The sequence below is a fragment of the Hordeum vulgare genome, chromosome 1H (genome assembly GCF_904849725.1).
Source record: "Hordeum vulgare subsp. vulgare chromosome 1H, MorexV3_pseudomolecules_assembly, whole genome shotgun sequence".
NCBI classification, from domain to species: Eukaryota; Viridiplantae; Streptophyta; class Magnoliopsida; order Poales; family Poaceae; genus Hordeum; species Hordeum vulgare.
This window is the reverse complement of record NC_058518.1, coordinates 126,917,285-127,061,463: the sequence shown is the minus strand read 5'-3', so window position 1 is coordinate 127,061,463 and position 144,179 is coordinate 126,917,285.

The following is a 144,179-nucleotide window of genomic DNA, read 5'->3' as shown; positions in this document are numbered from 1 at the left end:
CTTGAGAATAGCACATGTGAAAACAAACAAACTATAGATATTTTCAACAAGTATCAGAAAGAAAAAGGCTTAAAACCTTCAGAACTATGCCACAACGAAAAATAGCAATAGTAATTTTGTCGGCTCATAAGGTCGAGATAGGGGGAGGTGAGTCAAAAAGCTCGTGCACCTACCCTAAATGCAGGTTTCGTCGGCTCATAAGGTCAAGACAGGGGGAGGCGAGTCAGAAAGCTCGTGCACCCACCCTAAATGCAGGTTTCGTCGGCTCATAAGGTCGCGACAGGGGGATGCGAGTCAGAAAGCTCGTGCACCCACCCTAAATGCAGGTTTCGTCGGCTCATAAGGTCGCGACAGGGGGAGGCGAGTCAGAAAGCTCGTGCACCCACCCTAAATGCAGGTTTCGTCGGCTCATAAGGTCGCGACAGGGGGAGGCGAGTCAAAAAGCTCGTGCATCCACCCTAAATGCAGGTTTCGTCGGCTCATAAGGTCGCGACAGGGGGAGGCGAGTCAGAAAGCTCGTGCACCCACCCTAAATGCAGGTTTCGTCGGCTCATAAGGTCGCGACAGGGGGAGGCGAGTCAGAAAGCTCGTGCACCCACCCTAAATGCAGGTTTCGTCGGCTCATAAGGTCGCGACAGGGGGAGGCGAGTCAGAAAGCTCGTGCACCCACCCTAAATGCAGGTTTCGTCGGCTCATAAGGTCGCGACAGGGGGAGGCGAGTCAGAAAACTCGTGCACCCACCCTAAATGCAGGTTTCGTCGGCTCATAAGGTCGCGACAGGGGGAGGCGAGTCAGAAAGCTCGTGCACCCACCCTAAATGCAGATTCTGTCGGCTCATATGGTCGCAACAGGATGACACAATTTGCTTTTTAACAGAGAAGCCCCCAAGTCGAGGAAAATTTTATTACTTCATAATGAAACTGAAAAACTTACAAGGTGTAAAGCTTAAGAGCTTAAGTGTAGTAAGGCCGCAAGTGGGCAATATTCCAAGGGCGAATTGACTCAGCCTCTGTGGTTGGTCGATTAGGCCGAAGATCCACCAAATAGTAAGATCCATTGTGGAGGTTCTTGCTGACGACGAATGGCCCTTCCCAAGGGGGTGACAATTTGTGCATGCCTGCTCGATCTTGGATTAGACGAAGCACTAAGTCGCCTTCCAGAAAGGTCCGACTCTTAACCCGGCGACTATGATAACGCCGCAGATCTTGCTGGTAGATGGCCGAACGGGCCGCAGCCAGGTCACGCGCCTCCTCCAAGGCATCCAAAGAATCTTGACGCGCCAGCTCATTATCTTGCTCCACATATGCGGCGACTCTAAGGGAGTCATGCCTTATGTCCGTAGGAAGAACAACCTCTGCTCCATAGACCAAAAAGAAAGGGGTGAATCCCGTGGACCGGTTCGGGGTAGTCCAAATACCCCACAGTACCGAAGGCAACTTTTCAACCCAACACCCTGGAGTCCTTTCCAGGGGAACCATGAGTCGGGGATTGATCCCTCGCAAGACCTCCTGATTCGCCCGTTCTGCTTGCCCGTTAGATTGCGGGTGAGCAACCGCAGAAATATCAAGTCGGATATGTTCTCGACGACAAAAATCCTGCATCGCCCCATGGGACAAGTTTGTACCATTATCAGTAATGATGCTGTGCGGATATCCAAACCGGAAAATCAGCTTCTTCAAAAATTTGACCGCTGTCTCCGCATCACAAGCTCCAACAGGTTCCGCCTCAACCCACTTGGTGAATTTATCAACTGCCACCAATAGGTGGGTCTTTTTGTTGGAGGACATTTTAAAGGGACCAACCATGTCCAGCCCCCAGACTGCGAAAGGCCAAGTAATGGGAATCATTCTCAATTCTTGAGTCGGCACGTGAGCCGGCCTCCCATAACGTTGGCACCCTTCGCACCGACGAACTATGTCTTCTGCATCTGCGTGAGCCGTCAGCCAAAAGAAACCATGACGAAAAGCCTTTGATACCAAAGAACGTGACCCGGCGTGATGTCCACAGTCTCCGGAATGAATGTCATTTAGGATCACGCATCCTTCGTCGGGGGAGACACATCGCTGAAAAACCCCAGAAGCGCTCCGTTCATACAACTCGCCATTGATGATGACCATGGATTTGCTGCGCCGAACGATCTGGCGGGCCAAAACTTCGTCGGCGGGTAACTCGCCGCGAGTGAGATAAGCCAGGTAAGGGAGAACCCAATCCGGAATAACATGGAGAGCTGCCACGAGCCGAGACTCGGGATCTGGTATCGCCAATTCCTCCTCTCAAGGTAAGACCATGGAAGGCTTATGCAAGATATCCAGAAAAACATTAGGGGGAACCGATTTTCTCTGGGAGTCGAGTCGCGAGAGGGCGTCAGCTGCCTCGTTGAGTCGCCGATCAATATGGTCCACCTGATAGCCATGAAAATAACCCGCTACGTCAGACACAACTCGTCTGTAAGCCGCCATCATGGGATCCCGAGAGTCCCAGGTACCCGAAACTTGTTGCGCCACCAAATCGGAATCGCCAAAACACCTGACTCGTGTTAGGTTCATCTCTTTCGCGAGTCGTAAGCCATGAAGCAAAGCTTCATATTCCGCCGCATTATTAGTGCAGGGAAACATGAGAACATAACAGAACTTATCTCCTTGAGGGGATACTAACACCACACCAGCCCCCGAGCCTTCCAGCTGCCTAGATCCATCAAAGTAAATAGTCCAGTAGGTAAGGTCAGGCCGGTCTTCCGGAACCTGTAGCAATGTCCAGTCGTTAACGAAATCAACCAGTGCCTGGGATTTGATACCTGTGCGGGGAGTATACTGTATGTGATGAGAGCCAAGCTCTATCGCCCATTTGGCGATTCGTCCTGTTGCCTCCCGATTCTGGATAATGTCACCAAGGGGAGCATAACTTACCACTGTGATCGGGTGCTCCTGGAAGTAATGCTTAAGTTTTCGACTCGCCATAAACACCCCATAGACCAGTTTTTGCCAATGCGGGTATCGCTGTTTGGAAAGAGTTAACACCTCGCTGATAAAATATACTGGGCGTTGCACTGGGTATTCCTTCCCTTCTTCCTTTCTTTCAACGACCACGACCACACTTACTGCCTTGGAATTCGCCGCGATATACAGAAGCATAGGCTCCTTTTCAGTCGGGGCTGCCAGGATCGGCGGGTTAACCAATTGGCGTTTCAGGGCCTCAAGCGCCTGGTCTGCCTCATTTTTCCACACAAATCGATCAGACTTCCTTAATAATTGATAAAGAGGAATCGCCTTTTCCCCTAGGCGACTCACAAAACGACTTAAAGCCGTAATGTGACCTGCCAGCCATTGAACTTGATTAACATTCGCCGGCTTTCCGAGAGAGGTAACCGCTTCGATCTTGTCCGGGTTAGCCTCGATGCCGCGCTCCGATACCAAGAAACCCAGCAATTTTCCTGCAGGTACACCAATAACGCACTTGGTAGGATTTAACTTCATCTGATATACTCGTAAATTATCAAAGGTCTCCTTAAGGTCTTCCAATAGTGTATCCCCCTGGCGGGTCTTGATCACAATATCGCCGACATAGGCATGGACGTTGCGACCAATTTGGTTACGAAGACATTTCTGGATTCAACGTTGATAAGTCGCCCCCGCGCTTTTGAGTCCGAAAGGCATGGACACATAGCAAAAGGCCCCGAAGGGGGTTATGAAGGCCGTCTTCTCCTGATCTTCCACGGCCATCTTGATCTGGTGATATCCTAAATAGGCGTCCAGAAAACACAATCGTTCGCATCCCGTCACCGAATCAATGATTTGAGCAATACGGGGAAGAGCGAAAGGATCTTTGGGACAAGCCCTGTTGAGGTCTGTATAGTCAATGCACATACGGAAAGTGCCATTCTTCTTGAGTACTAACACCGGGTTAGCCAGCCATTTGGGGTGAAAAACTTCCACGATGAACCCGGCGGCTAAAAGGCGGGCGACTTCTTCTCCAATCGCTTTGCGTCGTTCCTCGTTGAATCTGTGAAGGTACTGCTGGATAGGTTTGCATTTTGGGTCAACGTTAAGATGGTGCTCAGCGAATTCTCTCGGTACACCAGGCATGTGAGAAGGTTTCCATGCGAAGATGTCCCGATTCTCACGGACGAATTCGATGAGCGCACTTTCCTATTTGGGGTCCAGACCCGTCCCAATGGTGAACTGCTTGGATGAATCGCCAGGCACGAAATCGATCGTCTTAGTGTCATCCGTCGGTTTGAATTTGAGGGGCCACTCAGAATCTGTAGTCAGCTTCTTGAGTGGTGACATGTCGTCCGGGTCAACATTGGCTCGATGGTGCTTGAGCTCTTCCGCCGCACAGGCGACTTCCTCATAAGCCCCGTCCCCTTCTTCACATTCCTTTGCGATCCTTCTATCTCCATCAACCGTGATGGGTCCTTTAGGACCAGGCATCTTGAGCGTGAGGTAGACGTAGCACGGGCGGGCCATGAAGCGGGCGTAAGCCGGTCGCCCGAACAGCGCATGGTATGGGCTTTTCAGCTTGACCACCTCGAAGATTAGAGACTCCGACCTGTAATTCTGCGCAGTTCCAAACGCTACTGAGAGCCTGACCCGGCCTATGGGATAAGCCGACTTGCCAGGGACAATTCCGTGGAAAATCATGGTCGAAGGCATCAAGTCTTTCTCCAATAGATTCATCCTCTGGAAGGTGTCGAAGTATAGGATATTGATGCTGCTGCCACCATCCATTAATACCTTTGACAGGGTGTAACCCCCTACATGGGGAGCCACGACTAATGCCAGGTCGCCCGGGTTATCTATTCTTGGCGGGTGATCCTCCCTGCTCCAGGTTATGGTCTCCTCGGACCAGTGGAGATATCTGGGAATCGCTGGCTCAGTTACACTGTACGCCCGGTGACTTACCTTTTTATCACGCCTGCAAGCATTAGTGGTGAAAACGTGGTACTGCCCATTACTTAGCTGTTTGGGATTGCTGCGGAAGCCCCCATTGTCATCCTGGTCCTGTGGAGCCCCCTGTGGGGGCGGCTGCTGGAAAACTCCCGGCGGGTTGTACCGCCGCTGGTGGTGTACCGGGTACTGGCCGCCGCCTGGTTGCGGGCATCCCTGAGCCCCCTGTTCGGGAAAGCCGCCGAAGGGGTTCTGCCTTTGGTTGGGCGCGGCGAGTTGGTCCTGGCGCCGGTTTGGATCTTTGTTTTGGCTCTTCTTGATTGCCTCCGCCCGAAATTCTCGCTTCACGAAACAGTTTTCCCAAGAATGACTCGCCGGGCCGTCAGCCGTGGCGTGGTGCGGGCAAGGGCCCTTGAGTAACTCTTCATAGTTACGCGGCCTTTTCCCACTGAAGCCTCGGTTCTTCTTTTTGCCATCATTAGCATTGGTGTTGGTGAGCAAGTCCGAGGGCTCCTCCTGCGGTCTACGCTTGCCATTGGTCCCCTGATTGTGACGGTTGCGCCCCTGGAAACGGGTATGGTTTTTGGACGACTCGCCCTTTTTGGGTGAGTTAGCCTTTCCATCCTCGCCGGGATCCTTAGTATCATCGGCCTCGGCATACCTAGTGAGGGTGTCCATTAGTTCGCCCATGTCTTGGACCTTCCGTTTGAGTCGCCCCAACTTCTGTACTAAGGGCTCATAATGACAATTGTGCTCGAGGATGAGCACAGCTTGAGCCGCCGTAATGCCATCTGACGAATGAATAACTTCTGCCACCCACCGCGACCAATGGTGGGCCGATTCGTCCGGGCGCTGGACACAATGTTGTAGATCGACAATCGTCATTGGACGTTTGCAGGTTCCCCAGAAGTTTTTGATGAAACACTCTTCTAACTCGGCCCAAGACTGGATGGAATTGGGAGGAAAAATTTTCAACCAGGTGCGTGCCGACCCCTCGAGCATCATAGTGAAGTATCGGGCGCAAACCGCCTCGTTTACGTCGAGCATGTCTATGGCAATCTCGTAACCCTCGATCCATGACGTTGGTTCGAGGTCTGGTGTATAATTAGGCACTTCCCTTGGTCCCTTAAAGTCTTTGGGCATCCTTTCGTTCCGAAGGGCCGGGGATAAGCATGGTACCCCAACTCGCCCTCCGCCACCTGCGAGGGGGGCTGGGGCGTCTTGGATATTCGGGAGATCTCGGCCCGCGGGGTTCCGCTCGGGCGGGTTGTCCTGCGTGAAGTGTCGCGGCCCACTGTTTACGGCAGGCTGGTCCTCCGGCCTACTCCTAGTATAGCTTGCCTGAGGGGTGGAGTGCAACCTCTCGAGGCTATGTGAGAACTGGGCGTTTTGGACCACCCCTGTTTTCAACATCTCGATGGCGTTCCTCGCTTCAATCTCAGCTGGGGTGTTGCCGTGAATCGGAAGGGACTCCAGGTGGCGAGTTGCGGCAAGCACGTTATCCACTGGGTTGGAGAAGTGGCCTTGAGGGGTCCGGAAACGAGGAATCTGACCCTCAGTCGGCTGAACCGGCGGGTTAGGTGGGCGGCCCGGTCCTCCTCCCGGGGCGGCTCCCATCCCGGGGGTTCGTGGGGTGTCGAACAGACGGGTCGGGTTGAGGTCATGGGGCAGGCGACCCTGGTGTCTCCGCTGATGGACGGCGTCGGACGCGCGCTGCTGTCTTTCGAGCCGCCAGTTGTCAGTGTTCAATCGCATCCTTTCGGCCGTGATTTGGGCTTGTCGAGTCTCGATCCTGGCGGACTTCATCTCAGCATCCTGGTGGGCCTTTGCCACCGCCTCTCTGAGCTTTGCTAACTCTGCGTTTATCTCCTCTTGGTTCTCCGGCGTGAGGGGACTCGCCATTAGTCTCGTGATTTCCGCCGCTAAATCCTCCAGGACTGCGGATGCACTTCTGGATGTCCTGCCGATCCCATCGCCTCCGGTAGGGTTTTGTGCGGGTTGGGTTGCCCCAGCCATGTAGATGGCGATCTGGCGGCGGGTTCGATCAAAGATTTCCGGATCCATGGCCAGTGACAAACCTCCGAGACCTTCCCCATGGAGAGGCAGGATGGAATCTGAATCGCCCATGGATTATTCGTCGCCAGAGTTGACCGGGGTAACTTCCTGAGTCGCCAAGTGTTCTGGTTCCTCCAATCCCTGTGTGAACCCCACAAAGACCGGCGAGTTATATTCTGTGTTACGACTGGGCGGACGTACCTGGCCAGCTCGACGATGTCGGTGGAGACGTCCGGCTCAGGAACGGATGATCCGATCATGCCGATGAAGATGTTGATCTTGCCGAAGGGGACCCTGTAGCCAGATTCGATCGAATTCGCTTCAGGTCCCCATCGCTGGTTGTCGATGTAGGTTATCCCACGGCGGCTCCGAGTCATGAGCGCCGTCACGTAACTCCCAAACCCTGGTAGGGTTCCCTTTGAGAACTCAACTCCACCGTGCGTAGGCCCCAAGGTGGGCGCCAACTGTCGTGGTTTTGTCACGGCAGATGTCGTCGTGAAAGGACTTAGTACGGGAGCCATCGCACCTTGGTGGCGACTCAAAGGGGTTAAGCGGGAGGAACACGGCGATTTACCCAGGTTCGGCCCCTCGAGAGGAGGTAATAGCCTACGTCCTGCTTTGTGTGTATTGATGTGGATTCGATTACAAGGGAGGCGTAACTCGCCTAACCTAGCACTCGATGATTTCTAACCTGACCTTCTCCTCCTTAGGACTCGCCTTTATATATAGGTCGAGGCCTTAGGGTTTACAAGAGTCCCTTCCTTCTTACAACTCGTGACCATTGTGGTCTCTAAGTCGCCGTCCTTCAAAACCCGGAGACCTTCCAGAAATCATAACCGTCCCGCAGCCTTGAACCGGCCAGGCCGAAGCCCGAATAACCTAGAGGATGAATCGCCTTACTGGTAACCCGGCCCATCTTGGGCGGGTCATTTAATAGGTAATATCCCCAACAATAATGGTGAGTGCTTTTTTCACACTAATTTTTTTCTCTTGCAAAGTACAAAATCAAGGATTTTCTTCTTACCAAAGATGGCATGTGTCATGTTGGAGATATGTTTCTTTAAGCCGGCCAGCTCTTTTTGCGCGGTTTCTAACTTTGTTTCAGCCATTTCCGCCCGCTTTAGCATGGCGGCCTGGTCAGCTTGGGATTTCTTGTTGGCGGCTTTCAGCTTTTCAATATCAGCTAGGATCAGCTGGTATTTTTCCTCTGCTTTAGCCCGCGCATCTTGCTGGTCGGCCAAAATTTTCTTTAAGTCGCCCAATGTCGACTCAGCTTGGGCCAGAGATTCCTATCAACATATTATCAAGGGACAAGTCTCAGAATTATTGCAAGCAACACCCCTGACACTTGGGGGCTAATCACTACTGGAATTGAGAAATTTGCCATCTGCCATGCCTTTGCCGTCTGCTGACGCATGGCAAAGATCCTCTTTGCCGTCAGCTGGCACAAAGCATACGACAAAGAGGTTGCTGATGGCAAAGGTTTTATTTGTTGTCGGCCACCTCTTTGCCGTCTGCTGACGCATGGCAAAGGCCCGAGAGGCGGACGGCAAAGAGCACCCAAACGGCAAAGGGGCGCCACCCTAACGGCCGAAGCCCGCCCCACCCCACCCACCCCTTTGCCGTCTGCCTCCCAGCTTCTGCAGACGGCAAAGGGGGCTCCCCCTAACGGCACCCAGCCCCCACCCCCGCTCCCCTAACGGCACGCTCCACCCCCGCTCCCCTTGATCTCCTGCCTCTCTTGCTCGTGCCCCTGCCCACTATACCGCCGCCGCCACCACCCCCTTCACTGCTCCGGCCCACCGCCGCCGCCCACGACCGGAGCTCCCCGCTCCCCTCCTCCCCGCGTCCCTCCTCCCTGCGGCCCTCCTCCCCGCGGCCCTCCTCCCCGCTGCCCACGACCGGAGCTCCCCGCTCCCCTCCTCCCCGCAAAGGGGCACCACCCCCATGGCCGGAGCTCGCCCTCCCCTCCTCCCCGCGCACGTCCTCCCCATGCTCCTCCTCCCCGCCACCAAGGGCCGGAGCTCGCCCTCCCCTCCTCCCACTGCCCTCCTCCCACTGCAGGTAAGTTTTTTTCTTTTTTCTTTATTTCCTGTTTTTTCTTTTGAACTAGTAGCCTTGCACGTCTCTATAAGACACATCTTATGATTCACTTAAATGACACTTTTGATTTTACATACACAATAGATAGTATATAGTATAGACATATAGTGTGTCATTTATTTAGGCTTCACATGTCATGTTTAGGCTTCACATGATTCTTTTTCTTTTCAAAAATATGCCTGAATGACTATGAACAGACAATGATCGAGCCGCCGTACTCGTAAACCAGCGCTAATCATCATGGAGAGAAAAGTACAGACAATAATATTACTAAAAAATCAAAACCAAGTTGACCAAAACATTTGGCAATGTGGTGTTCGAATTGTCAGGAGAGAATCTCTGGTGTACTTTTATGTTCAAAAGAATCATTTTCATCATCTACCATCTTAACCTTGTAGACCAAGCACCCGGATTAGCTCATCTCGCGTCAAACAGAATAAACCATTATCATCGTCTAGCATCATAGATGGTAGTTCCAATATATATTTTCCAATGAACTCTAGCCTGGGAACGATCAACTACATCAGAATATCCTACTCTTACTAACCAAGATCAGAATATTGTCCAAACCAACATCTTAACTTCTGAATGGTGAAAATAAAAGAGAAATATGGACAAATTCAAGCATGAAGAAACTGGACTACATAATAAAGACCTCCAAGTTAGTAGTACCTATGTAGAGATGGCTGAAAATATTAAGAGGTTGTCACAATGAAAAATATGAAAGATAATAAATAAAAAAGAAAGGTTGCAGCAACAGCATTAGTATATAATTACAGTGGTCAATTGTCCATCAGTAGATATGTTGGTACCGTATATATAAAAAAGAAAGCTTGCAACAGCAGCATTAGTTTCTGAATCTCATCTTAGCCCGTTCTCATCTCGTTTTCACGCCAGTATCTTCAGCTCCTCACGCTTGTTTTGAAATCATGGAGCAAAAAAATTGACCACAAATAGAGTGATATGCATGATAGATCGCACCTCCACACCACTACAATCGTCCGCCTTGCTGATGCCACTGGCTTGGACAGGAGGTTTATCCTCCTCGGCCGACGCCGGCCTGACCAAGTAGGACGTCTTCAACAATGTAATGGCTCCTGGCTGAAGATGGCTCACAATATAACTCTTTTGCTACCCACCATGGTATTCGAAGTATTGTTAGTTTATTTTCTATTTTTTCTGTTAAATTGGATAGTTAGTTTTTTTTTCTGTTTTTTATGTGAAATTAGATAGTTAGTTTATTAGGTAGAAAAAGTAGATAGAGAAGAAAACAATAGATAGACAAAAAACTTAGAAGAAAATAAGAGAATAATAAACTAGAAGAAAAAGGAAGAAGAAGAAGAAGAAGAAGAAAGAGGAAAGGAGGAGAAAGATAAAAGAAAGAAGAAGAAGAGGAGGAGGAGGAGGAGGAGAAAGAAGAAGAAGAATAATAATATGATGATCAAGAAGAAGAAGAAGAAGAAGAAGAGGGGAGAGGAGAAGAAGAAAGAAAAGGACCCCGACCCCCGGCCCACGACCCCCGACGCCCGACGCCACTGAGACCCGACTCCCGACCCCCGACGCCCGACACCACTGACCCCCGACCCCCGACTCCCGACCCCCGACTCCACTAACCCCCGACCTCCGATGCCCGACGCCATTGACCCTCGACTACAGAAGCCACTGACCCTCGACCCTCGACCCCCGACGCCACTGACCCTCGACTCCCGACGCCACTGACCCTCGAACCCCGACCCCCGACGCCCCTGACCCTCGACCCCCGGCCCCCTACCCCCGACCCCCGACACCATTGACCCCCAACCCCCGACCCCCGACACCTCTTCGGCCTCTTGTTGACCAAAGAGACCCCAACCCTGACGCCAGTGATCCTCGACCCCCGACAACACTAACCCCCGACCACCGACACAACTAATCCCCGACCGCCGACGCCACCGACACCCGACACCACCGACCATCGACGCCACTAAGCCGACGGGGTCATAATTTTGTAAATTATGAGTTAGGTCACATATTTTCCGATTATGTTAATTATAAAAACATCATATTTGTGTTGATCGGGTGAGTTTCAATGTGCAGTTATTCGACGACCTCCACGTGCGTTGGACGAGCTCCGCCCTTGCGTTTGTTGATGAGCACAAATGACTTCTCCTCCTACCTCCTTAATTTGCTCTGTCCCGGTCTTCGTGCCGATGAAACTTGCTAGCTATAGGTTTCTTCAATCATGAGTATGCGTGACCAGTATGCGTCTCCCGTTCGAAAGGGCGACATCTATAAATATGCATTTCTTTGCATATTTATAACCTCCATCCTTTCGAATTGTCCAACATTATCCATGGACAGCCCGAGTATGTGTAGATTGGGTTTGTTTTCCCGTATGTTGTGCTCCGGATCCGATGCGGAATTTCATCAGTGCCTCCCCTGTTGTTCTCCGGGTACACATCCTCTCTGCTTATTGCCGAGACGTGTATCAGGAGAACAGCGGGGAGGTGCTGCCAAAATTCTGCGTCGCATCTGGAGCAGAGCATGGGTAAACGAACCCAGTCTACACATACTCGGGTGGGATTAGGACCTATCTTTACCTATTAGCGTGTAGGTTGCATGGACGTAATAAAACTGACAAACTTGATTAGCGTATGAATATAGATGATGAATTATATAGTTATTTCTAGTGCCCCCATAGGTAGCTAGGCAACATGAGTGATCGTGCTTGCATGTACACTGGTCACCCTAGTCAGAAAGACATGACCCACGAATGGTTAACAAAAACCAGGGGGTTTGTGAGAGCCACATTTGCAAATGGCCAGCATAAAACATGGTGCCCCTGTCGCAACTGCGACAACTGGAAAAAGCACACAGAGTTTGAAATGGGTAAACACCTGTAGAAGTTGGGTTTTACGCCTAATTATACGGTGTGGACTTTTCATGGTGAGTCTGACCAACATACCAGAGCTGAGGTGATTCGTCGTCGCACCGACGAGCATGGTACCGGGATTGTAGACATGGTGCAAGACTTTGATGATGCTCGTGATTCGGACGATGAGATGGAGGAATCTGCAAAGGCCTTCTATGAAATGCTGGAGTCTTCAAAACGTCCTCTCCACGAGCAGACTGAGCTTTGTCAGCTGGATGCCATCGCGCAAGTAATGGCTCTGAAGGCTCAATTCAACCTAGGCAGAGAATGCTACGACGCGATGATGACGATATTTGGACGCTTTCTACCCAAAGGCCATGTACTGCCTGCAAACCTGTACCAGTCAGAGAAAATCCTCCGTGTACTTAATATGCCCTATGAGAAGATACATGCCTGTGAGAATGGATGTGCCTTATTTAGGCTTGAGTATGCGGCCTTGAACTATTACCCCATTTGCAATTCTTCCAGGTATATTGTGGTAGACAGCGGCATGGGTGAGAAGAATTAGACCAAAATCCCCATTAGTGTTCTTCGATATCTGCCAATCATACCAAGACTTCAACGCCTTTTCATGGTCGAAGAGACGGCCAGACAGATGACATGGCACAAATTGGGCAAAAGAACTGAACTAGATGCGGATGGGAACAAGATGCTGGTACACACTTCAGATGGTTTTGCGTGGAGGCACTTCGATGCATTACATAAGGATAAATCGAAAGATCCAAGGCAACCTAGAGTTGCCATCAGCACGGATGGGTTCAATGTGTATGGTATGACGGGAGCACAATACAGTTGTTGGCCTGTATTTTTCATTCCACTAAATTTGCCACCCGGAGAAATTATGAAAAGAAAGAACATTTTCCTGACGTTGATAATTCCAGGGCGCAACTATTCGGGGAAGAATATGAATGTGTACATGCAGCCGCTTAAGGATGAGTTGCAAGAAGCCTGGGATAATGGGATCAAGACCTACGACACGGCTACCAAAACAAATTTCAAAATGCATGTGTGGTACATGTACTCAACGCATGATTATCCGGCGTTTGCGCTATTCGCTGGCTGGTGTGTGCATGGAAGGTTCCCATGCACCACATGCAAGGCAGCTCTTCAGTTCTGTTGGCTGCAGGCTGGTCGCAAGTATTCTTGCTTCGACATGCATAGACAATTCCTGGATCCTCACCGTAAGTTCAGAAAAGACAAGAAGAATTTCATCGAAGGTAGAGTTGTCAAAAACACTGCACCAGCTGCGTTGACAGGCCAACAGACCCTTGATCAGTTAAACGCTCTCGAGCCTGATCCTTTGCATCCAGGATACTTCAAAGAGTATAATACGGAACACGCCTGGACTCACAAGTCATGCTTATGGGATCTACCTTACTTCAAAGACCTCCTTTGCCCACACAACATTGACGTGATGCACACTGAAAAGAATATTGCGGAGGCCATTTTTGGTACATTGTTCGGCATAGAGGGGAAGTCAAAAGATAATCCTAAGGCTAGAATCGACCTGGAGGCTCTATGTGATAGACCGTTGCAAAACATGCGACAACGGAAAGGAAAGCAAAGCATAGCGAAGCCAAAGGCATGGTTCAATCTTGAAAGACCAGCTATGAGGGAAATGCTATAGTCGGTGAAAATGCGGTTGATGTTCCCCGATGGGTATGCTGCGAATCTAAAGAGGGGAGCGAGTCTTGAGAATTTGAAAATATTTGGGCTCAAGATTCATGATTGGCACATATGGATTGAGCGGGTAATGCCGATGATGTTGCGTGGCTTTATCCCTGAGGATGAATGGCTAGTACTAGCAGAGCTGAGCTATTTCTTCCGTTCTCTTTGTGCGAAAGAACTATCGCCTCGCGTGCTAGATGAAATGGAAGAGTTGGCGCCGGAGTTGATCTGCAAATTAGAAAAGATCTTTCCACCGGGCTTCTTTAATCCAATGCAACATTTGATTTTGCATCTCCCGACCGAGGCAAGAATGGGGGGCCGTTCAAAATCGATGGTGCTACTCAACTGAGAGGATGCAGAATACGCTTCGAGCTAAGTGTAAAAATAAATGTAGAATTGAAGCATCGATGGCCGAGGCATTCATTACTGAGGAGGCGGCAAACTTCGTGACAGCACACTACAAAGCCAAAAATCATCATTTGCATAACCCGAAGCCTCGATACAATGATGGCGATCGAGAAAAAGTTCGATCCAACCTCAGCCTATTCAAAGGTAAGCTCGCACCATCCGGTGCTTCGAAAGGGAAATCGTTGGATGTCGAAGAATGGCGGACCATTTCATTGTATATCTTCACCAACCTAACAGAAGTGCGGCCGTACATCGAGTAAGTTCTCGGTAATTTATTATTCCGCAACTTCTAATTGCTTTGAACTACTCTTATTCCCGGATATTTGATATAGTCGATAGGTCGCTGAATTCTCGGATGGAGCGGTCATCGAAAAGGATTCCGTCGAAGAGTATGAGCTTCTCGCAAAGCATGGAGGCGACTATCCCAGTTTCATCTCTTGGTTCAAATAAAGGGTAATTAATTACCATTAAGGGCCCATTTTATTTATTGGTCTAATTTGCGGCTAATGCATCCATTCTTTCGTATTAAACTTATAGGCTAATGCAGAGTCTATGGACGCCGAGTTGAGACAAGTCGCTAATGGTTTTGACTATAAGGTCCGTTCATTTGACAAATACAACATCAACAGGTATCCCTTTCGTACCTTTGGCAAAGAGCTATCTATGCCCGACCTAAAGACTACAAATTGTTCTGTCTCTGCTATCGGCGAAGGAGACACCGAGTATTATGGAAGAGTTGAAGCAATTTATGAACTTCTATTCTATGGTGAAAACCCACCGACCGTCGTAGTCTTCAAATGTTATTGGTTTGAGCCGAGGGAGACTAGAAGGACTCATGAACATATAGGACTAGTAGAAATCAACCAAAACACCCACTTAGATGTTCCCGATGTCTATATTACGGCTCAACAGGCGACACAAGTTTTCTATCTACCGTGGGCGTGCCAAACTGATCCAAATCTCAAAGGTTGGGATGTCGTTTATGAAGTCCCACCACATTTTAGACCACCTACCCTCAATGAAGAGGATTACGAACCGCACATTAACCCAGACACATATGAAGGAGAATTCTTCCAAGAAACATGTATGTCCAAGAAACGTTTCAAGAACCGCTCTACTTCACCCCAGAACATTGAAGTAGACAGCGACAGTGAATCCGTCTTAACCCCTGAGCCCGAACAGGAAGAGCTGGAAGAAGAAGAGGTTACTGCTGCGGATGACCTGTCACTTCTTGACCGATTACATAATGGTGGCCTTCCACATGTTCTTCGTGATAGTGATGATCATGATGCATTTATTGATGATAGTGATGATCATGATGCATTTATTGACCCCGAAGCATATATAGACGAGGACGATAGTTATTAGTTCATGTCAGGTATTCAACTATTATACTATATATAAATTTTGAGTTCATGTTAGGTATTCAATTTTTATTAGTCATGTTGGTATTTATGACGATGATACACTTAAATTATATACATTTTATTACTCCTGTTGGTATTTATGTTGTACTAATTTCATTTACTCTTTGTCATGACAAGTGTTGAAAGATGGTGGGAAAGGGTCGAAAGCACTCCACGACTGCTTCTTCGTCGGCGGGTGATGGGATGGGTACTTCCATTCCTGCCTCGCTTCTTCGGAGAGTGTTGCTCTCTACTTTGCAAGGAGCGCCCCCCATGAGAGGAGGTCGACACCCCGCGAAGCCGAGAGGCACTAATGGTACACGTTGTATTCATGTTGGTATTTATGTTGTACTCATGTTGTATGCATATTGGTATTTATATACATTTTATTACTCATGTTGGTATTTATGTTATACTAAAGGTACACGTGGCCGCGGGAGAGGTAGGGCTACACGGTCTCCGCCACCACCCCAAGCTGATTCACCCGAGCACAGGACTTCTAGGGTGGATTCATCTGAGGTGGAGGCTACACGGTCTCCGGTTCACGAGCCTCGGGTCGACGAGCCTTCGACCCACGACACTCGTGTCCCAGAGGCTTCCTTCCAGGCAACTCCGGAGCAAAGCAGGGATGAGGGTACGTCCCAAGAGACCCAGTGGGATACCTGGCCTGAGCCAAGTGGCCATGCTGGTAGCGACGAGGAGCTGGGTGAGGGGGCTACCGTCTACCAGCGTGGTAGTTCGGGGCTCCCGCTCGTGCCAGCGACCCCCGAGCAGAGGTGGTCGATTAGGCCAAATGGGGACAAGTAAGTTAATTGACTCTTATTTAACCTTTTGCCTTCGTGTTTTCTCAAATATCTAATGTTTTGGCTTTAATTTGTCATACTGTAGGGGTTGGATTGTTGCCAAGGGTGTCCGCAAGCCCAACAACATCCTTGGTGTTCTTTGCCGTCAAAACTTCCCAGGGTTTGTTACGTTGCCCGGTCGGGAGCGAGAGGTAGGAATGACCTGGGAGCACTACTTGGGTGCCCCGGCACCGGCGGAGGTGGAGATCGACGGTGTTTTGTGTGACACGAGGGCGGACATGGTGATCCGAAACTTCTGGGTAATTTCTCTTTCACACAATTATAAATCAACCATAGCTATTTATTGTACTAATCGGTGTTGTCTCGTTTGCAGACCTACTACAGGTGTGAGGAGGGATATGAGGAGGAGGCGGCAAAGGTTATCGAAACCGAATGTCGCCGCCTACTTCAAAACTTTCGGCACGAGGCTCGGGTGCAGGCTGTTCGAGACTACTATGCCACGCGGCGTATTAGGCTTGACAAGGCGAAGTGCCGTGATGCTAAGATGGAAAAGGAGCATTACATGAAGGTAATTACATATTATTAAGGCTTTGTAGTTAGTTTCCTTGATTTGGTTCTTACGCGCTCAAATTTCTCTTTATTAACTTATGTGCCCCCGAGATGGTGTGTGGATAAGATGGATTGTTGGGAGGCCTTGGTGGATCAGTGGTGCTCCGAAACGTGGGAGGCCAGCCACAACAACGCCAAGGAGAGGCGTGGCAAAATGGTTGGCGTGCCACACCATCAAGGGAGCGTCAACTTAATCCAATTTGGCGAGAACTGGGTATGTGGTTTTCTTCATGCCTCATGCAATTCATTCTTAATGCTATCTTGAGCCCTTTACCAATACAATTTTCCTCTCTCTCTCTTTTAGGCGCATCACAATAAGACGGAGGCGCCACAGATGTACGACCTGTATGCGATGGACGATACTGCCTCATACAAGAAGGTCAACGCATTCTCTGAGTCTGACCTCGAGCATCCAGAAAACTTCACCAACATCTCCTCCAACGACAAGCTCGTGAAGTACAGAGATCACGGGAAGGCGAGGAAAGGGGAGGACTTTAACCCGAGCGACGGTCCTATTGATCCAGAGTTGGTGATGATAGCTGGCAACAGGAGGCCCCATGGCTCGATCGCCATTGGAGACGGCCTTATACGTTGTCCTAGCCCTCTCCGGCAGATAAAGGCATGCCAAACGAGCTCTTGTCCGGAGATAACACGTCGTCCACGGCCAGTTGAGCTCGCCATCGAGGTTAGGTTAATGGACTCAACTATCTTTCCGCATTATGTTGTGCGTTGGAACCAATATGATTACATTGCTAACAATGAGTTGTGTTGTAGGCTGCTATTCAGAAAGAGAGAAAGGCAATGCAGGCGGCTATGGTGGAGAAGGATAAGGAAATTAGGGAGCAGGAGGAGAGGACGACTACATTGGTGGAGGCGGAGAGGGCACGGAATGATGCGTCTACCACGGCCATATACGAGCTCTTCGTGGTAAGTGTCTTCTTCATGTTATTTCAAATCTTGCATTTGAATGTCCGTTTCATTAATAAATAAAAAGTTTGACTTGTCGAAACCAAATGTACAGTCTATGTGTGAGAAGAACGACCAAGTCCCTCTGCCGATGCGAGTCATTAACGTGGCGCGGACGGTGAGTTTCATTTCGGTGGAGTGATCTTAAGAGTGTCCTCATGCTAACTACACATTGCAAACGATGTTTGGTGCAGAATATATCCCGAAACGCATCGCACGAACCTTCCACAGTCGAGCCTTCTCCAGGTGAAACAAGCCAGAGCCACCGTGTTTGACCCTAACTTAGGTATGTTATTTCTAGTGTTTTAATAAAAGATAGCTAGATGACATAATTAGCTTAGTTAGCTCCAAAATGACCTATTTAATAAAAAATGATCTATACTTAGCTAATTATCCTCGAAATGACATAATAAGCTCCAAAAAGGCATTCTTAGCCAATTTAGCCCGAAGAAGGGGACAAGAGGAGAAGAAAGAGGAAAAATGAAAGGAAGGAAGACGAAGAAGAGGAGAAGAAGAAGAAGGAGAGGGAGGAGGATAAGAAGAAGGAGAAGGAGGAGAAGAAGGAGAAGGAGCTCCTCCTTCTCCTTCTTCTTCCTCCTTCTTCCTCCTTCTCCTTCTCCTTCTTATTTTCTTCTTCTTCTCCTCTCCGTCTCCTCCTCCTCCTACTCCTGCTTCTTTTACTTCTTCTTCTCTTTCTCTTCTTCTACGTAGCTTAGACTCATCCAAGAAAGCCTAAATTGGCTAATTATCCATCTAAATGACATAATTAGCTTAGTTAGCTCCAAAATGACCTATTTAATAAAAAATGACCTATACTTAGCTAATTACCCTCGAAATGACATAATTGCTCCAAAAAGGCATTGTTAGCCAATTTAGCCGGAAGACGGGGACAAGAGGAGAAGAAAGAGGAAAAATGAAAGGAAGGAAGAAGAAGAAGAGGAGAAGAAGAAGAAGGAGAGGGAGGAGGATAAGAAGAAGGAGAAGAAGGAGGAGAAGAAGGAGAAGGAGCTCCTCCTTCTCCTTCTTCTTCCTCCTTCTTCCTCCTTCTCCTTCTTCTTTTCTTCTTCTTCTCCTCTTCCTTCTCCTTCTCCTCCTCCTCCTCCTCCTCCTCCTCCTTCTTTTACTTCTTCTTCTCTTTCTCTTCTTCTTGGTAGCTTAGACTCATCCAAGAAAGCCTAAATTGGCTCATTATCCATCTAAATGACATAATTAGCTTAGTTAGCTCCAAAATGACCTATTTAATAAAAAATGACCTATACTTAGCTAATTATCCTCGAAATGACATAATTAGCTCCAAAAAGGCATTCTTGGCCAATTTAGCCCGAAGAAGGGGACAAGAGGAGAAGAAAGAGGAAAAATGAAAGGAAGGAAGAAGAAGAAGAGGAGAAGAATAAGAAGGAGAGGGAGGAGGATAAGAAGAAGGAGAAGAAGGAGGAGAAGAAGGAGAAGGAGCTCCTCCTCCTTCTTCTTCTTCCTCCTTCTTCCTTCTTCGCCTTCTCCTTCTTCTTTTCTTCTTCTTCTCCTCTTCCTTCTCCTTCTCCTCGTCCTCCTCCTCCTTCTTTTACTTCTTCTTCTCTTTCTCTTCTTCTACGTAGCTTAGACTCATCCAAGAAAGCCTAAATTGGCTCATTATCCATCTAAATGACATAATTAGCTTAGTTAGCTCCAAAATGACCTATTTAATAAAAATGACCTATACTTAGCTAATTATCCTCGAAATGACATAATTAGCTCCAAAAAGGCATTCTTGGCCAATTTAGCCCGCAGAAGGGGACAAGAGGAGAAGAAATAGGAAAAATGAAAGGAAGGAAGAAGAAGAAGAGGAGAAGAAGAAGAAGGAGAGGGAGGAGGATAAGAAGAAGGAGAAGAAGAAGGAGAAGAAGGAGAAGGAGCTCCTCCTCCTCCTTCTTCTTCCTCCTTCTTCCTCCTTCTCCTTCTCCTTCTTCTTTTCTTCTTCTTCTCCTCTTCCTTCTCCTTCTCCTCCTCCTCCTCCTCCTCCTCCTTCTTTTACTTCTTCTTGTCTTTCTCTTCTTCTACGTAGATTAGACTCATCCAAGACACGCTAAATTGGCTAATTATCCATCTAAATGAGATAATTAGCTTAGTTAGCTCCAAAATGACCTATTTAATAAAAAATGACCTATACTTAGCTAATTACCCTCGAAATGACATAATTGCTCCAAAAAGGCATTGTTAGCCAATTTAGCCGGAAGACGGGGACAAGAGGAGAAGAAAGAGGAAAAATGAAAGGAAGGAAGAAGAAGAAGAGGAGAAGAAGAAGAAGGAGAGGGAGGAGGATAAGAAGAAGGAGAAGAAGGAGGAGAAGAAGGAGAAGGAGCTCCTCCTTCTCCTTCTTCTTCCTCCTTCTTCCTCCTTCTCCTTCTTCTTTTCTTCTTCTTCTCCTCTTCCTTCTCCTTCTCCTCCTCCTCCTCCTCCTCCTCCTCCTTCTTTTACTTCTTCTTCTCTTTCTCTTCTTCTTGGTAGCTTAGACTCATCCAAGAAAGCCTAAATTGGCTCATTATCCATCTAAATGACATAATTAGCTTAGTTAGCTCCAAAATGACCTATTTAATAAAAAATGACCTATACTTAGCTAATTATCCTCGAAATGACATAATTAGCTCCAAAAAGGCATTCTTGGCCAATTTAGCCCGAAGAAGGGGACAAGAGGAGAAGAAAGAGGAAAAATGAAAGGAAGGAAGAAGAAGAAGAGGAGAAGAATAAGAAGGAGAGGGAGGAGGATAAGAAGAAGGAGAAGAAGGAGGAGAAGAAGGAGAAGGAGCTCCTCCTCCTTCTTCTTCTTCCTCCTTCTTCCTTCTTCTCCTTCTCCTTCTTCTTTTCTTCTTCTTCTCCTCTTCCTTCTCCTTCTCCTCCTCCTCCTCCTCCTTCTTTTACTTCTTCTTCTCTTTCTCTTCTTCTACGTAGCTTAGACTCATCCAAGAAAGCCTAAATTGGCTCATTATCCATCTAAATGACATAATTAGCTTAGTTAGCTCCAAAATGACCTATTTAATAAAAATGACCTATACTTAGCTAATTATCCTCGAAATGACATAATTAGCTCCAAAAAGGCATTCTTGGCCAATTTAGCCCGCAGAAGGGGACAAGAGGAGAAGAAATAGGAAAAATGAAAGGAAGGAAGAAGAAGAAGAGGAGAAGAAGAAGAAGGAGAGGGAGGAGGATAAGAAGAAGGAGAAGAAGAAGGAGAAGAAGGAGAAGGAGCTCCTCCTCCTCCTTCTTCTTCCTCCTTCTTCCTCCTTCTCCTTCTCCTTCTTCTTTTCTTCTTCTTCTCCTCTTCCTTCTCCTTCTCCTCCTCCTCCTCCTCCTCCTCCTTCTTTTACTTCTTCTTGTCTTTCTCTTCTTCTACGTAGATTAGACTCATCCAAGACACGCTAAATTGGCTAATTATCCATCTAAATGAGATAATTAGCTTAGTTAGCTCCAAAATGACCTATTTAATAAAAAATGACCTATACTTAGCTAATTATCCTCGAAATGACATAATTAGCTCCAAAAAGGCATTATTAGCGAATTTAGCCCGAAGAAGGGGACAAGAGGAGAATAAAGAGGAAAAATGAAAGGAAGGAAGAAGAAGAAGAGGAGAAGAAGAAGAAGGAGAGGGAGGAGGATAAGAAGAAGGAGAAGGAGGAGAAGAAGGAGAAGGAGCTCCTCCTTCTGCTTCTTCTTCCTCCTTCTTCCTCCTTCTCCTTCTCCTTCTTGTTTTCTTATTCTTCTCCCTCCTTCTCGTTCTCCTCCTCCTCCTTCTTTTACTTCTTCTTCTCTTTCTCTTCTTCTACGTAGCTTAGACTCATCCAAGACAGGCTAAATTGACTAATTATCCATCTAAATGAGATAATTAGCTTAGTTAGCTCCAAAATGACCTATTTAATAAAAAATGACCTATACTTAGCTAATTATCCTTGAAATGACATAATTAGCTCCAAAAAGGCATTCTTAGCTAATTTAGGCCGAAGAAGGGGACAAGAGGAGAAGAAAGAGGAAAAATGAAAGGAAGGAAGAAGAAGAAGAGGAGAAGAAGAAGAAGGAGAGGGAGGAGGATAAGAAGAAGGAGAAGAAGGAGGAGAAGAAGGAGGAGAAGAAGGAGAAGGAGCTCCTCCTTCTCCTTCTTCTTCCTCCTTCTTCCTCCTTCTCCTTCTCCTTCTTCTTTTCTTCTTCTTCTCCTCTTCCTTCTCCTTCTCCTTCTCCTCCTCCTCCTCCTTCTTTTACTTCTTCTTCTCTTTCTCTTCTTCTACGTAGCTTAGACTCATCCAAGAAAGCCTAAATTGGCTAATGATCCATCTAAATGACATAATTAGCTTAGTTAGCTCCAAAATGACCTATTTAATAGAAAATGACCTATACTTGGCTAATTATTCTACGAAATGACATAATTAGCTTAGTTAGCTCCTAAATGGTCTATTTAATAAAACATGACCTATAGTTAGCTAAGTTCTGTCCTAAATGACATAATAAGGCTTACGTAGCTGCAACATGACCTATTCCCCCTAACTTAGGTTTTAAATGGCCTATAATTAGCCTAGCTAGATCAAAAATGGCTTAATAAGCATAGTTTGCTCCGGAATGACCTATTTTACCCAAGTTAGCTCCGAAAAGGCCTATAGTTAGCTAGGGTTCCACCTAAATGACATAATTAGCTTAGTTAGCTCCTAAATGGTCTATACTTTGCTAATATATGCCGTTAACACTTAACGGGGACGTTGCAATATATGCCGTCCCAGTTAATTTGCCGTCTGCCCCCTCATGGCAAAGAATCTTTGCCGTCCGCTTTGGGAAAGCACACGGCAAAGAACCTCTTCACCGTATTTTTTTGCCATCTACTTTGCCGTCAGCTGACCGACGGCAAAGCCTTTGCCGTCCGTGGTTGCGCCCTTTGCCGTCCGCTTTGGCAGACGGCAACTTTATGAACTTCAGTAGTGAATGTATAATTTTTTTAGACAAAATTATACCACATCAAGACACGGCTCATCTTTCAAAACATGACCCGACCCTTCGGGGTTACATGTCGAAAGTTTTTTCTACAATCAAGACCCGGCTCATCATTCAAAACATGACCCGGCCCTTGGGTGTTACAGGTCGAAAGTTTTTTCTACAATCAAGACTCGGCTCATCTTTCAAAATATGACGTGGCCCTTGGGGGTTACAGGTCGAAAGTTTTTTCTACAAATCAAGACCCGGCTCATCTTTCAAAAGATAACCCGACCCTTGGGGGTTACAGGTCGAAAGTTTTTTCTACAAATCAAGACCTGGCTCATCTTTCAAAAGATGACCCGACCCTTGGGGGCTAATAAGGAGGGTATGCATTAAGGCGTACCTCATGTTTATTCTTCATCATATGGAGCAGACTCTTCTCTAGTTCATAACTTGTTTCCAAGCGACTTGCAAAGCCGGAGCAGAGCTCTTTAAACTCAAGATTTTCATATTGAGAGAGTTTTGCCTTGGAAATTTCATGTCGAGTAGAAGGATCGGACGATGTTGATACATGCTTCGATAATACTGCCGAAGCCGGCTTAGAAAAGCTAGTACCAGTAATGATTACAGCGTCAGGATCTTCAGTCGCCTTCAACGGATTTGGCGGGTTGGGCGCTTCCATGCCTTCCTTGGAAGAACTTGGAAGGTCAACACGATTCATCAGGTATATCTTTCGCCGGGTCAGCACGAGCCGGTGCTGGCATTTCTTTAAGTTCTGGAGCCGTGGTGGAAGTTGAGCCGCTAGTTTTTCTCTTCTTCGCTGTTGCTCTAAAGGAAAAGAGGGTCATGCTTAAAAGCAAGCATCATCATTATCAAGAAGAACATAAGTACTATAAGAACTTACCCTGGTACGTGAACCATTGGCGGAAGGGCTAACATCACCGAGTCGCCTGATGAAGGGGGAGAAGTCTGCAAAAAGTAATACCTCAAAATATGAGCGGGTTACAAGTATGATTCAAAAGAAAATGAAGGTGGACATCGATAAAGGATACCTCATGTTGCCGTTTCTTAGTGGGAGTCTTCACTGGTAACCCGGACACCAAGTCTCCTGAGTGGCTCCGAGTCTTCCGATAGGAAGCGTGTTGCGATTTCTTCAAGAGAAAATTAGGATCCAGACAAGCATTCGGGTGAGACATGGGAACTTTCCCACAAACCCACATGGCCGGCTTAGGCGGAGGAGAAGGTGAGTCAGAAGAAATAGAAATTACCTCTACGTCGTCATCTTCGCTTTCGTTATCATCATTCCATACATAAGAAATGTAGAGATATAAGCACAAATTATAGCAACGGATTTCAAGACAAAGAAGATTGAATTTTACCTCTGAAGACACGTTGCCGATTTGGGATTCATCCACATCGGACGATTAGGCGATGGTGGCTTTTCTTTTACCCTTGGTTTTCCTTTTTGGAGGCGGCCTGGCTTGCTTCAGGGCCATCTTCTTCGGCCTCTTGGACCAGAATGGGTCGCCTTTCTGAAGTGGAATTTTTATTATGCGAATCAGAATCCAAGTAAGTCGGAAAGAATGAACCAAAGGCGGGTTAAATTATTTACCTTAGGAGCCGGGTTAATCTTGCAGAATGGCTTGAGCCCTATTTGGCTACACTTGGCCATGGGCTCATCGGTTAACTTCTTGATAATGGTCAAAATATCATCCTCTGTGAGTGTTGTGCGGAAGTAGCATTGGGGGTGGTCCAAAGTGCCATCAAACTCACACATCAAGCCGTCTTGGCGACTCAAGGGAAGGATGCGCCATTCCACCCAGCAGCGGATCAGATCAACTCCAGTAAGACCGTTGTTCGTCAAAGATCGTAACTCGGATAGTACCGGAATAAAATCCGACTCCTCTTCTTCGGTGAGCTTGTCTGGAAGTTTAAAGTTTGTAGGTAGGCGTTCCTTCCTATAGCCGAGGAGTTTGTTTTCACCCGGAGGGGAAGTTTCCTGGCAATAAAACCAAGACTCGCCCCAGCCTTTGGGATGACTAGGCATGGCGAGTGATGGGAATGAGCTATCCTTGCGACGTTGAACGTTGACCCCTCCAAGTTCTAAGCTAGGGACATTGGCAAACTCGGTCGGGCGATTCAAATGGAAGAAGTACCGGAACAAAGGGACTGAAGGTTCCATCCGCAAGTAGGCTTCACAGAATACTTGGAACTGACATATATTGCTAATCGAGTTGGGGCTCAGGTCTTGGAGACGGACGTTCATGAAGGCCATAGCATGTCTGAGGAATTTGGATCCTGGTGGCTTAAACCCCCGTTCGAGGTGCTCAGCAAAAACAACTATCTCCCCTTCCTTCGGGTTGGGGATTTCTTCGCCTAATCCGGATCGCCATCCGATAACTTCTTTCGGGTCAAGGTTCCCCGTCTTCACACAGTCATTGAGAAAGGCATCGTCAACTTTGGTCGGGAGCCAATCGGCCTTGAAAACGGTGCCCATAGTTACAGAGGAAAAGGTCACGGATAAATTAACTTGTCGAACGCTTGCTGAGTGGCTAAAAGGATATGTTAACTCGCTGAACATTCGTCAAGTGACTAAGGGAATCTGTTGACTCACCAATAAGGGATCAGATGGCCGAGTTGGTCTAAGTCACCAGATTAAGGATCTGGTCCGAAAGGGCGACTTAAGGATTTCCTATTGTTTAGGGGAGACATCCCACAGCCTCAGAGATGTTCATTAAAATGGTAAAGTGCAGACCTATAAACAGGTTTTTACACGGCAGGCGGTAAAATATAGATCTACGAGCAAGTAAAAATGGATAGAAAAGAGCCTGAATAAGGTGAAACAGTCTATGGCTAGGGTAAAAACAGTGAGGTTGATTTGACAGAAGCTTTTCTTAGTTCCTCGACAGGAGCTAATCGATTGAGGATATGGTCGATATTACCACGCCTATCACTACTGCGAATCAATCAACATATATGGAGGCATTCGAGGTGCTCTAAGGAACCGGCGGATGATGAACATCGAGGAGCTAAGATCTGTTTCTAATGGCGAAGGGCTGACCTGATGATGGCGTCCGGGGGCGACTGAGAGAGATCCGCGGCGAGTGCTGCATTCTTGGTCCTCGGGCGTGTCGAACGCGGTGGCCGGAGACGGAGTTTCCCGGGTGGCAATGGAGTTCTTGGTGCGGCCGCGAGGAAGAAGAGGCCGACGAAATGGGTAGGTGGAGATGTTCTCTGCCCCCTTCCCGGAGCCTATTTATTGGGTCGGGCGCTGGAATCAAGGCGCCACGCGCGGGAACTGAAGGCAGGATAAAGATTCCCCATAATAGCGCCAAGATTTTCGGGATATCTGTGCCGAGAGATCCTTTGGGGATTGCGTCATCATTTCCTCCGATATTAAAGGGATAAGACGATGTCATCACGAAACGGTCCGGCGACTTGGATATTTCCGCGGATTGTGGCGGTTTAGGCGTATGACACATAAAAAGAGCAGAATGAGTCACTCCTGACTAGGTAAGAGTATTGGCGTGAACTGGTTCAAGTCAATCTGGGGCCTAATGTTGGGGATATTATCTGCTGTGTGACCCTCCCTAGCTGGGCCGAGTCACCAAGCGGGCGAGTCATCCTTTGGCGATTCAAGCTTTGGCCTAATAGGCCCAGGAGCTGGATGACGGTTCAAGATCCTTGTGGAGAATCGATCATCGGGGAGTTCTCCAGTCTTGGAAAGAACGACGACTTAGAGATAGAGAGAATCATGACTTGTATGATGGCAAGGACTCTTGTAAACCCTAAGGGCTCGACCTGTATATAAAGGCGAGTCGCAGGGAAGGAGAGGGCAGGTTAGAAATCATCGAGAGCTAGGTCAGGCGATTTACGCCCTCCTTGTAATCGAAACATCATCAAGACAACACAAAGCAAGACGTAGGCTTTTACCTCCTCACGAGGGGCCGAACCTGGGTAAATCTGCGTCTCGCTCCCGTTCAACCCCTTTGAGTCGCCACCAAGGTGCGATGGCTCCAACACTTAGTCCTTTCATGAGGACATCTGCTGTGACAAACCCACGACACCCTCCGAGCCGGATGTCTCGGCCCCGGTGGACCTGGAGACGATCCCCAACTCCCTCAGGACCGAGGCGTCGCCCAACGCGCCGGAGCTGATCCTGAACGTGCTGGACGCGGCCCCTGATGCGCCACGGGTGGCCATTGACGCGCCGGATGCGGTCCATCTACCTCCCGTCAGGGAGGCAGCGCCGGCCGGGGAGATGGCAGAACCGGCCGCCGAGCCGGCACCCGGAGCCGGCGCCATCGTCGTTCCCCACCACGTCCCAGTCGCGCCGAGAGCTGGAGGCCGGGTCGGGAGACGGCCCATGAAGACATGGCGGGCGGCCAAACTGGCGCGCCTGCGACTGCCTGCCGGCACCGCGCTCACCGGCGTCACGGAGCTGGTGTCGATGTTTACCAGCAGCCGGTCCAAGGTGGAGCAGTCGGCCCGCTTGGTGTGAAGCGACATGGAGCACCTGGATGCCTACACCCAGGTAGGTGTTTCCTGTTTGGTTTTTGAACTTTTCTTCTTTTGCGTTAGTGGGGGCGCAACAGCGCACCCACTCGATGTTGCCCCCGAGAGTCGGGCCGGTCGATCGTCGACCGGTCCAAATCTCTTGGAGCTTCTTTTTCTTGTTTTGCTTCTTTAGTGGGGGCGCGCTAGCGCACCCACTAGGTGTAGCCCCCGAGAATCGGGCTGGTTAAGTCTTAACCAGGCCGAATCTTAATCCTGCTTCTTTTTGCTTTTTTGGCACGAGCTTTATGACGCTCAGGCGCAGGCTTACAATGAGCTGCGGACCGAGCACCTGGGAGCTGATGGCCGGATCGCCGAGCTCGAAGTCCGGCTGGGCGAAGTTGCCACGGAGTGGGATGCCCTGCGTGGTGCTGGCAACCGGCTCCAGGAGCAGCTGGCCCTTCTTCAGACGGAGAAGAAGGAGCTCGAGGCGGCCAGCCGGGTCGAGCTGGAGCGACTGCGCGATACGCTGCAGGAGAAGGAGGCCTCCTACTCCGCGACGTCGATCGCCTTGCGTCGCTTCATCTCAAGGAGATGAACCTCAAGGACGCCTCCTTGAGGGAGAAGGAGGAGGCCCTTGTCCAGAAGCAATCGCAGCTGGTCAAGGCCTTGGAGTCTGCGGCGGCTCTCCAGGAAGAGGTTGCTCGCCCTACTCACGCGAGCAAGGTGCGGGAGCTCGAGGTCCTCGAGAGCTCCCATGAGACCGATGGCGCCTTCCATCGTGAGTCTCCCTCCCTTGCTTTGTTTTTGGCTTTTTGGCCGTCTCCTCTTCTTACTGTGCTCTTGTGTCCTGGCTTTTGCTTTTTTAGATCTCTTCCCTGAGACCCAGGTCGCAGCCAACACTGTCGTCGAGGTGAGCCGCGAGGAGTGCTGCGCGGCTGGGCAGGAGGTAGACACTACCTCCGGCTGGAGTGTGGAGGAGATCGGGGTGGGCCTTCGGGCCTGCTTGTGTGCCCTGGGCGAGTCTGTGGCTCAATTCCAAGTTGCAGGCTCGTTGATGGTGGCGGCCTTATGGCCGGAGGGCGTGGAGCCGGCTTCAATGAGTCGGCTCGCCCGCTGGCTTGCAGCGGGCGGGGAATGCCTGGATGCCTGGCGTGCCTCTGCCGCGCGCGCCGGAGCTTACATGGCCCTACGCTTGACCAAGTCCTGGTATCGCAACCTGGACTTGGGCAAGCTCGCCACCCAGCGTGACAGCTCGAAGGCGGAGCTGCAGGGCGTGGAGGAGGCGCTGCGTGTGAGGGTCAGCGGCATCACCGAGTACGCCGCTTGGGACGATTTTGTTTTGGAGCAGGGTTAAGATGGCGGTGTGATCGCTGAAGATCTGCACGGCCTTCAGCCCTATGACCCCGATGGCAGCTCCGGCAAGGCGGCCCATGCTATGGAATCTGCTGCCGCCTCCAGCGGTGCGGCATACGCCGACTCCGGTGAGGATGGGGCCAGGAGCCCTCGCGAAGGAGACGGCGCAACCGCCTCGGGAGCAGTCGGGGATGGTGAAGCCACCACTTCAGGAGCAGCGGCCGGCGCGACCGATGAGGCCGCAGCCCCGTAGCCGGTGTCCTTTTTGTTTTGTTCCACCCCCTGAGGGATATAATGAACGTGGGCCGTGGGCCAATGCTTTTTTGAATGTATGTATTCAGCATTATATTCGTATTACCATGCGTGTTGTTTTATATCTTTGTCTTTTGATTCCTGGTTGACTCCTTTTTCTCCAATCCTTGTATTCCCGATCTTCCACCCTGCCAACCCGACAGCGGGGAGCCGGTCTGTGGCTGGGTCGAGGTTTCTGACCTTAGAATACGAGACTTAGATTTTTCGAAGCTATCAAGACTTAAAGACCAAGACATAAACCAACACAGACCGGCTTGAATGAGATCGTAAATATGATCGAGCCAACCCGAGCCGGCGACCCTTTGTAGCCGAACTTTGCATGCATCCGGCCTGACCTGGCGTCACCTCGCAAGCCAGACGGCTGGAGCCAGTCCGCAAGCTCGTACGAGGTGACCAGAGATCAGCCGGTTTACACTATGTGTTCTTTTACAATAGGGAAGGCGTCCAAGCGGCTAGCGAGCCCCCGAGCTTGTTAAAGCCAGCAAGGGGCATGCGCTGCATAGCCTCCGAGCTTGATTAAGCCAGCAAGAGGTGTACGTGGTGTAGCCCCTGAGCTTATTGAAGCCAGCAAGGGGCATCCACTGAGTGAAAACTCTCAATAAAAAGAAACATGAGGCATGCTCTTTTTATTGCATTTGTTGAGGGTCCCTAAAGAGGGTGAAAGATACATATGCATGCTCTTTCCATTGTTTGATTCCTGCCTTCTAGCAATAGAACGGGCGAAGCAGCGCCGTGTTCCATGGACGTTCTGTCTCCTGGCCGGAGTCGTCCCTCTTGCGCTTCCTTGGCTTTTGGGCATCGATCAAGTAGTAGGCGTTGTTGTGCAATGCCCTACTGATGATGAAGGGTCCCTCCCATGGGGCTGAGAGCTTGTGTTGGCCGGCAGTGCGCTGGATTCTTCTAAGGACCAAGTCTTCCTCTCTGAAAGAGAGAGGCTTGATCTTTTTGTTGTGGTAGTATCTCAGCTTCTATTGATAGATGGCCGTCTGGCTCAAAGCCAAGTCCCTTGCTTCTTCGAGGAGGTCCACACCGTCTTCTCTTGCCTCCTTCGCCTCTATTTCTGTGTATAGGGCGACCCGAGGTGAGTCGAACTCGATATCCGTGGGAATAATAGCCTTGGAACCGTATAAAAGAAAGAACAGAGTGAAGCTGGTCGACCGGTTGGGCGTGGTGTGGAGGCTCCATAACATAGCCGGCAGTTCTTTAATCCAGCAGCCGGCCGATCTGACCAGTGGTGCCACAGTCTTGGTTTGATGCCGGCCAGAATCAGGCCGTTGGCCCTCTCCGCTTGGCCATTCGACTGGGGATGTGCTACTGATGCCAAATCGAACCGGATGCCTACCTTGGAACAGTAGAGCGCCAGAGCGCCTTTGGCGAAGTTGGTGCCGTTGTCGGTGATGATGTTGTGGGGGACGCCATATCGGACAGAAATGTCTGTGATGAACTTGACAGTGGTGGGGCCATCAAGCTTTTTGATAGGTCTGGCTTCAATCCACTTGGTGAACTTGTCGACGGCTACCAAGAGATGCGTCATCCCACCACGAGCCGTCTTGAAGGGCCCTACCATGTACAGTCCCCAGACGGCGAACGGCCATGACAGGGGGATGGTTTTGAGGGCCGAAGGCGGCATATGGCTCTTCGCGCTGAAGAATTGGCAGCCTTCGCACTTGTCGACCTGATCCATGGACTCCTCGAGCGTCGTGGGCCTGTAGAATTCGTGGCGGAACGCTTTGGCCACGAGGGTTCTGGAGGCGGCGTGATGCCCACACTCCCCCTGGTGAATGTCTCTGAGGATCTCCTGTCCCTTTTTTGATTCGACGCAGCGTTGGAACACGCCGGTCAAGCTGCGCCGTACCAGCTCACGATTGATAATGGCGTAGGCTGCAGACCTGCGCTGGATGTGCCTCGCCTCTGCCTCGTTCTGAGGAAGTTCGCCGCGAAGAAGGAAGGCCAGGATAGTTTGAGCCCATGACGGAGCCGACACAAGGGTTGCCTCCGCCTCGCCTTGACTGTTGGGTGCTTCTGCAACCCCCGAGCTTGATGGAGCCGCTATCGTGGACTCGAGACAAGGTGTCTCTGGCGCTACTGCGGCAGCTGGCTCGCTGTCTACCTACGTGGTGTCGAGATGACAGGGTTCGAGGCTAGGCGGAGCTGAGGTTGTTGTTGTAGCCGGTGCCTCCATTGGAGTCGGTGCGGCCAACGTAGCCGGCACGAGAACTATAGCCGGCATAGTTGGTGGAGCCGACGACGCTTGCACCATGGACTCAGCCGGTGCCGCTATTGGAGTCGGCATGGTCAGCGTAGCCGGCGTGGGAGCAGCAGCCAGCGTAGTTGGTGGAGCTCACGGCGCTCGCACCGCAGAGTTAGCCGGCACAAAGATCGATGCCGACTCGGGAGACGGCCTGATAGACGGCTTATGAAGTTGCTCTAGGGAGACGCCGGTTGGAATAGCCTGTCTCGTGGAGCCGATCTTTGCCAGTGTATCAGCCGCCTCATTTTCTGCCATGAGAACATGGTGGAACTCACAGCCCTCGAAGGGGCCGCGGAGCTGCTGGATGAGGAAATGGTACCCTGCCATGTTGGCGTCCCTGGCGTCCCATTCGCCAGAGACCTCTTGTACCACCAAGTAGGAGTCGCCGAAGCATATAAACCACCGGATGCCGATCTCCTTGGCGAGCCGGAGGCCGTGAGCAATTGCTTCGTACTCGGCGACGTTGTTGGAGGCGGCGAAGTGGGTCTAGAGAGCATACTTGAGCTGGTCCCCTTTTGGAGACGTCAAGACGATGCCGGCTCCCAGTCCTGTCCGCATCTTCGAGCCGTCGAAGTGCATCCGCCAATGCATGGAGTTTGGAGGTGGTGGCTCAAACTGGGTCTCGGCCCAGTCGACTAAGATGTCGGCCACCACCTGAGATTTGATGGCGGTGCGGGGCTCGTACCAAATATCATGGTCCGCCATAGCGATGGACCATTTGGCAATCCTGCCAGTGGCATCACGGTTGCCCATGATTTCTGAAAGTGGAGCAGTGCATACCACGGTGTTGGCATGCTCTTGGAAATATTGCTTCAACTTCTTTGCGGCAAGGTAAACACCACAACACATTTTTTGATAATGCGGATAGTTCTGCTTGGAGGCGGACAAGACCTCGCTAAGGTAATAGACAGGGCGCTGCACTGGCAGTGCCTTGCCCTCCACCTTGCACTGAACTACCAACACTACACTAACCACGCGAGTGGTCGCTGCAATGTATATGAGTATGGGTTCCCTTTCAGACGGCGCTGCCTAGATTGGCAGGCTCGAGATGACCCGCTTGAGATCGCGGAAGGCTTCGTCCGCTTGGTCGTTCCACTCGAACTTCGTTGTGTTCTTCATGAGCTGGTAGAGTGGAAGGGCCTTCTCGCCAAGCCAGCTGACGAACCGGCTCAGGGATGCCAGGCAGCCGGCGAACTTCTGGACGTTAAGGATTCGAACCAGCCGCACCATCCGCTCGACGGTGCCGATCTTCTCGGGGTTTGCCTCGATGCCGTGGGCGGACATGAAGAACCCCAAGAGTTTGCCACCTGAAGCCCCAAAGACGCTCTTCTCTGGGTTGAGCCGGATCTTGTACTCGCGCAGGTTGGCGAACATCTCCCGCAAGTCGTCGAGGAGGCTGAAGTGCTGCTTCGTCTTGACGACGATGTCATCCACATAGACGTGGATGTTTCTGCCGATTTGTAGCAGTAGGCACTACTGCATCCAGCGTTGGAATGTCGCACCTGCGTTCTTCAGACCGAACGTCATGGTGGTGTAGCAGTAGGCCTTGAAGGGCGTGAAGAAGGAGGTCTTCAGACGATCAGCTGGATCCAGCTTGATTTGATGGTAGCCTGAATAAGCATCCAGAAACGATAGTAGTTCGCACCCTGTAGTGGAGTCGATCACTTGATCTATCCTAGGCAACGCGAAAGGGTCTTTCGGACAGGCCTTATTCAGGCTAGTGTAGTCAATACACATTCGCCAGGTGTTGTTCTTCTTTAGCAGCAGGACTCGATTAGCCAGCTAGTCCGGGTGGAAAACCTCCATGATGAAGCCGGCTGCAAGGAGCTAGGTGATCTCTTCTCTGATCGTGCGTCACTTCCCCTCGGTGAAGCGGCGCAAGGGTTGTTTCACCGGCTTTGCATCCGATCGCACGTGAAGTTTGTGCTCGGCGTACTTCCTCGGAACACCCGGCATGTCCTTGGGGAACCATGCAAAGATGTCCAGATTCTCATGGAAAAAGTCAACGAGCTCGCCTTCTTATTTGGGGATGAGGCAAGCCCCGATGGTGACGCACTGCTTTGGGTTGGCAGGGTTGAGTGGGACCTCCTTGGTCTCTTTAGCCGGCTTGAAATAGCCCTCGCCGGTCGACTGGGATGGAGGAGAAGGAATCGCCGGCTGCTCCGTAGCCTGGGCCACGAGCCGGTCGATTTGTCGCTTCTCCTCAGCAATCACCTGGGCGTCGGCGAGGCAGCTGCTATCTTGGGCACACTCGAGTGACTTCTTGTAGTCGCCAACAACAGTGATGCTACCCTTGGGACCCGACATCTTCATCTTCAGGTAGGCGTAGTGCGGAATAGCCATAAATTTGGCCAGAGCCGGCCTTCCGAGCAGTGCGTGGTACGGGCTGCTGAGGTCCACTACCTTGAACCATATGGACTCTCGACGGAAGTGGGCTTTGTCGCCGAAGAGGACGTTGAGCTGGATCTGACCAATGGGCGAGCAGGACTTCCCTGGCACGATGCCATGGAAGACAGTACTGGTTGGTAGGACGTCCGTCTCCTTGAGTCCGAGCTTGAGGAGAGTGTCGAGGTAGAGGATGTTGATGCTGCTGCCAGCGTCGACCAGCACCCAGGAGAATTGGCAGGTGAGCCTCTTGGATGCGAAGGTGGGGTCGAGGACGAACGCGTATGACCCCGTGTTGGGCATCACCGCAGGATGGTCCACCCGGCTCCATGTGATTGGTTTGTTCGACCAATGCATGTACTCGGGAACCGGGGAAACCATGGCATTCACCTTGCGCCGCCTCTGCCGCATGTTGTGCTTGTTGTCGTCTTCACTAGTGAAGACGACGAATGCTTCGTCTTGATGAGGGTAGTCGTCGTGGAGGTGGCCGTTGTCGCGAGGAGGCGGCGGCGGAGCCGGAGCAGGACCAGGAGCCGGTGCACGAGGGGCCGCCTGCGCACCTGGGGGAGCCGGCAGGCCATCCCCTTGCGACAGCCGGCGTGCAAAGCTGCATTGTCGAAGGGTATGGGTGGACGGTTGCGCCCCATAATGTATCTTGCAAGGGGCGTCGAGCAGTTGCTCGAAGGACTGCCTGGGCAGCCAGTTGGTGTTATTCTTGTTGGCACGCTTTCGCGGAAGGCCGGCTTGAGGAGCCGATGTCTCGCCCTACACGCTGGCTACAAACCTGTTGTTGGAGCGCGAATCCATCTGATATGCCTTGCGCTTGTTGTTGTTTTGGCCACCTCGGTTGTCCCGAGCCGGCTTGGGAGTAGCCGGTGTAGGGACAACCTTGTCCGAGGCAGTCACCTTGACGCGCATCGCTGAGTCAGCCGTGGCGTATTTGTCCGCCTTGGCCATGAGCATCGCCAAAGAGGTGGGCTCGGAGCACATAAGCTTGTGTTTGAGGAGGGTGTCGTCTCGGCAGCCGTCGATGAAGTACTGGATGGCTTGTACCTCATGCACCCCCTCGCAGGAGTTGCGGAGCTCTGTCCACCGGGTGACGTAGTTGCGAAGGGGTTCGTCGGGCTTCTGGATGCACATGGCCAGCTCTCGGGGCCGGCCAGGGCGCTTGTAGGTACTAGTGAAGTTGCGGACGAACGCCTCCTCGAAGTCTACCCAGGAGTTGACGCTGCCGACCGGAAGGCTGTTAACCCTAGTCCGGGCCGAGCCGGCCAACATGAGTGGCACGTAGCGGACCGCTACACGCTTGTTGCCCCTGGCAATGCCGACGGCCGTGGTGTAGTCAATCAGCCAGTCCTCTAGCTTGGCCATGCCATTGTATTTGGGCGTGTCCCGAGGCAAGGTAAAACCTCGGGGAAACGGCTCCCCTCGGATCCGGGGGCCGAAGCAGGCCGAACCGACGGGACCGTCCTCCTATAGGAGGGCTGACTGGGCCAGGACGATGAGATTCCGGCGGGCGTCCCGATCATCCTGGGAAGTGTGAGCTCCAGCCCGAGTGGCGAGAGGGGAGACGCCTCGCAAACCAGAGATGTGAGTTCTTCACGGAGGAAGAGTCTCACACTCCGAATCGCCCTCGTCACCTCCGCGATGCAAGCCCGAAGTGTGCTCGCTCTGGCGCTCGGAGCGCCGGTCTTGGCTTCCCTCGCCCCTCCGGCCGGAGGTGCGATGCGAGGAAGATCCTTCTGCATGGTGCTGACCGCTAGGGTTGCGGCGTGCTACGGGGTTGGGTCCCGGAGACTCCGACTGGGCTTGACCGGGGTCCAGCCGAATGTGTTGCTGGTTGGCGGCGTCAAGGAGGTCCTTGACCCGCTTCTCCTGGAAAGCTCTCTCTTCACCCTCCAAGCTTGCCATCTCCTCCATGGATGCCTAAGCCGCTCGCATGTTGGCTGCAGGGGTCTCGTAGGTGGGCAGATCGCCACCTAGGACTTCGGAGATGAACCGGCCGCGGCTGCGGACCGATCCAAGCCGGCTAGGGGCCTCGGAAATCGGAGTGAGGCCGTATACAAAGTTGTACTCGCGTTGTGTGGCCTCCATCGGACGCTTTGCCGAAGCGACGGCGATGCCCTCCTCCAAGATACGCTTGCGAGCCTCCTCCAGCGAGGCCCGGGCATCGGCAGGGTTTAAAGAAGCAGCGACGGGTGTCTTCAGGCCGGCGATGGCGACCCGAAGAGTATCGGCGGTGGCAGCAGCAGGCTCACCACCATCTTCTGATGCCTTGCCGGGAGCCGTGCTGGTGCCGGCGCCGATAACCATCACCTCCACTGCGCTGGAGACGGAAGCAACGTGGTATGGGGTAAAGAACCCCACCGACGATGGAGGGCCGTCGAAGACGAGGACGTTGCTGGGATATACGTCATGGACAGGCGTCTGAGCGATAGAGAGCCTGCTGAAGCTGGCACAGAGCGCCTCAACGTCGAAGTCCTCGCCAAAGTAGCGCGGACCGTCGTTGAGACGTAGGTCGCTGAAGAGAACGCTGAGGTTCTCCATAGCAGCGACGACGATGCTAGGAAGCGCCTCGTCATCAAAATCTTCGTCGAATCCGCATGTCGGACGGGGACGTCGATCATCATCGGCGTTGCCTCATCGAAAGCGGGCTCCACGGGCATGCAAACTGATCCGGATGCAATGTATCCGGTGGTGTAGGTGCGGGGCCCCGCCCAGCGCGTAAAGCCAGCCGATGCCATGATCGGCACCACGGTGCGCGCCAAATGTCGGTGAATACTCACAACATATGCCATAGGTAGGCTAAAGTCGGTGAGAACCGAAGGGACAAAGGTTGGCGCTGGGAACGAGGTTGGTACACGCATGGAACGCACGATGTACCCAGGTTCAGGGCTCTCCGTATAGATAATACCCCTAGTCCTACCAGAGTGTTTGATGTGTATGAACAGAGTACAGGGTTGCTCGTGGAGCTGTGTTGGGAGGAGGAAGAGGGGAGCAGCCGGCTCGTCTCTGCCTCTCTCTTTGTGGTTGGTGAGTGTGTAGTGTTGTTCGATTGTGGAATGATCGCCCCCTCCCCCCCCCCCCCACATGGAGGGTGACCGAGGGGTTGTATAGACGAACATGTCGGCCTACAATATGGATAAAGGGTACAAGTGTGGGACCCTGCTGGCAGCCTCGTCGGCTGGCCAGGGGCCCACTAGAGTCTTGTCTTGTCGCTTGAGGGGCCCGCCGGCTGCATGGTCTCGATTGGCAGTGGGACCGACCGGCTGGCCAATGGGGCTCTCGCGTAAGGTTGACGCCGGGCACACACTGTACGTCGAGCATCGTCCAGCAAGATTCGTCATGGGAAGGTAGTACGACCGCCTCCACTGTTCCCCATGCCGAGTGCAGTAATGGAGTGGGAGTGCGACGGTCCGACACTATGCTAGGTGATGGATCAGAGCCGGGGTAGGTCAGTGGCATGGCCACCGACGCTCGTACCTGCCGGACGCCCCAATCCAGTACCTTTGTTGACGCGTAGCTACCTTTAATCATAAGGTCTCCTCATGACCTATGATCTGATGTGACTTGTGATCCACGGCCGGCTAGCCTGCTTGGCTAGCCGGCTTGGGTGCGGCCGCCTCATTCCTAGCCGGCTGGCTGGACCAGGCCGGCTCGGAAGAGGTAACCGCCTTGACTCTAGCCGGTAGGGGTTGCCTGGTCGGCCAGAGGGATGACCGCCTCGTCCTCTAGCCGGTAGGCGCAGCCTAGCCGGCCAGAAGACTTGGGCCTGAGGAAACTGTATATGTTCACGTCCTTTGGGTCGGAAATGAAGGAGCAGGCTGATGAGCCTACCCCGGGGTTATCCCCCCAACAATATTGCTCAAAAGGATCCGTAGGAGGTACGGCAATAGAGGCAAGAGCAATGATTTCATCCCTACCAGACGACTCTTTTTCATGGGGTTGTCTTCCAAACTTGGAGAAGTTAAATTCACGAGACACACCGTCGAAACTAACAGTGACAGTATGTTTAACACAATCAATATGAGCATTAACAGTGTTGAGAAAGGGTCTACCAAATATGATGGGACAAAAGCTATCTTGTGCAGTAGCAAGGACGAGGAAATCAATAGGATACTTCGTCTTACCACACAGGACTTCTACGTCTCTCACAATTCGCACAGGGCAGATAGTGTCTCTATTAGCTAGCGTAATACTGATATCAATGGGTTCTAACTCAGCAGGTGCAATCTCATCTTTGATTTCATCATATAGGGACCGGGGTATTGCACTAATACTAGCACCCATATCACATAAACCATGATAATAGTGATCTCCTATCTTGACAGAAACAACGGGCAGACCAACTATAGGTTCGTATTTGTCTTTCGCGTGAGGTTTAGCAATCCTAGCGGAGTCCTCACAGAATTTGATAACATGCCCGTCTGTGTCTTCGGCTAAGAGATCTTTGATAATAGCAACACTAGGTTCAACTCTAATTTCCTCAGGGGGATGCAAGTGGTCTAATGTAACCGCTACATATCACAGTTGGAGCTTTAGAATAATCCTTTTTCCTAGCAGGGTAAGGTGGTTTCTCAGTGTAGGCACAAGGAACAATAGGATCATTATAGGCAATGACTTTCTCTTCAACTAGATTGGGTTTAACTATCTTGACTTCTACAGGAGGATGATACTTAAACCACTTCTCTTTAGGAAGATCAATATGAGCAGCGAAAGATTCACATAGAGAAGCTACTATCTCAGAGTCAAGTCCATACTTAGCGCTAAAATCTCTAGAAATGTTTGTTTCAACAAAAGATTTAACACAATCAAACTGGAAATTCATACCTGACTCCTTACCTTCTTCAAGCTCCCAATCTTCAGAGTTACGTTTGATTCTTTCCAATAAATTCCACTTGTGGTCATTATCCTTCTTCATAAAAGAACCGGTACAAGAAGTGTCAAGCATGGTGCGATCTTCATGAGAAAGCCGAGCATAAAAGTTTTAAGTGATAATTTCTCTCGAGAGGTCATCATTGGGGCATGAATATAGCATTGATTTATGCCTCCCCCAAGCTTGAGCTATGCTTTCCCTGTCACGAGGCCAAAAGTTATAAATATAATTCCGATCACGATGTACTAAATGCATAGGATAAAACTTTTGATGAAATTCCAATTTCAACCAATTGTAGTCCCATGATCCAGTATCATCACATAGCCTATACCATGTCAACGCCTTATCCTTCAAAGATAAAGGAAATACTTTCTTCTTCACCTCATCCTCAGGCAAACCTGCAAGCTTAAATAAACCACAAACTTCATCTACATAGATTAGATATAAGTCTAGATGTGATGATCCATCTCCTGTAAAAGGATTAGCCAGCAGTTTCTCAAGCATACCCGAAGGAATTTCATAAAAGATATTTTCAGTAGGTACCTTAGGTTGAGGAGCAACTCCTCGTGCTTCCGTTCGTGGTGAAGATACCCTGATCAAATTCCTCAAAGGAACAGTTTCCACAGTGACAAGTGACAATAAATTTCAGCACAGTACAAAATGTTTCCTTACCAAACGCGCTTCACTCCCCGGCAACGGAGCCAGAAAAGAGTCTTGATGACCCACAAGTATAGGCGATCAATCGTAGTCCTTTCGATAAGTAAGAGTGTCGAACCCAACGAGGAGAAGAAGGCTCTGATAAACGGTTTTCAGCAAGGTAATAACTTCAAGTACTGAAAGTAGCGGTAAGAAGTGATGGTGTAGTGAGGTGAAACGTAGCAGGTGAAAAGTAACTAGTAACAAGTAATAGCAACGGTGCAGAAAAGTCCCAATCCCTTTTGTAGAAAGGGACAAGCCTGAACAAAGTTTTATAGGAGGAAAAACGCTCCCGAGGACACACGGGAATTTCTGTCATGCTAGTTTCATCATGTTGATATGATTCGCGTTCGTTACTTTGATAGTTTGATATGTGGGTGGACCGACGCTTGGGTACTTGCCTTACTTGGATAAGAATACCACTTATGATTAACCCCTCTCGCAAGCATCCACAACTACGAAAGAAGAATTAAGACAACGTCTAACCATAGCATTAAACTAGTGGATCCAAATCAGCCCCTTCCGAAGCAACGCATAGACTGGGGTTTAAGCTTCTGTCACTCTAGCAACCCATCATATACTTACTACTCCCCAATGCCTTCCTCTAGTCCCAAATATGGTGAAGTGTTATGTAGTCGACGTTCACATAACACCATTAGAGGAAACGACAACATACAACATATCAAAATACCGAACGAATACCAAATTCACATGACTACTATTAGCATGACTTATCCCATGTCCTCATGAACAAAAGTAACTACTCACAAAGCATAATCATAATCATGATCAGAGGTGTAATGAGTAGGATCAACGATCTGAACATAAACTCTTCCACCAAGTAATCCACCTAGCATCAACTATAAAGAGTAATCAACACTACTAACAACCTTAAAAGTACCAATCGGAGTCGCGAGACGGAGATTGGTTACAAGAGATGAACTAGGGTTTGGAGATGAGATGGTGCTGATGAAGATGTTGATGGGGACGAGTCCCTACCGATGAGAGGAGTGTTGGTGATGACGATGGCGATGATTTCCCCCTCCGGGAGGGAAGTTTCCCCGGCAGGATCGTCCTGCGAGAGCTCTAGATTGGTTCTGCTCAAGTTCTTCCTCGTGGCGGCGGAGAATCCACGAAAAAGCTCTGCCTTGATTTTTTTTCCGGATGAAACCCTTCATATAGCAGAAGAGGGGGGCCAGTGGGCCACCAGGGTGCCCACAAGCCCTGTAGCCGCGGCCAGGGGGGTAGGCCGCGGCTACCAGTCTTGTGGGCCCCTGGCAACTCCCATGTGACACTTCTTTCGCCCAATATTTTTTATATATTCCCTAAAAATTCCACGTTGATTTTCACGACATTTGGAGTTGCGCAGAATAGAGGACATATACTTGCTCCTTTTCTAGTCCAGAATTCCAGCTGCCGGGATTCTCCCTCTTCAAATAAACCTTGCAAAGTAAGAGAGAAAATGCATAAGTATGGTACCACAAAGTATAATAACAGTCCATAAAGCGAGAAATGTCAACATGAAAGCATGATGCAAAATGGACGTATCATTGACCAATAAGCTTTATGCTCTAGCTCAAGAGGTACATGACATGCTTTACCGTACACCCTTTTGTACGGAGACATGCCCAAGGGGTTCTTATAGGTAGTTCTATAAGCCCATAGTGCATCATCGAGCTTCTTAGACCAATTCTTTCTAGACCTGTTGACAGTCTTTTGCAGAATCAGTTTAATCTCTGTATTGCTTAGCTCTACTTGACCGCTGGACTGAGGGTGATAGGGAGACGCAATTCTATGGTTGACATCGTACTTAGCAAGCGTTTTACGGAAATCACCATGAATGAAATGTGAACCAGCATCGGTCATTAGATATCTAGGGACTCCAAATCTAGGGAAGATAACTTCCTTAAGCCTCCTGATAGAGGTGTTGTGATAAGCACTACTAGTGGGGATAGCTTCTACCCATTTAGTGACATAATCAACACCAACTAGGATATGAGTATACCCGTTGGATTTTGGAAAAGGTCCCATATAATCAAAGCCCCAGACATCAAATGGTTCAATGAAAAGTGAATAGTTCATAGGCATTTCCTCATGTTTACTAATATTACCTATTCGTTGACATTCATCACAAGACAAGACAAACTTACGAGCATCCTTGAAGAGAGTGGGCCAATAGAAACCTGATTGCAATACCTTGTGTGTAGTTCTATCTCCCGCATGGTGTCCTCCGTAGGCCTCGGAGTGACACTTCTGTAGGATCTGTCCCTGTTCATGTTCAAGTACACAACGTCTAATAACACCATCTACTCCTTCCTTATAAAGGCGAGGATCATCCCAAAAGTAATATCTCAAGTCAAAGAAGAATTTCTTCTTTTTCTGGTATGTGAAACTAGGTGGTATATATTTGGCAACGATATAGTTTGCATAATCAGCATACCACGGTGCACTACGTGAAGTATTGATGACATTCAATTGCTCATCGGGAAAGCTATCAGCAATAGGTTGTGGGTCATCAAGAACGTTCTCTAACCTAGACAAGTTATCTTTTACGGGGTTATCAGCACGCTTCCTGTCGACAACGTGCAAATCAAACTCTTGTAGCAAGAGAACCCATCTGATAAGTCTAGGTTTAGCGTCCTTCTTCTCCATGAGGTACTTAATAGCAGCGTGATTAGTGTGAATAGTGACTTTGGAATCAACTATGTAAGACCTGAACTTTTCACATGCAAACACGACTGCTAAAAACTCCTTTTCCGTAGTAGCATAGTTTCTTTGGGCACTGTCTAGAGTTTTACTAGCATAGTGAATAACATTCAACTTCTTATCAACTCTTTTCCCTAGAACAGCACCAACAGCATAATCACTAGCATCACACATGATTTCAAAACCTAAGTTCCAATCAGGTGGTTGAACAATAGGTACAGTTATCAAAGCCTTCTTAAGTATTTCGAAGGCTTCCTCACAATCATCATCAAAAACAAAAGGAATATCCTTTTGCAAGAGATTGGTAAGAGGCCTAGAAATCTTAGAGAAGTCTTTAATGAACCTTCTATAGAAACCAGCATGATCAAGGAAACTTCTTATTCCTTTGATATCTGTGGGGATGGCATTTTCTCGATCGCATCAACCTTAGCCTTATCGACTTCAATACCTCTTTCAAAAATTTTATGTCCTAAGACGATGCCTTCGTTAACCATAAAGTGGCACTTCTCCCAATTCAAGACAAGGTTGGTGTCTTTACATCTCTGCAAGACCCGATCAAGGTTGCTGAGGCAATCATCAAAAGAAGACCCGTAAATGGAGAAGTCATCCATGAAAACCTCGACAATCTTTTCACAAAAGTCAGAGAATATAGCCATCATACATCTTTGAAAGGTGGCAGGTGCATTACATAAGCCAAAAGTCATACGTCTATAAGCAAAGGTACCGAAAGGGCAGGTGAAAGTGGTTTTCTCATTATCAGATTGTGCAGCTGGTATTTGGGAGAAACCAGAATAACCATCTAGAAAGCAGAAGTGTGTGTGTTTAGACAGTCTTTCAAGCATTTGGTCGATAAAAGGAAAGGGTAATGATCTTTCCTAGTGGCTTTATTCAATTTTCTAAAATCGATCACCATCCTATAGCCAGTAATAATCCTCTGTGGGATCAATTCATCCTTATCATTAGGGACAACAGTAATGCCTCCCTTCTTAGGGACGCAATGCACCAGACTCACCCAATCACTATGAGCAACATGATAGATAATACCTGCTTCCAGGAGATTTAGTATTTCTTTTCTTACTACCTATTTCATCTTAGGATTTAATCTGCTTTGATGATCAGCAACTGGTTTGGAATCGGGATCAGTTTTAATCTTGTGCTGGCATAGAGTGGGACTAATGCCCCTAACATCATCAAGAGTATATCCAATAGCAGCATAGTGCTTCCTCAGAGTTTTTAGTAATTTCTTTTCTTCATGCTCTGAGAGGCTAGCACTAATTATGAAAGGATATATCTCTTTTTCATCAAGATAAACATACTTAAGAGTATCAGCAACTGTTTAAGCTCGAACATAGGATCACCCATTGGTGGGGGTGGATCCCCAGGTAGTTCAACAGGCAGATTATTCTTAAGGATAGGATATTGTTCTAGGACAACTCTATCTATCTCATCCCTTTCATCCATATGCATATCATTCTCATGCTCAAGCAAGTATTTCTCTAAGGGATCAGTAGGAGGCACGACAATAGAAGCTAAGGCAATAGTTTCATCCTTACTAGGCAACTATTTTTCATGAGGTTGTCTACCAAACTTGGAGAAATTGAACTCATGTGACACACCTTCAAAGCCAACAGTGACAGTTTGCTTCTCACAGTCAATATGAGCATTGACGGTATTGAGAAAAGGTCTGCCAAATATGATGGGACAAAAGCAATCTTGAGTGGTAGCAAGAACGAGGAAATCAGCAGGATACTTCATTTTACCACACAAGACTTCAACATCCCTAACAATTCCCATAGGGCAAATAGTATCTCTACTGGCAAGCTGAATAGTGACATCAATAGGTTCCATCTCAACAGGTGCAATCTCGTCTTTGATTTCATCATATAAGGATTGAGGTATTGCACTAACACTAGCACCCGTGTCACATAAAGCATGATAACAATGATCTCCTATCTTAACAGAAACAACAAGCGTGCCAACAACAGGCCTATGTTTGTCTCTAGCGTGATGTTTAGCAATTCTAGCCGCATCTTCACAGAAGTGAATACTATGTCCATCAACATCGTCGGACAAAAGATCTTTGATAATAGCAATGCTAGGTTCAACTCTAATTTTCTCAGGGCGTGTAGGTGTTCTAATGTAGCCTCTACGTATCACAGTTGAAGCTTTAGAATGATCCTTTATCCTAACAGTGAAAGGTTGTTTCTCAATGTAAGCACTGGGAACAACAGGCTCATTATAGGCAATGGCTTTCTCTTCAACTGGATTGGGTTTAACGGCATTGACTTCTAAAGGAGGATGATATTTAAACCACTTCTCTTTGGGGAGATCAATATGAGCAGCAAATGATTCACACAATGAAGCTACTATCTCAGAGTCAAGTCCATACTTAGCGCTAAAGTCACCAAAAGTATTTGTTTCAACAAAGGATTTAACACAATCAAACTGGAAATTCATACCTGAGTCCTTTCCTTCTTCAAGCTCCCAATCTTCGGAGTTGTGTTTAATTCTTTCCAATAAATTCCATTTGAAGTCAATATCTCTCTTCATAAAAGAACCAGTACAAGAAGTGTCAAGCATGGTGCGATCATCATGAGAACGCCGAGCATAGAAGTTCTGAATGATAATTTCTCTTGAGAGCTCATGGTTGGGGCATGAATATAAAATTGATTTAAGCCTACCCCAATCTTGAGTGATGCTTTCTCTGTCACGAGGCAAAAAATTATAAATATAATTCCGATCACGATGTACTAAATGCATAGGATAAAACTTTTGATGAAATTCCAATTTCAACCGATTGTAGTTCCATGATCCAGTATCATCACATAGCCTATACCATGTCAACGCCTTATCCTTCAAAGATAAAGGAAAGAACTTCTTCTTGACCTCATCCTCGGACAAACCTGCAAGCTTAAATAAACCAGAAACTTCATCTACATAGATTAGATGCAAGTCTGGATGTGATGTTCCATCTCTTGTAAAAGGATTAGCCAGCAGTTTCTCAAGCATACCCAAAGGAAATTCAAAGCAAATAGTTTCAGTAGGTGTAGCACGTTGAGGAGCAACTCTTTGTGCTTCCGTTCGAAGTGAAGATACCCCGAACAAGCCCCTAAAATGATTAGTTTCCATAGTGACAGGTGACAATAAATTTCAGCACACTATATGAATGTTTCCTTACCAAGTTCCACTTACCAAAGGCGCTTCACTCCCCGGCTGCGGCGCCAGAAAAGAGTCTTGATGATTGCTACTTCTCAAACAACAGCGCCAGAATTTGACACGTTGACGGAGACATGCTTGCGTTGGTTTTTTCCTTGAAGAGGAAAGCGTGATGCAGCACGGGAGCAGTAAGTATTTCCCTCAGTTTGAGAACCAAGGTATCAATCCAATAGGAGAATCTCGTCATGTCCAGAGTACCTGCGCGAACACAAACGAGCTTGCACCCAACACTATAAAGGGGTTGTCAATCCCTTCAAGATTGATTGCAAAGTGAGATATGAAGGCGGAAAGTGCAACGAAGAAAAAGACTAAGGCTGAAAATATAGTGTGGAGTAGACCCGGCCGGGGTCATAGTGTTCACTAGAGGCTTCTCTCAAAATAGCAAATATTATGGTGGGTGAAAAAATTACTGTCGAGCAATTGATAGAACCGCGCAAAGTCATGACGATATCTAAGGCAATGATCATACATATAGGCATCGCGTCCGAGACAAGTAGACCGATACTTTCTGCATCTACTACTATTACTCCACACATCGACCGCTATCCAGCATGCATCTAGTGTCTTGAGTTCATGACGAATAGAGTAACGCCTTAAGCAAGATGACATGATGTAGAGGGATAATCTCAAACCAATGATGAAAACCCCATCTTTTTACCCTTGATGGCAACAACACGATACGTGCCTTGCTACCCCTTCTATCACTAGGTGAGTTCACCGCACGGTATGAACCCAAAACCAAGCACTTCTCCCATTGCAAGAATCATGGATCAAGCTGGCCAAACAAAACCCACAACTCGAAGAGAATTACAAGGATATGAAATCATGCACAAGAGAGATCAGAAGAAACTCAAATAAGATTCATAGATAATCTGATCATAAATCCACAATTCATCGGATCTCGACAAACACACCGCAAAAGAAGATTACATCGGATAGATATCCATGAAGATCATGGAGAACTTTGTATTGAAGATCCAAGAGAGAGAAGAAGCCATCTAGCTACTAGCTATGGACCCATAGGTCTATCGTGAACTACTCACGCATCATCGGAGAGGTCATGGTGTTGATGAAGAAGTCCTCCGTATCCGAATCCCCCTCCGGCACGGCACCAGAACGTGCCCCAGATGGGATCTTGCAAAGAGAGAAGCTTGCGGCGGCGAAAAAGTATTTGCGATGATCTCCTGGTTTTTTCTGGGATTTTAGGGAATATATAGGAAAACCTAGGGCAGGGGAGCCACGGGGAGCTCACAAGCCTGCTAGTCCCGGCCCCCTAGGCCGGGCCTGGTGGGCTTGTGACCTCCTCCGAGGTCCCCTGCCTTGGTTCTCAAGTCTCCCGTGTGTCTTCTGTTATGGAAATAATTATTCCGCAGATTTTATTCCGTTTGGACTCCGTTTAAAATTCTCCTCTGAAAAGGGTCAAAAACACGGAAAAAACAGGAACTGGCACTTGGCACTGAGTTAATAAGTTAGTGCCAAAAAAGATATAAAAGGCATACAAAACGTCCAAAATTTGACAAGATAATAGCATGAAATCATCAAAAATTATAGATACGTTGGAGACGTATCAAGCATCCCAAAGCTTAACTCCTGCTCGTCCTCGAGGAGGGAAGTGATAAAGACTGAATTTTTGATGTGGAATGCTTCCTAGCATAGTTTTCCTTTGCAACTTATTTCATGTGACATGAATGTTCAGATCCGTAAGATTGAAAACAATAGTTTGCTATTGACATGAAAACAATAATACTTCAAGCAAACTAGCAAAGTAATTGTGAACTTTCAAAATAACAAGGCCAAAGAAAGTTATCCCTACAAAATCATATAGTCTGACCATGCTCCATCATCCTCACACGACTAATTTAAATCATGCACAATCCCGGTATTGGCCAAGTAATTGTTTTCGCACTCTTACTTTCTCAAACTTTTTATAACTGTCACACAATACATGAGCGTGAGCCATGGATATAGCACTATAGGTGGAATAGAGTGTGGTGGTGGTTATGAGACAAAAAGGAGGAGATGGTCACATTGACTCGGCGTATCAAAGGGCTATGCAGATGCCCATTAATAGATATCAATGTGAATGAGTAGGGATTTCCATACAAATAATTCACTAGAGCTATAAGTATGTGAAAGCTCAAAAGGATAACTAGTGGATGTGCATCCAACTTGCTTGCTCACGAAGACCTAGGGAAATTTTGAGGAATCTCATCATTGGAATATACAAGCCAAGTTAAAAAATAAAGATTCCCACTAGCATATGGTGGTGACGAAACTAGAGGCTCTTAATCATGAAGAACATGGTGCTATTATGAAGCACAAGTGTGGAAAAAGATAGTAGCATTGTCCCTTCTCTCTTTTTCTCTCTTCTTTTTTTTATTTGGGCTCTTGGCCTCTTCTTTTTTTTGGGCTCTTTGGCCTCTTTTTTTCTTCACAAGGGACAATGCTCCAATAATGATGATCATCACACTTTTATTTACTCACAGCTCAAAGCTTAGAACGATGATGACTCTATAGGAAATGCCTCCGGCAGTGTGTCGGGATGTGCAACGATCTAGCTTGGCGTATGACGTTGAAACATCTCGCTAGCTATCTTACGATCATGAAATGGCAATATGAGAGTGACGACACAAGTCATGAGACGGAACGGTGGGAGTTGCATGGCAATATATCTCGGAATGGTTATGAAAATGCCATAGTAGGTAGGTATGGTGGATGTTTTGAGGAAGGCATATGGTGGGTTTGTGTACCGGCGAGAATTGCGCTGTACTAGAGAGGATAGCAATTGTGGAAGGTGAAAGTGCATCTATACCATGGACTCACATTATTCATGAAGAACTCACATACTTATTGTGAAAGCTTTTATTAGTAATCGAAACAAAGTGCTAAACGCATACTCCTAGGGGAAGGGTTGGTAGGTGTTAACCATCGCGCGATCCCGACCTCAACACAAAGGATGACAATTAATAGATCAATTATGCTCCAACTTCCTAACATAGCGGTTCACCATACGTGCATGCTACGGGAATCACTAACTTTAACCCAAGTATTTCTAGATTCACAACACCCTAGTAACATAACTCTTAATATTACCAAATCCATGTCCCAAAACTAATTGAGAGGAATCAAGACTTCTCTTTCTACTCAATGCACATGAAGATGGAGGTTTTTGTATCCTCTTTGGGTACCTATCACCTTTGGGACTACTTTCATAGAATAAACCAACTACTAAGTAACACACCGCCATTCTCTAAAAGATCTAAGTGAAGCACAATGAGCAAAATTATCTAGCTCAAAAGATATAAGTGAAGCACGATGAGCATTCTAGGAAAATCACGATGAGTGCATGTCTCTCTCAAAAGGTGTGCAGAAAGGATGATTGTGACACAACAAAAGGAAAAGACTCCTAAGATACAAGACGCTCCAAGAAAAACACATATCATGTGGTGAATAAAAATATAGCCCCAAGTAATATTACCAATGGATTGAAGACGAAAGAGGGGATGCCTTCCCGGGGCATCCCCAAGCTTAGGCTTTTTGGTGTCCTTGAATTTGGATTGAGATACCTTGGGCATACCCAAGCTTGAGCTCTTTCCACTCTTTATCTCTTTGTCCATAAGAACATCACCCAAAACTTGAAAACTTCACAACCCAAAACTTAAACAGAAACTCGTGATAACATTAGCACAAGAAAACAAACTACCACTTCTTTAGGTATTGTTGCAATCTTGATTTCTATTTATATTGGTGGTAGGCTACTGTATTCTCACTTTCCCATGGCTAGTACCCCCCCCCCCCCCCCGATACTGTCCATAGTTTCATCAAAACAAGCAACCAACTCAACAAAAATAGAATCTGTCAAAAACAGACCAGTTTGTAGCAATCTGTATACTTTGTATACTTCTGGTACCTCAAAACTTCTAAAAAATTACGACTGCCTGGGAAAAAGGCATATCAACCATCATCAAAAAGAATCAACTCAAAATCTCTTTATGAATAAAAATGAAAAATCATCTTGTGAGCGAAAAGTCTCTGTCTTTTTCCAACAGGATTAAACAACCATCACCAAGACTAGTCATAAAGGTTTTGCTTGGATCAAACACAAAAAGAAACACAAAAGACACTATCATGATAGAATTATGATAGTGTGGACGCAACAAAACAGAAATAAAAATATAAATTCATTGGGTTGCCTCCCAACAAGCGCTATTGTTTAATGCCCTTAGCTAGGCATAAGGCGATAGAATCACGTATCGTCGTCTTTGGTGCTCAAACCATAAGTAGAGCCCATCATGGATTCATAAGGAAATCTTATTTTCTTTCTAGGAAAGTGATCCATGCCCTTCTTTAAAGGAAACTGAAATCTAATATTCCCCGTCTTCATATCGATGATAGCACCGATAGTCCTTAGGAAAGGTCTACCAAGAATAATAGGGCATGTAGGATTGCAATCAATGTCAAGCACAATAAATCCACGGGTACATAGTTCCTATTTGAAATAATAAGAACATCATTGATCCTTCTCATGGGTTTCTTGACAGTAGAATCCGCAAGATGCAAATTAACAGAACACTATTCAATCTCATTAAAACCCAGAACATCACATAAAGACTTTGGAATCGCGGAAACACTAGCACCCAAAGCACACAAAGCATTGCATTCATAGTTTTTGATTTTGATTTTGATAGTAGGTTCCCACTCATCATGAAGCCTTCTAGGGATAGAGACTTCCAATTCAAGTTTCTCTTCAAGAGATTTTATCATAGCTTCAACGATATGATTGGTAAAGGCCTTGCTTTGGCTATAAGCGTGTGGAGAGTTTAGCATGGATTGCATCAAGGAAATGCATTCAATCAAGGAGCAACTATCATAATTTAATTCCTTGAAATCCAAAGTAGTAATTTCATTACTACTCAAAGTTTTAATATCTTCTACTCCACTTTCAATGCTTTTAGCATCAAGATAGATGGACTCTGAATCATTGGGGCGTTTTCAACCAAAGTGGATTCATATCCAGCCCCATCATCATTAGGTTTGACATAAGAAAACAAAGATTCAATGGGAGTTACACCAAGCACTTTAAGATCTTTGTGATTCTTATCACGAGAACACGCCTTTTTAAGCCATTCATGTCTAGCACGAATTTGGGCGGTTCTTTCTTTGCTCTCACTCATGGAAACATGCATAGATTTCAAACTTTCATCCATACTGATCTTGGGAGGAGCACATCTAACTTTCAAATCATCAATATCACTAGACATTCTATCAACGCTCTTAGCCAAATCGTCAATTTTGAGTAGTTTTTCCTCTATGGACGCATTGAAAAAAAATTGCGAGTTGATAAACTCTTTGATATTACTCTCTAGATCAGAGGGTAATAAATTGTAATTTCTATGAGTATTGTTGTAGGAGTTGCCAAAGTTATTAGAGGAGTTACTAGGAAAAGGCCTAGGAACATAGTTTCCTCTAAAAGCATTGTTGTTGCCAAAATTATTCCTACCAACAAAATTAACGCCCAAGCTAGCGTTGCTACTCTCAGTCGAGGAAGACAAGGGCATATCATTAGGATCTAAAGGAGCGCTTCTACTAGCAACCAAATTCATTAACTCATCCATCTTAGCACTTAACGAGTTAATTTCTTCTATAGCGTGTACCTTCTTACTAGTACGTGACCTTTCAGTGTGCCACTGAGAGTAGTTCGTCATGATATTGTCTAGGAGTTTTTTGGCTTATCCTAACGTGATTTCCATGAATGTTCCACCTGAGGCGGAGTCCAAGATATTTCTAGAAGCGAAATTCAAGCCAGTGTAGAAGATTTGTATAATCATCCAAAGACTGAAGCCATGAGCGGGACAATTTCTAATCATCAATTTCATCCTCTCCCAAGATTGTGCAACATGTTCATGATCAAGTTGCTTAAAATTCATGATATCTTTACGGAGAGAGATAATCTTAGTCGGCGGAAAATACTTGGATATGTAAGCATCTTTGCACTTATCCCAAGAATCAATACTATTTTTGGGCAAAGACAAAAACCAAGTTTTTGCTCGATCTCACAACAAGAAAGGAAAAAAGCTTCAATTTAATCACATCATTATCCACATATTTCTTCTTTTGCATATCGCAAAGCTCAATGAAGGTATTAAGATGTGATGCGGCATCTTCACTAGGATGGCCGAAAAATTACTCTTTCATAACAAGATTCAGCAAAGCGGCATTGATTTCGTATGACTCCGCACTAGTGGCAGGAGCAATCGGAGTACTAATAAAATCATTATTATTAGTATTCGAGAAGTCAAAGTTTGGTGTTTTCAGTCATGGTGACTTCGGTAAGCAAGCAAGCACACAAGCGAACAAAGAGCAAGCAAGAGAAAAGGGCGAATGAAAAGGCAAACGAAAAAAGCAAACGAAAAAGGCAAATCTTTTTGTAATTTTTGTTTTTCAGAAGTGGGGGAGAGGAAAACGAGAGGCAAAAAAAAGTAAATGCAAGAGATGAGTTTGTGACACTTACTTGGATGAGTTCTTGACTTGATCCTCCCCGACAACGGCGCAAGAAATCCTTCTGCTACTTCTAAAACAACAGCGCCAGAATTTGACACGTTGACGGAGACTTGCTTCTGTTGGTTTTTCCCTTGAAGAGGAAAGGGTGATGCAGCACAGGAGCAGTAAGTATTTCCCTCAGTTTGAGAACCAAGGTATCAGTCCAGTAGGAGAATCTCGTCAAGTCCAGAGTACCTGAGCAAACACAAATGATTTAACGCAATCAAACTAGAAATTCATACCTCACTCTGTACCTTCTTCAAGCTCCCAATCTTTAGAGTTGCGTTCAATTCTTTCTAATAAATTCCATTTGAAGTTAATATCTCTCTTCATAAAAGAACTAGTACAAGAAGTGTCAAGCATGGTGCGATCATCATGAGAAAGCCGAGCATAGAAGTTCTGAATGACAATTTCTCTCGAGAGCTCATGGTTGGGGCATGAATATAACATTGATTTAAGCCTCCCCAAGCTTGAGTGATACTTTATCTGTCACGAGGCCAAAACTTATAAATATAATTCCAATCACGATGTACTAAATGCATAGCATAAAACTTTTGATGAAATTCTAATTTCAACCGATTGTAGTTCCTTGATCAAGTATCATCACATAGCCTATACCATGTCAACGCCTTATCCTTCAAAGATAAAGGAAAGACCTTCTTCTTGACCTCATCCTCGGGAAAACCTGCAAGCTTAAATAAACCACAAACTTCATCTACATAGATTAGATGCAAGTCTGGATGTGATGTTCCATCTCCTGTAAAAGGATTAGCCAGCAGTTTCTCAAGCATACCCGAAGGAAATTCAAAGAAAATATTTTCAGTAGGTGCAGCAGGTTGAGAAGCAACTCTTTGTGCTTCCGTTCGAGGTGAAGATACCCCGAACAAGCCCCTCAAAGGATTAGTTTCCATAGTGATAGGTGACAATAAATTTGAGCACACTATATGAATGTTTCCTTACCAAGTTCCACTTAGCAAAGGCGCTTCACTCCTCGGCAACAGTGCCAGAAAAGAGTCTTGATGACTGCTACTTCTCAAACAACAGCGCCAGAATTTATCACGTTGATAGAGACTTTCTTGCGTTGGTTTTTCCCTTGAATAGGAAAGGGTGATGCAGCACAGGAGCAGTAAGTATTTCCCTCAGTTTGAGAACCAAGGTATCAATTCAGTAGGAGAATCTCGTCAAGTCCAGAGTACCTGCGCAAACACAAACGAGCTTGCACCCAACGCTATAAAGGGGTTGTCAATCCCTTCAAGATTGATCGCAAAGTGAGATCTGAAGGCGGAAAGTGCAACGAAGAAAAAGAGTAAGGCTGAAAATATAGTGTGGAGTAGACCTGGGGGCCATAGTGTTCACTAGAGGCTTCTCCCAAAATAGCAAATATTACGGTGGCTGAACAAATTACTGTCGAGCAATTGATAGAACCGCCAAAGTCATGACGATATCTAACGCAATGATCATACATATAGGCATCACGTCCGAGACAAGTAAACCGATACTTTCAGCATCTACTACTATTACTCCACACATCGACCGCTATCCAGCATGCATCTAGTGTATTGAGTTCATGACGAACAGAGTAACACCTTAAGCAAGATGACATGATGTAGAGGGATAATATCGAACCAATGATGAAAAACCCCATCTTTTTACCCTTGATGGCAGCAACACGATACGTGCCTCGCTACCCCTTCTGTCACTGGGTGAGGTCACCGCACGGTATGAACCCAAAACCAAGCACTTCTCCCATTGCAAGAATAATAGATCAAGTTGGCCAAACAAAACCCACAACTCGAAGAGAATTACAAGGATATGAAATCATGCATAAGAGAGATCAGAAGAAACTCAAATAAGATTCATAGATAATCTGATCATAAATCCACAATTCATCGGATCTCGACAAACACACCACAAAAGAAGATTACATTGGATAGATCTCCATGAAGATCATGGAGAACTTTGTATTGAAGATCCAAGAGAGAGAAGAAGCCATCTAGCTACTAGCTATGGACCCGTAGGTCTATGGTGACACCACAAAACTTAATGATACGTTGGAGACGTATCAATGACCCACAAGTATAGGGGATCTATCGTAGTCCTTTCGATAAGTAAGAGTGTCGAACCCAACGAGGAGCAGAAGGATCTGACAAGTGGTTTTCAGCAAGGTAATATCTGCAAGCACTGAAATTATCAGTAACAAGTGATTGTATGGTGAGGTGATTCGTAGCAAGCAACAAGTAACAAAAGTAGCAATGGTACAACAAAGTGGCCCAATCCATTTTGTAGCAAGGGACAAGCCTGGACAAAGTCTTACACGAGGAAAAACGCTCCCGAGGACACACGGGAATTTATGTGATGCTAGTTTTCATCATGTTCATATGATTCGCGTTCGTTACTTTGATAGTTTGATATGTGCGTGGACCGGCGCTTGGGTACTGCCCTTACTTGGACAAGCATCGCACTTATGATTAAGCTCTCTCGCAAGCATCCACAAGTACGAAGGAAGAATTAAGACAAAGTCTAGTGGATCCAAATCAGCCCCTTACGAAGCAACGCATAAACTAGGGTTTAAGCTTTTGTCACTCTAGCAACCCATCGTCTACTTACTACTTCCCAATGCCTTCCTCTAGTCCCAAATAATGGTGAAGTGTTATGTAGTCGACGTTCACATAACACCACTAGAGGAAAAACAACATACAACACATCAAAATATCGAACGAATAACAAATTCACATGACTACTATTAGCATGACTTATCCCATGTCCTTAGTAACAAAAGTAACTACTCACAAAACATAATCATATTCATGACCAGACAGGTAATGAGTAGCATCAAGGATCTGCACATAAACTCTTCTACCAAATAATCCAACTAGCATCAACTACAAGGACTAATTAACACTACTAGCAACCTTACAAGTACCAATCAGAGTCGTGAGACGGAGATTGGTTACAAGTGATGAACTAGGGTTTGGAGATGAGATGGTGCTGATGAAGATGTTGATGGTGATGAGTCCCCTCCGATGAGAGGAGTGTTGGTGATGACAATGGCGGCGATTTCCCCCTCCGGGAGGGAAGTTTCCCCTGCAGGATTGTCCTACCAGAGCTCTAGATTGGTTCTGCTCAAGTTCCACCTCGTGGCGGCGGCGACTCCTCCCTTCTGATTTTTTTTGGAACAAAACCCTTCATATAGCAAAAGATGAGCACCGGAGGGGCAACAGCGGTCCCACAAGCCCCCCAGGCCCGGCCAGGGGGTATGCCGGGCCTGGCAGGATTGTGGCCTCCCGACGGCGCCCCTCTGGCACTTCTTCCGCCCAGTATTTTTCATAAAATCAAAAATAATTCCCCGTTGATTTTCACGGCTTTTGGAGTTGCGCAGAATAGGTATCTCAAACTTGCTCCTTTTTCAGGACAGAATTCTAGCTGCCGACGTTCTCCCTCTTCATGCAAAACCTTGCAAAATAAGAGAGAAGGCATAAGTATTGTACCGTGAAGTGAAATAACAGCCCAAAAAGCGATAAATATCAACATGAAAGCCTGATGCAAAATGGACGTATCAACGCCCTCGATTTGATCGTATGCTAATCATACACGCAAATGCATACGACCAAGCTCAAGGACTCACGGGAAGATATCACAACACAACTCTAGACACAAATAAAACATACAAGCTTCATATTACATGCCATGGGCCTCGAGGGCTAGAATACAGAAGCTCGATAAACACACGAGTCCGCGGAAGCAACAAATATCTGAGTACAAACATTAAACATGGGGTGCCTTAGAGAAGGCTAGCACAAAAGATACAATGATCGAAAGAGGTGAGGCCTCCTGCCTGGCAACCTCCTAACTACTCCTGGTCGTCAGTGGCCTCCACGTAGTAGTAGGCACCATCGGGGTAGCAGTCGTCGTCGGCGGGATACTCCATCTCCTGGGCTCCATCATCTGGTCGCAGCAAAGGATCAAGGGGAAAAAGGGGGAGCAAAGCAACGGTGAGTACTCATCCAAAGTGCTCGCAAGACTGACATCAGAATTATGCTAAGTATGCATCAGTATCAAAGGAAGGGGTTTATATATGTGGACTGACTGCAACAATGCAAGAATAGAGAGAGAAAGGCCTAGTTCTATCGAAGACTAGCATCTTCAGGGGTCTTGCAGAAATAGATGATAGTAGAACATGTAACACAATTAATAGTCATATTGTTGCAACAATTATTAATATGAGGTCACGCCCAGAGGTTCTCCCTTGACTCCCTGCGAGGAAGCGATCCCGGAGCAACTATTCCAGTTAAGTAACAGTTGTTGTTGTATAAGATTAGTGCACAACTCCAAGTCGTCCTCTAACCGTGGACACGGCTACCGAATAGTTAATTTTCATCCCTGCAGGGGTGCACCAAGTTCCCATCACGCTCGATAACACTCTAGACGAACACACTTTTCTGGGTCATACCCGACCTCGGAATATCAACACGTCGCAGCCCCACCTAGACTCAACAGAGAGGCCAGCCCGTCGGTCTAAATCCTAAGCGCGCAGGGGTCATGATCCCATCACCCTTTGCACCCCTGCATGATGCGAGGGCGGCCGATGTCAGTCCTAGCACCCCTTATTACAAGCACGATGCATATCGGGACAACTCGGGCGCACGCCGCTCCATTGCTGATGTCTGAAGAGCTTCGGCTGATAGCACGACGCCGAGTACCCATAACTTCTCCAGCATAGCCGGTTAGTGCGAAAAGGTCTCCGACCAACCCAGATCAAATACCCAAATTCATTAACTCATCGACACGTCCACACGGGAATCCACCCGCCTAACATTTATTCATCAATGTTCCCAGTAACACGGTCAAGTAACTGTGTGGTTGTAACATCAGGGGGATCCAAGGTATCACCCTCGTTGGATTCCGAATGATGTAACCGTCAAGGTGGACTTAGAGGAATCACCCTCGAGGGTCTCACACTTGAGGGGTTGCACAACAGAGTCATTGTTGGGAGTGGTGACGGAGGAATCACCCTCGATAACCCCAACCGACTAGCTGCACTACAGAGATATCATCATGAGTACTTCACGAGGTGTCACCCTCGGTACCCGGTAGTAGCTCTGTAGCGTCGTACAACTAAGTGGGGTGTAAGTGTTGCGTCGGGTCTTGGCTCGTCGATCAGGGATCGAGACTCGACAATAAAGCGGGGCAACTGGACTAAGGGTGAGAGGGGATGACTGAGCCACCTATATTAAGCAGATTAAGGTGCGGTACTGAAAGTAGCGGTTCATCAAAAACAGGCTATGCATCAGATATAGGAGCTAACTACAACAGTAGCAAAATTCTAATGCAAGCATGAGGGGGAAATAAATGGGCGATATAGGAATGATCAAGGGGGTTTGCTTGCCTTGTTGTTCTATGGCCAAGGGCTGGTCATCGGGAGGGTAGTCTTACCCGGCAGCAGCGTCAGTCTTAGGGTCTACTGGTAAGCAGATGTGGAAGAAACAATAAATAATAGCAATGGTGCAACACTAAGCATGACATGGCAATATGCAGGTCTAGTCATGAGCTAACGCGGTGCTATCCATCATAGACGGGTCGGGAAAATATCACATGATATTTCCCGGGTCTCTGGCTGCTACCGGTCACACAAAAAATGATGGAAAAGTTCCATGTTTGCTATGCTAGGGACGCGTGAGAGATGAATGGACCGCGTATCCGGATTCGTCTCATTTTGCTAACCAACTTTCATGTACAAAAAAATTCATGTGAGCTACAAATTATTTTATATTAATTTTTAAAGTTGTATTCAATATTTAGAAATTAACAAATTTAATTATATTAGATAATTAACCATGACATCGTAGTGATGTTAACATGACATCATCAGTGAACACTAGTTTGACTGGTCAAACTAACAAGTGGGTCCTACATGTCATTGACACATTTTTAATTAAGTTTAACTAAATATTAATCACGTTAATTTAGGGGGAGGACCCACCTATCATACTCTATTTAGGTCAATTAATTAAGAGTTTCAATTAATCAATATTAATTAGTATTAATTAACACGGGTCCCACGTGTCATACTCTACTAATTAAATAGATTAATTAATTATCATAATTAGTCTTAATTAAGTTAATTAACTAACTAATTATTTAGTTAATTAATATAATTATATATATACATATATATTAATTTTATCATTAATATTTTTATTAACGTTTTAGAGGCGGTGGGCCCCGCATGTCATTCGGGACAGCGACCACATACACGCACTACACGTACACACATCTTTACACCCCATTTTTATACAGTCCAACATACACACATATTCACATACACACACACATTCTGTTAACATAGATACATACATTATCCTTTTTTTCTTTTTTGTTCTTTTACATTAGACAATACACAAATCACACGGGGTTATCCCCCATGTGTAACAGGGAGGTGGCCAGAGTGCACGCGAGCACGGGGCCGGCGGCTCGTCGGAATGTGGGGAAACGGAAGGAGGAGGGTAGCCGGACCCGTGGTGGCTCACCACCATTCACGGGGAGAGCGAGGCAAGGCTTGGAGGAGCCGGAGCCGTAGGAGGTTGAGGAGGCCGGCGACGCGGTAAAGATGGCTGGCTGATGTGGCCGGTGAAGGTGAGGCATCGGGGCGGAGGAGGGCTGGCGGTGAGGAGGTGACTGGAGGAGGGGATCGGCCGAAGGAGAGGTGCAGGCCGAGGGTAGAGGCGGTGGTGGCGGCCAGAGGAGGAGGCAGGGAGGGGCCCTGGCGGCGGCGGGCGGCACCGGCCGGTGGTGCAGGAGGCCGGGGTGGTGGCGCTGGCGCCGGTGGGGATCTGGCATGGGGCGAGGAGGCCCTCGACGACGTTGGGCAGCCAGAAGGTGGAGGGAGCGAGGGATGCCGGCGCTCGGGGTGGTGGCTGGTGGTGCTCGGGCGACGTGGGGGGCCGGTGCTACTGCAACAAAAGACGTTCCAATGGCGCCAGAAACACGTGCTGACGGGAGACTGTTCTTGTCTTGATTCTCCTCAACAACGGCACCAGGAATCCTTCTTCTACGGCTACGCCTTTAGGGACTTCCTAGGCAAATATGCAAAGGATTTCCCCGTGGCCTTGGAGCCTTGCGTTGGTGTTCCCTCGAAGCGGAAAGGGTGATGTAGCAGAGCGGTGGTAAGTATTTCCCTCAATTTTGAGAACCAAGGTATCGATCCAGTGAAGGAGTATCACAAGTGACTGCACAAACACAAAGAACCTGCTCCCAATGCTATGAAGGGGTTGTCAATCCCTTATAGATTGTTCGCAAAGTGAGAACTGAAAGCAACAAAGTAACAAATCAAAGTAAAAGCGGAGGTGTAAACGATAGATGTGAATAGACCCGGGGGCCGTAGTGTTTACTAGTGGCTTCTCTCGTGAAAGCAAGTAGACGGTGGGTGAACAAATTACTGTCGAGCAATTGATAGAACCGCGCAAAGTCGTGACAATATCTATGGCAATGATTATATCTATAGGCATCACGTCCAAAACAAGTAGATCGATACTTTCTGCATCTACTACTATTACTCCACACGTCGACCGCTATCCAGCATGCATCTAGTGTATTAAGTCCAAAAGAATAGAGTAACGCCTTAAGCAATATGACATGATGTAGATGGACAATCTCATATCAACGACAGAGCCCACCTTGTTACCCTTGATGGCAACCACTCAATGTGTGCCTTGCTTCCCCTACTGTCACTTGGAAAGGTCACCACATGGTAAGAACCCCAAAACCAAGCACTTCTCCCATTGCAAGAATCATAGATCTAGTTGGCCAAACAAAACCCAAGACTCGGAGAGACTTACAAGGATATCAAATCATGCATATAAGAAATCAGCAAAGACTCAAATATATATCATAGATAATCTGATCACAAATCCACAATTCATCAGATCTCGACAAACACACCGCCAAAGAAGATTACATCGGATAGATCTCCATGAAGATCATGGAGAACTTTGTATTGAAGATCCAAGAGAGAGAAGAAGCCACCTAGCTACTAACTACAAACCCGTAGGTCTGGAGTGAACTACTCACGAGTCATTGGAGGGGCGATGATGATGATGAAGAAGCCCTCCAACTCCGAAGTCCCCTCCGGCAGGGCGCCGGGAAGGGTCTCCAGATGAGATCTCACGGAAACGGAAGCTTGCGGCGGCGGAAAAGTATTTTCGTGCCTCCCCTCATTTTTTCTGATTTTTAGGGAATATATAGGCACAAGATCTAGGTCAGGGGGCGCCAGGGAGGCCACAAGCCTGCCCACCGCCGCCTCCCCCCTGGTGGCGGAGTGGGGGCTTGTGGGCTCCCTGCAGCCCTCCTGGCTTGGCCCACAGGCCCCCTCATCTTCTTCCGTTCGGGAAAAAATCATTTCGGGGATTTTATTCCGTTTGGACTCCGTTCCAAAATCAGATCTGAAAAGAGCCAAAAACACAGAAAAAACAGGAACTGGCACTTGGCACAGAATTAATAAGTTAGTCCCAAAAAAGATAAAAAGGTACATAAAACTTCCAAAGATGACAATATAACAGCATGAAACCATCAAAAATTATAGATACGTTTGAGACGTATCAAGCATCCCCAAGCTTAGCTTCTGCTCGTCCTCGAGTAGGGAAGTGATAAAGAATGAAATTTTGATGCGTTCATGCTACCTAGCATAGATGTCCTTTGTAACTCCTCTTATGTGACGTGAATGTTCACATCCATTAGATTCGAAACAATAGTTTGCTATTGACGTGGAAACAATAATAATTCAAGAAAACTAGCAAGGTAATCATGAACTTTCAAAATAACAAGGCCAAAAGAAAGTTATCCCTACAAAAGCATATAGTCTGGCTTTGCTCTATCAACATTGCACAACGAATTTAAATCATGCACAGCCCCGGTATTGGCCAAGTAATTGTTTAACACCTTTACTTTGTCAAACCTTTTCAACTCTCACGCAATACATGAGCGTGAGCCATGGTTATAGCACTATAGATGGTGTGGAGTGTGGTCGAGGTTGCAAGACAAAAAAAGAGAAGATAGACACATTAACTAGGCATATCAATGAGTTGTGGAGATGCTCATCAATAGATATCAATGTGAATGAGTAGGGATTGCCATACAAATGATGCACTAGAGCTAAGAGTATGTGAAAGCTCTTAAAAGAAAACTAGTGGGTGTGCATCCAACTTGCTTGCTCACGAAGACCTAAGGCAGTTTTGAGGAAGCCTATCATTGGAATATACAAGCCAAGTTATATAATGAAAATTTCCCACTAGTTATATGGTGGTGACAAAACAAGAGACTCTCAATCAAGAACATCATGGTGCTTAAAATGCACAAGTGTGGAAAAGTGGTAACATTGTCCCTTCTCTCTTTTTGTCTCATTTTTTTTTGGTAGGCTCTTTGGCATCTCTTTTTTTGGTGGGCTTCTTTGGCCTCTTTTGTTTCCTCACATGGGAGAATGCTCCGTCAATGATGATCATCATACTTTCAACTCAAAACTTAGAGAAACTATGAGTCTATATGGAATGCCTTCGGTAGTGTATCGTGGCAATGATCTAGCATGGCATAGACATTAATGGAAACATCATGATAGCTATCTTACGATCATGCAATTGCAATGTAGATGTGGTGGCACATGTCATGGTGGTAGTTGCATGGCAATATATCTCGGAATGACTTTGAAAAAACCATAGTAGGTAGGTATGGTGGCTGTTTTGAGGGAGGCTAATGGTGGGTTTTGTGCACCGGCGAAAGTTGCACGACACTAAGAAGATAGTGATGGTGGAAGGTGAAAGTGCATCTAAACCATGGACTCAACATTAGTCATGAAGAACTCATATACTTGTTGCAGAAGTTTTATTAGTAATCGAAACAAAGCATTCAACGCATACTCCTAGGGGAAGGGTTGGTAGGTATAAACCATCGCGCGATCCCGACTGCCACGCAAAGGATGACAATCAATAGACTCATCATGCTCAGATTTCATCACATAGCGGTTCACCATACGTGCATGCTACGGGAATCACTAACTTCAACACAAGTATTTCTAGATCCACAACACCTTATTGCATGACTTCAATATTACCATAACCACAACTCAAAACTAATTAAGATGAATCAAACTTCTCTAACTATTCAATGCACATGAAGGTGGAAGTTTTCGTATCCCTTTGGATAACTACCCCTTTTGAGACTACTTTCAAAGCATAGATTAACTACCAAGCCACGCACCGCTGTGCTCTAAAAGATATAAGTGAAGTACATAGAGCAAAAGTATCTAGGTCAAAAGATATAAGTGAAGCACATGTGAGCTGAATTGTCTACCAAAAGATATAAGTGAAGCTCGACAAAATCACGGTGTGTGCATGTCTCTCTCTCTAGGTGTGCAGCAAGGATGATTGTGACACAACAAAAATAAAAGACTCCTATGATACAAGACGCTCCAAGCAAAAACACATAACATGTGGTGAATAAAAATATAGCCCCAAGTAACGTTACCGATGGATTGAAGACGAGAGAGGGGATGCCTTCCCGAGGCATCCCCAAGATTAGACTTTTACGGCATCCTTGAATATCTTGGGGTGCCTTGGGCATCCCCAAGCTTGAGCTCTTGCCACTCTTTATCTCTTTGTCCATAAGAACTTCACCCAAAACTTGAAATCTTCACAAGACGAAACTTAAACAGAAACTCGTGATAACATTAGTATGAGAAAGCAAACCACCACTTCCTTAGGTACTGTAGCAAACTTAAATTCTACTTGTGTTGATGTTGGGTTACTGTATTTTCAATCTTCCATGGCTAATACCCCCCGATACTATCCGTAGTTTCATCAAAATAAGCAACCAACACAACAAAAACAGAATCTGTTAACAACAGACCAGTCTCTAGCAATCTGTATATTTTGTATACCTCTAGTACTTCAAAAATTCTGAACAATTACGACAGTCTGAAGAATTTGCGTAGAAATCAGAAGCAAAAAGAATAAAATCAAAAGCTCTTGCAGAAAAGAATGAAAATTCTTTTCGTGAGCAGAAAGTTTATGTCTTTTCCAGCATGACCAAACGATCATCCCCAAGACTAATCATAACGGTTTTGCTTGGCAGAAACGCAAAAAAGAAACACAAAAAACACAATCATAACAGAATTATGAAAGTGTGGAAAACACAAATCAGAAAGAAAAAGGATAAATTCGTTGGGTTGCCTCCCAACAAGCACTTTTGTTGAACGCCCTTAGCTAGGCGAAAGGTGATGGAATCACGTATAGTCATCTTTGGTGCTCAAACCATAAGTAGCCCTCATCATAGATTCATAAGGCAATCTTACTTTCTTTCTAGGAAAGTGCTCCATGCCCTTCGTTAAAGGAAATTGAAATCTAATATTCTGTTCCTTCATATCGATGATAGCACCAATAGTCCTTAGGAAAGGTCTACCAAGAATAATGGGACATGAAGGATTGCAATCTATGTCAAGTACAATGAAATCCACGGGTACATAGTTCTTATTCGCAACAATAAGAACATCATCGATCCTTCCCATGGGTTCCTTGACGGTAAAATCCGCAAGATGCAAATTAAGAGAACACTCTTCAATCTCATGAAAACCAAGAATATCACATAAAGACTTTGGAATCACGGAAACACTAGCACCCAAATCACACGAAGCATTGCACTCATAGCTTTTGATCTTGATTTTCATAGTAGGTTCCCACTCATCATGAAGTTTTCTAGGTATAGAGACTTCTAGTTTGAGCTTCTCTTCAAGATATTTCATCATAGCATCTACGATATGCGCGGTAAAGGCTTTGCTTTGGCTATAAGCATGTGGAGAGTTTGCAATGGATTTCATCAAAGAAATGCATTCAAACAAGGAGCAATTATCATAATTGAATTCCTTGAAATCCAAAGTGGGAGTTTCATTACTACCCAAAATTTTGATTTCTTCTACTCCACTCTCCACACATTTATCATCAAGATGGGTGGACTCCGAATCATTGGGGCGTTTTTCAACCAAAGTGGATTCATATCCATCCCCTCCATAAATAGGTTTGACACGCGAAAACAAAGATTCAAGAGAAGACACACCAAGCACTTTAAGATCCTCGTGATTTGCATCACAAATTTCAGGTTTAGCTGCCATCTTATTGACTAAGGTAGCCTGCTTGCCAGAAATTTGGCCCACCAATTTTTCAAGATGAGCAAGCTGGGAATTAAGTGAAAGGAAATCATTGGCCATATCATCAACCTCTTTATTCAAATAGACCAAAAAGGAATTTTTCTCTTTTAATTCCCTACGGAAGTAACTATTTTTGTCAAACTGTGGAGACATGAAACCTTTAACATTAGTTTCAATCTCCTCCAATTTTCTAAAATAGTTTGGTTTGGCCATGAGGAAAGGTCTCTCACGAAAAAACCTAAGAGCAGGCGGGCGAAAGGGAAAGGCAAAAGGCAAAAGAAAACGGCAAAGGAGAAAGGCAAACGAAAACGGCAAATGTGAAGTGGGGGAGAGGAAAACTAGAGGCAACTGGCAAAAAAGTAAATGCACGAGATGAGTTTGTGAGACCTACTTGGATAGATCTCTCCTCCCCGGCAACGACGCCAGAAATTCTTCTGCTACTGCAACAAAAGACCTTCCAACGGCGCCAGAAACACGTGCTGACGGGAGACTCTTCTTGTCTTGATTCTCCTCAGCAACGGCACCAGGAATCCTTCTGCTACGTCTACGCCATTAGGGACTTCCTAGGCAAATATGCAAAGGATTTCCCCGTGGCCTTGGAGCCTTGCGTTGGTGTTCCCTCGAAGCGGAAAGGGTGATGTAGCGCAGCGGTGGTAAGTATTTCCCTCAGTTTTGAGAACCAAGGTATCGTTCCAGTGAAGGAGTATCACAAGGGCCTGCACAAACACAAAGAACCTACTCCCAATGCTATGAAGGGGTTGTCAATCCCCTATAGATTGTTCGCAAAATGAGAACTGAAAGCAACAAAGTAACAAAGCAAAGTAAAACCGGAGGTGTAAACGATAGATGTGAATAGACCCGGGGGCCATTGTGTTTACTAGTGGCTTATCTCATGAAAGCAAGTAGACGGTGGGTGAACAAATTACTGTCGAGCAATTGATAAAACCGCGCAAAATCGTGACGATATCTATGGCAATGATTATATCTATAGGCATCACATCCAAAACAAGTAGATCGATACTTTCTGCATCTACTACTATTCCTCCACACGTCGACCGCTATCCAGCATGCATCTAGTGTATTAAGTCCAAAAGAACAGAGTAACGCCTTAAGCAAGATGACATGATGTAAATGGAAAATCTCATATCTACGACAGAGCCCACCTTGTTACCCTTGATGGCAACAACATGATGCGGGCCTTGCTTCCCTTCTGTCACTGGGAAAGGTCACCACATGGTAAGAACCCAAAACCAAGCACTTCTCCCATTGCACGAATCATAGATCTAGTTGGCCAAACAAAACCCAAGACTCAGAGAGACTTACAAGGCTATCAAATCATGCATATAAGAAATCAGCAAAGACTCAAATATATATCATAGATAATCTGATCACAAATCCACAATTCATCGGATCTCGACAAACACACCGCCAAAAGAAGATTACATCGGATAGATCTTCATGGAGATCATGGAGAACTTTGTATTGAAGATCCAAGAGAGAGAAGAAGCCATCTAGCTACTAACTACGGACCCGTAGGTCTGAAGTCAACTACTCACGAGTCATTGGAGGGGCGATGATGATGATGAAGAAGCCCTCCAACTCCAAAGTCCCCTCCGGCAGGGCGCCGGGAAGGGTCTCCAGATGAGATCTCGCGGAAACGGAAGCTTGCGGTGGCGGAAAAGTATTTTCGAGGCTCCCCTCATTTTTTCTTATTTTTAGGGAATATATAGGTGCAAGATCTAGGTCAGGGGGCGCCAAGGAGGCCACAAGCCTGCCCACCGCCGCCTCCCCCCTGGTGGCGGAGTGGGGGCTTGTGGGCTCCCTGCAGCCCTCCTGGCTTGGCCCACAGGCCGCCTGATCTTCTTCCGTTCTCGAAAAAATTATTTCGGGGATTTTATTCCGTTTGGACTCCGTTCCAAAATCAGATCTGAAAAGAGCCAAAAACACAGAAAAAACAGGAACTGGCACTTGGCACTGAATTAATAAGTTAGTCCCAAAAAAGATAAAAAAAGGTACATAAAACTTCCAAAGATGACAAGATAACAGCATGAAACCATCAAAAATTATAGATACGTTTGAGACATATCAGCCGGCGCGCTGGATGGAGAGGGAGCACGAGGGAGAGTGATACGTCCCAAACGTATCTATAAATTATGCTTGCTCCATGATCTTTTGGGTGATATTGTTATATGTTTTGCTACACTTTTATATCATTTTACACATATTTGGACTAACCTACTAACTCAGTGCATCCAGTGCCAGTTTCTGTCTGCTGATGTCTATTTTTCACGGGCTTTTACCCAATTTTCCGAAGCCCGAAAAATTCCAGGAAAAATATATAAAAATCAGCGAAACAGAAGCTTACGGATCACCGAAGATGGGCCATGGGGGCCAGGGGCTGCCCAGGCAACCTGCTGGCGCGGTCAGGCCCTAGGCCGCGCCAAGAGGCCGCCTGGGTGGGCCCTACCTCCTCCGGTGCCCTCCTTCGGCATTAATTTAGAGTCCTGAGAGGAAACCCTTCCAAAACTTCCAGAATCACGAATTTCTCCATCTTTCCACCGCCGCAACGCTTCCGAGATCGGGAGCATCAGGAGACCTCTTCCCGGCACCCTGCCAGAGGGAGGATTGACCTCCGGGAGCTTCTCCGCCATCATGGACGCTTCCCGGACGTGTCGTGAGTAGTCCTCCTTGGACTATGGGTCCATGACTAGTAGTTATGCGATGTATTCTCCCCAAACTTGTGCTTCAATGGTTAGTCCTTGTGAGCTGCCCTACATGATCAAGACATCTATGTAATTCTCTTGCTATTGCTATGCTCGGTTTGTTGGGATCCTATGAATTATGAGGTTATGTTCAGATTGTTATGAGTTATATATATTTGATTATCCTTTTATATTATGTTCCTTAGTGATTCATGCGTGTTCTTTGTTGCTATTTATTGCTTTGGTCGAGTAGTAGATTGTAACTCCAAGAGGGAGCGTTATGCATGATTGTGGGTTCATTCCCCTCGATGTCTAGCTTGAGTGACAGAAACATGAGGCTAGGGGGTGTGCTTTTGCCACCAGGGAGAAAACGACGGTGCTTATGACCACGGTTGCAAGGATTGTTTACCTTACGCATAGTTCGTTAATGCAGTTGTCCGTTGCTTTGAGTTTACACTTTAGGTGGGGCTCGCAACTTAATACCGGAGAGATGTTCTGGATAGATATCTCAAGGTGGATGATTAGTAAGTAGATGGTGATGAATAAACGGTCTACTTGTCTTGGCGTACTACCCATTACTATTGAACCTCTAACTATCAAGTAGCATAATTAGCATTACGGTGCGTTCATAATTTTGTCAATTGCCCAACTGTGATTTGTTTACCCAAGCATAGTTGTTTATCGTCTTTTGGGAGAGAGACATCAGTAGTGAACATCATCTGACTCTGGTCCATATCACCATCATTGTTTACACCTCCATCATTTACCGCTTACATTTACTTTCCCGTTGAAATCACTATTACCTTCCCTCTTGTGTTTTGATCCTTTGCAAACTAAAAGGCCGGAGAGATTGACAACCTCTTTGTACTCGTTGGGAGCAAAGTTATTTGTTGTGTGTGCAGGTCCACATCTTGTGCTAGCGCCAGGGTGGAAGACACCTACTTGTTGATCCTAGGATTCCTCCTGGTTCGATAAACCTCACAGTCTCCATGTGAGGGAAAACTTGCTGCTGACTATATCTCAACCTTCCACTTGGGGTAACAAATGATGTGCGAGAAGTATATACATCGTCTCGTCATCAAGAAAACTTTTCTGGCATCGTGGCCGGGGTGTCCAGTCTTCAAGATAGGGGAGTTGCACGCTATCCTTTACCTTTGCTTTTTAGTCTTGCTAGTTTGCTTTTTAGTTTTTTCTTTAGAGTCTTATACCAAAAAAACACACACACAAAATTAGTTGCTTTGTTCTTGCTTGTTGTCGCTGCTATGGGTTCCATTGAGAACACCAAGTTGTGTGACTTCACTAGTCACAACAACAATGACTTTATCTGCACTCCTATTGCCGCTCCCGCCACTGGAGCCACGTCCTATGAGATTAAACCTACTTTACTCAACCTTTTTATGAAAGATCAATTCTACGGTGCTGGAGATGATGCTTCTTTGCACTTGAACAATTTTGTTGAGCTTTGTGATATGCAAAAATATAAAGAAGTAGATGGTGATACTGTTAAACTTAAGCTTTTTCCTTTCTCCTCCAGAGGAGGAGCTAATGTGTGGCTTCAATGTTTGCCTAGGAATAGCATAGATTCAAGGAACAAATGCAAAGATGCTTTTATTGGGAAGTATTACCCGCCTGCTAAGATTATCCAGTTGAGTAGTAACTTTATGAATTTTAGACAATTGGATAATGAACATGTTGCTCAAGCTTGGGAACGTATGAAATATCTTGTTAAGAATTGCCCTACACATGGTTTGACTACTTGGATGGTTATTCAAACTTTCTATGCAGGATTGAACTTTACCTCGCAGAATCTGTTAGATTCGGTCGTGGGAGGAACCTTTAGGTCAACTACACTTGGTTCTTCCACAAATCTATTGGATGATATGATGACAAATTATTCTCAATGGCACACCGAGAGAACTCCAACAGGTAGGAAGGCAAACTCTGTTGAGGAGATCTCCTCCCTTAATGATAAGGTTGACATGATCAAGACACTACTTACTAAGCAAGCTCCTATTCATCCTCATGATGTTCCTTTATATTCTTTGGTTTCTCAAGAAAGAGAGCAAGTTGATGTTAATTTTATCTCTAGGAACAACTTCAATAATAATGCTTATAGGAGCAATTTTGGTAGCAATCATAGACCGTTCCCATCCAACAACTATGGGAACAACGACACCTATAGTAACACTCCTAATGATAGAAGAATGCCTAGTTATGAAAAACTTTTAGAGATAGATAAGACTACAAAGAATTATATGCACACCCAATATGAACAGAACAAGGCCTTCTCTAGACAATTAGACGGGCATTCTTCTATCTTGCAAAACATTGGAAGACAACTTGAGAGCCTGAATAGTGAGATTTTCAATCTCCAAACTAGACTCACCACCACGGAGACCCAAGTCTCCAATATGTCTCACACATAGGCCACTTTGATAAATCAAATGGCGGCCAAACCCGAAGTGGTTGTATCTCAAGAAGATGAAGAGAGAAGTAAGAGACTTCCTACACACACTACCATTGCTACTATACAAGTTGTTGAGGATCTCAAAACTTTTATCCCCCATCGCACTCCTAGTCCCAATGGACCTATTAATGGTGATGCTAATACCTCACCTATAGGACAAGAAGGTCCTATGAATTTAGAGACTACCAAAATAATGAGCTTAAATGACATTACTACCACTTTAATTAATGGTAGTAACCTTGATTTTGACAATTGTAGTCTCTCCGAAGTTATCACCTTTTTGCAAAGAATGGCTAAAGACCCCCACACTAGTACACTCAATATTGCCTTCACCGAGCATATTACCATGATCCATGTTCTTTTGGTGTTCGTCTTGTTGATTCTTCCATAAAGAAACCTTTAGGGAGAACTGATGATGTGCTTATTATTGTCAATGGTAATTATGTGCCCGTTGATTTTCTTATTATGGACATTGAGTGTGATCCTTCATGTCCAATTATTTTGGTATGTCCTTCTCTCCGCGCCATTGGTGCTATCATTGACATGAAAGAGGGAATTATTAAATTCCAATTTCCTCTTAAAAAGGGAATGGAACACTTCCCTAGAAAGAAGATAAGTTACCTTATGAGTCCATTACTCGGGTAAGTTATTATTTTGGAGTTGATAACACTTGATCTTCTTAAATTATGCTTAGCTCAAAGGCGTAAAAGAAATCACTTGTTGGGAGACAACCCAATGTGTTTTTACTTTCTGTTTTAGTGGTCTTGATGCTTGTTACTACTGTAGCAACATCATTGTATCTTTATTTTTAAGCTTTGTGCCAAGTTATAGCCTCCGATTGCCAGGGTGGAAGACACCTACTTGTTGATCCTAGGAGTCCTCCTAGTTCGATAAACCTCACAGTCTTCGTGTGAGGGAAAACTTGCTGCTGACTACATCTCAACCTTCCACTTGTGGTAACCAACGAGGTGCGAGAAGTATATACATCATCTCGTCATCAGAGAGGCGAGGGGCGACGGGGCTGGCTGGCGCGTGAGCGAGTTGCTGGCGAGGTGAGCGAGGGAGGCTGACGTAGCGAGGTATGGGGAGGGCGAGGGCTAGGGGCGAGCGCGTGGGCTCGATGGGGGGTGAGGGGAACGAGGGGAACCAGCCCCTCATGGCTAGGTTCCTGGCGGCGCATGTGGGAGGGAGAGGAGTGGGTGAGGCGTTGGGCTAGGATTTGCGTGGGGGTAGATATACCCCAGGAGGGTGGGCTGGCTTGGTGTTGGGTGGCCAGTTGGGCCGGTTGGCCTAGTTGGGCCGGGGGTTTCCTTTTTCTTTTTATTTTATTTTTAGTTTCTGTTTTACCTTAATTTTTTTTGAACTTAAATATCTCCAAAAATATTGATTCCTAAATGACAATTATGTTAGAGCATATATCTCCATATGTGGTTTTGGTAATTAATGACAATTCCTATGGACTAATGGTTGCCTTAAGTTACATTTATAGGATTTGTCCATAGGCACTTCTTGAAGTCCATCTGTTGGGTTCAAGGAGTTTATATGATGACCAAGATGGTATTCAAGGTATTATCCAAAGAATGGTCATAGAGACACATGGTTGATCAAGATCTCAGACAAAGAGTAAATCAAGATGATCAACACACAAAGCGTACAAGATGTACCAAGAGGGATCAAGTGATCCCATGGTATGGTAAGCATTGTCCATTACGTGTTTGTGTACTAACCCATGGTCTTCGTGAGAGTTCTATGTGGGGGTTAGGTGTGTTTCCATGGGCTTGCCTCAAAGGGAAGATCTCATACAACCCATGAAGTATGACATCAAGTTGTGATCGTCATCAAGATTGCAATGTGCAAGTTCAAGTGGATCAGCACGAAGATATCATGCTTGAAGCTTGCCATCCATTGTGGTGGCAATGGACTTGTGAAGATATGCCGAAGAGTGGCTCACCCATAGTGAATATGGGGGAGCAATCAACTAGTCTTCATCAAGCCAACGTAATAAAGAAAGGTGGTCCATCTTGAGGAAGCCAAGATCATCATCATCTAGCTCAAGAGGACGAGGTGCAAGGTATAGGTTTACCCTTGATAGGTTTTCTGTTTAGGATAGATTGTTGTACTATCAAGGGGGGCTCTCAGGTGAGTAGCTTGATCGTATCGTTCGTTGAGAGCTCAAACCATTTGCATCCTTGCATCATACTTCTTGGTTCTTGTTTGGTGTTTCTCTTTGTGAGTTTTAGAGCTTATGGTCATCTTCGTGACAAGCTCGAGTTCATCGAAAACGGAGTCCATATGCATCTACTATGATGTTTTCGATGTTAGAGTTTTTGTCGGTTCTTCATTCATAGAGGACTCACATCTCTATATTATTGGCATTTTCATATCTGCATGATCTTAAGATTTCCATCAAGCTTGGGTTTGCTCGATTCGGAGCTCGTATGCGAAAGTTATGGCTGTTTCAGTGGCGAGCGGTAGTACTGCTGGACCTAGCGGTAGTACTGCTAGAGTTGACGGTAGTACCGCTGGCCCTAGCGGTGGTACCGCTAGAGCTGGCGGTAGTACCGCTGCCCCAATGGTAGTACCGCCCCTGGCCAGCGGTAGTACCGCTCCAATTTTTTAGTACCGTCATCTTTGCGGTTGTACTCCGTCGGACATTTTTGCAAAGACTTTCTTGGCGGTGGTAGTGCCTTTGCACTACCAGGGGTCCAACGGTAGTACCGCTGGGGCTAGCGGTAGTACCGCTGGAGTGCCAGCGGTAGTACCGCTAGCCGGCGGTAGTACCGCCCCTGGTCAGCGGTAGTACCACTGGAATGCCAGCGGTAGTACCGCTGGAGCTCGGGCAGAGAGTGGGAAAACGGTTGGATTTTTCCCCCCCACTATATAAAGGGGGTCTTCTTCCCCCTTGGCCTGATCTATCCGTTGAGCTCTTGTTCTACCTCCATTGTTGACATTCTTAGAGCTTGCTTACTCTCAATCCCTCCAATGATTCTTGCTTGTTCTTGAGGGAAAAGAGAGAGGAGATCTAGATCCACATCTCCACCAAGCACTTTCTCCTCTATGTGAGGGGAACCCCTTGGATCTTGATCTTGGAGTTCTTTGTGATCTCCTTGTTCTTCCTCTCATATTTCTCCATAGCTTTCGTTGTTGTGGAGGGATTTGAGTGTGAGGGACTTGACCACTTCGTGTGTTCTTGCCATTGCATTAGTTGCATCGGTTTGAGTTCTCCACGGTGATACGTGGAAGTGAAGTTTGAGAAGCTTATTACCTTTGGTACTTAGTACCATAGATATTGTTCTTCGCGGATGCTTTGGCGTCCTAGAAGCTTGGTGGTGTCTCGGAGCTCAATCATTGTGGTGTGAAGCTCCGGGCAAGTGTCGGGGTCTCCAATTAGGTTGTGGAGATTGCCCCGAGCAATTTGTACGGGTACCGGTAACCGGCCCCAAGGGTTTCCACGTGTACGGGTTCGTGACCGCCCCCAAGGTTTGCCATTTGTACGGGTTCGGTGACCGCCCTCAAGGGTCCCTTAGTGGAATCACGGCATCTTGCATTGTGTGAGGGCGTGAGGAGATTACGGTGGCCTTAGTGGCATCATGGGGAGCATTGTGCCTCCACACCGCTCTAACGGAGATTAGCATCCGCAAGGGTGTGAACTTTGGGATACATCATCGTCTCCCCGTGCCTCGGTTATCTCTTACCCGAACCCTTTACTTATGCACTTTACTTTGTGATAGACATATTGTTTATTGTAATATATCTTGCTATCACTTAGTTGTTTATCTTGCTTAGCATAAGTTGTTGGTGCACATACGTGAGCATAGTTGTTTGTAGGTTTTGTGCTTGACATATTAAACGTTAGTTTTATTCCGCATTTGTTCAAGCCTAAACCTTAATTATTTTAAATCGCCTATTCACCCCCCCCCCCTAGGCGACATCCCCATCCTTTCAAATTATCTATGCAATATTTGACACACACCGAACATTTTTATTTTTTCAATGAAAAACTTTTATCGTTTGACTTTATTCTAAATTTGAATTCGAACCATTTTGAACTAACGCAAGATCAACAATAGCAATCACGGTGACGTGGCACCATTAGCATAGGTTTATTGTAGTTTAACCACATAGTTCACACCTCTCCCCTACTAATAAGAATTCTCGTCCCAAGAATTAAGAGGTAGAAGGAAAGAGAATGGGGTATTCATCACGAAGATGATCCTTGCATTACCAAGTGGCTTCATCTTGAGAATGATTTGACCACTGCACTTTCAGGAACTTGGTGACTTTGCGACGAGTCTGACGTTCATCCAGGTCGAGAATGCAGACCGGATGCTCTTTATAAGAGAGGTCTTGTTGCAGCTCAAGCATATCATGATCCACTACTCGAATAGGATCCTTGAAGGAGCGGTGAAGCTGAGACACATGGAAGACATCGTGAACCTGTGAAAGGTTCGCCGGCAGTCCCAATTGATAAACTACTTTTCCACGCCGCTCGAGAACAGTGAAAGGACAAATATAGCGAGGAGCTAACTTTCCCTTGTCCCAAAACGGTGTGCACCTCTGATTGGTGTGACACAAAGATAAGCCTTTTCGCCAGGTTGATGGACCATATCTTGATGATGACGGTCATACTGACTCTTCTAACGAGACTAAGCAGTCTTCAAATTCTCATGAATAATGCGGACTTGATCTTTAGCATGTTGGATAATATCCGAACCGAAGAGTGATCGTTCCATTGGACGGTGGGTCGGGAATTTCATACGAAACCAAGTGCAAAGGATACTTTGGAGTCAAGGATGCACAGGATAGTCAGGTTTCGATCGTGTGGAACGTTGGGTTATGGGTCCACCATGTGGGCCGAGAGTAGGTAGAGGGGTGACATACCATACAGTCTTGGTAGCACGACATGTGAGAGGTTGCCTATGAGTTATGTTGGCAACAACGTCGATACCAAGGGCGGGGAACGAATAGAACCATTTTCCTGCTCGTAGGAACGAGGCGAACCAATAGGAAAAGTTCTTGTCCACCGGCAGCTACCGGAATGTTATGCACAATAGTAACAGGGTATTACTGACATAGTTCTATACCGAGTTTTTACCTAAGCAGGGAATTAACACTGCTTAGATAAGTTCAGATTCAAGAAAGGTTAATTTGACCAATGGAAAGGAAAATGTGTTCGCACACACAAGTATTAGAGTATACCATTCCCGAGGAAAATAGAGTATGGTATACATGATAGGTCACCAAGTACATGACCATTTTGATAGACGGGCAACGAGAATCATGATGTTTGCCCATACCATGCGGTTTGGATAATTGATTAAGAACAATTTAGCATTGCGCTTCCATTGTTCCTATTGACATTTGAAGTACCACGGCCGTGCTTCGGGGTAGCATCGACATGGTCATCCGATAAAGGTCGGACCTTGGGTATACAAAAGGATCCATGAGGAACAACTTATATAACTTAGTCATACAATTTCCTCACGGGAGAATGGCTAACCTTACGGATGGAAGAAATTATAACAATAGGTCCTTCGGCCAGGTGTGCCAGACAAGACATCATCGTACCGGGTTACACAAGACCAAAGTTATAAATATTGAGAAATGTTCCATCCATCATATCTGCTCGAGACTCTATCTGATTGGTGTCACGATACCTCAGGCTCAGGGTGCCTTAGGAGAAAAGGGGACCACAAAAAACAGACGAGATGATAATGCAAGATTCTCGGGATATGAACTACGGAATGAAGTTTTGGATCATGAGTTGTATTGTAAGTCACATGAACACAACGTCAAGACATTCATGCCCACGTGGAATTATTACAACACAATGCAACTGAGATCTGAATTGGGAACCATCATCGAGGATAACAAGGTTCCATGTGTAAGACTAGATTAGCTCTTATGAAGGAACTTAATTTCCTTGATCAAATCAGTAAGTGGCTTGGGGTGATAGGGGAAGTTGTATGAAGTGAAGATAGCAATCCTCAAAACATATATCACTTCGCACATGCGTTAATGATTTGGGATGTACAGAGAGGAAGAGAAACAAAACTTTCTCATATTCATGGCGATAAGAATGCACATGAACTTTGGGAAAAACACTTGCTCTATCAAACATATTCTTCATGAGCTAGGCACAAGGATAATGCTTTCAAGAGCTTCATCATGGAAGATGGAGAAGTTGAGGGTGTGGCTGATGGGCTCAACAACAATCCCTCAAGATTTTGACAGGGATGAATTTCCAAAATTATAATATCAAGGATATAGCATTTGTCAAATCAAATGGTACAATGTCATATGCTCAAGGGAACAACAACAATTAAACATTGGTCAAAGGGTGCACTCGGAAATACTGAATGAGTAGCACGACCATTGCTAGCATGGTGAGTCAACAACCAACACACCAAGAATGAAACAATCAGTTGTTAACCGCATGGCAATAGGGTTGCGAGAAGTATTGGGATCACACATTAAAGTTCACTTGTTCGTATTCCGGTGTGAAACAACACGGGACCAAGAAATAGATGGTGATGACGAGAAGTATCACTATATCAAGAATTCTTAAGAGGTGCAATGATGCTCACAACATTCTTGACATAAAGAAGGTGATACTCCAAGGTAGAAGATAACATAAGCTGAACTAGCAAGGAACTCAAAGGACAACACAAAACATGAACACGTTTGTGTGGGAGGGAAGGCAACAAGGATGTCGATGATAATACAATTCATCGAGGGGAAGTGATGGTATTTCTCAACATGCATTCGATTGATACCCTACAAGAGCTCAGAATGCTGATAATGATCATGACACATTTGTCGATAAGTTACATGAAGATGTAATCATTCAGCGACATCATTAAGCAAAGGAATGATGAAGCGAAAGGTTGTTGGAATCACAGATAAGACTACTAGCTCACAATCAAAATTGCCTTTCAAAACAACCAACAAGATGTTGAAAGCTCGACGGAAGCTTAACATACAGTCCAAAATGTGTTCCGGGGGCGAAGGGCAGAGATAGCATGGTCAAGCTCTAGCATGAAGATGATGATGCATCCTAACAGCTTGGAATGACATGATCGAGTACAAACTCATAAGCAAAGAAGATTACTATGAGTTGTGGAATCGCAAAGCATATGAGATTCAATTATCGGTGTCCTTGCGTGTCCAACAACTCAAAACACGAGGAAACTGGAATCAGTGAAATGTCATAGTTGATGAGGATCTCATAAGAAGTTATGTAGCTCCGCGATATTCTCGGGATACGAGGGATAATACTCGGAGGTAGATCAACATTAAAGCTTGGAGCGATGTATTGATCTAAAGAAGATAAGTGTTTTAACTTGCCTGAGAATGAAATCAAGGTAGGACAACATGATTGATTATTGATACAAGAAGTTTCTCTGATAGGATCAATGTCGTTTCCATGGGAATGAACACCAAGTTCAAGGTCGACTCCCACTTCATCAATGCATCACCTGCCATTTACTGCTCGCCTTTGATGAGGTTGTAGTTTGGAAAGATTATCTGGCAAAACACCAGAAGTGCAAGACTCGTGCAAGACTCTTCGGATAATATTGATTTAGGAAGGCATAGGTTCAACCCATCAGGGCATATTAGGAACATATACCACAAACTTCAAGAGTAATTAACACATGCTTGACAACAGAGCATGGTCGACAAAAGCATAGGATACAATTTATTAGAGGGAGAAAATACAATTTACCAATGGCATCATGTGTCAGGGGAAGCATATCACAAGAATTTTTGAAAGCAAAGGATGCTATCGGATAATAACCCAACAATGGCTTTGACGGTCCACAAAGGACCTCACATGAGTGTCGGTACTCAATCAGAGGGAGGTAAAACACAAGGCATCAGATTATAGAACATCTGAAAAATATCTATACTTAAATACCAAAGGAATTTATGATTTCCCGGTTGTGTATCAGAAGCAGATGCTCCGATAGATTACAAGCAAGTCGAAAGGACTTAGATGGACAATCAACCAAGGTTGATTTGCCAAGGACCATCTCTATGTAGAAGGACGTCTGAGCCGGAAAGGTAATTTATGAGTATCAACAGATGATTGTGTGCATTCACACAAAGGTAGAATCAATAAGATCTCAGGAAAATCACAATGTATTTTAATGAATGTGGCTAGACATATGGATTTAACCATAATGCAAGCAAGTGAGAAAGGTCAAGAGCAATAGGCTACTCGGTATTCCGAAATATCGAATAGCAATTCGAAGAACTTCCGAAACCCATGACAAATGATGAGGGACGAATCCCCGATAAGATAATTCATTGCATCTCGCAAAACAAGAGCAATTGGAAAAGAACGTATGAACGACATTTGTATGCAGTCATCCATAAGGGTTGACGGAGGAAGGGAAATCGCAGAAGTAATGAGCACCAACTCTCGACAGAACATCAGAGAGTCTCTTCGGAGTCTTCTGATCAATCAAGCCATCATCTCTAATGAGGAGCTCTCCAGGAGGAATTAGTTACGAGAACCTAGAGTTAGAGTTAGCAAATTCTTTAACCCGAAAGAAAAGAGAGAGTACAACCCAGAGTATAGAAAAGGAGTAAAAGATACTAAGACCACCTAATTGAGATGTGGGCCCGTAAGCCACAACATCGAAGTTAGTAAGTTTTTCAAACACTAGACTCAACTTTGACCAAGGAGTTCAAAAGGGGGCTACCTACACGCAGTCGGCTCTGATACCAACTTGTGACACCCTCGATTTGAATGTACGCTAATCATACACACAAATGCGTACGACCAAGCTCAAGGACTCACGGGAAGATATCACAACACAACTCTAGACACAAATTTAACATACAAGCTTCATATTACAAGCCAGGGGCCTCGAGGGCTAGAATACAGAAGCTAGATAAACACACGAGTCAGCGGAAGCAACAAATATCTGAGCACGGACATTAAACATGGGGTGCCTTTGAGAAGGCTAGAACAAAACATACAACGATCGAACGAGGCGAGGCCTCGTGCCTGGCAACCTCCTAACTACTCCCGGTCTTCAGCGGCCTCCACGTAGTAGGCACCGTCGGGGTAGCAGTCGTCATCGGCGGGTGATGTCAACCGTTCTTCCCCTTGCAACGACACCAGAAGAATGCTGATAGCACTCTCCGGCAATCGAAACTAGAAGAATGTTGTTGACGGCCCACCAGCGCGTGGGATCGTAGCAGTTTTCATGGGTAGAGTATTCGACCCAAATTTGTTGATCCGCCAGACAGGAGATGAGAGAATACTCTCGAGTATTAGCAGTTGAATGCGTCAGATTCAACCACACCTGAAAGATTAGTATCTGCAAGCAAAGTAGTAAGAGCAAAGTAGTATGATAACAACGGTGCGAGAAACGATCTGTTGACACGGCAGACTATTTCTAACGATTGTATCAATGGCGCCAAGTTGCCTCGTTGACAGAAATTGTCTGTTCCCGTCAACGACCAGCGATCAAGATTGTAGCAGGTAGCAGCAGTGTAACGAGCAATAGGAGCAGCAAGGAAAAGCAGTAGTGACAACAGTAGCAAGTAGAAACAGTAGCAAGCGACATTAGTAGTAACAGTAGCAGCAAAGCAAGACAAGTAGCAGCAGTAGAAATAGTAGTAACAGCAGCAGAGCAAGACAAGTAACAGCAGCAGTAGGACAAACACGTAGGCAATGGGTCGGTGATTTGTTTGGATGATATTCATCATGCAACAGTTATAACACAGAGAGATATGTGGCTAGCTCCCGTTCGTCAACGTGACGTAGGCATGCATTCCGTGTGTCGTCATACGTGCTTAGGGAAAAGAACTTGCATGACATCTATTGTCCATCCCTCCCGTGGCAGCGGGGTCCAAAAGGAAACTACGGGATATTAAGGTTCTCCTTTTAATAAAGAACCGGACCAACGCATTAGCACTTTGTGAACACATGAACTCCTCAAACTATGGTCATCATTGGGAGTGGTTCCGGTTATTGTCACTCCGGGGTTGCCGGATCATAACACATAGTAGGTAACTACAACTTGCAAGATCGGATCTAAAACACACATATATTGGTGACAACATAATAATTTCAGATCTGAAATCATGGAACTCGGCCCTAGTGACAAGAATTAAGAATGGCAAAGTAGTAGCAACATCAACCTCAGAACATAGTGAATACTAGGGATCACTCCCCATCAAAACTAACTCGATTACATGATAGATCTCATCCTACTCCTCACCGCCCAGCGAGCCTATGAATAGATTACTCACGAATGATGAAGAGCTTCATGGAATTGGAGAGGGAAGAAGGTTGATGATGATGATGGCGACGATTTCCCCTCTCCAGAGCCCAAGATGGACTCCAGATCTGCCCTCCAGATGAAGAACACGTGGTGGCGGAGCCCAAAACTTCTCTTTTTATTTTTTATGGGATGAAAGTGAACTTATAGACCTGAGGTTGGGGGCGGCAGAGCCGTGTGGGCCCCACAAGCCTGCCCACCGCCACCAAGGGGGTGGTGGCGGAGCCAGGGCTTGTGGCCCACTAGCCCACCCCCTCAGGTGGAACTTGGCTCTGATATTTTTCACATTTCCCATAAATGATCTCCGTAGATTTTCAGGACGTTTGGAGAACTTTGATTTCTGCAAAAAAATAACACCAAGGCAATTATGCTGAAAACAGTGTCAGTCCAGGTTAGTTCCATTCAAATCATGCAAATTAGAGTCCAAAACAAGGGCAAAAGAGTTTGGAAAAGTAGATACGATGGAAACGTATCAGCGGGATACTCCATCTCCTAGGCTCCATCATCTGGTCGCAGCAACGGATCAAGGGGAAAAAGGGGGAGCAAAGCAACGGTGAGTACCCATCCAAAGTACTCGCAAAACTGACATCAGAACTATGCTAAGTATGCATCAGTATCAAAGGAAGGGGTTTATATATGTGGACTGACTGGAGCAATGCAAAAATAGAGAGATAAAGGCCTAGTCCTATCGAAGAGTCGCATCTTCGGGGGTCTTGCAGCAATAGACGAGAGTAGAACAGGTAACACAATTAATAGTCATACTATTGCAGCAATAATTAATATGAGGTCATGCCCAGTATTCTCCCTCGACTCCCTGCGAGGAAGCAATGCCGGAGCAACTATTCAAGTTAAGTAACAGTTGTAGTTGTATAAGATCAGGGCACAACTCCAAGTCGTCACATAACCGTGGACACGGCTATCCGAATAGTTAATTTCCGTCCCTGCAGGGGTGCACCAAGTTTCTCGTCACGCTCGATAACACTTTGTCGGACACACTTTTCTGGGTCATGCCCGGCCTCGGAATATCGACACGTCGCAGCCCCACCTAGACTCAACAGAGAGGCCAGCCTGTCGGTCTAAATCCTAAGCGCGCAGGGGTCATGGGTCCATCACCCTTTGCACTCCTGCACGCTGCGAGGGCGGCCGATGTCAGTCTTAGCACCCCTTATTACAAGCGCGATGCATATCACGACCACTCGGTCGCGCCCCACTCCATTGCTGACGTCTGAAGAGCTTCTGTTGATACCACGACACCGAGTACCCATAACTTATCCCGCGTAGTCGGTTAGTGCGAAAAGGTCTCCGACCAACCCAGATCAAATACCCAAATCCATTAACATTTTAATTAACTAATTGACAAATCCACCCGGGAACCCACCCGCCTAACATTATTCATCAAACATCCTAGTAACATGGTCGAGTAACTGTGTGGTTGTAACATCAGGGGGATCCGAGGTATCACCCTTGTTGGATCCCGAACGATGTAACCGTCAAGGTGCACTTAGAGGAATCACCTTCGAGGGTCACACACTCGAGGGGTTGCAGGACCGAGTCATCGTCGGGAGTGGTGAAGGAGGAATCACCCTCGATAACCACGACCGACTAGCTGCACTATAGAGATATCATCGTGAGTACTTCGCGAGGTGTCACCCTCGGTACCTGATAGTAGCTTTGTAGCGTCGTACAACTAAGGGGGTGTAAGTGTTGTGTCGGGTCTTGGCTCCTCGATCAGGAATCAAGACTCGACAATAAAGCGGGGCAACTGGACTAAGGGGTCAGAGGGGATAACTGAGCCACCTATACTAAGCAGTCTAAAGTGCGGTACTGAAAGTAGCAGTTCATCAAAAACAGGCTATGCATCAGATATATGAGCTAACTACAACAGTAGCAAAATTCTAATGCAAGCATGAGGGAGAAAGAAATGGGCGATATAGGAATGATGAAGGGGGGGGTTGTGTTGGAAATATGCCCTAGAGGCAATTAAAAATTGGTTATTATTATATTTCTTTGTTCATGATAATCGCTTATTATCCATGATAGAATTGTATTGTTTGGAAACTCAAATACATGTGTGGATACATAGACAACACACTATCCCTAGTGAGCCTCTAGTTGACTAGCTCGTTAATCAAAGATGGTCAAGGTTTCCTGGCCATAGGCAAGTGTCACTTGATAACGGGATCACATCATTAGGAGAATGATGTGATGGACAAGACCCAAACTATAAACGTAGCATATGATCGTGTTAGTTTATTTCTACTGTTTTTCTGCATGTCAATGTATCTGTTCCTATGACCATGAGATCATGCAACTTCACCGGAGGAATACCTTGTGTGGTATCAAACGTCACAACGTAACTGGGTGACTATAAAGGTGCTCTACAGGTATCTCCAAAGGCGTATGTTGGGTTCGCATGGATCAAGACTGGGATTTGTCACTCCGTGTGATGGAGAGCTATCTCAGGGCCCACTCGGTAATACAACATCACAATAAGCCTTGCAAGCAATGTGACTAAGGAGTTAGTTACGGGATCTTGTATTATGGAACGAGTAAAGAGACTTGTCGGTAACGAGCTTGAACTAGGTATGGAGATACCGACGATCGAATCTCGGGCAAGTAACATGCCGAAGGACAAAGGGAACATTATACGTGATTAACTGAATCCTTGACATAGAGGTTCAACCGATAGAGATCTTCATAGAATATGTGGGAGCTAATATGGACATCCAGGTCCCGCTATTGTTTATTGACCGGAGAGTGTCTCAGGTCATGTCTCCATAGTTCTCGAACCCGCAGGGTCTGCACACTTAAGGTTCGGTGACATTTCGGTATAGTTGAGTTATATGTGTTGGTGATCGAAGTTTTGTTCGGAGTCTCGGATGAGATCCCGGATGTCACGAGGAGTTCCGGAATGGTTTGAAAACGATTATTGATATATAGGAAGTCTTGTTTTGGTCAGTAGAAAAGTTTCGGGCTCATCGGTAGTGTACCTAGAGTGACGGAAGGGTGCCGGGGGACCACCAGAAGGTGTGTGACGACCCAAGAGGTTCATGGGCTATGAGAGGAGGTGGATCAGCCCCTGGTGGTCTGGCCTAAGTTTCTCTCAAGGGCCCATGTGAAAAGAATAAAGGAAAAAGGAAAAAATGCCAAATTAGGAAGGAGTCCTAATAGGATTCCACCTCCCTTGTGGGAGGTGGATTCCTCCCTTGTGGGTTCGGCCGAAGTGCCTTGGATTGGAGGCCAAGGCTGCATCCTCTCCTCTCCTCCTCCTATATATACTAGAGGTTTAGGGCTTTTTGAGACACAACTTTGCCACGTGCAACCCTAAACCTCTACTTCGTAGTTATTCCTCTAGATCGGTTTTCTACGGAGCTCGGGCGGAGCCCTGCAGGAATAGATCACCACCACCACCGGAGCACCGTCACGCTGCCGGGGAACTCATCTACATCCGCGTCTCTCTTGTTGTATCAAGAAGGCGGAGATCGTCATTGAGTTGTACGTGTGCAGAACGCGGAGGTGTCGTCCGTTCGGCACTTGATCGGGACGGATCGTGAGACGGTTCGTGGGACGGATCGTGGGACGATTCGTGGGATGGATTGTGAAGACGTACCACTACATCAACCGATTTATTAACGCTTCCTCTTTGCGATCTACAAGGCTATGTGGATCCGATCTCCCTCTCATAGATGATCATCACCATGATAGGTCTTCGTATGCATAGGAAATTTTTTGTTTCCCATGCAACGTTCCCCAACAGTTTGCTTTCCTTGTTGCGTTGGGGCAAAGGGCTGGTCGTCGGGAGGATAGTCTTACCTGGCAGCAGCGTCAGTCTCGAGGTCTACTAGTAAGAAGAGGGGGAAGAAACAATAAATAATAGCTACGGTGCAACACTAAGCATGACATGGCAATATGCAGGTCTGGGCATGAGCTGACGCAGTGCTATCCGTCATAGACGGGTCGGGAAAATATCAGATGATACTTCCCGGGTTTGTGGCTACTACCGGTCAAACGCAAAACAATGGAAACGTTCTATGTTTGCTATGCTAGGGACGCGTGATAGACGAATGGACCGCATATCCAGGTTCGCCTCGTTTTGTTGATCAACTTTCCTGTTCAAAATATTTTCATCCGAGCTATGAATTATTTTATATTAATTTTTAAAGTTTTATTAAATACTTAGCAATTAACAAATTTAATTATATTAGATAATTAAAAATGACATCATGGTGATGTCAACATGACATCATCAGTGAACACGGGTTTGACTCGTCAAAATGACCAGTGGGTCCTACATGTCATTGACACATTTTTAATTAGGTTTAACTAAATATTAATCAGGTTAATTTAGGGGGAGGACCCACCTTTCATACTCTATTTATGTCAATTAATTAACAGTTTTAATTAATCAATATTAATTAGTATTAATTAATACGGATCCCACGTGTCATACTGTGCTAATTAAACAGATTGGTTAATTATCATAATTAGTCTTAATTAAGTTAATTAACTAACTAATTATTTAGTTGATTAATATAATTATATAAATATATATATATATTAATTTTATCATTAATATTTTTATTGACGTTTTAGGGGCGGTGGGCCCCGCATGTCATTGGGGACAGCGATCACATACACGCACTACACGTACACACATCTTTACACCCCATTTTTATACATACCAACATACACACATATTCACATATACATACACACATTCTGTTAACAAACATACATACATTATCCCTTTTTCTTTTTCGTTCTTTTACATTACACAAGACACAAACCACAGGGGTTATCCCCTTGAGTAACACGGAGGTGGCCGGAGTGCACGCGAGCATGGGGCTGGCGGCTCGTCGGAATGTGGGGAAACGGAAGGAGGAGGGTGGCCGGAGCCGTGATGGCTCACCATCGTTGACGGGGAGAGGGGCGGCGAGGCTTAGTGGAGCCCGCGGGGAGGAGGTTGAGGAGGCCGGCGATGCAGTGGAGGTGAGGTGCCGGGGCGGAGGAGCGCCGTCCGGTGGGGAGGTGACCGGAGGAGGGGCTCAGTCGGAGGAGATGTAGAGGCCGAGGGTGGAGCCGATGGTAGTGGCCCGAGGAGGAGGCGGGGAGGGGCCCTGGCGGTGGCGGCCGGCACCGGCCGGTTGTGCAGGAGGTCGGGGCGGCGGCGCTTGCGCCGGTGGGGATGTGGCGTGGGGCGAGGAGGCCCTAGGCGACGTGGGGAGACGGAAGGTGGCGGGAGCGAGGGAGGCCCTCGCTCGGGGTGGTGGCTGGTGGTGGTCGGGTGACGTGGGGGGCCGGTGCGTTGGGTGGAGAGGGAGCATGAGGGAGAGGCGAGGGGCGACGGGGCTGACTGGCAAGGTGAGCGAGGGAGGCTAGCGTAGCGAGGGATGGGGAGGGCGAGGGCCAAGGGCGAGCGCGTGGGCTCGACGGGGGCAAGGGGAACAAGGGGAACCAGCCCCTGATGGTTGGATTCCTCGCGGTGCAGGTGGGAGGGAGAGGAGTGGGTGAGGTGTTGGGCTAGGGTTTGCCTGGGGTTAGATATACCCCACGAGGGCGGGTTGGCTTGGTGTTGGGTGGCTAACTGGGCCGGTTGGCCCAGTTGGGCCGGGGGTTTTCTTTTCCTTTTTCTTTTTCTTTTATTTTTAGTTTCTGTTTCAGCTTTATTATTATTATTGAACTTAAATATCTTCAAAAAATATTGATTCCTCAAAGACAATTATCTATGCAATATTTGACACACATCGAACATTTTTATTTTGTCATTGAAAAGCTTTTATCGTTTGATTTTATTTTAAATTTGAATTCGACCGGTTTTGAACTAACGCAAGATCAACAATAGCAATCATGGTGTCGTGGCACCATTAGCATAGGTTTACTGTATTTTAACCACATAGTTCACTGTAGCAAAAGCTGAGGATGTCACAGGTATCAAAGCGGTAAAAAGTGGAGAAGATAGTCTCACATCAACTAGGCGTACCAACGAGCTATGGAGATGTCCGTCGATAGATATCGACGCAAGGAGTATGGATTGCCATGCAAATGATGCACAAGAGCTATAAGTGTATGAAAGCTCAACTGAAGCTAAGTGGGATGTGCATCCAACTTGCTTTGTCTTGAAGACCTTAGGCGTTTGAGGAAGCCCGTTACCGGAATATACAAGCCAAGTTTATGAAAAAGTGATTCCCGCTAGCATATGAATGATATAACATGAGACTCTCTATTTTAAGAACAAGGTGCCACTTTGAGGCACAAGTGTGGTAAAGGATAGTAGCAAAGTACCTTCTCTCTTTTTCTCTCATTCATATTTTTTACGATGGGCTCATTTGGCCTCCCCCATTTTTATTTCCTCACTAGGACAATGCTCTAATAATGATGATCATCACACTTTTATTTACTTAGAACTCAATATGAAAACTCACAGGATGATATGACTATTAATGAATGTCTCTGGGAGTGTACTGGGATGTGCAAAGATATAGCATGACGTGTATCAAAAGTGTGATGAACGATGGCTTTGCCACAAATACTATGTCAGCTCTATATGATCATGCAAAGCATTATGATGATGAACGAACTAGTTATGTAAAGGGATGATGGCATTTGCAGGGCAATATATCATGGAATGGCTATGGAAATGCCATGATAGGTAGGTATGGTGGCTGTTTTTAGGAGGATAATAAAAAGATTTATGTGCAACAGAGCATGTGATGTCACGGGGTTTGGATGCACCTACGAAAGTTGCACCGATCCTCACGGTGAGAACGGGCGATGCATGGTACCTAATAGGCTAGCAAATATGAGGAGGTGAGATTGTGTATGTCCATGGTGTCACATTAGACAAGAAGAACTCATATACTTATTGAAAAGTTTTATTAGTTTTATCACATATTAAAGTACTACTCGCATGCCCCGAGGGAGGGGTTGGTAGGAATTAACCACCGCGTGACTCCAACTCAAATCAACACTAGGGTTTCAACGAGGAATATAAACGATCACACATCATCATCACGCCCTTTTAATTATTTATATGAACAAGAAGTTTATCATATCTTAATATCGACACATATATGAATTAATAATAATTCACTCACACCTTTTTCATATCACCACATCAATATCATTAACCCATAATTTCTCCATATGTGCTACATGATGGTTTTAATTATCATTCATTGAACACCTATTGTTTTTGGTCTAGTCTTAATTATCATAAATATTTATTTAACACTCAAACAAATACAAGTGAATAAAGAAATCATAATATTTCTATAAAATCTACACGCCACCGTGCTCACAAAGATATAAGTGAAGTACTAGAACAACAGCTAAGCTCAAAAGATATAGGTAAAGCACATAGATTATTCTAACCAATTATGATGATGGATTATCTCTCTCAAATAGGTGTGTCCATAAGATGATGATTTTGGCAAACTGAAAGTAAAATTAAACAAAAGCAAACGATGCTCCAAGCAAAATGCATATCATGTGATGAATAAAAATGTAGCTCCAAGTGACATACCGATTGATTGAGACGAAAGAAGGGATGCCTTCCGGGGCATCCCCCAAGCTTAGACGCTTGAGTCATCCTGGAATATTACCGTGGTGTGCCTTGGGCATACCCAAGCTTAGGCTTTTGCCACTTCCTTTGTCCATCGGGATAATACCCAAAACTTGAAATCCTCAATCTTATAAAACTCAACACAACTTCGTGACATCCATTAGTATAAGCAACATATCAAATACTTAAGGTACTGTTATAAATTGATTCTTATTTTATTTTAGCATAAGCTACTATATTCTAACTTCTCCATGGATTGGACCCCGATACGAACCATAGCATCATCAAAACAAGCAAATTATGATAGCAAAAAACAGAATCTGACTAATATAGAACAATCTAAGTAATATGTAATGAACCTATACTACTGTAACTCCAAAACTTTTCAAACATTAGGATGAACTGAGAAATTTGTATACGAGTATGGTGTAAAAAATTCAGCTTAAAAAGATATTCGAGTGAAATCAGAGAAATTTTTCACATGGCATCAAAGTTTTTGTTTTTGCAATGTACCAATTCCACTCATCATACAAATCATCTCAAAGGCTTTACTTGGCATAAACACTAATTAAAACATAAATACACAATCATTATAGAGGAAATAATCATGTTATCACAAAAAAATATAAAGTAAATAAAAAATAAAGATAACTATTGGGTTGCCTCCCAACAAGCGTTATTATTTTACGCCCCTAGCTAGGCATATTGCATAGTTTCAAGTGTTGTCATCTTTGACGCTCCACCCATAAGTATCTCTCGTGATTGATTCATAAGGTGGTCTAATTATATTTTTAGGGAAGTGTACCATTCCTTTCTTTAATGGGAATCCGAACCTTATGTTTTCCTCTTTCATGTCAATTATTACACCTATAGTTCATAGGAAGGGTCTTCTAAGTATAACGTGACCAACACGATTGCAATCAATATCAAGCACAATGAAATCAACATGCACATAATTTTTATTTTCAATTATCAGCAAATCATTTGTTCTACCTAAGGGTTTCTTAATGTTAGAATCCGCAAGATGCAAGTTTAGGGAACACTCTTCAATATTAGTGAGACCAAGCACATCAGATAAAGATTTAGGTATAGTTGAAACACTATCACCAAGGTCACACAAAGCATTGCATTTATGTTTATTTATATTAATTTTGATAGTAGGTTCCCACTCATCATGCAACTTTCTAGGAATAGAAACTTCAAGCTCAAGTTTCTCATCATAAGGTTTTACCATAACTTCTACTATATGTTGAGTAAAAGCTTTGTTTTGTTCGTAAGTATTGGGTGAGGCAATAATGGATTGCAATAGGGAAATAAATTCTACTAAAGATAAATTATCATAATGGAAGTCCTTGTAACCCAAGATAGTGGGCACATCACTAGTTAAATTTTTGACCTCTCCGAACCCACTTTTTCACTTTTAACATTAAAATCATCACCCTCCAAGCAAACGGGGTGATCCTTAACTAGAGTTGACTCATCTCTAGTCCCTTTATCATTTATATTTAGATAAGTAAAAAAGATTCAATAGGATAAGTACCAATCATTTTAAGATCTTCATCATGATTCCGGTAAAAACCAGGTGGAAGAGCTTTTTCTAGGAATTCCCCCTTAGCTTTCAACTCATCGGTCCTCTCCTGATTTCATTAATAGAAACTTCGATAGATTTAATAGTCTAATTAAAATCATTATTAGGAGGCAAAGATTTATTTTTAAGAGTTCCTACATCAAGAGCAATTATATCCATGTTTTTAGCCAATGTATCAACAACATGTAATTTCTCTTCTACCATAGTATTGAAAACTTTTTGAGAATTAATGAATTCATTAATTGTGTTCTCAAGATCAGAGGGTATCCCATTATAATTTGTAGAAGAATTTACATAAGAATTACCATAAAAATTTCCATAGTTGTTAGATGAATTAATGGGATATGGCCTAAAATTAAAATTACCTTTATAACCATTGTTGTTGAAATTATTCCGCGATACAAAGTTCACATCAATACCATCATTATTTTTCTAAATGAAAGTAGACAAGGGAATATAATTGGGATCAACATGAGTATTTTTATTAGCAACCAAATTTATAAGAGCATCCATTTTTTCACTCAAAGTAGTGATTTCCTCAACGGAATTTACCTTCTTACCAGTTGGAGCTCTCTCGGTATGCCATTGAGAATAATTGGTCATGATATTGTCCGGAAGTTTTGTGGCCTCCACTAAGGTCACATCCATAAAGGTACCACCTGCAGCTAAATCTAGAAGATTTCTAGACACAAAGTTTAGTCCAACATAAAAGTTTTGAATAATCATCAATATGTATAAAGCATGAGTGGGGCAATTCCTTATCATCAATTTCATTCTCTCCCAAGCTTGTGCAACATGTTCTTTATCATGCTCTTTAAAATTTATTATTTGATTTCTAAGGGATATGATCTTAGTATGAGGAAAATACTTGGCAATAAAAGCATCTTTACACTTATCCCATGTTCCAATATTATTGCACTGTAAAGATGAAAACTAAGCTTTAGCCTTATCTCTTAGTGAAAAAGGAAACAATTTTAATTTTTCAATATCATTATCCATATCCTTTTTCTTTTGCATATCACAAAGTTCAACAAAGGTATTAAGATGTGAAGCAGGATCCTCATTAGGACTTCCTGAAAATTGATCTTTCATGACAAGATTCAGCAATGCAACATTAATATCAAAAGCCTCCGCACTAGTGGCGGATGGTATATGAGTACTAATAAAATCATTGTTATTAGTACTTGAGAAGTCACACAACTTAATAGTATCTTGAGACATGGTGACCAACCAAGCAAAGTAACAAGCACGGCAAGCAAACTAGAGAGTGAAGATGCAAACTAGTGACAAGCTAAGCAAGAAAAGGTAAATATTTTTGTATGAGACAAAATAAATATACCAGCAAATAAAAAGAGGAACAAGTTAATGAAATTTTTTGTGAAGTTACTTGGTAGTTGGTGATGATATTCCCCGGCAACAGCGCTAGAAATCCTTCCTGATACTTGTGACCTGCGTTGGATTTTCCGTGAAGAGAAAAGGGTTATCAAAGCACAATGTGGGTAAGTATTTCCCTTGGTTATGAAACCAAGGTTTATCGAACCAATAGGAATATCAACAACAACCGTATTCAGCGGCTACACAAAAAAGAATAAACAACTTGCACCCAACACGGGCAAGAGGGTTGGCAATCCCCTTGGTCTCGTTATTTGGAAGCGAGTGAGATGTGTAGATAATTGTAGATAATTGTAAATTGAAAAATAAAATGAAATCAAATAAATGGCAGCAAGGTATTGAAGGTTTTGTAAATATATGGTGAATAGACCCGGTGGCCATAGTTTTCCCTAATGGCATCTCTCATGGAAACAACATATGGAGGGTAAACAAATTACTGCTGGGCAATTGATAGGAAAGCGGATAGTTATGATATTCATGGCAAAGATCATGTGTATATAGGCATCACGTCCATAAACAAGTAGGCCAACTCCTACCTGCAGCTATTGCTATTACTCCACTCATCGACCGCTATCCAGCATGCATCTAGAGTATTAAGTAAAATAGAGTAATGCATGAAGAACGATGACATGATGTAGACAAAGTAAACTCAAGCAATATGGATAAGCCCCATCATGCTATCCTTAGTAGAAGAAACACAAACACACATCTTGTCCCATTCTGTCACTAGGATATAGAAATTCGCCAGGTTGAACCTACTACAACGCACCTCTCCCACAGAAGAAATATCACTATAGTTCGCCAAACTATTTCAATAGATCTGGGAGAATTACAAAGCTATCATAATCATGCACATAAAAATCATATCAGTATTCAGAGAAGACTCAAATATTTTTCATGAATAATCTAAACATAAACCCATAATTTATCGGATGCCAACGAACGCACATCACAAAATGATTACATCATATGGATGAAAGCGAAGATGCGTTGATCATTGTATTGAAGATCAAGGGAGAAAGAGATTGCCATGTAGGTACTAGCTATGGACCCGTAGGTCCGTGGTGAAATACTCATACATCATCATGAGGGCAACAAGGTTGATGAAGAGGCCCTCCATGATCGATCCCCCTCTAGCAGAGTGCCGGAACAGGGCTCTACATGGCCTCCCATCGAAACAGAGACTTGCACCAGCGTAAAAAGTGTTTCAGGACTGCCTCTAGGATTTTTAGGATATATGAGAATTTATAAGCCACGGAATGGAGTCGGGAGGGCCTCGAGGGGCCCACAAACCATCAGGGTAACCCCCATGTCGCATCGTGTTGGCTTGTGGGGCCCTCGGATGGCCTCGAGCCTTCTTCCGATGCTAGTTGGTCTTCTTTCGGTCCAGAAAAAATGTCCAAAAATTTTCATGTCATTTGGACTTCGTTTGGTATTGAAAACCTCAGAAGTGAAAAACGTACAAAAAATAGCAACTAACACTAGGCACTAGGTTAATAGGTTAGTGCTCAAAAGTAATATAAATTTCTCCATGATATAACAGCATGGAGAAATCAAAAACTACAGATACGTTGGAGCCGTATCACATATCCGCCCCATATTTTGGCTAGATATGAGAGGTGTCGGTGAGCCCGCGTGTTTGAGCCACGTTTGAGGCACTCGTGTGGGTCACTTTTTTGTGATCAGTCAGGGACCGGGCGACTTGGTCGGGCGTTTGAGACAGGTTTGAGAGGTGTGGTTGTATATGCTCTTCGTTCCAGCGACAAGGGCGAATTCGACAGGGAGACACACCCAATGAACTATGCAACGCTCACAGGGGAGGACTCGAGTTGTGTGCCATAAAATGACAAGCTCACCCTCCGCGTCGCGTTTTGTAGTATGCATGTGGAGAATGGCATCTCTTTGAGCTTTGCGCTGCCCCCGTCGTCCACCAGGATGAAATCAGTTGCGACCATATGTGTCGTGAGTGTAATTAATTACTTTGCACCATCACTTGTCATCATGCGTGTATAACTGCCCCCATCCACCATGTTTCACAAGTCATGGGCACAAAGATGCTAACATGATAGTATGGACCCCGGGGGTGGGGATCACCGAGCTGGACATACGCACTTTGAGACACGAGGAGATATTGCCATCTCTTAGTCTCCACTCCAATGTATAAGTCATGCCCTAGACTTGAGGTCTTCGTATGTTCTCAGGTTGAGGATTGACTTACTTAGAGTCTATTAAACGATACTCATAACTGGTTAATTATAAAGATGGCTTTCAGTGAGTCATGGAACATGTCACACGACATGGTTGGCCAATATCAGTTTTGCCCCTCCTATTCAGAGAGATATTCATTGGGTCCTCACGAGTGACCAGATTCATAAAACATGACCATGTGACTTGGATTAAGTGTTAACCCATTTTGAAACTATGTATCACTATTTCATGAAGAGAGGGCGGACTACCAACAAGGTGGAGAAGTGCGATCCTTGAGATCGGTAACATATATCACGAAGCAAAAAAAATGGTGCATATGAGACATTGTCTAGGTTTGCCAATATGATTTCACGCACACATGAATGTTCATATATTCTGCTAGGAGCCGCTAGCAACTATTGACTCGATTTGTGTACATGTGTAGATGAACTCGTAGGGTCATACGCTCAAGGGGCAAGAGCAAACTCGCAACGGATCCTCGTGGAAACTTGGCATGGAGTCCTAATGGATCTCAATTGTTGAGCTCATATTAGACGTGCATATGAGTGGAGGGGCAAAACTCGGGAAGGGCTTGACCAGTCCCATGACCTAGCTCAAACCACTCACATGGCCACGTTGTGCGATCGGACCTCGAAGTCCCCCGCCAGATGTTTCTCCCTGCACGAGCACATAACTTAGAGGCGTCACATCTGCGACCTTCTCATAAATCATCTGAGGGAACAGTAGGGAATTGTTTGAGCATCCCGCGAGGAGGTGTTCAAGGAATATGCGGATAGGAGACGGGCCGTGCATCGCCAACTCCACAACATTGATGTGGCGGTGTTCGTGGGATCCACAATTGTGAGTGTCCTCCTAGTGGTAAAACTTGTTCCGGTGAGTTATCGCTGCAAACATGTTTCATTTTTGTGTGGTAGAATTTTTCTTTTTGTGCTAGTGTAGCATTCTGCATGCTACAACAATAGAAACTTCTAAAGCTGCAAAATTTAAAAAGTGATAAAGATTATTTTAAATTGGTTCTTTCTAAATCATGAATTTAAAATTATCCCGTGTTAATTTATAAAGAAACTGAGCTATAATTTCAAAAAAATGAATTTCACAAAAAATTCCTGAATTTAAAAAGTGCTCATGACGTTTTTTCAAATCAAGATTTTATAAGAAGTTGTTCCCAATTTTTTTTTTTAAAAAATCAGAACTTCAAATGTTCAACATTTGAAAAAATGTCCCTAAAAAAATAAAAAATGTTCACTAATGGGAAAGATGTTATGGCTTTATAAAAGATTCTTGAAATTATTATAGTCACAAATTTAAAAATGGAAAAAAATAAGAAATTAAGAACATAAACTTGAGAAACAGAAAAAGGTAATACCGAACAAAAGGAGGCATAGAAAAGGAATAAAGTGTCGAGGTTAAGGGAAGGAACATGACAACGTGCAGTTCAACCCATTACCATAGAGGGAGGGGCTATTACGCATTTCGAAGGGGAACTCCTATATGCCGCCCTCTCACGCAAAGAGTGGGAGCTTCGCAGAGATGGGTCTCCGATTGGGCCGACCCATGAAGGTAGCAACCAACGGCGATGAAACACATAGTTGTAGTGCTAAAAAATGGGAGGTCTTATGCGCCGCTCCTTGCGGCACGGTGTCAACCATTCGCACAAAGACGAACCAACTGGCAATCGAAATGGGCCAGCCCAATTGCGTGAGAGAATACAAGTTACAGCGTCCAATTTTTGGACCCTTCTAGAAAGTTCCTAACAGGTTTTGGGAACCTTCTAGAAGGATCTTAAACTAGTATTTGTAGGGTTCTTTGTGTTTCATTTTCTTTTTTTCTTTTCTAAGTTTATTAATTTATTTCGTTTCTTTTTTAGTTTCTTTCTTTTTCTTTTTTAATTCTTTTTCTCCTTTTCTTTTTCATTTTTTATGCTATTTATTTTATTTACTTATTCATCTGTTTCTTGTTCTTCAAAATAAAAAAATCGAAAAATGTTCAGAAGTTACAAAAATGTGGAGTTTTTTTGAAAAAAACGATTTACTTTGAGAATGAGATTATTATTTAAAACATTTTGGACCATTCTTTTGGAAAACGTTCATCTTTTCAAAAATGTACCTTTTTGCAAATGGGAACATTTTTCGAAAAGTTGTGCAGTTTTTTAATACGAGATTTTTTTTGGAAACACGAACATTTCTGAAAACTTGTGAATAATTATTCAAGCGGGAACATTAACTGAACTTATGTACACTTTTTGAAACAGAACATTTTTTGAACTTACGTACATTTTTTTCAAAAGGAAAACCTTTTTTACAAATTGAAGAACATTTTCTAAAATTCCCTAACATTTTTAAATCTTGAATATTTTCAGAATTGGTGAACAAAATTTGAACAAGTTTTCCATTTGTGAACAATTTAAAAAAACAAAACATTTTTCGTAAAATAGGATTTTTTTATACAAATGTGAAAACAATTACATTCCGACCCAGCTTATTATTTTGTTTGAAGTAATTCTAATAAATTTATTTCTATTTTTTCAACTTCTGGAACATTTTTTTCAAATGCCGGAACATTTTTTTAAAATACGAAATATTTTGATAAAATTTTCCAAATTTTTTTGTAAAAATCCATACCATTTTTTTTTCAAATTCCAGAATATTTTTTAAAAAATATGGAACATTTCTTCAAATTCCAGAACATTTTTTCAAAACTGGTTCAGGTAATCTTCTAGAAAGTATCCAAAAACGGAAAAACCAGTTGGGAAAGTCTAGAATGTTCACAAAACAGATAAAAACTAGCTGGAAAATCTTTGGAAGGTTCCTTAAACTGGAATTGCTGCAACAGGTGAATGGGCTGGCCCAACTTAGCTCTTCGAATGGCAGCCTGTGCGAAAGGTCGACAATTTGACACAATATGTGTCAAATAGGATATTTCCTAAAAACTGCCCATGTCGAGAGTATTCAAACACAGGATCTCGGGCTATACGCGACGTGATAGCACCAGTTGAGTTAGCAATTGGCACTGCTCACAAAGCAGCGCAAACCTTAATAAACGAACCTGCAATTCAGATCGAAATTATTATTGGCTTTCCGAAAGCATATATTTTTTTGCAAAAAAAGTATCTTGTGTCAAACGCAAGCACTTTCCAAATTTGGGAAAAAATTAAAAAACAGAAACATTTCGAAAAATGGGAACATTTCTTGCGAATAATGACCAAATGTTTTAAAATGGGAACATTTTTGAAATTTCAGAAGAAAAGTTGGAAATGCAAACATATTTTTAGACATCCTAACAAAATTTAGAAACATGAATATTTTTAAATATGTTCCCAAATTTAAAACTAGAACATTTTTTGAAACACCTAAAGAATAAAAAAGCATGATTTTTTGGAATTTATGAACATGTTTTCAATTATGAACAATTTTGTAAACCAAAAACATTTAACTTAAATTCCGAATTTTTTCAAAAAGTTATGAAAATTTTGGCCAAAAACATTGCGAGCTAGAAAATAAGAACAAAACCGAAAAAAAGAAGATATCAGAAATAGTAAAAGGAAAGAAAATAAAAAACCGAAAGAAACCAACAAGGAAAAAAGAAAACCTGTTAAAAAAATGAGGGGACCTCCTAGCAGATTTCCCAAACTGTTGGCTAGTACTCCCTATGTAAACTAATATAAGAGGATTTAGATTATTATTTTAATGATCTAAATGCTTTGATATTAATTTACGCAGGGAGTAGTTGTTAATTGGATCGGCCCATTTCTAGCGCCGCGGGGGTTTCGCCTGTGCGTTCTGTGACGGTTCGACGTTATGAGCGGCAAATAAAAAATTCCTTGGTCCGTTGCCCCGACCTGCACGTGGAATAGTGCTCGATTAGTAGAAAACGCACGCCTGCGGGCAATTTTGCTTTCATCCTCATTTGTTCTCTGTATTGGTTTTCAACTTTTTTGCACAGATGTTTTTCCCCTTGTTTTTTGTTGTTTAATTTCTTTATGTGCTATATTTTCCTGATTTTTCTTATGTACATTCTTGTGAAATATATGAACATTTTTAAACTTTGTGAACTTTTAAAAATTCCGCAACATGTTTTGGTCTGTGACATTATTCTATATGATGGACGGTCATAGTTTAGTACAGATTTTAAGTGGGTTTACGGACTATGTTACTTCTGAATTATATATATATATATATATTTATTTCATAGGAGATACTGATCCCTTATCTATAGTTTTAGCAATAAGTTAAAATACAAACTATGAATTCCGCAAGAGCTTGACAAGCAATCTTTTCCACACAACTCATCGACGTTCTCACCTTCTTGACTTTTATCTCGGGTTCAACCTTCTATGAACATCTTAATAATTGGTACACACCTTTTATAATTAGTGAACTTTTTAAACAAACGTCAATATTTTCTTATCTGCCAACCTTTGTTAAACACTTGAACACTGGATATTTCATCAATGTTTTTAAAAGTTAGTAGTCACTTTTGAAAAGCAAGAAAATTTTGAAACCCTTGTTCTTTTTTTTTGCTTGAACTTTTTTTATCCTTCAACATTTATAAGAATCTGCGACTATTTTTCAAAACTCATGAACATTGTTTTATATGCATGATCATTCCTTAAATTTTATGAATATATTTATTTTCAAAAATATCATGGTCGGCGAAAAATATTGGGTTTTCAAAGGAGATTTGCTGCAACTTTTCCAAGGAAAATCTAATTTAGCCCTCGTGGCGCTGGTTCTTCCGTTAACAATACATGGCGACCATTCGCCTACCGTATTGGGCTGGCCCATATAACCTTCCACAGTTCCCATTTTAGGAACCTACTAGATGCTCCTTTTCTTTTTACCCATTTCTATTGGATAAATTATCTATTTATTATTTCCTTTTTTAGTTGTTTTGTTATTCCTTTTTTTCTCTTCTTTTGCTTTATATTTTTACTTAATTTTGGAGCATTTTTTAAATCCATCATCATTTTCAATATTTTACTCGTTTTTATAATTCATTAAAGTTTTTCAAATATGCGGACTTTCTTCAAATTCTTGAACTTTTTAAATCCATGAATATTTTTTGAACTTCATGAAATGTTTAAAATGCGTGAACTTTTAATCAAATCCATGATTTTTTCATCAAATTCATGAAATGTTTTCATATTAATGTTCTTTTTTCAAATTGGTAACCATTTTATTTGTTTTTTGCAGCGATGAATTTTGTCTAGAAGTCAATGGTCAGCGCTTGGTAATGGTAACTGATAGTGCTATTATAACTTTCGAATTATTCATCATGTTTAGTCATGGTAACAAGCTTAGTCTTTCTGCGCATATAAGCTGGACCTATCTAAGACATATGACATGATCGACTCAGATTTTTGGTGAAGGCACTTCTAACGTGGGGCTTCTTTGAGAACTGGGTGAATCGAATAATGGAGTGTGTTAGATCTATCAAATATCTAGTCGAATTTAATGAAAATTATTGAACCAGTTTTGTTCTTCTCGTGGCCTCCGCCAAGGTGACCCATTGTCCCCTTTTTATTTTTATTCATGGGTGATGCTATATTTGCTTTATTGCATCGAGCTACATCGAATGATGGTTGGGAGGCAATGAAAATTTGTCGAAGAGCACCGGAAATATCTCACCTGTCGTTTACGGATGATTCCTTATTGTTCTTTAGTGTAAGGTCTCAAAAAGTGACTATTGTTAAAGGTGTGTTGAACATGTATGCTTCATCGACGGAACAACTCATTAACCCATCTAAGTATTCCATCTTGTTTGCTGATGATTGTTCGAGTTTAGATTTACACAGAATAAAAAATTGGATATCTCACACGAAGTTTTTGAGCCTAAATATGTAGGCTTGCGAGTTCTAGATGGATTGATTAGTAAAGGTGTGCTTCATCCCATACAAGCCAAACTCAGTAAAAGGCTTGTGGACCGGAATGAAAAATATTCCTTGATGGCGAGCAAGGAAGTCTTGATCAAATCAGTGGTGCCAGTAGTTGCTACTTAGAGTGTGTTGAAACTTCCTTTGTTTGTGTGTGATGATTTGACTAGTCTCATATGATAATATTGGTGGTGACTTGAAAAATGGGGGAAATGACATGGCTCCTTGGGATGAAGTGTTCCTCACAAAATTCATGGGAGGTATGGTGTTCGCAGACATGAGAGCTTTCAATCGGGATCTCTTGGTAAAAATTAGGACTAATGGAGCATTGAGAAAGTCTGGTTGCAAGACTCTTATATGCAAAGTACTACCCGATGGGAAACTTAGTGGATAATGTTTTCAGCAATAATGCTTCAACAGCTTGGCAAGGCATTGATGCCCAGTTCTTTTGTGGAGATTATGGAGAATCTCTCTCTGGAAAATCCCGATCGAAAAGTACTCGATTTGCTTTCCAAAATCTCGGAAAGAATCTGCACAATCCTAGCGCAATTCAAAATCATGAAAATAGTTGGATTTTCCTAGAATGTCAGGATTCTCGTAAGTCCCAAAAAAGAAAACGTTTGGAGTTAGTAGTATGCCCCTACTATAACATCTTATTACCACAAAAATGACATCGAGCCCCACGAACAAGCGCCCCTTCCTCGCTCGCTCTCGACTCGTTGGGGAGGGTGCCAGGGCGAGCGTTAGCTTTCCCAACATCGTTGTTGGCCCTGCCTCGTTATCCCATACGTCGCCACCGCCAACCTTGTCCTCTCCGCTGTCACCGACCCTGGCCCCGCCTCGCATGGCCAGTCCTCTTCACCGCCGCTGGCCTAGCCTCACCCGCCCACTCCTCTCCATCGCCGTTGTCCCTGTCCTCTGTGCCACTGGCCCCGCCTTCCCCGCACAGTCGTCCCCATCGTCGTCGGCCCTGTACTCTTTGCCATAGTCGCTATTGGCCCCGCCTTGCCCTCCCAGTCCTCTCCGCCTTGCCTGCCATGTGTCCGCCGTCGGCCTGGTCGTCTCCATTGCCGGCCTTGTAATCTCCATCGTCGGGACAACGGGAAGCTGCCGCCATCATTCCCCTCTGCACCGACTGCTCATGGTTCCTCCATCCCGAAGCTGCAACCCCTCTCCCAACTTTATTTCTAATTTTTTAGCTAGATTTGAGGATTAATTGTTTAATTTGTTAGATACTATTTTAAACAACAAAGTGTTAACAGTTCATCAAACAATTTCTGCCTAAGGGCACTACGGACATTTCAACACTTAACACTTTCCAGAATCTCAAACTACAATCTCTGAAAAGAACTCAATTATAGATTCTGGGAGAAGCAGATTTTGGAAGAATTTTCCAGAATCTTGATTGTGTAGAATCCCACGTCAAAAGAACTGGCCTTTGCTTCAATATGGATTGGAGATTGTCAAGTGTGATATGATCTGGAGAATGGGTAACACCCAACACATTAGGACCTGGAGAGATGTTTTGATCCCGAAGGGGCCCTCGCTTGGATCTACTAGTCACAAAGGTTGATGCGGTTTGAATGACTCATTTCGTCCGAGATAATTAGTGGAACATGGATCTTATCAATGCCCACTTTCTACTAGTAGAAGTTGAAAGATCATGGATGTCACTTATAGGGGGGGTGAATATGAGCTTTAAAATAATTACGGTTTAGGCTTGAATAAATGCGGAATAAAAATAGTGTTTAATTTGTCAAGCACAAAACTTAAAACAACTAGGCTCACCTATGCGCACCAACAACTAAGTGATAATAAGAAATATAACATGAAAAATATGGTTGTCACAAAGTAAAGTGCATAAGTAAAGGGCTCGAGTAAGAGATAACCGTGGCATGCGGAGATGACGATGTATCCCGAAGTTCACACCCTTGCGGATGCTAATCTCCGTTTAGAGTGGTGTGAAGGCACAATGCTCTCCAAGAAGCCATTAGGGCCACTGTAATCTCCTCACGCCCTCGCACAATGCAAGCTGTCGTGATTCCACTAAGGGGTCCTTGAGGACGGTCACCGAACCCGTACAAATGCCAACCCTTGGGGAGGTCACCGAACCCGTACACTTTGGTAACCCTTGGTGACGGTCACCGAAACCGGTACAAATTGCTCGGAGCAATCTCCACAACCTAATTGTAGACCCTGATGCTTGCATGGAGCTTTACACCACAAATGATTGAGCTTAGATACACCACCAACCTACTAGGGCACCAAAGCACCCATGAGGCACAATCTCTAGGGTGCCCAAACACCCAAGAGTAATAAGCTTCTCAAACTTCACTTCCACGTATCACCGTGGGGACCTCAAACCTATGTAACAAATGCAATGGGAAGGGCACATGGAGTTCCCAATTCTTTCTTTTCGCTCAAGAACTAGCAACAACAACTAATGCTACACAGGAAAGTGAGAGGAAGAACAAAGAACTCCAAGATCTAGATCCAAGGGGTTCCACTCACATAGAGGTGAAAGTGATTGGTGGAAATGTGGATCTAGATATCCTCTCTCTTTTTGCTCAAGAACTAGCAAGAATAACTGGAGGCATTGAGTGATATCAAGCTCGAAGAAGGTCAGAAATGGGGGAAGAACACGCGCTAAGGAGATAGGGTTCATTGGGGAAGAATACCTCTTTTTATAGCCCCCCAAATCCAACTGTTATGTGCACTGGAAGCGCACAAGGGGTACCACGCTTGGGAGGAATACCCAGAGTATAGTGCAATGGAGAAGTACCCTGAGGCGACAATGCCACCGGAGTGGTACTACCGCTTGACCCAGCGGTACTACCGCTAGGGTTGCCATACACTCGGGAGAAGCGGAGGTAGAGCAGAGTACGGCGGCATTACCGCTTATAAGCGGTACTACCGCTCCCTTATCGTCACCCTATAACCACGAAGATGAAAATGTGTCCTTAGGTGATAAAATAAACAGAAGTGGAGTGGTAGTGGGCGCGCGGTATTACCGCTTATAAGTGGTAATACGTCTTGCACTACCATTCCACTACCATGCAACGTGACATGAAAAGTCGAGTACCCAAAATCAGCAGTAGTAGCCATGAAATTGGACAATGGAAGTACCGCTTATAAGTGGTACTACCGCTTCCTAGAGCGATACTACCACGGGAGAGCAACAAAGAAGCCAAAGCAAAACAGATGGATACAATAAAATCTGAACTGCCATAACTTTTGCATACAAGGTCCGAAGTGAGCAAACTCAAGGTGGTTGGATAGAGGAAGACAAGGGCTATCCAACACGATAAATATCACTAGTCTAAGGAAGACGACCTTCCCAAAGATGACCCAAAAAAATCTCCAGCACAAAAAACACAAATATGATGCATATGAAATCCGTTTTCGATGAACTTGAGCTTATCACGACGAAGACCATAAGCTCCAAAACTAACATAGCGAAAAGCCAAACAAGAACCAAGAAAGATGATGTTGTCAAGAATGCAATGGTTTGAGATCTCAATGAACGATACGATCAAGCTACTCACTTGAGATCCCCCCTTGATAGTACGACAATAGATCCTATAACCCGGTCTTCCAACTAACACCACGACACCGGTAAAATAGAAAACCTATCAAGGACAAACATTTGCCTTGTGCATAGTCCACTAGAGCTAGATGATGATGATCTTGTCGTCCTCAAGATGGACCACCTTTATTTATCGTACCGACTCGATGAATACTAGTAGATTTCTCCCCATAGTATACTGTGGGTGAGACTCTTCGGAGCATCTTCGCATGTCCATTATCACCATAATGGAAGGCAAGCTTCAACCATGTGATCTCTTCGTGATGATCCACTTGAACTTGCAAAACACAACCTTGATGAAGATCACCACTTGATGTCATCCTCCATGGATTATATGAGATCTTACTCTTGATGCAATCCCATGGAAAAATACCTAACCCCTCATAGAACAACCACACAAAATTATCGTGGGTTAGGACACAAAGCGCAATGGACAATTCATACCATACCGTGAGATCACTTGATCCCACACGGTACATGTTCTATGCCTTGTGGGTTGATCAACTTGAATCCACTCTTTGTACTTATTTCTTAATCAACCTTGTCTCTTATATTCTCTTCGTAACAACGATGTCTTGAAGGTAAACATAAATGTTCATACAGTGTTCTTCTTCAAGACATGCTTGCAATAACCTCAACTCTCACATGAACAATCATTGGATAAATCCTTGAATACCACCTTGGTCATCACATAAACTCCTTGAAACCAGCAAATGGACTCCAAGAAATGCCTATGAACAAATCCTTTGAATATAAATCAAGACAACCATTGGTCCATAGAGAATGTAATCAATTACCAAAACCACGGGTGGGGGCACCATGATCTTTCAGAAGTACAAGTCATATGCAAGATTCAAATCTCTCCCGGCGAGGTAGATGATTTTCTACCCTTGTTCAGTGGGAAGTTTGGGAAATTTTCATTTAAAGTGCTCATCATCTCGCCATGCAAGATCATGTTGAAAAAGACTATGCGGATGGGAATATATCTTTTTGGAACTTTATATGGCACACAAAAGCACCGGTTAGAATGAAATGCCCACCTTGTCCAAAACCACCCGCTGGTTCGGTGGCGCTGTCAGTAATAGAATCGTTTAGGCTCGGGTCCGATGAGGCATGTATGGATATGATTCCAAAGAATAGTGAGGGAGTAGTGATTCTTTCAACATATCGTCATCTATTCCACTACAAAGATGCCCTAGAAACAAAGATTAGTGCCATCTTGGAGGTCCTGTCAGTGTGTTTGCAAAGTTCACAATTACCTATTATGATCTAATCTGATAGTTCGACTGGGATTGCCTCGTTGATAGACAAGCCACTGGACCGTCAACTTATGGACAACTAACGCTGGAAACCAAGAGGCGTTTTATGGGATCGAGAAGTTGCATCAAGAGGGGGGGGGGGGTTGAATAGACACTGAATAAGGTATACGAGCAATTTTCGGTTTGATTGAGTCTTAGTAAGATTTTGCACAAGTTAAGTTGCATCGAAATGTTTCTACACATGCATATCGAGATATCAAGTAGCAAAATGTAAGCATGATGCATTTGCAATAAACATAAAGAATGGTAGAATAGGAATATCAAACACAATGAAGACATGGAGATTTTTGGCGTGGTTTCGATAGGTGGTGCTATTGTACGTCCACATTGATGGAGACTTCAACCCACGGAGGGTAACAGTTGCGCAAGTCGATGTAGGGCTCCACCCATAAAGGTTCCACAAAGAATAAACCTTGTCTATGCCATCATGGCTTGCGTCCACGAAGGACTAGCCTCACTAGGGTAGATCTTCGTGAAGTAGGAAATCTCCTTGCTCTTACAAATTCTTGGCTCAACTCTACATGATTTGAAGGCTCTCAAGCAGCACCTAACCAATCTAGGAGACACCACTCTCCAAGAGGTAACATGTGGTGTATGGATGATAAACTCCTTGCTCTTTTCCTTCAAATGATAGTCTCCTCAACACTAAATCGCTCTCTCACGGAATTTGGTTTGTTAGAAGAGGATGATTGGGTGGAAAACAACCTCGGGAGGCTTGAAATCAAGATTCATATGGTTGGAATTTAATATCTTGATGTCAACACATAAGTAGGTGGTTCTCTCTCAGAATATAAATTGTTGAAGTGTGAAAATGTTCTGAGGGCTCTCTCCATGAAAGAAAGGGGGTGGGGTGGTTGATACGCGTCCAACATATCTATATATTTTTTTATTGTTCCATGCTATTATATTATCAATCTTGGATGCTTTATATGCAATTATATGCTATTTTATATCATTTCTAGGCAATGACTTATTGATACAGTGTTAAGTGTCATTGTTGTTTTCTACATGTTTTTTGCTTTTCAAGAAACCAGTACCAAACGGAGTCCAAACGCTATGAAACTTTTTCATGATTTTTCTAGGCCAAAAGAGGACCTCGAAGCTTCGGAGGGAGACCAGACGACACATGAGGACACAACGAGGTAACATGGTGCGTCGAGGGTGGTAGGCATGCCCTAATGCCTTGTGGGCCCCACGTGGCTCCGTTTGACCTAATTCCACCTCCATAAATTCTCTAAATTCATGAAACCAACAGAGAGCCACCCAAAACACTTTTTCTGCTGCCGCAAGTCTCTATTTCGACATGAGTCCATCTGGAACCCAACTATATGGTCTCTATTCCAACTTTCGTGCAAATAAAAAAAATCAGAGAGGTAGTGGTAATATTTTTGGGAAAAGTGTAATTCAAGATTTTTTTTCACTTGTGTTGGCTCATTATAATTAATAGGAGGATCTATTGTCACTAGAAATACTAGTTATGCGGATGCTATCCTTGCTTATAATTGAATTGGAGAGACAATTCGATTACATGCATTCACGTATAAAAATGTTGTTTCTAGAATTCTCTAATATCCATGATTATTCTACTAAACTCTTACCTACAATATTTCTCGTTCATGAGTTCAGTCACATTATGCAAGAAGATATGGTAAAAGCTCATGAGGAGAAACTTGAACTAGAGGTTTGAATATCTAGAAAATTGCTAGTGTTTCAACTATACCTAAATCTCTATGTGACGTGCTAGATCTCACCAATATACATGAATGTTCCCTTAACTTTAATCTTGAGGATTCCACCATTTGTAAACCTTTGGGTAGAATTAATGATGTGCTTATTCTTGCTTATTCTTGATATTGAATGCAACCCGTCATGTCCAATAATACTTGGTAGGCCTTTCTTATGAACTATATGTATTACTACTGATATGAAGGAGGGAAACATAAGGTTTCAATTACCATTAAAGATGGTATGGAACACTTCCCTAGGAATAGAATTAAACCACCTTATGAATCAATCGCGAGGGCCACCTACAGACTCAATGTCAAGGATGACAACACTTGACACTATGCATTATGCCTAGCAAGGGGCTTAAAACAATAGCGCTTGGTGGGAGGCAACCCAATAGTTATCTTATTATTTTATTTACTTTCTGTTAGTGTGTTGAAATTATTATTCCTACTGTACTAATTGTCTTTTTACGTTTTAATTAGTGTTTGTGCCAAGTAAAGCCTTTGGTATGGTTTGGATAATAGTTGAGTTGATCTTGTGCAAAAATAGAAAATTTTATATCCAGTACATAATTTCTCTGATTTTACTCGAACGTATTTTTGATATGATTTTTTACAGTGTATTTTTATGAAAATTCCTTAGATTTTCCTATTGTTTCAGAAGTTTAGGAGTTATGGAAGTATGATTTCAGTGTTGATCACTACAAACTGTTATGGTTTAGACATATTTTATTTTTTTTGCTTGCATAGTTTGCTTATTTTGACGATGCTATGGTTTATATCAGGGGGTATAAGTTATCGATAAGTTAGAATACAATACCTTCTGCAATAATAAAATATGAATCAACTTATAATAGTACCTAAAGTTTATGATTTGCCTATTGTACTAACGAATCTCACGAGGTTTCTCTTGAGTTTTGTGTGCTGAAGTTTTCAAGTTTTGGGTGAGACAAAGATGGATGAAGGAAAAAGGAGCGTCAAGAACCTAAGCTTTTGGATTCTCAAGGCACCCCAAGGTAATATTCATGTAAGACCCAATATTCTAAGCTTGAGGATGCCCCAAAAGGCATCCCCTCTTTTGTCTCGATTCTATTAGTATGTCACTTGGAACTATATTTTATTCGTCACATGCTATGTGTTTTGCTTGGAGCGTCGTGTATTATAGTTTGGTTTTATTTTAGTTTTCCACGATCATTGTTTGTTGTACACACATATATGAGAGATACACATGGTCATCACAATTTGTTAGAATACTATATATGCCTCACTTATATCTTTTGAGCTAGGAAGTTGCTCTAGTGCTTCACTTACATCTTTTAGAGCACAACGACGTTAAGATTTTGTAGAAATAATTATACTCTAATGCTTCACTTAATTACTTTTGAGAATCAAATAAATAGTAATTTAAATATGCACGGGTTATAAGACTAGTCCAAAAAGGATAGGTATTCAAGGAGGATATGATAAAAACTTTCATATAGCTCACTAAAAGAGAACTTTGGGTAAATTATATTGATGTAGTAATATGAAAAGGCACGAGTACATGATTATTTGTTAGAACAAATATTAGTATTAAAGCATGTCATTGATTAATCATGTAAATATCGGTTATGGCATAATGATGATGTATGATCGTTCTTATATCTGATTGGAATCCTATGTGTTGTTTGGGTCGGAGGCACGCGATAGTTAGCTCCTACCAACCTTCTCCATAGGGGTATGTGGTAGTACTTTGCTTAGAGAGGGCTAATAGGCGTTGCAATAATTATATGATTTCTTTATGTCTAATGTGAATCCATGGATATGTGCACTCTCACCTTTCCGTAATTGCTAGCCTCTTCGATGTTGTGCATTGCCCATTCTCACCTTCAAGACCGGTGCAGACTTCGTTGGTGCGTCCAAACCGCGTGATATGATATGATCTATCACACATAAGACACACTATATCTTCCTCAAAACAACCACCATACCAACCTATCATGGCATTTCCATAGCCATTCCGAGATATATTGCCATGCAACTTCCACCGTTTCGTCTCATGACGTGTGTATTCATCATCATATTGCTGTGCATGATCATGTAGGTGACATCGTATCTATGCCAAAGACACCATTCATCATTACCTACATGTTACGCTAGATCATTGCACATCCTGGTACACTGCTAGAGGCATTCATACAGAGTCATCTTGTATAGTAGTTTTTCATATCGAGTTATAAGTAAATAAAAGTCTGATGATCATCATTATTAGGGCACTCTCTGAGTGAGAAAAGGATGATGGAGACTATAATTCTCCCACAAGTGGGGATGAGACAGTGGATGAAAAAAAGAAAAAAAGGAAACATAAAAATAAAAAAGAGAAATGAATAAAAAGAAAGAAAAAGAAATAAAATGAGAGAAAAGTGAGAAGGGGCAGTGCTGCAATATTTTTCCACACTTGTGCTTTGACGGAGCACCATGTTCTTCATATAGTGGGTCTTCTGAGTTGTCTTTTTCATATGCTACGGGAATTTTTTGTTATAGAACTTGGCTTGTATATGCCGATGACGGGTTTCCTCAAATGCTCGAGGTCTTCATGAGCAAGCAAGTTGGATGCACACCCACTTAGCTTCTGTTGAGCTTTCATATACTTTAGCTCTAGTAAATTCGTTGCATGACTATTCCTACTCCTCACATCAATATCTATTGATGGGCATCTCCATAGACTTTCTTTCCACTTTGGCTCCTTCTGATCCCTACCACCATCTTCTATTCCACCCATATGCCATATCCATGGTTCATGCTCATGTATTGAGTGAAGTTCAAAATGCTGAAGCGTGTTAGTACGGTCCAATTACCTGACTTGACATCGACGTGCTCGTGATTTATACTTATGCGGTGAGGACGTAGCATGCCATGCTAATATGATAAAATGAGTAGGAAATAACATTCTTTAAGGATCGTATATTTTCAATACGAATGATTTTGTTGTTTGTGTTTATGGATATTATTATGTTGATATCAATTAGTTCGTCGTTTCTCAATATCATACCTAAAAGAGACTACATGTTGGATAACATTTCACACCAAAAATGTTGTTTTTATCATTTACCTACTCGAGGACGAGTAGGAATTAAGCTTGGGGATGCTGATATGTCTTCGACGTATCTATATTTTTTTATAGTTCCATGCTATTATATTATCAATCTTGGATGCTTTATATGCAATTATATGTTGTTTTAAATCATTTTTGGGAACTAACCTATTAACCCAGTGCCAAGTGTCATTTGATGTTTTTTGTGTGTTTTTGGCTTTTTAGAAAACCACTACCAAACGGAGTCCGAATGCTACAAAACTTTTTGGTGATTTTTGTGGACCAAAAGAGGAGCTCGAAGCTTCAGAGGGTGATCAGACGACATACGAGGAGACGACAAGGCAACAAAACTTTTTGATGATTTGTTTGGACCAAAAGAGGAGCTGGAAGCTTCAAAGGGAGATCAGACGACACACGAGGAGATGACAAGGCAACATGGTGCGCCGAGGGGGTAGGCGCGCTCTAATGCATTATGAGTCCCGCATGGCTCCGTTTGACCTAATTCCACATCCATAAAGTCTCTAAAATTGTGAAACCAACAAAGAGCCACCCAAAAAAAATACCGCCGCCGCAAGTCTCTATTTTGATGGGAGGCCATCTGGCCATTTATGTGACAGCCCGATCCCGACGTTCCAGAAGATTCCCCCTTTATTCCGTTTCCGTCGTGTGTCTATTTTTATTTGTCGCATCATCATCGCATCATGCGCATCGTCAGCATTGCATTGGCATCCCGTTGCTGCCATTTTTCAAACTTGCATCCGTTGTTAGTTGCTGGTTCTCGTCGTTGTCCGTTCTGAGCCCGACCGCACACGCACGCGCCCGCGGCTTCGTCAAAACCATGTTTTTAAAAGTGTGGATAAAACTTTCCCCGATTAGGTTGGAACGTGGCGTGCGGTCTTAATATATTATAGGTAGACCGCCTGCCAATTTCGCCACAATCGGAGTCCGTCTGGTACCCGAACGGTCGACCGTAGCGGCACCGTATTTGGTCTACCGTCGGACGTTTATCGGTGTTTTAAATATTACGTTGTCGGGTATTGTTTCCCTCTCTTCTTCAGATAACCCACTCTACACAGCCACTTAGTCCGTCCCGCGTTCGTAATTGTTCGATTCCGACCGCGCGGTTGAAACCGGGGCAAAATTGTGCTAAACCTAGCCCCCCATTTGTTATAAATAGACCCCTCGTGCATTTTAGTCAGCAACCCTAGTCCATCTCGGGATCCGCGCCCCTAACCCTAGCCTCCCAGCTCTCTCTCTCCTCCCACCAGCTTCCTCCCACCTTCAGCCACCGGGCCCGCCGGGCCTAGATCTGGCCCGACCAGGCCCATCCTCGCCCAGCTCCTCTCCTCCCCGAGCCGCCCGGCCCCGTGCTCCGCAGAAGCTCATCGTGTGCCGCCATGCATGCCAGCAGCTCCCGCCTACCCCGTCGTCGGTCGGAGCCGCGCCCGTTCCCGCCAGAAGCCGTCGCCCCAGCTACCCCAGTCGCCGCCATGCCTATGCTCGTTGGGAGCCGCCGCATTCGTTGTGCCTCCTCATCCCCGATGTGGATCAAGGGGATCCAGATCCACGCTGCTGCGGCTGTGGACCTCCCGCGTGCGCTGCTGTCACCCAGTCCCTTGTGTCCGCGCCTTACTGCCTGCTTGCCAGCCGCCGCGAGCCGCCGCGCCGCCATGCGTCAGCTGCCTCGCCCCGCCTCGCCTGCTCGCCGCCATGTGCTGCCGCCACCGCCCTGCGAGCTCGGGAGCTGAACGACGAGGCCAGGAGTGCTCCTTCGCCCGCCTTCACCAGCCCGAGGCTGTCCCAGGCTGAGCGCCTCCTCGCGGCCCAGTCCCAGCGTGGGCCGACCTCGCCTCCCGGCCCAGCTGCCCAACTCCTTCCGGCCCAGGCCGCCCCTCCTCTCCAATTTGGACCCGGGCCCAAGGTGAGCCCCGAGTCTATCCCTCGCCCCAGGGGTGATATATTAAGTTGCGCCCGAAGACTGTAGGCCATCTGTGTAGAATTCGCCCCGATAGGTTTATTACAATTTTCGGATTAGTTAATTTCAGGATTTTATTAGATAATTAAAAGGCCCGTAGTTTATTAACCGAGCGTCGGATCGAGATGATCTATATATGTAACTCGTGTAGAATTTTGTGTAGATTACAAATTTGCAACTTGCATAAATGTCTGAAGTAGTTTGAACTGCCAAATGCCTAGTTTAGTGTGCTGTCCCAATAGTGGAGCGTCCCGTATTAATTTTTCAGTGCGTGTCCGGTTTGATCGAACTCCGCAGATAAAATGTTCTTTTTTAGGAACCCTTTTGCCATGTATTTTAGAGTAGTCATTGGTATTTTTCATGTAGGATTCTGTCACTAGTTTATTTTACCGTGTTTAGGACATATTCCTGCATATACGTGTGGCGTTGTTTTTATGTTGCAACCCCACATGTTATATATATTTTCGGGGTAGAAAAATCTATAGGATTTAACTCTGAATTTAGTTTTAGCTTTTGAGCAATTTAGTTCGCGTGATATTTTGCCGTGATGCCCTTTTGTTTATTTTGTGGGATTTATTCCGTGCTTGATATGATTAAGTTGTCAATTAGAGAGTTGCTCTTGGATGTTTAGTCTAGCCCATGGTAATGTTGGTTGCAATAGAAATCCATGTTTAGGTGTGGTTTGTTTGTTCTTTACTTGTTTGGAAATAGTGTTGTTTTAGAGATGCTGAAATATTTATAAGTCTGAATCTGTTATATTTTGTTGCTGTCTTTGCATGAGTTTATCTGGTGATCTGTAGCTCTTTTGAGGTTGGTGCAATGGAGTTAGTTGTAGACTTTAGGATTCTCTTGGATGTTGTGAATTTTCATGCCTTTTGGAGTCCTGTAGCTTATGGTTTTGCTGCTGTCAATATGCCTTCAGATCGAAAACTGCAGTTTAATAAACTGTTATTTTCACTAAGTCTGAAACTGTGTGTGAGATGCCTTTTTGTGACTTCTTTTCCTAGTGATCCATGCTTCCATGCTAGTTGTTGTTCGTTGTATGTTGTAGTGCTTCTTGCCCTCTATCGTGTCATGCCTTGGTTGAGTACATTGGATTTGTGTAGCTCGTAGTTGTGGGGTGTAGAAAATGCTATGTGGCTGTTTTGGACAGATTGTAGTGATTTCTTGTTTAGCTCGTAGTTGTTGAACCGATGCTCCGTTTGGATCGTGTCCTATATGAAACTTGCTTAGAATCTCGTGTAGTTACATATTGTCTTGCTGGTTGTGTGTTTTGAAATGTTGTGGATACCATTTGCACACATATTGCATTCACGCCATCATATCTTGCGGTCTCTATATCTTTTGAACCGTAGCTCCGTTGGAGATGTTCTCTATGTGTAAATTGCTTGTAACGACACGTAGAATCATATGAACCTATTTGTTTTGATGTTTAACAACTAATTAAACGTGTTAGTTCAGATCTGGACATAATTGTAAATTAACATGTGAGGTCGTCTCGGAGATGCTATATATCATTTCCGACCTAATTTAAAATGTCTAGATAGGTAGTTTGAATACGCTTCACCTCTTGCCATGTGTAACCACATTTAATATTGACGTGTACCTAATCGGGATAGAACTAAATAACTCGTATGTGGAGTTTCATCAATATGCAACTTGAACTTCACTTAATGTGTAGTGTTTGATTGTCGTGAATCGTCATGCCATGTCTTGCATGTGTTACTGTTCATGCATCATATGTGTTGTGCATCGTGTGGTGAATATCTTGTGTTGATTCTTTTTTCTGGTTTTCTCCGTCTCGATAGATTTCCGCAAGCGTGTCGGATTGTGAGGACCCGTTCGACTACATCGGTTCGTCTGCTTCACGGAGTCATTCTTCTTCCAAGCGGAATTACAGGCAAGATGACCATTTCCCCAGATACCATTACTATCATTGCCATGCTAGTTATTTCGATGCTATCGATTATGTCTTGTTGCCTACCACATGTTAAATATCAGCCTCTCAACAATGCCATGAAAACCTTCAACTGTTCACAACCTAGCAAACCACGGATTGGCTATGTTACTGCTTGATTTACCATGTGTTAGCGTTCCTAGTTGCAGGTGCAGTTGCTGCCATGTGATAACATGGGTTCCTCGTTATATCACCCTATTAAATGATATTTAAATTAATGCACCTATATACTTGGTAAAAGGTGGAAGGCTTGGCCTTTCTAGCCTTGTGTTTTGTTCCACCTTTGCCCCCTTAGTTTCGGCTATCGGTGTTATGTTCCATAATTGAGCGCTCCTAACACGATCTGGGTTGTTATGGGGACCCCCTTGATAATTCCTTTTAGATTAAAGCTGGTCTGGCAAGGCCCAACATTGGTACTACATGTGTCCAACATAATAGTTTTGTTAATACTGAAAGCATAGGGCATCATAAACCCGAGGAGTAAATCTACATAATACAGGGAGGGCCAGTGCTGATGGTGTTGGTCCAAAGCAGAGCACTATGTGGGGCCAACCGAGGGCAACTTGGGAGATTTCTGTCAGGCCACCGTACACGTCGCTCACCCGTCGTGTCCGGAGAACGAGAGATACGGCTCCTATCGGGATCGTCGACACGCCGGGCAGCCTTGCTGGATTAGTTTTACCTTTGACAATATCTCTTGTGCATCGGGATTCCAGTGATGCTTTGGGTAATCTCAGAGTTGAGGTTTTCTACTAAGGAGTGCGACGAGATCGCGAGTTTCGTGATCGAGGATTTCTATGCGGCTTGTGGTAATTTGTGATGGATTAGTTGGAGCACCCCTGCAGGGTTAAATCTTTCGGAAAGCCGTGCCCGCGGTTATGTGGCAACGTGGAAAATTTGTTTAACACTGGTTCTAGATAACTTGAAGTTAACTTAATTAAAGCTTGCCAACTGAGTGCGTAACCGTGACTGTCTCTTTCGTGAGTTCCTTCTCCGATCGAGGACACGGTGGGGTTATGTCTGACGTAAGTAGGTGTTCAGGATCATTCATTTGATCATCAGTAGTCCACGTCCGCTATGCGTAGTTCTTTCCCCTCTTATTCCTTGTACTCGTAATATAGCCACCAAATAAATGCTTAGTCGCTTGCTGCAGCCTCACCAGTTAACCAAACCTCACCCATTAAGCTTTGCTAGTCTTGATACCTTTGGAAATGAGATTGTTGAGTCCCGTGTGGCTCACAGATTACAACAACACCAGTTGCAGGTACAGGTAAAGATTATTTGACGCGAGCGTGTTGATTGTTCATTTGGAGTTGCTTCTTCTTCTTCTTCTTCATCGATCTAGGATGGGTTCCAGGCCGGCAGCCTGGGATAGCAAGGGTGGATGACGTTCTTCTTTTCTCGGTTGTTTTTTGTCCGTAGTCGGACCCTGCTCTTCTTCGTGATGTTTATGTATTGTACTGATGTGACTCTGATGTAGCTTGTGGCGAGTGTAAGCCAATACCATATATCTCATCTTTTTAGTACATGTACTTGTAACGATATCCATTCTTGCGAAACGACGAGATGCCCTTCTATCCCTGACGAGGCCCTCGTGCCAAATTGAGGATAGGATCGCATCTTGGGCGTTACAATTTACATCAACCTTGCTGCCTCCATGATGATGCATGAGTAGTCCACAACAGACCTACTGGTCTGTAGCTAGTACCTAGATAACTTCTTCTCACTCTCTGATCTTCAATACGAAGTTCACCGCGATTCCTGCAGTGATCTATCCGATCTAATCTTATTTTGCGGTGAGTTTGTTGGGATCCGATGAATTATGGGTTTATGATGAGATTATTCATGAATACATTGGGTCTTGTCTGAATTCTTTTATACATAATTGTTATTGCTTTGTATTTCTCTCCGATCTATCGGTTTAGTTTGGCCAAATAGATTAATTTATCTTCAATGGGAGTAGTCAATTGTGATGGGTCCAATCTTGCGGTGCTCAATCCCAGTGAAAAAACGTACATGACACGTATCGTATTGTTTCCACTAAGGATAAAATGACGGGGTTTGAATATATTGCTTGTCTATCTTTGTTTACATCATGTCCTCTTTCTCCAAGCATTACTTTGTTTCATACTTAATACTTTAGATGCATGTTGGATATCGGTCGATGAGTGGAGTAATAGTAGTAGATGGAGACATGATTCGGTTTACTTGTTTATGGATGTGATGCCGATGTCTACGCACGCTTCTATTCTTGTAGACAATGTTGGGCCTCCAAGCGCAGAGGTTTGTAGGACAACAACAATTTCCCTCAAGTGGATGACCTAAGGTTTATCGAACTCAGGGAAGTAGAGGTTGAGGATGGTCTCTCTCAAGCAACCCTGCAATTAAGATACAAGAAGTCTCTTGTGTCCCCAACACACCTAATACAATTCTCAGTTGTATAGGTGCACTAGTTCGGCAAAGAGATGTTAAAAGACAAGTGATATGGATGGTAAAACAAGGTATTATAAATCTGAAATAAAAATGGCAGCAAGGTAGCAAGTGATAAAAGTGAGCATAAACGGTGTAACTATGGTGAGAAACAAGGCCGAGGCTTCATACTTTCACTAATTGCAACTCCCAACAACATCAACATAGTCTAATCACATGATATTTCCACAAAAACATGCAATGGTGATGTACTCGGAGGTCATTCTTTTTTGATCAAGAGAGGACGAGAATTATGTAGGGCTACAAAAGCACAACTCAGAGTTCTTAGTTCTCATCTATGGATTTCCCAATGCCACCGCGGCCATCCAAAGAGAGTACCACAACCACCACAACGTATCTCAAGGATAGTCAAAGACAAGACCAAGAGACTCTCAATCTTCAATCAATTCACAAAAGAGGAAATCACTCATGAAAATATTATTTTAATTCATGTCCAATAGACCGCTGTCACCATGGCTCGGGGATTATACTAGATAAGATCAAGTGAGTACATCAATACAATACATAGAAGAAGGGGAAACATCATGGGATCACCCTAGGTTAACATAGGCTATGATTACAATCAAGATCATGTCATGGGAGAGACAATTAACCACATAGCTACTGTAGAAGACTTCAGCCCCAAGGAGGAACTACTCCCGCTTCATGGAGGGAGGAAGCAACGTCGATGGAGATGAATCCGGGGGCACTTCCCCGTCCCGACAGGGTGTCGGCACACGAATTCTGGTCCCCCGAAACATGTTGGCGATGGCGGCGGAGATCGGAATTGCTTCTGGAGAAAAGGGTTCGTGAATCAGTGTTTCCTCCACGGGGGTAAAAATAGGAGACAAGGTAGGGTACCAGAGGAGGTGGGCCCCACCCAGGCGACCTATGGGCGCCGCAAGGAGGTAGGCCGCGCAGGGAGGCCGCCTGGGCAAGGCCTGGCTCCCCTCCGACCCACCTCTGGTGCTCCGGAAGCTTCTCTCACGCTGTTTTTATATATTTTTCTCGGGATTTTTGGGATTCTGTAAATTGGGGTAAAAGTCCCTGCAAAAAGACATCAGCAGACAGAAACTGGCACTGTGTGCACTGAGTTACTAGGTTAGTCCAAATATGTGTAAAAAGGTATGAAAGTGTAGCAAAACATATAACAATGTCACCCAAAAGATCATGGAATAAGTAGAAATTATAGATACATTTGGGACGTATCAGATGCCTATATACATGATCATTATCGTGAACTACATGTCAGAACTATGTGCTATTGTGTCAATTGCCAACAATAATTTGTTTACCGACTGTATGCTATGTTAAATAGAGAAGCCTCTAGCAAAAACTATGGACCCCGGGTCTACTTAAACATAAATACAAAAACTCCAAAAATGTTGCAATTTATTTACTATTTTATTTTATTTTATATTTATATTACCTGTCTATCAACATTTACTCCTCACAAGTAACGAGTTCAAGGGGCTTGACAACCCTCTTGACTGTGTTGGATGCTAGTGTTTGGTTCTATGTGTGTAGGTGCTGCTAAAGAAGGTTTGTGTGGTTCTCCTATTGGTTCAATAACTTTGGTTCTCACCGAGGGTAATAGTTATCTCTACTCTGCTGCATCTCCCCTCCTCTTTGGGAAAAGGCCCAACACCATTTACAAGTAGCAGTGGTATTTATAGCCATATCCAAAAATCCAATCGTTACAACATTATTACCCAACTCGGTGAAACTGAAGTAAAAATTCGGTTCTATCGACTAGTCCAAAATGTCCTAACTTTTGGATTCTTGGTGAGACTGAATGATAACAACTTGATGAGACCAATTCAGTTGGCCTTGAGTAGATGCGCACTCCAGTGGGACCAAGATATATAACTCATAAATTCTGCAATCAAATACAACGATACCAAAAGGTTGGCCACTGCTTTTCGGTTGTACCAAATTGAATCTCGGTGGTACATAGGTGCTAGGGTTTGACTTGGATTCTGTCTAAGGGTAACTCGGTGGGTTCGTTATAGAATTTTTGGTGTCACCGTATTTGGAAGTTTAGGTTTTCTACATAATATTTTGTGAGAGTTTGGCTGAGGTTTTTGGTGACAGATCTCTAAGCACTTGAGCAACCAGATAAATACCGTTAACCCACAATTTCTCTATATGTGCTACATGATGGTTTTAATTATCACTCATTGGATACCCATTATTTTCTATCTAGCCACCCATGCAAACTACCTTCACTATTTGTCCAGTTATCAAACAAATATAGGTTAAGAACGAGAGCATTATATTTCTACAAAATCTACACACCATCGTGCTGAAAAAGATATAAGTGAAGTACTAGAGCAACTGCTAAGCTCAAAAGATACAAGTGAAACACATAGAGTATTCTAACAAATTGTGATGATGTGGTATATCTCTCAAATAGGTGTGTATAGAGAAAAATGATTGTCGTACACTGAACGATGTTCAAAGCAAAACTCATATCATGCGATGAATTAAAATATAGCTCCAAGTAACATACCGATGGATTGAGATGAAAAGAGGGGATGCCTTCCGTGGCATCCCCAAGCTTAGACGCTTGAGTTTTCCTAGAATATTACCTTTGGGTTCCTTGGGAATCCCCAAGATTAGGCTTTTGCTGCTCCTCAATCCTTTGTTCATAGGGATAATACCCAAAACTTGAAAAGTTCAACCACATAAAACTCAACAAAACTTCGTGTGATCCGTTAGTATAAGCAACATATCAAATACTTTTAGGTGTTGTTACAAGTTAATTCTTATTTTATTTTAGCATAGGTTACTATATATTAACTCCTCCATGGCTTATACCCCCGATCCATCCCATAGCATCATCAAAACAAGCAAACTACGCATGCAAAAACAGAATCTGGCTGAAATATAATAGTGTGTAGTAATCTGTAATGAATCTAACTTCTGTAACTCCAAAACTTTTGAAAATTTTGCAAGGCCTCAGGAATTTGTATATAAATATGGTGTGAAAAATTAAGGATAAACATACATTCCAATAAAATCACAGAAATTTTGCACTTGATGTTGAAGTTTTTGTTTTTGCACCATATCAATTCTACCCATTATGCAAATTATCCCAAAGGCTTTACTTGGCACAAACACTAATTAAAAGATAGAAACACAATCATTACATAGGCAATAATCATGTTATCAGAAACTAAAATAAATTAAATGATAACTATTGGGTTGTCTCCCAACAAGCTCTTTCTTTATAGCCATTAAGATAGGCTTGAAATTTCAATGATTCTCACATAAATGACAAGAATTGAATCACAAAGAGAGCATCATAAAACATGTGACAATAACATTTAAGTCTAACATACTTCCTATGCATAGGTAGTTTACGGGCAAACAATTTTTCAAGACAAGAAGTGTCTAGCATAAGCAAGTAGGGAGAATGAAGCATTAATAATTTAAATAGCAAGAGAGGAAAGTGAGTAACATGAAAATTCCTATAACAATATTTTCCTATCTCATAATGATTACATGTAGGATCATATTAAAATTCAACAATATAGCAATCATGCTTTTCATTCATAGAACTATCATGAATCACTTTATAAATTTCAAAATTTTAGATTCTTGATTTTCAAGCAAGACCTCATAAAGATAATCTAGTGCACTCTACGTGGAAATTGTTTCAACATAAATGACTCCTTTAAAAAGATTAGCTTGTGGACGCGGATCCAATTATCTTGATTTTTGAATTTTACTTTCTGTTTTGGTGTGACAAAGATAAAGATAATATAGCTAGGCAAGTAAACTAGATAGCAAAGATGCAAACTAGTGACAAGCTAAGAAAGCAAATGGAAATGCTTTTTATGAGGCAAACTAAATATACCAGCAAATAAAAATAGGAACAAGTGAATTAAATTTTGTGTGGTGCCAGAAATCCTTCCTGATACTTGTGATCTGCGTTGGGTTTTCCATGAAGAGGAACAAGTTATCACAACACAATGTTGGTAAGTATTTCCCTCGGTTATGAAACCAAGGTTTATCGAACCAATAGGAATATCAACCACAACCGTCTTCAGCGGCTACACACAAAAGAAAAACAACTTGTTGCCAATGCGGGCAAGAGGGTTGCCAATCCTTTTGTCTTGTTATTTGCAAGCAAGTGAATAGAGTAAAATCAAGTAAATAACAACAAGGTATTGAATGTTTTATATATGTTGTGAATAGACCCCAATGCCATAGCTTTCCCTAATGTCATCTCTCATGAAAAATAGCATACGGTTGGTAAACAAATTACTGTTGGGCAATTGACAGAAAAGCGGATAGTTATGTGATATTAACGACAATTATCATGTGTATATAGGCATCACATCCATAAACAAATAGTCCGACTCCTTTCTACACCTATTACTATTACTCCACCCATCGACCGCTATCTAGCACGCATCTAGAGTATTAAGTAAAATAGAGTAATGCATGGAGAACAATGACGTGATGTAGACAAAGTAAACACAAGCAATATGAATAAACCCCATCATTTTATCCTTACTACCAGCAACACAAAGACGCATCTTGTCCTCTTTTGACACTGGAATATAGAAATTCGCCAGGTTGAACCTACAACAATGCACCTCTCTCACCGAAGAAATATTTATCTAGTTGGCCAAACTATTTCAATAGATTTGGGAGAATTATGAAGCTATCATAATCATGCACATAAGAATCATATAAGAATTCAGAGGATACTCAAATATTTATCATGAATATTCTGAGCATAAACACACAATTCATCAGATCCCAACAACCGCAACACACAGAAGGAATTACATCATATGAATCAAAGCGAAGATGCGATGATCATTGTATTGAAGATCAAAGAGAGAGAGAGAGATTGCCATCTAGGTACTGACTACGGACCCATAGGTCTATGGTGACCTGCTCACACAACATTGTGCGGAAGAAAGGTTGATGAAGAGGCCCTCCGTGATTGATCCCTGATGACCCACAAGTATATGGGATCTATCGTAGTCCTTTTGATAAGTAACAGTGTCGAACCCAATGAGGAGCAGAAGGAAATGACAAGTGGTTATCAGCAAGGTATTCTCTGCAAGCACTGAAATTATGGGTAACAGATAGTTGCGGGATAAGATAATTCGTAACGGGTAACAAGTAACAATAGTAACAAAGGTGCAGCAAGATGGCCCAATCCGTTTTGTAGCAAGGGACAAGCCTGGATGAACTCTTATATAAGGTAAAGCGCTTCCAAGGACACATGGGAATTTCTGTCAACCTAGTTTTCATCATGTTCATATGATTCGCGTTCGCTACTTTGATAGTTTGATATGTGGGTGGACTGGTGCTTGGGTGCTGTCCTTACTTGGACAAACATCCCACTTATGATTAACCCCTCTCACAAGCATCCGCAACTACGACATAAGAATTAAGACAAAGTCTAACCATAGCATTAAACTGGTGGATCCAAATTAGCCCCTTGCGAAGCAACGCATAAACTAGGGTTTAAGCCTCTGTCACTCTAGCAACCCATCATTTACTTATTACTTCCCAATGCCTTCCTCTAGGCCCAAATAATGGTGAAGTGTCATGTAGTTGACGTTCCCATAACACCACTAGAGGAAAGACAACATACAACGCATCAAAATATTGAACGAATACCAAATTCACATGACTACTTATAGCAAGACTTATCCCATGTCCTCAAGAACAAACGTAACTACTCACAAAGCATAATTATGTTCATGATTAGAGAGGTATTGAATAGCATTAAGGATCTGAACATATGATCTTCCACCAAGTAATCCAACTAGCATCAACTACAAGGAGTAATTAACACTATTGGCCACCTTACAAGTACCAATCGGAGTCGCGAGACGGAGATTGGGTACAAGAGATGAACTAGGGTTTGGAGATGAGATGGTGCTGATGAAGATGTTGATGACGATGAGTCCCCTCCGATGAGAGGAGTGTCGGTGATGACGATGGCAATGATTTCCCCCTCCGGGAGGGAAGTTTCCCCGGCAGGACGGCCCTGCCGGAGCTCTAGATTGGTTCTCCTCAAGTTCCGCCTCGTGGCGGCGGTGTTTCTTCCCGAAAGCTTTATCTTGATTTTTTTCTGGGACGAAACCCTCCATATAGCAGAAGATGGAAGCCGGAGGGGTAACAGGGGGCCCACGAGCCCCCCAGGCGCGCCCAGGGGGGTGGGGCGCGCCTGGCAGGCTCGTGGCCTCCTCGTGGCTCCCCTCCAGTATTTCCTCCGCCTAATATTTTTTATATATTCCAAAATAATTCCTCGCTAATTTTCACGGCTTTTGGAGTTGTGCAGAATAGGTATCTCAAACTTGCTCCTTTTCCAGCTGCGGCATTCTCCCTCTTCATGTAAACCTTATAAAATAAGAGAGAAAAGGCATAAGTATTATACCATAGTGTGTAATAACAGCCCATAATGTGATAAATATAAATATAAAATCATGATGCAAAATGGACGTATCAACTCCCCCAAGCTTAGACCTCGCTTGTCCTCAAGCGGAAGCCGAGATCAATAAATATGCCCACATGTTTAGAGATAGAGGTGTGATACATATCAAACGTATCTATAATTTTCTATGGTTTCATGCTGTTATCTTGTCAACTTTGGATGTTTTATGTACCTTTTATATCTTTTTTGGGACTAACTTATTAATTCAGTGCCAAGTGCCAGTTCCTGTTTTTTCTGTGTTTTTTACTCTTTTCAGATCTGATTTTGGAACGGAGTCCAAACGGAATAAAATCCCCGAAATAAATTTTTCCAGAACAGAAGAAGATTGAGGGACTTGAGGGCCAAGGCAGGAGAGCCACAGGGGGTCCACAAGCCCTATAGCCGCCACCAGGGGACCGACGGCTACCAGGCTTGTGGCCTCCCTGGCACCCCTGCCCCAGCTCTTTCGCCTATATATTCCCTAAAATCCAGAAAAAAGGAGGGCATCCACGAAAACACTTTTCCGCCGCCGCAAGCTTCCGTTTCCGTGAGATCTCATCTGGAGACCCTTCCCGGTGCCATGTCGGAGGGGACTTTGGAGTTGCAGGGCTTCTACATCAACATCATCGCCTCTCCAATGACTCGTGAGTAGTTCAGTTCAGACCTACGAGTCCATAGTTAGTAGCTAGATGGCTTCTTCCCTCTCTTGGATCTTCAATACAAAGTTCTCCATGATCTTCATGGAGATCTATCTGATGTAATCCTCTTTGGCGGTGTGTTTGTCGAGATCCGATGAATTGTGGATTTGTGATCAGATTATCTATGATATATATTTGAGTCTTTGCTGATTTCTTTTATGCATGATTGGATATCCTCGTAAGTCTCTCCGAGTCTTGGGTTTTGTTTGGCCAACTAGAACTATGATTCTTGCAATGGGAGAAGTGCTTGGTTTTGGGTTCATACCATGTGGTGACCTTTCCCAGTGACAGAAGGGGCAGCAAGGCACGCATCGTGTTGTTCCATCAAGGTTAATAAGATGGGCTTTTATCGTGGATATGAGATTGTCCATCTACATCATGTCATCTTGCTTAAGGCGTTACTCTGTTCTTATGAACTTAATACACTAGATGCATGCTGGATAGCGGTCAACGTGTGGAGTAATAGTAGTAGATGCAGAAAGTATCGGTCTACTTGCTTTGGACGTGATGCCTATAGATATAATCATTGCCATAGATAACGTCACGATTTTGCACGGTTCTATCAATTGCTGGACAGTAATTCCTTCACCCACCGTCTACTTGCTTTCATGAGAGAAGCCACTAGTGAACACTATGGCCCCCGGGTCTATTCACAACTATCATTTCCACTTTCGCTTTTACTTTACTCTATTTACTTTTTGCTTTCAGTTCTCACTTTGCAAAAAATCTATAAGGGATTGACAACCCCTTCATAGTGGTGGGTGCAAGCTCTTTGTGTTTGTGCAGGTACTTGTGACTTGACGCGATCCTCCCTCTGGATCGATACCTTGGTTCTCAAAACTGAGGGAAATACTTACCGCCGCTGTGCTACATCACCCTTTCCGCTTCGAGGGAACACCAAAGCAAGGCTCCAAGGCCACGGAGGAATCCTTTGCATATTTGCCAAGGAAGTCCCTAAAGGCGTAGCCATAGCAGAAGGATTCCTGACACCGTTGCTGAGGAGTATCAAGACAAGGATTTCTGGCACCATTGGAAGGTATTTTGTTGAAGTAGGAGAAGTATTTCTGGCGCCGTTGCCGGGGAAGAGAGATCAAGTCAAGATCTATCCAAGTAGGTGTCACAAACTCATCTCTTGCATTTACCTTTTTTGCGAGTTGCCTCTCGTTTTCCTCTCCCCCACTTCACATTTGTCGTTTTCATTTGCCTTTCTCCTTTGCCATTTTCTTTTGCCTTTTGCCATTTTCCTTTGCCAGGTTTCTTGCTTGCTTGTGTTCTTGTTGGTTTGTTGAATTCATCATGGCTGAAAACACCAAACTTTGCGACTTCTCGAGTACCAATAATAATGATTTTATTAGTACTCCGATTTCTCCTGCCACTAGTGCAGAATCGTATGAAATCAACGCTGCCTTGCTGAATCTTGTTATGAAAGAGCAATTCTCTATCCTTCCTAGTGAAGATGCCGCATCCCATCTCAATACCTTCATTGAACTTTGCGATATGCAAAAGAAAAGAGATGTGGATAATTACGTGATTAAGTTGAAGCTTTTTCCTTTCTCGTTGCGAGATCGCGCAAAAACTTGGTTTTCTTCTTTGCCTAAAAATACTATCGATTCTTGGGATAAGTGCAAAGATGCTTACATATCCAAGGATTTTCTGCCGGCTAAGATTATCTCCCTACGTAACGATATCATGAATTTCAAGCAACTTGATCATGAACACGTTATACAATCTTGGGAGAGGATGAAGTTAACGATTAGAAATTGTCCCGCTCATGCCTTGAGTTTGTGGATGATTATACAAATCTTTTACGCTGGTTTGAATTTTGCTTCTCGCAATATCTTGGACTCCGCCTCAGGTGGAATGTTCATGGAAATCACGTTAGGAGACGCTACAAAACTCCTAGACAATATCATGACCAACTACTCTCAGTGGCACACTAAAAGGTCACCTGCTAGCAAAAAGGTACACGCTATAGAAGAAATTAACTCAATTAGTGCTAAGATGGACGAGTTGATGAATTTGGTTGCTAGGAGAAATGCTCCTTTAGATCCTAATGACATGCCACTATCTTCCTTGATTGAGAGTAGCAATGCTAGTTTGGACGTTAATTTTGTTGGTAGGAACAATTTTGGCAACAACAATGCTTTTAGAGGAAACTATGTTCCTAGGCCTTTTCCTAGTAACTCCTCTAACAATTATGGCAATTCCTACAACAACACTTATGGAAATCACAACAAATTACCCTCTGATTTACAGAGTAATATCAAAGAGTTCATCAACTCTCAAAAGATTTTCAATGCGTCCATAGAAGAAAAACTACTCAAAATAGACGATTTGGCTAAGAGCGTTGATAGGATGTCTTGTGATATTTATGCTTTGAAAGTTAGATGTGCTCCTCCCAAAGTCAACTTGGAGGAAACTTTAAAAGCTATGCGTGTCTCCATGAATGAGAGCAAAGAAAGAACCGCCCAAATTCGCGCTAGGCATGAATTGTTTAAAAGGGTGCGTTCTAGTGATGCAAATCACGAAGATCTTAAAGTGCTTGGTGTGACTCCTCTTGAATCTTTGTTTTCGCGTGTCAAACCTATTGATGAAGGGGCTGGATATGAATCCACTTTGGTTGAAAAACGCCCCAATGATTCGGAGTCCACCTATCTTGATGATAAAGGTGTGGAGAGTGGAGTAGAAGAAATCAAAATATTGGGTAGTAATGAAACTCCCACTTTGGATTTCAAGGAATTCAATTATGATAGTTCCTCCTTGTTTGAATGCATTTCTTTGCTGCAATCCATTGCAAACTCTCCACATGGTTATAGCCAAAGCAAAGCCTTTACCGCACATATCGTAGATGCTATGATGAAATATCTTGAAGAGAAGCTCGAATTAGAAGTCTCTATACCTAGAAAACTTCATGATGAGTGGGAACCTACTATCGAAATCAAAATAAAAATCTATGAATGCAATGCTTTGTGTGATTTGGGTGCTAGTGTTTCCGCCATTCCAAAGTCTTTATGTGATATTCTTGGTTTTCATGAGATTGAAGAGTGTTATCTTAATTTGCATCTTGCAGATTCTACTGTCAAGAAACCCATGGGAAGGATCGATGATGTTCTTATTGTTGCAAATAAGAACTATGTACCCATGGATTTCATCGTACTTGACAAAGATTGCAATCCTTCATGTCCCATTATTCTTGGTAGACCTTTCCTAAGGACTATTGGTGCTATCATCGATATGAAGGAAGGGAATATTAGATTTCAATTTCCCCTAAATAAGGGCATGGAGCATTTTCCTAGAAAGAAAATAAGATTGCCTTATGAATCTATGATGAGGGCTACTTATGGTTTGAGCACCAAAGATGACTACACGTGATTCAATCACCTTATGCCTAGCTAAGGGCGTTAAACAATAGCGCTTGTTGGGAGGCAACCCAATGAATCTATCCTTTTTCTTTCTGTTTTGTGTTTTCCACACTTTCATAATTCTGTTATGATTGTGTTTTTTGTGTTTCTTTTGCGTTTGTGCGAAGTAAAACCGTTATGATTAGTCTTGAGGATGATCATTTGGTCATGCTGGAAAAGACAGAAACTTTCTTCTCACGAAAAGAATTTTCATTTTTTTTTCTGCAAGAGCTTTTGAGTTGATTCTTTTTGCTGCTGATTGCTACGCAAATTCTTCATACTGTCTTAATTGTTCAGAATTTCTGAAGTACCATAAGTATACGAAGTATACAGATTGCTACAGACTGGTGTGCAGTTAACAGATTCTGTTTTTGTTGAGTTGGTTGCTTATTTTGATGAAACTATGGATAGTATCGGGGGGTATTAGCCATGGAAGATTGAAAATAAAGTAACCCAACATCAACATAAGTATAATTTAAGTTTGCTACAGTACCTAAGGAAGTGGTGGTTTGCTTTCTTATACTAATGATATCACGAGTTTCTGTTTAAGTTTCGTGTTGTGAAGTTTTCAAGTTTTGGGTGAAGTTCTTATGGACAAATAGATAAAGAGTGGCAAGAGCTCAAGCTTGGGGATGCCCAAGGCACCCCAAGTTGATTCAAGGATGCCGTAAAAGCCTAAGGTTGGGGATGCCCCTGGAAGGCATCCCCTCTTTCGTCTTCAATCCATCGGTAACGTTACTTGCGGCTATATTTTTATTCACCACATGTTATGTGTTTTGCTTGGAGCGTCTTGTATTGTAGGAATCTATTATTTTTGTTGTGTCACAATCTTCCTTACTGCACACCTAGAGAGAGAGACATGCACTCACCGTGATTTTGTCGAGCTTCACTTATATCCTTTGAGCTAGTTGATTTTCCTCTATGTGCTTCACTTATATCTTTTAGAGCACGGAAGCGCGTGGCTTGGTAGTTGATATATGCTATGAAAGTAGTCTCAAAAGGGGTAGTTATCCAAAGGGATATGAAAACTTCCACCTTCATGTGCATTGAATAGTAAGAGAAGTTTGATTCATCTCAATTAGTTTTGAGTTGTGGTTGCGGTAATATTAAAGTTATGTTAGTATGGTGTTGTGGATCTAGAAATACTTGTGTTGAAGTTAGTGATTCCCGTAGCATGCACGTATGGTGAACCGCTATGTGATTAAGTCTGAGCATGATTAATCTATTGATTGTCATCCTTTGTGTGGCGGTCGGGGTCGCGCGACGGTTTATACCTACCAACCCTTCCCCTAGGAGTATGCGTTGAATGCTTTGTTTCGATTACTACTAAAACTTTTGCAACACGTATATGAGTTCTTCTTGACTAATGTTGAGTCCATGGTTTAGATGCACTTTCACCTTCCACCATCACTATATTGTTTAGTGTCGTGCAACTTTCGCCGGTGCACAAAACCCACCATTAGCCTCCCTCTAAACAGCCACCATACCTACCCACTATGTCTTTTTCAAAGCTATTCTGAGATATATTTCCATGCAACTACCACCATGACATGTGCCACCACTTCTACATTGCCATTGCATGATCGTAAGATAGCTAGCATGATGTTTCCTTTGATGTCTATGCCATGCTAGATCATTGTCACGGTACACTACCGAAGGCATTCCATATAGAGTCATCATTGCTCTAAGTTTTGAGTTGAAAGTGTGATGATCATCATTGATGGAGCATTGTCCACCAAAAAAGTGTGAGGAAATAAAAGAGGCCAGGGAAGCCCATTTACAAAAAGAGGCCAAAGATGCCCACCAAAAAAAGAGGCCAAAGAGCCCACCAAAAAAAATGATGAGAGAAAAAGAGAGAAGGGACAATGCTACTATCCTTCCACACTTGTGCTTATTAAGCACCATGATCTTCATAATTGATATTCTCTCGTTTTGTCACCACCATATAGCTAGTGGGAAGTTTTCATTATATAACTTGGCTTGTATACTCCAATGATAGGCTTCCTCAAAATTGCCTTAGGTCTTCGTGAGCAAGCAAGTTGGATGCACACCCACTAGTTTTCTTTAAGAGCTTTCACAACTCTTAGCTCTAGTGCATCATTTGTATGGAAATCCCTACTCATTCACATTGAAATCTATTGATGAGCATCTCAATAGCTCATTGATATGCCTAGTTAATGTGACCATCTTCTCCTTGTTTGTCTTGCAACCTCCACCACACTCCATTCCACTTATAGTGCTAAAACCATGGCTCACGCTCATGTATTGCGTGAGAGTTGAAAAGGTTTGAGAAAGTAAAGGTGTGAAAACAATTACTTGGCCAATACCGGGGTTGTGCATGATTTAAATTCATTGTGCAAGGATGATAGAGCATAGCCAGACTATATGATTTTGTAGGGATAACTTTCTTTTGGCCTAGTTATTTTGAAAGTTCATGATTACCTTGCTAGTTTGCTTGAAGTATTATTGTCTCCACATCAATAGCAAACTATTGTTTTGAATCTAATGGATCTGAACATTCACGTCACATAAGAGGAGTTACAAAGGACATCTATGCTAGGTAGCATGAAAGCATCAAAAATTCATTCTTTATCACTTCCCTACTCGAGGAAGAGCAGGAGTTAAGCTTGGGGATGCTTGATACGTCTCAAACGTATTTATAATTTTTGATGGTTTCATGCTGTTATCTTGTCAACTTTGGATGTTTTACGTACCTTTTATATCTTTTTTGGTACTAACTTATTAATTCAGTGCCAAGTGCCAGTTCCTGTTTTTTCTGTGTTTTCGACTCTTTTCAGATCTGATTTTGGAACGGAGTCCAAACGGAATAAAATCCCTAAAATAAATTTTCCAGAACAGAAGAAGATCGGGGGACTTGCGGGCAAAGGCAGGAGAGCCACAGGGGGCCCACAAGCCCTGTAGCCGCCACCAGGGGCCGGCGGCTACCAGGCTTGTGGCCTCCCCGGCGCCCCCCGTCCAAGCCCTTTCGCCTATATATTCCCTAAAATCCAGAAAAAAGGGAGGGCATCCATGAAAACACTTTTCCGCCGTCGCAAGCTTCCGTTTTCGCGAGATCTCATCTGGAGACCCTTCCCGGTGCCTTGCCGGAGGGGACTTCGGAGTTGGAGGGCTTCTACATCAACATCATCACCTCTCCAATGACTCGTGAGTTGTTCACTTCACACCTACGGGTCCGTAGTTAGTAGCTAGATGGCTTCTTCTCTCTCTTGGATCTTCAATACAAAGTTCTCCATGATCTTCATGGAGATCTATCCGATGTAATCCTCTTTGGCGGTGTGTTTGTCGAGATCCGATGAATTGTGGATTTGTGACCAAATTATCTATGATATATATTCGAGTTGTTGCTGATTTCTTTTATGCATGATTTGATATCCTTGTAAGTCTCTCCGAGTCTTGGGTTTTGTTTGGCCAACTAGATCTATGATTCTTGCAATGGGAGAAGTGCTTGGTTTTGGGTTCATACCGTGTGGTGACCTTTCCCAGTGACAGAAGGGGTAGCAAGGCACGCATCATGTTGTTGCCATCAAGGGTAACAAGATGGGATTTTATCGTAGATATGAGATTGTCCATCTACATCATGTCATCTTGCTTAAGGCGTTACTCTGTTCTTATGAACTTAATACACTAGATGCATGGTGGATAGCGGTCGACGTGTGGAGTAATAGTAGTAGATGCAGAAAGTATCGGTCTACTTGTTTTGGACGTGATGCCTATAGATATAATAATTGCCATAGATAATGTCACGATTTTGCGCGGTTCTATCAATTGCTCGACAGTAATTCATTCACCCACCGTCTACTTGCTTTCATGAGAGAAGCCACTAGTGAACACTACGGCCCCCGGGTCTATTCACAACTATCGTTTCCACTTTTTCTTTTACTTTGCTCTGTTTACTTTTTTGCTTTCAGTTCTCACTTTTCAAATAATCTATAAGTGATTGACAACCCCTTCATAGCGTTGGGTGCAAGCTCTTTGTGTTTGTGCAGGTACTTGTGACTTGATGCGATCCTCCCTCTAGATCGATACCTTGGTTCTCAAAACTGACGGAAATACTTACCGCGAGTGTGCTACATCACCCTTTCCGCTTCGAGGGAATACCAACGCAAGGCTCCAAGGCCACGGGGGAATCCTTTGCATATTTGCCAAGGAAGTCCCTAATGGCGTAGCTGTATCAGAAGGATTCCTGGCGCCGTTGCTGAGGAGTATCAAGACAAGAATAGTCTCCCGTCAACACGCTTATTTCTGGCGCCATTGGAAGATCTTTTGTTGAAGTAGCAAGGTGTCGATAAAATAAAATACATACATGCAGGCATCATGGTCATATTTAGAACAACAATATCGTCATATAATCTCTTATGCTAAAGTGACAATTCCTTCACAATGTAAAGTATGGATCAAGAACCTTATTGAGAATTAACAACCAATAGTGTTTAGTCATTGAAGCAATTGCAATTTATCATAACATCGGAAAGAGTCAAATAAGAGCTTGTAAAGAAAATCCACACACTCAATCATCTTTTAGTCTTCTACAATTGCTAAAACTCACGCGATAATCATGAGATCAAAGTTTCAGTTGGACACAGAGAAAGATAGGGGCTTATAGTTTCGCCTCCCAACTATTTACCTCAAGGGTAATGTCAACAATAATAATTCATGATTACTTACTTCCAATTTGATACATGAATATAGATCTTTCCCCAGCACATGACGCCTGCCAAGATAATGGCGAAATAAGGAATTGGTGTCGGTCACCATGACTCTTTTAAAGATAAAAAGTAAAGGTACAAGATAGGTCCTTCGTAGAGGGAAGCAAAGGTTGTCATGCGCTTTTGAGGTTTGGATGTGTGATCTCTTAGTGTGAAGGAACGTCACTTTATATTGCCTCCTGTGATAAAGAACTTTATTGTGCAGTCTGTCGCTTTTATGTCTTCCTCATCACAGGTTCGTACAAAGCTTATTTTCCACACACTAATAGATCATACATATTTAGGGAACAATTTTTATTGCCTGCACCGATGACAACTTACTTGAGGGATCTTATTCAATCCATAGGTAGGTATGGTGGACTCTCATGGCAAAACTGGGTTGAGTGTTTATGGATGAACAAGTAGTATCTCTACTTAGTGCGGAAGTTTTGGCTGATATGAGGTGGAAGCAAGCGTCACATGCCTAGGGATCTCTAGTCATATAACATTGTTCGGAACCAAGCAAACATAATTCATTATGTTGTCTTCCTTGTCCAACATCTACTTCTCAGCATGTAATAGTTTAATGAGTGTTCACAATCATAGACGGTGTCAAAGATGATATATTTATATGTGAACCTCTCTTTCTTTATTTCTTCCTATTAATTGCAGCAATGACCAAGGTCTACGTTTGTCCACCCACAAACAAGTTTCAATCAACATTCTTTTTATATGTGAAGCCACCACTTCCCATAGGATCATCACATGATCTTTCATGCTTTTGTTCTATTATTATTCTTTTCTTTAGATCATGTCATGAAGCAAAGCCCTTAACTAAAACACTCTTTATTTTATAACTCACGAACTTGATTACATTGGGGGTAACACAAAGCAAAACTCAAGCATAGATCATACTAAGAACTTTATTCTACTCGATAAAGATATTACCAAAAAGGATCGAATTAAGATAAAGGTAAAGGCAAAAGATGTGATGGTGATACGATACCGGGGCAACTCCCCCAAGCTTGGCACAAGCCAAGGGGAGTGCCCATACCCGTGCTTAATTGTCTTCCTTCGGGTGTGATGGTGATGAAGAAATCCTGTCTTTTAGTTCCAAGAGGACCATTAATCTTCGATTTATACTTTGGAGCTCTGTGATTCGTTTCTCCAGCAAAATAACTTCACGGGTGAGATAAGTATTGTGAACACGAGTTATTTCACATAACCTCAAGAGTTTGATCAAGGATGGGGATAGAAGGTGGAGGTAGGGTTGGAGGAAATCTTCTTCCTCAGCTTCTTCCTTGTTGAGCACAGATTGCCCTTCGTCACACGCCTGATTCTCCTCCTTAGTTTTGCCCTTGCCGTTTCAAATCAGCATTTACTTCTTCATAGACTTGAGGGAAATCGTTCTCCCCGACCGATTCCTGAGACGACATCCTTGCCCTAAATCTGTTGCTGAAACAGGCTCGAAACAGAAGCAGAGGATATTTGCATGATACGAGGGTCAGACCTTTCGGGAGATTATATAATGCATTTTTGCTGACCATAAGGAGTATTCCACAAGAAAACGGAGTCCGGGAGACACACGAGGTGCTCACGAGCCCCCAGGTATGCCCGGGGGGGTGGGGCGCGCCTGGCAGGCTTGTCACCTCCTCGTAAGCTTTCCGGACTACTTTAAAATTTTCTATTTTTCTAAGTATTCCAAAATGGAGAAAAATTGCTATTGGAAAAGTTTTGGAGCCGCTTTACTTACCGTATCACATACCTCTTCGTTTTTGGAGTCTGAAACAAGCTGGTAAATATCCCTTATGTACTCATCCGGAGTTATGGTATTGATAATATTGCTTTCAACATTTATGGGAGTACCTGAGATATAATGCTTGATTATTTGCCCATTTACAACTCCTGGAAAATTACCTTCCGCGTTGTTGATTTTTATGGCACGGAACGATATACTTCCTCAACAATGTAAGGTCCTTCACATTTAGAGAGAAGTTTGCCTGCAAAAAATCTTAAACGAGAATTGTATAGCAAGACATAATCACCTACATTGAACTCACATTTTTGTATCCTTTTATCATGCCACCTCTTAACTTTTCCTTTAAACAACTTGGCATTTTCATATGCTTGAGTTCTCCTTTCATCAAGTGAGCTAATATCAAATAACCTCTTCTCACCAGCAAGTTTGAAATCAAAGTTGAGCTCTTTGATTGCCCAATAAGCCTTATGCTCTAGCTCAAGAGGTAAATGACATGCTTTACCGTAAACCATTTTATACGGAGACATGCCCATGGGATTCTTATAAGCAGTTCTATAAGCCCACAGTGCATCATCAAGTTTCTTAGACCAATTCTTTCTAGACCTATTAACAGTATTTTGTAAAATTAATTTAATTTCTCTATTACTTAACTCTACTTGACCAATAGACTGAGGATGATAAGGAGATGCAATTCTATGCTTGACATCATACTTAGCAAGCATTTTACGGAAAGCACCATGAATAAAATGTGAACCACCATCAGTCATTAAATATCTAGGGACTCCAAATCTAGGAAAAATAACTTCTTTAAGCATCTTAATAGAGGTGTTATGATCGGCACTACTAGTTGGAATAACTTCTACCCACTTAGTAACGTAATCAACAACAACTAGAATATGATTATACCCGTTGGACTTTGGAAAAGGTCCCATATAATCAAAACCCCAAACATCAAATGGTTCAATAACAAGTGAATAATTCATAGGCATTTCCTGATGTTTACTGATATTACCTATTCTTTGACATTCATTTCAAGACAAGACAAACTTACGAGCATCCTTGAAGAGAGTAGGCCAATAAAAACCGGATTGCAATACCTTGTGTGTAGTTCTATCTCCCGCATGGTGTCATCCGTAAGCCTCGGAGTGACACTTCTGTAGGATCTGTCCCTGTTCATGCTCAGGTACACAACGTCTAATAACACCATCAACTCCTTCTTTATAAAGGTGAGGATCATCCCAAAAGTAATGTCTCAAATCATAAAAGAACTTTTTCTTTTGTTGGTATGTGAAACTAGGTGGTATATATTTAGCAACAATATAATTAGCATAATCGGCATACCATGGTGTACTGCGTGAAGCATTGATGACATTCAATTGTTCATCAGGAAAGCTATCATCAATAGGTTATGGGTCATCAAGAACATTCTCTAACCTAGAAAAGTTATCTTCTACGGGGTTCTCAACACCCTTCCTATCAACAATATGCAAATCAAATTCTTGGAGCAAGAGAACCCATCTAATAAGTCTAGGTTTAGCATCTTTATTTTCCATGAGATATTTAATAGCAGCATGATCAGTGTGAATAGTAACTTTGGAATCAACAATATAAGATCTGAACTTATCACATGCAAACACAAGTGCTAAAAATTCTTTTTTAGTAGTAGCATAGTTTCTTTGGGTACTGTCTAGAGTTTTAGTAGCATAATGAATAACATTTAATTTCTTGTCAACTCTTTGTCCTAGAAAAGCACCAACATCATAATCACTAGCATCACACATAATTACAAAAGGTAGGTTGCAATCAGGTGGTTGAACAATAGGTGCGGTTATCAAGGCCTTCTTAAGTATTTCAAATGCTTCTTCACAATCATCATAAAAAACAAATGGAATATCTTTTTGCAAGAGATTGGTGAGAGGCCTAGAAATCTTAGAGAAGTCTTTAATAAACCTTCTATAGAAACCAGCATGACCAAGGCTACTTCTTATACCTTTAATGCCTGTAGGGCATGGCATTTTCTCGATCACATCAACTTTAGCCTTATCGACTTCAATACCTCTTTCAGAAATTTTATGTCCCAAGATAATGCCTTCATTAACCATAAAGTGGCACTTCTCCCAATTCAAGACAAGGTTAGTATCTTTACATCTCTGCAAAACTCGATGAAGGTTGCTCAAGCAATCATCAAAAGAAGATCCGTAAACGGAGAAATCATCCATGAAAACCTCAACAATCTTTTCACAAAAGTCAGAGAATATAGCCATCATACATCTTTGAAAGGTAGCAAGTGCATTACATAAACCAAAAGGCATACATATATAAGAAAAAGTACCAAAAGGGCAAGTAAAAGTGGTTTTCTCCTGATCAGATTGTGCAACAGGTATTTGGGAGAAACCAGAATAACCATCTAGAAAGAAAAAGTGTGTATGTTTTGACAATCTTTCTAGCATTTGATCAATAAAATGTAAAGGGTAATGATCTTTCTTAGTAGCTTTATTTAATTTCCTAAAATCAATTACCATCCTATAGCCAGTAACAATTCTTTGTGGGATCAATTCATCTTTATCATTAGGGACAACAGTAATACCTCCCTTCATAGGGACACAATGCACCGGACTTACCCAATCACTATGGGCAACAAGATAAATAATACCTGCTTCTAGGAGCTTTAGTATTTCTTTTCTTACCACCTCTTTCATCTTAGGATTTAATCTTCATTGGTGACCGGCAACTGGTTTGGAATCAGGATCAGTTTTAGTTTTATGCTGGCATAGAGTGGGACTAATGCCCTTAAGATCGTCAAGAGTATATCCAATAGAAGCACGGTGCTTCCTCAAAGTTTTCAATAATTTATTTTCTTCATGCTCTGAAAGGTTAGCACTAATAATAACATGATATATCTCTTTTTTATCAAGATAAGCATACTTAAGAGTATCAGGTAATTGTTTAAGCTCAAACACAGGATCGCCCTTTGGTGGAGGTGGATCTCCAAGTAATTCAATGTAACATCCCAAATTTTGCTTGAGTGATTGAAACTTGAGTGAAATTTGAAACTTTTCAAGGACTTTTGAATGAGAGGGAATAAAATGACTTTCCCCATCTCCGATGAATTCAAATTCAATCTTTCAAAACCACCTCGCCCCCCTCCAGGAGCTCCCTGCCTCACCCCAGTGCCTTCCCCTACCCCCGCTGGCGACCTCCCCACCTCGCCGGAGCAGCTACCTCGCCGGAGTTCTTCCTCTTTGTCACCCATGGTGAGATTCACGAAATCCCGTATTGCAGTTTTTCAGAAAATTGCAATCTTAGAAAATTCATATCTATTAGTCTATAACTCCGAATTAGGTGATTCGTTTTGCGTTGGATCACAAATTTTATGTAGTTTCTGCAGATATATAATTTGTCTATGTTTGGATTTATAAAATTTAAATTAGATCAGATTTGATTTAAAGCTTGTTTTGCTTATACCGGGAGTTTAAAATAGCTTCTAAATTAATTCTTTTTGCTACTCTTTCCTATTGATCATATCTTTCAGGTTTCAATTTTTTTTAAATATTTTTACTTAGGGTTTTAAGCAAAACAGATTCTGTTTTAGCCTTTTTTGTTTTCTTGCTATGTCTTTTGTATTAATTGTTCTTAATTTGTTTTTTTGTAATTGTGGCGAGTAATATTTTGTTTTCTGATATTTAACAGTAGAATGATTGCTTATGTGAATACTAAGTCGGATTATATAGATTTCATCGGAGAGTGACGAATAGTTCTATCACGTATTTCCCGAGAACGAAAATTCTTCTTCGTCAACATCACCAGGCATGTCATTTGATCATGTATCACCTATGTTTTATTGCATCGTAGTTCTACCATCCTATGCCCAATTTGCATGCTGAGTAGGTACTTGGAAATTATGGTTACATATTGTAGTATCATGTGGTAGGCACCCAACAACCCCGTTACTTGGCCCGGGACGACAAATTTCATATTGCTATGCTTGAGTAGAAGGGATTCTGGTTGAGAGTTTACCACGAGTGATGCGAGAATAATTTAATAACCAAGACCGGTTGAGTCAAGACTTTTCAAGACCTCGTGATGCAATGCAACTCTGGGTGAAGGACGGTTGATCGGCTCCCTGGAGAAACCAGTGGATGACCCGGGATGCTGGAGACGGCCATGACATCTTACGGAAAGCTTCACCCAGGCTCAAAGAGACAGACGGATATTTTCAAGACCCAAGGCTTACCTGCACAGCCACAAGTCATTATGGGCTCTGGCTTGGTTGGACAACGCGGCGACTCTGGACAGGCGGTGCTAGCAGATGTAGAAGAACGGTAGGATTGGATGGGCACCGACATGGATTCAGAGGGACCCATTGAAAGACCATGTTTTGATCATCCGGTCTTCAAACACCCTGAAGTGCGAGGACATACTCGGAGGCGATCAAATCTTGTGGGGAACGTGTGCAAAACTCTGTATTGTACTCAAACCTAATCGATTAGCCGTGTCCACGGTCATGGACAACTTGAGCCAAAGGAACTGAAGTTATCTGAAATTCTCAACACAAATAATAAGATTGATGTGGGTAATATTGATAACCTGGGTACGAGAATTGGTTGGTGGAACCATCTCGTTGAAAACCAACAATGTAGTAACATTTTGTTTTTAGCCCTCTCTTGATGTAGGAGAAAACTTGCTTTTCGCTAAAAACTTATAGCCCCACCTGCCATATATGCATATAGTATAGATGATTCCTTTTCACCCCTCTCTTATGTGACTTGCCGGCATATTCAATATGCTGACCTACACGGCTGCAACGTCTTATGTTGCAGATATTTTTCTTCGACGAGTAAGAGTACGATTCAGGGTTACGGTCTACACTCAACTTGTCGTTGGTGTTTATTGGGACTCCACTCCCTTGACTGCTTCCGCTGAGATATTTAAGGTATATATCAGTTTTACGCTATTTACATGTGATTGCACTTTGATATATACATTGATGTACTGTGTGTGCCAGCATACTGATCCAGGGATGGCACAGAAACACAGAGGCTTGACTCGTCTTGAGTCGGGTCGCGACAGAAATGGTATCAGAGCACATGTTGACTGTAGGACGTGACCCTAGAAACTGGAAATTTCTTAGGAAAGGATCTCTCAAAATTTCTATTTTTCAAGGACACCTTTTACTTCTCATCTCTTCCGATTTCATCAAACGTTCTCTCTCACCTCAAATAGTTAGACAACGCCCTTTCCCCTTTGACCACGTGAAGGATCAACCGACTCCCACTTCAAAGTAAAGAGGATTTCATCATGCAGTTGAAGCTACACCAAGTGAAGACTCTCAAGACCCGAAGAACTCGAAGACCCCGAAACGTTCCAATGTTTATTAGAAGTCCAAACCCCAATTATATACCCACGTTAGTTACGATGATTTGTGAGCCATCATTGGTGTGTGTTTTCTGACGGCCACTACTAAAACCTATTCTCAAAAATATTGTTTGTATTGTGTGTATCTCCCTCTCTCTTACCCGTCTCATCCCCAAAACCTCAACCCTACCAGATGGAGTATGAAGCTGGACTCGTAGTCTCTGGACCAATGACCCAGCTGGAGGCAGATATATGGATTCAAAACATGGAGAACCACTTCGGGAGCAACTTGATCTCAAGGAAGTATGAAGTGGAAGACGCTCTCCAGTACTTTACCCAAAGTGCTGCTATCTGGTGGAAAATGCACCATGCCATACAAGGATTTAATGGAGCAGAAACCTGGGACGAATTCAAGAACAATCTGTTAAGATCCCGACTTATTCATAAGTGCTATGACAATCCGAAGGAGAAGACTTGTGCATGCAAGATCTATGGAGAAATAGGACACACCCAGGAAGAACACCAGGATGGATGCACTCATTGTGAAGAAAATTACCCAGCTGAGGAGTGCCCAAGTAGTCAGGTGACTTGTTTCCTTTGTGAAGGAACCACCCACTACCCAGCTCAGTGTCACATTTACCCCAAGGTGCAACAAGTTTTCAAGCAGCAGAAAGATGCAGTGAAGGAAACACTCAAGAAGAAGATTCTAGAAGAACCGGTGATGAACGAAAATATTGAAGACCCTGATGGACAAGGTCTGACCAGATTTTTCCCCAATGCATGCTACTCATGTAGAGAAGAAGGACATTATTCACAAGATTGCACGAAGGGAAGCCAAGAGTATCTGGGAAACTTCCCGACGGAAAAAGTGGAGTTTGATCCACTTGAAATAGAAGAACTGGCCAAAATAAAGGAGTCCGGAAAGAAGAAAAAGTACCCTCGGAAGAGCCAAATCTTTGTAGATATAGACCTGAGTCATGTCAGATGTTACAAGTGCATGGAGTTTGGCCACCACAAATACATGTTCTCAGGAAGGAAGCCGGAAATCCAAGGAGCAAAAGCAAACGCTAAGAAGCCTCGAGACTTGTCAGAACTCATTTGCTTCCGTTGCAAGGAAGCAGGACATTATGCTAGTGATTGTCCACAAGGGAAGAAAGCTAAAATGGAGTAGATAAGTTTTGACAGTGGCAATAAGTGGAACCTGAAGCACTCTTGTTTTTCATGAGATCATGGAGTGATTTATTTTGTAACGGAAGTCCCTGAGATTGTAATAACATCATGAATAAATGGAATTTATTGTCTCATGATTGCCTATGTTGAAACTGTATGCGTTGTTTCTCTTCGAACAAAGATCTCTGAACAATTATGAGGATATAAGAAAATATGGTCTATGCAGGCATGAGTATAATTCATTTTAAGTGTGGTAGTAATCGGTAAACCCACAGGATCCACTGAGTAGGAATGTACCATAACTACCAAGGAGACATATACATTCCTCTGAGTACCTATTTACTGACACCTGCAGATGACAACTCTCTACGAGTCATTCCTCAAGGGCCCAGAAACGATCATGACCCTGACCAGTGATCATGATTACCCGAAAATCCTAAAGTACATGATGAAGCACATTCATCTTGAAGGAGATGCAGTCTACAAAGGCTACCCATTCATGGAAAGTGGAGTAGAGCTTTGGTACGTGGAAGTACACCTCCACCATGTGAAAGGAGTTCGTCCAAAGACTATGGGGCAATACTTTTTCATTTCACGTGTACCACGAGCAACCTTCTTTGATGTTGTTCGTGAAGCTGCCATGGAAGCCATACGTCAGATTGGAGAAATACTTGAAGAAAGACTCCGTCATACCCAGGAATACCTGAGTGAAGTGCATGCGGAGATGATGGAGATGAAGCTAATGACCACCATGATGAAGCAAAAGATGGATGATTTCAAGGAGCACCTCGGAAAGATCGAGTGGAACTAAAGTACCTCCAAGAGAGGCAGATGAATAAAGTTGGCAGAAATGCTCGACCATACCGAACAATGTGGATGGCAGCATTTGTAATAGAGTACTTCTGAATTGGAGTTTTTGAGGAGAAATTAAGGATGTAATAAAGGATTGATTATTAAATGAGCATGATTTACGGATGAACCAATACATTTTCATGGTAAACACTCAGTATCCCACAGAGTGGAGTGTGTACCAAGAATAAGTCTGAGGACTATTTTTATGATGGTTACCCCAAGAGTATGATGGAATGAAACACTATGGAATTTAAAGGCAGAGTAATTCCAAGTATGCCCGAAACCCACAGACCCCGGGACTAACAAGGATCAAGTACTATCTTTTGGAGAAGGAAACTTGTATCAGCAACATTTCCCTAGGAGCATACGAAAACCTGAGAGTTGTGAAGTTACGATAGATGTTTTGTTCAGCTTGCAGAATCATTGGATTTATCCGAACTTCGTTCGTGTACCAGAGAAATTCTGCAACGCTTGTGAGGATGCCCAAGTGTTAGAATACGAGATTCACTAAGCCTTATACAAGGTAATGATTTCAGTGCGACATGGCTTGGCCACCATGACGACTTACTATTATCATTCTCTTGCTATTCGGAATGGTAAATCTGAGAGACTTACCCATAGTGAGAGACGACGTTCTTTGAAGCTTTTGTTTAAGCCTTAGAATGGTATGATGAAAGCCCCATGTACATGGCATTTGTTGTCACGCGTAGGAAATTTTACGGTGAGGATGAAGACAAGACCCCTCTCTCTGTAGGATAACCACAAATGGTAGACCACCTTGAGAATCATCGATAGGTTATTTAGTATTAATCACGAGTCTGTCAGTTAAGAAGACCCAGTAACGGAAGAAGCTTGTATCAACAGAAGAACCCTCGATTTTGATGAGAACGTTATGAGTATAATGGAAGAGCATCACCTGAGGAGTTAGTATGAAGACTGTGAGGAGTCAGATGCCAAAACCCGAGAGGATTTCTAAAATTCTGAGGGACCAGTAGCTCTCATTTTAAGTGTGGTAGCATCCCACTTTCCAGGAGATTGGATTTGTTAGAAGACCCCCAAACCCTAACCTTTCTTTCTAGCCTCTTGGAATCTCGAGGACGAGATTCATTTTAAGTGTGGTAGGTTTGTAACATCCCAAATTTTGGAATGTTAATATAATTATTAGATTGTTTGTTTGTTTGCTTGAGTGATTGAAACTTGAGTGAAATTTGATACTTTTCAAAAACTTTTGAATGAGAGGGAATAAAATGACTTTCCCCATCTCCGATGAATTCAAATTCAATCTTTTAAAAGAAAAGAGAGAAGATGACATGACTTCTTCAACTAATGAGAATTTGAATGGAGTTTGCATTCGAATCCTTTCAAATATTTGCCCTTGCTTCTATATTTTTCTTCCCCGAGAAATACCCCAAAAATAATTCTTGCCAAGCAAGAAAGAGAGGAGGAACATGACCCTCCAAACCGGGGATATTCCTTTGAAATATTTGGACCATAAAACCCAAGGTTTATTTGAAAAATATTTGCAAAAAGAAAATAAAACAATTTAGGGATTTTCTAAAAAAAACATTTTTTGAAGTATTTATTTTGGTAGTGGAAAAATGCCCATCTTTTTGGATTTATTTTTCTGAAAATTTTAATTTATATTACCCCTATATTCCGAGGAATATTCAATTTCCTTTTAATCGTTTTAATTTATGTTTTAATAAAAATTGGAAAGTGGTCTAGGTACCTGGGCCACTTTAGGAAACAAATCAGGTCCATTACTCCTCCTTCTTCTTCCTCACGTTCATTTCCTTCTGTAGCCATGGCAGAAACTTCCAGTAAGCTTCCCCTCCGGGATTCGCGAGCTTCTTTCCCTCCCGACGCCTCCCACCACCCCTATAAGAACCCCCTCGGCCTCCTCTTTCCATTCCCCTAAAAAAATCTTCGTTTCCTTGCCCGTAGCCTCGGCGCCACCATCGCCATCTTCTCTGTCAACCGGAGCTCGGCAGGAGCTGAACCACCTCGCCCCCCTCCAGGAGCTCCCTGCCTCACCCCAGTGCCTTCCCCTACCCCCGCTGGCGACCTCCCCACCTCGCCGGAGCAGCTACCTCGCCGGAGTTCTTCCTCTCTGTTACCCATGGTGAGATTCACGAAATCCCGTATTGCAGTTTTTCAGAAAATTGCAATTTTAGAAAATTCATATCTATTAGTCTATAACTCCGAATTAGGTGATTCTTTTTGTGTTGGATCACAAATTTTATGTAGTTTCTGCAGATATATAATTTGTCTATGTTTCGATTTATAAAATTTGAATTAGATCAGATTTGATTTAAAGCTTGTTTTGCTTATACCTAGAGTTTAAAATAGCTTCTAAATTAATTCTTTTTGCTACTCTTTCCTATTGATCATATCTTTCATTAGTTTAAGTTTCAATTTTTTTAAATATTGTTACTTAGGGTTTTAAGCAAAACAGATTCTGTTTTAGCATTTTTTGTTTTCTTGCTATTTCTTTTGTATTAATTGTTCTTAATTTGTTTTTTTGTAATTGTGGCGAGTTATATTTTGTTTTCTGATATTTACCAGTAACTTTTCAACAACAACAAAATTTTATTTTATTTATTCTTATTTGTTTGCATGGAATCAATTCTAGTTCTATACTAACTTTCGAATTGATTGCATTGCTAGTTTGATTTCCTATTTTGAAAATACTTATAAAATAATATTGTTTTGTAAATTTTAGTTCTGTTATTTTAGTTATTTTATATTTTGTTTTCTGTTATTTTTTCTATTTTAGTGTTTTATTTTCAGTTAGAACAAAAACTATATAGTGTTTGATGTAGCAGAAGGCTTCCTAGCTTCTTTGAAGTTTCCTTTGGATTTTATCCGCTCTCTCTTATTGATTTTTGATTGCATCAACTTTTATTGCTGTTTGTTAATTGATTGCTAGAATGATTGCTTATGTGAATACTATGTCGGATTATATAGATTTCATCGGAGAGTGACGAATAGTTCTATCACGTATTTCCCGAGAACGAAAATTCTTCTTCGTCAACATCACCAGGCATGTCATTTGATCATGTATCACCTATGTTTTATTGCATCGTAGTTCTACCATCCTATGCCCAATTTGCATGCTGAGTAGGTACTTGGAAATTATGGTTACATATTGTAGTATCATGTGGTAGGCACCCAACAACCCCGTTACTTGGCCCGGGACGACAAATTTCATATTGCTATGCTTGAGTAGAAGGGATTCTGGTTGAGAGTTTACCACGAGTGATGCGAGAATAATTTAATAACCAAGACCAGTTAAGTCAAGACTTTTCAAGACCTCGTGATGCAATGCAACTCTGGGTGAAGGACGGTTGATCGGCTCCCTGGAGAAACCAGTGGATGACCCGGGATGCTGGAGACGGCCATGACATCTTACGGAAAGCTTCACCCAGGCTCAAAGAGACAGACGGATATTTTCAAGACCCAAGGCTTACCTGCACAGCCACAAGTCATTATGGGCTCTGGCTTGGTTGGACAACGCGGCGACTCTGGACAGGCGGTGCTAGCAGATGTAGAAGAACGGTAGGATTGGATGGGCACCGACAGGGATTCAGAGGGACCCATTGAAAGACCATGTTTTGATCATCCGGTCTTCAAACACCCTGAAGTGCGAGGACATACTCGGAGGCGATCAAATCTTGTGGGGAACGTGTGCAAAACTCTGTATTGTACTCAAACCTAATCGATTAGCCGTGTCCACGGTCATGGACAACTTGAGCCAAAGGAACTGAAGTTATCTGAAATTCTCAACACAAATAATAAGATTGATGTGGGTAATATTGATAACCTGGGTACGAGAATTGGTTGGTGGAACCATCTCGTTGAAAACCAACAATGTAGTAACATTTTGTTTTTAGCCCTCTCTTGATGTAGGAGAAAACTTGCTTTTCGCTAAAAACTTATAGCCCCACCTGCCATATATGCATATAGTATAGATGATTCCTTTTCACCCCTCTCTTATGTGACTTGCCGGCATATTCAATATGCTGACCTACACGGCTGCAACGTCTTATGTTGCAGATATTTTTCTTCGACGAGTAAGAGTACGATTCAGGGTTACGGTCTACACTCAACTTGTCGTTGGTGTTTATTGGGACTCCACTCCCTTGACTGCTTCCGCTGAGATATTTAAGGTATATATCAGTTTTACGCTATTTACATGTGATTGCACTTTGATATATACATTGATGTACTGTGTGTGCCAGCATACTGATCCAGGGATGGCACAGAAACACAGAGGCTTGACTCGTCTTGAGTCGGGTCGCGACAGAAATGGTATCAGAGCACATGTTGACTGTAGGACGTGACCCTAGAAACTGGAAATTTCTTAGGAAAGGATCTCTCAAAATTTCTATTTTTCAAGGACACCTTTTACTTCTCATCTCTTCCGATTTCATCAAACGTTCTCTCTCACCTCAAATAGTTAGACAACGCCCTTTCCCCTTTGACCACGTGAAGGATCAACCGACTCCCACTTCAAAGTAAAGAGGATTTCATCATGCAGTTGAAGCTACACCAAGTGAAGACTCTCAAGACCCGAAGAACTCGAAGACCCCGAAACGTTCCAATGTTTATTAGAAGTCCAAACCCCAATTATATACCCACGTTAGTTACGATGATTTGTGAGCCATCATTGGTGTGTGTTTTCTGACGGCCACTACTAAAACCTATTCTCAAAAATATTGTTTGTATTGTGTGTATCTCCCTCTCTCTTACCCGTCTCATCCCCAAAACCTCAACCCTACCAGATGGAGTATGAAGCTGGACTCGTAGTCTCTGGACCAATGACCCAGCTGGAGGCAGATATATGGATTCAAAACATGGAGAACCACTTCGGGAGCAACTTGATCTCAAGGAAGTATGAAGTGGAAGACGCTCTCCAGTACTTTACCCAAAGTGCTGCTATCTGGTGGAAAATGCACCATGCCATACAAGGATTTAATGGAGCAGAAACCTGGGACGAATTCAAGAACAATCTGTTAAGATCCCGACTTATTCATAAGTGCTATGACAATCCGAAGGAGAAGACTTGTGCATGCAAGATCTATGGAGAAATAGGACACACCCAGGAAGAACACCAGGATGGATGCACTCATTGTGAAGAAAATTACCCAGCTGAGGAGTGCCCAAGTAGTCAGGTGACTTGTTTCCTTTGTGAAGGAACCACCCACTACCCAGCTCAGTGTCACATTTACCCCAAGGTGCAACAAGTTTTCAAGCAGCAGAAAGATGCAGTGAAGGAAACACTCAAGAAGAAGATTCTAGAAGAACCGGTGATGAACGAAAATATTGAAGACCCTGATGGACAAGGTCTGACCAGATTTTTCCCCAATGCATGCTACTCATGTAGAGAAGAAGGACATTATTCACAAGATTGCACGAAGGGAAGCCAAGAGTATCTGGGAAACTTCCCGACGGAAAAAGTGGAGTTTGATCCACTTGAAATAGAAGAACTGGCCAAAATAAAGGAGTCCGGAAAGAAGAAAAAGTACCCTCGGAAGAGCCAAATCTTTGTAGATATAGACCTGAGTCATGTCAGATGTTACAAGTGCATGGAGTTTGGCCACCACAAACACATGTGCTCAGGAAGGAAGCCGGAAATCCAAGGAGCAAAAGCAAACGCTAAGAAGCCTCGAGACTTGTCAGAACTCATTTGCTTCCGTTGCAAGGAAGCAGGACATTATGCTAGTGATTGTCCACAAGGGAAGAAAGCTAAAATGGAGTAGATAAGTTTTGACAGTGGCAATAAGTGGAACCTGAAGCACTCTTGTTTTTCATGAGATCATGGAGTGATTTA